The sequence below is a fragment of the Zingiber officinale genome, chromosome 2B (assembly GCF_018446385.1).
Source record: "Zingiber officinale cultivar Zhangliang chromosome 2B, Zo_v1.1, whole genome shotgun sequence".
In the NCBI taxonomy this organism is placed as follows: domain Eukaryota; kingdom Viridiplantae; phylum Streptophyta; class Magnoliopsida; order Zingiberales; family Zingiberaceae; genus Zingiber; species Zingiber officinale.
In genome coordinates this window covers 134418669-134562847 of record NC_055989.1, presented here as the reverse complement: position 1 = coordinate 134562847, position 144179 = coordinate 134418669, and the positions used below count along the sequence as shown (strand labels likewise).

Sequence of the window (144179 nt, the reverse complement as noted above, 5' to 3'; positions counted from 1 at the left end):
CAGTGCCACCGACAGCATATGCTCCAGTTTACCCAGTAGCACCGGGAGTACCTCCTCCAGTATATGCACCGGTACCACCCGTAGCACCAGCTCCAGTGGTTCCGCCAGTTCCGACAGCCACGGCACGAGCCAGGATTCCAGTATTGGCAGAATCGATGAAGAGTCGATTCACACTCTTCCGAGGAGACAGAGATCCGAGTGTGGCCTTGTCTTGGATTGAGACTATGGAGCGGACTTTCTTTTATATTGCTTGCTCCGAGTGGGAGAAAGCAGAGCTGGCTGCTTTTCACTTACGGGATGCGGCCGACACTTGGTGGCTTACCCAGCGTTCTATCATCGGTGAGCAGAACATCACATGGGCCAGATTCAGAGAGGCTTTTGAGAGCCGTTTCTTTCCACGAGCTTATCAGATGGCTCGCCGGCAGGATTTCCTGAGTTTGCGACAGAATAATCGGACAGTGACTGAGTATAATGCAGAGTTTGACAGATTGGCCAGATTTTGTCCAGAGCTAGTTGTTGAGGACAGTTCACGTATGCAGCAGTTCATTCAGGGGCTGGATGGACATTTGCAACTAAGACTTGTCGGTCTTGGTATCACATCTTATGCGGAGATGTTGGACAGAGCCCTCATTATTGAGTCAGCTCAGCAGAGAGTTTTTCCGGATAGGAAAAGGAAGCAGCCGAGTCAGACATCTGGACAGATCCAGCAGCCTCAGGCTACACCACAGCAGAGCAGGCGTAGTCGATCAGATCAGGGTACATCTGGGGTATCACGTAAACCTCAGAAATCAGGGCAGTCTTCTTCAGGACGTTTCCGGTCTTCCCAGCAGAACCGGAAACAACCTGCCAGCGACATTCGCTGTTTCAGATGTGGATCCAGAGATCATGTCACTTCAGCCTGTTCTCTGGGACAGTCAGTTTGCTTTCATTGCAAACTGCCTGGACACCAGAGCCGAGATTGTCCGCAGAAGACTGACTTCCGGAGGGACGGATCATGGAGGACAGTCCGGTCAGTCCGGTACTTATCGAGGAGGGCATAGAGCCCAACCTTTGCACGGCCAGCAGTGGATGCAGCAGCGGCATTTGGCATGCTGGACAGAGTACTCCGGTGCTTCCATAGCACCCGAGTTCATTTAGGGACTTTATTATCGGCGACGCAGGCGATCGATCGACCTCGGCCTATAGGTCGATGCAGACTCGGTCGGCCACCGATATCAGATCGCCGTCCTCTCGGTCTTCTGGCGCGATATCCGGCCTGACCTCGATGGCGAGCTTACGCGGCCGTGGCGGCATTACCTCCTCCTCCTCCGCCAGAGACTGGACATGTTCATGCGATGACGAGAGAGGATGCGCAGCGAGCCGTATCCGCTGTATGATTTCTATTTATGCCTTATCTGCAGATATACTGATAGATACTGGTAGCTCGCATTCATTTATATCTCGCACTTTTATGCGGGAGGTTGGTAGATTACCCACTCACAGACCCCAGCGATTGACCGTCTCCCTACCGTCCGGTGATTCATTGGATGTCACCCAGGAGGTCAGAAGTTGCCCGTTAGATTTTGGCAACCTAATACTTACAGTGGATCTTTTAGTATTAGAAATGGTCGATTTTGATATTATTCTTGGCATGGACTATTTGTCAACATATCATGCCACAGTTGATTGCCAGACGAGGGTGGTCACATTTCGGCCTCCGAACCAACCCTCGTGGGATTTCACTGGCATCAGAGATGACGGCTTATCGATCATTTCGGTGATACAGGCTCAGAGGTTGCTGTCACATGGCTGTCAGGGTTTTCTGTTATCTTTGATCAGTACTGAGGACAGCAGCAGTTCGCAGCTCTCCGACGTTCCTGTAGTCCGGGAGTACCCAGATGTATTTCCAGAGGAGCTGCCAGGTTTGCCTCCCAGAAGGCCAGTGGAGTTCGCTATTGAGTTGATTCCGAGAACCGCACCGGCATCGAAAGCTCCTTATCGTATGGCACCAAAGGAGTTGAACGAGCTGAAGGTTCAACTCTAGGAGCTTTTGGATAGGGGATTCATTCGCCCTAGTGTTTCTCCATGGGGTTCTCCTGTGTTATTTGTTAAGAAAAAGGACGGCACCATGAGGTTATGTATTGACTACAGACAGCTGAATGCAGTGACCGTTAGAAATAAATATCCCTTACCACGGATCGAGGATTTGTTTGATCAGCTCAGAGGTACATCAGTGTATTCTAAGATTGATCTGCGATCCGGATATCATCAGCTGAGAGTCAGAGACTCAGATATTCAGAAGACAGCTTTCCGTACTCGATACGATCATTATGAGTTTTTGGTAATGCCATTTGGGCTTACCAATGCTCCAGCGGTGTTTATGGACTTGATGAACCGCATATTTCTGGAGTATTTGGATCAGTTTGTTATCGTTTTCATTGATGACATATTGGTCTACTCTCATTCCGAGGAGGAGCACGTACATCATCTTCGCACAGTTTTGGAGATTCTTCGACGACATCAGCTGTACGCGAAGTTCAGCAAGTGTGCGTTTTGGCTATCCTCAGTCGGTTTTCTGGGACACGTGGTTTCTAGTAGAGGTATTTCAGTTGATCCTCAGAAGATCGAGGTCGGGAACAACTGAAGACAGTATAGGAGATCCGCAGTTTCTGGATTAGCTGGATATTACCGACGATTTGTCGAGGGTTTCTCAGCATTGCTAAGCCATTGACTCACCTGGAAAAGGCTTGCGAGGCCAGTTCTCGAGAGCTTAAGTGAAGATTAGTGTCGGCAATCATTTTTGTTTTACCATCTACTGGAGATGGATTTATACTCTACACCGACGTTTCGTACCAGGGGTTGGGTGCTGTTTTGATGCAGCATGAGTGAGTAGTCTCTTATGCTTCTCGTCAGTTGAAGGAGCATGAGAAGAACTACCTTATTCATGACTTGGAGTTAGCCATCATCATTTTTGCTGAAGCTTTGGACACATCATTTATATGGTATCACATTTGAGATTCTCACGGATCATAAGAGTCTCAAATATATTTTCACTCGAAGGAGCTTAATCTCCGACAGAGGAGATGGATGGAGTTCTGAAGGACTACGATTGTACCATTAGCTACCACCCGGGAAAGCTAATGTGGTTGCATATGCGCAGGAAGTCCAGAGGACTTTGGCTTGCCACGATTTTAGTCCGAGACTTGATTGAGTTTTTCGAGTTAGACCTTGAGGCGAGGATCTGAGGCGGTATTCTTGTTACTATGATTGCTCGGTCGTCATGACGAAGATCCGAGAGGCTCAGGTGTGATCGCATTGTCGATTCATTAGTAGTCGATAGCTTCCCAGGCGAGTTTACACAAGACGAGGAGGGTGTTATATATTTCGAGGCAGATTATGCGTACCTCGGTCTCATCTTACAGAGCTACTCAGGAGGCTCACCGATCTCGATTTGCGATCCATCCAGGCGGAACCCGTATGTATCGAGACTTGAGACGTCTACTGGTGGAACGGTATGAAGAAAGACATCATGGATTTCGTAGCTAGATGTCTTGTCTCCGGTGAAGGCTGAGCATCGAGACCTGCGATTACTTCATGGATTCCTATTCACGAGTGGAAGTGGGATCACATTACCATGGACTTTGTGGTAGGATTGCCGAGGACACGACGAGGCCATGACGCCTTTGGGTAATCGTTGATCGATTAACCAAATCCGCATTCTTAGCGATCCGGAGGACTGATCCCTGGATCGATTGGCAGATCTGTATTGTTGGGAGATCATCGACTACATGGTGTTCCGTTGAGTATCATTTCGGATAGAGATCCACGGTTTACGTCTCGTTTACAGCGATGCGGCGGACCTTGAGCACACAGCCCGACTTAGTAAACTTTCCATCCACAGACAGATGGACAGTCAGAGCGGACTATTCAGACTCTTGAGGACTTGCTGAGATCATGTGTTATGGATTTTGGAGGCAGTTGGGAGGACCATCTGCCGTTAGTAGAGTTTGCTTACAACAACAGCTTCCATTCGGCTATTCAGATGGCACCGTTTGAGGCGTTGTATGGTAGACCTTGTCGGACACCCGTCCTCTGGGATGAGGTTGGAGAGGCCCAGTTGTTGGGACCTCAGAGAGTTCAGCAGGATGCAGAGTTGGTTCGTACTATCAGACGGAGGATGTCAGAGGCGCAGGATCGCCAGAAGAGTTACGCTGATCGGAGACGCAGACCACTAGAGTTCTCTGTTGGCGATCATGTATTTCTGCGAGTTTCACCCACGAAAGGGGTGAAGAGATTTGGCCTCAGAGGTAAGATAGCTCCGCGGTACATTGGTCCTTTCGAGATCTTGGAGAGGATCGGAGCAGTAGCTTACCGACTGGCACTACCACCGTCCCTGTCAAGCGTCCACGAAGTATTTCACGTATCTATGCTGAGGAGATACGTGCCTGATCCGACGCATGTACTGGCTGATATTCCAGTTCCAGTTCAGCCTGACATTACATATGAGGAGGTTCCGGTACGGATTCTCGACCGGAAAGAGCGTCAGTTGCGGAACAAAACTATCCGGCTGGTTAAAGTCGGATGACAGCATCATTCAGACGAGGAGGCTACTTGGGAGCTCGAGGATACTATCCGAGCTCGATATCCTCATCTTTTCACTTGAGGTATGTGATTTATTTACCGTTCAGCATTTATACTCTATATCTGTTGTTAGTACTTGCTGATGGTAGATAACGAAATTTGGGGACCAAATTTTTGTTAGTGGGGGAGAATGTAAAATACCGGAAAATAGGCGAATCTTAATAAGGGAATTTTTAGGAATTTTTGAAAATTTTTCGGGAATTTTTCGGAGCTCATATGGACGAGTTAACGGGGATTAAGATGGGGCCCGAAAAAGCCTGTTTAGGCTACCCAGTTTTAATAAGGAAAAGTTTTATTTTCTTTTTTTTTTTTCCTTTTCTTTTTCTTTATATTTTTTCTTTATTTCCTCTCTTCTCCTCACGCCGAACCTGTGCTTCTCCTCCCGACTCCTTCCCCCGCGCCTGCTCCCCCTCGCGGCGAATCTGCCCTAACCGCCGACTGTAGCGGTTCCTCCCTTTATCTTCTCCTCTTCTCGGTGAAGCCGAGCCTTTCCTCCCGACGCCACCCCATGCCCTAGCCTCTCCTCCCTCACGCGAGCCACTGTCGTTCCGACACCGAGACACCGCCGGCCACAGGAACTCCAGTCGCCTGAGCCCTAGCCGGTGCCACCACAGTCCTCTTCCTCTACAGACTTGGTGTCTCTCTGCCCTAGCGCCGGCCCACCGCCGAGCCCTAGCATCTCCGCCACATCGCCGAGTCTCACATCTGTTGTACACTGCCCACTTCACTACCGGCGCCGCCCGATTGCTGACCGCTCGTGTCTCCTCACTTCTTCGGCCATCTCTGCACGGACGCACCTCGACAGAGCACCTCCTTCACTGATCTCTCTGTCAGTTTGATCGAGCCAACACCGTGTGTTCAATTCACGTGCCCTAATTGATCAAAGGAGGTAAGCTAGTTGGAATTAGGTTAAATCTTGGCAGGAATCTCCAATTTTGATCATGATTTTCTCTTTGCTACTAACTTAGGTTACAGAATTGGAGAGGAAGTGGGGCTGTGGTGTTAATTGATAGCAACAGTAGACTTAGTACACAGAAATGAGGGTTGTGAGTTGAAGGAAGAATTACTGTGGTTTTCTGTGTGCTGTGGATCAACAAACAATTGCTTGTTCAATGTTTTAGCAGCAAGCAACCTTCACCGTAATCTTTTGGATTGTGAATTAGGGTAAGGATTAGGTGTATTTGAGTTCTGTTGTAGATCTTATTCTGAATTGGAGGATTTAGTTAGACGATCATGTGTATATTGATATGTTTATGTGTTTTTGGTTTAGGGTTTTGTCCTAAATAGTTTTAGGAATTTTGTTTAGCTATTCATATAAATCGTAGCTAAATAAAATATATTTATTTATATATGACACAGGACTTTGACGCGAGACGAGTATCTCGGAGTCAGATTTTCAACATCTTATCGGAGGCGGGTACTTTGACTTATGTCTTTTGATATGCATAATAAAGTGTTTAACATATAGCAATGATTGTGTTATCTTTTTGATTCGGTTGGTCACTACATGATCTGTTACATGTTGTTTGTTTATTTATTATGCACTGCATGTTATTATTGACCTGACCATACATGCTTTCGGTAGTGACCCAACCATATGATACATCATGTTCAGGACCTAGGGTTTATATGATACCCTACCTGTTTGTGTACCTTCCATCTGATACATTGACTTGTGGTACACCTTTTATTTATGTATGGATCTTGCTATGCTATTCATGAGATTGCCATGCTTAGTATCATGCATCATGTTTGCACGCTGTGCGATTGTCGGCTCCACTATGGTTGAGCCCATCGCCAGTTACATGTACTGCACACACCACCACCACCCATGGATTAGTGGTATATCAGGCAGGTGTATGGCGGTTTTGCTGTTTGGCTCCATTGGTCTGAGGACTCAGCGTGGTAGCCGGCAGTCAGTTCCGCTCTGTTTGGCTCCATTGGCATTTAGTGTAGCAGCGTGGTAGGCGGCAGATGGTGGACTCTGTTTGGCTCCGTTGGTCAGGAGACTCAGCATGGTAGCCGACAGAGATATCCTCCCCGTCATTGTGTACCGGGAGATGAGAGCATTGAGCTCCCCCATTTATGATTTGGGGACAGAGGACAGGAGTACTCCGACAGCATTCCGTCCACTCAGTCACTGTCAGGAGCAGTGATGTCCGAGTGCACGGTCACCATATGCATTTATTGCATTTTATTGTTGTGATTGCTGCACTTATATGCTGCATTTGTAACGCCACAGCATTTGTATGGATGCATTTGATTGACATGCATACAGGATTATGATTTCTTCGGTCGGACGACCTGTTACCTTTGTACCTTGATTCCGGTTAGTACAGTTATCTCCTGATTTCATTTCAGTTGCATTTATTCCTTCTCGTATTCAGGAGACTGTACGCATGATTAGTGTTGTCTGTTATTTGTTTTATTATGCATATCAGTTGTACCTGCTGAGTGTTGGACTCACCCCGCCTCCATTGTTGATATTTTCAGGTTGAAGCTGTCCGGAGTGAGCTGGCCCCCCATCTGCACGTAGAGCTAGTTCTCTACTAGTTCGTTATTTGTTTTATTTTGGCCTTTTTCTATATCAGACTTTGTTTTAGCATTGTCTTTGGATTTTTACTATGGATATTGTATGGAGTGATACCTTTTGATGGATTTTTGATATGATATTGGATTTCATTCTACTACGTGCCTGCCTGGACGGCAGAAGATGTGAGTTCGTTGGATTTGAGCTTTACGAGTGTAGTGGAGTAGGGTGGATTTCGAGTCAGAGTCCTATTGTTATTGTTTACTATTATTAACTGCGTGGTTGTGACAGTCAGAGGCTGAATATCTTTATAAACTGCGTGGTGTTTGTTTTTTTTTATTTTTGTTATCATTTCAGCCGCCTGTGGCTGATGTATATGTGAGATGTAGAAAGTTTCATATTGTCCGCCGTACAGGGGAGATGCTGCCGAAATTTCTTCGGACAGAGACTCCTCTGGGGCGTGACAACATGAGCCTCAGATTTCTTGATTTTCTTCTCGATCCATTTTCTCTTTTGAAAAGGTTTTTCATTTTTATCTTTTGGAGCTTGAAATCCTTCTATTAGAGCAAATCTTTACTCTATATTCATCATAAGAAAATTTTTTATCATTGCCTTCCATTGAACAAACCCTCCTAGACCAAAAGGAGGTGGAATTTGAGTGTTATATCCAAATTTGTCCTTGAACTCCATTTGACTTCTTCAAAATCTAAAGCTTTATCTTCTACCTCTAGCTTTGTGCTCCAATGGAGGTTAATTTGATGAAGAGTCGCCTCGCTCTGATACCACTTATTAGGACCCTACGAGCTAGAGGGTGTGTGCATCAATAGCTTCGATCAATTCATCTCTATTGCATGCTCATCATTTGAATGCGTAACGGAAAACATGAATTAAACTTGATGTCACATGCACAACACCATTGGTTTTACTTTGTTCACTACCTCCCAAGGCAGCTACATCCAAGGCCTAGTCCTAATGACTACCACCTTATATATATAGTTTATATATATTTTTATACATTTTTTGATGCGCATTTACTTGCATTTTATAAGCATGATTTATATTATTACACCCTATTTTATCATTATATCAGCATAATTACTTTTTTGTTTAAATATTTGCTTTATGTATATTTTCATTTATAGGACCCAATTTGGAGTGAAAACAAAGAAAAAATGAACGTTTGAGCAGCTTTGAAGGAAGATCAGCAAGACAGGCTATGCCTCTCACGACTGTGTTTATCACTGACATGGTCGTGCCTCACCAGGCATGATTGTGCCTCCCAGGAGTTCCTAGAGCTGTGTCTAGCAGAACCCATGAGAAGGTTGTGCCCAAAGGCACGATTGTGTTGGAACAACGTGGGCCAAAAAGAGAGGGTGAATTGTCTGTAAAATAAATTTAACCCCTTCTCCTACTTTGGACTCGATTAGTAGCACAATTAAAATAACAATAATAAAACTGAACTAAACAACTTAAAAGAAATTAAGATGCCAGAGTTTTACTTACAACCTAGGTGATTGTTAATCAAAGGCAGTAAAAGATACTAAAATATCTCCTTCGTTGCAGGTGGAGAAGCCTCTTACAATCATTGAAAATCTCAAATAAATGTTAGGAAAGTGTTACAAGAGTTGTAGTTCAAGTTGTCATTTGTTTCCTAGCTCTAAGGGTCTTTTTATAGCTCTTGGAAAATTCTATCCGAGGTTGGAAGGCACCTCTAGGAAGGTCGAAGGCACCTTCCAACAGATAAGTCTTATCCGTCGAAGATAAAACCTTATCTCCGCTGGCGGTCACAAGAAGACACCTTCTATGGGTTGGATGGAGCCTTCACATTGTTCATCGAAGACACCTTCCAAAGGCTTGGAAGGCGCCTTCGGTACTGTTCATCTGAAAAATAGTTAACTTGCCTTGTTAACTATTTTTTTCTCCGCTCACTTGGGTGATGCTCCGGCCGTCCGGAATTGAGCTCACCCGAACCCAACTCTAGCCTTCTCCTCGAGCAGCCTTCCTTCCCAACTTCTCGTCCCTCAGAGCACTGCACGCGTCTTTCTCATCCACCAGTGTACTCTTTCGCATCACTTCGTCCTTCGGATACACCAAGCCCATTAACTCCTTTCCCGTGTCATCCTTATCACCAGCTACATCTGTCGCTCGACTTCTTGTGTTCCTAAGTTTCTGCACACTTAGATACAAGGATCAAATACACACGAAACCTAACTGAATTTGGTTGACCAAATCAAAACTACCTCGGGATACTTACATTCTTCCCCTTTTTGATGTGTATCGACCCAAGTTTAAGTTAAAGCTAAAAATGTAATAACATAACTAAAGTAGATAAAACGTTATAATTTTATGAATTAATCAAGTTTGTAAAAAAAATAAACAAAGTTTGCAAAAAATAATTCTAACTCTCCCTTAACTTGTACCTATTCCTCCCCTTTGATTACATAAAAAAAATACAAGAAAAAGGAACAAATTTGAGAAAAGTTTTAGGGATACATTACAAACATACTAGTAGGCAAGTATTTTACAGAAATAATTTTTAAAAATATTCTATCTTTACTAATTAATTTTCTATTTGATATAAATTAATTTAAAAATTACTTTTAGGTATTGAAAAATCTTGAAATTTTTTGTCAAATTTAAAAAGAATAAGTTATGCCAGTAGAAAAAAATTTGGAAAAAAATATTATTTAGTCTAACAGAAATGATTTATTTTAGTAGAGCAACCAATTTTTGAAAATAAATCTTTTAAAAAATATTTCAAATCTAAAAATTCTGCTAATTTTCTTGGATATGTAAAAATACTTTATTTAACGATAAAAAAATAAAAGTTTCTAAAATTTTATTTTCTTGAATTTATAATATTAAAAATTTATTTTTCACAAAATAATTCATAATAATTCAGATAGTATTAAAAAAAATTAAAAAATTTTATAAAGATTGAGAATATCATATTCTTTCACAGAAAAATAAAAGTTTTTAAAAATAATTCTGTATAACACAACAACCAAGCCTTTTCCCACTAGGTGGGGTCGGCTGTATGAATCATTTTACGTCATTGAGCTCTATCTCCTATTATATCATCATTTATATTTAAATAAATTTTATCTTGTTTTATTGTTACTAACCAAGTCTTTTTTGATCTTCCTCTTCCTCATTTGATATGCATGTTTATCATAGTTTCACATCGCCTAACTAGATTATTTATTGATCGTCTAAGTACATGTCCGTACCATCTTAAACGTGTTGGATCGAAAGTGCTAGAGGGGGGGGGGGTGAATAGCGCTTGTGGCTATTTCGTTCGATTCGTAAAACTATTGGAGTGAAACACGCAGCGGAAATAAAGTTAAAGCAAACACACGAGAACACGGTCGTTTACTTGGTTCGGAGCCTGTGGCGACTCTGTTAGGATGTATACTAAAAGCCTAGCTTTTGGTATAAAATATTTATCTAGAAATAAGAATCACATTGGTCAAATGTCTACATTTATGATAAATGTAGTTGTTCAATTTATTTATATTATAGATAACATGGTGTGTGGTGTCACACACAGAGGATTATGTTATCAGTACCTTATAAATTATAAACAGTAGCTCACGACCAAGATGGAAAGGAACAAACCATTGGAAGGTCGTAGTGTAATTAGGTATTAGTTTATCTTAACTATATAATTACACTAGTACACTTAGAGTGTATTGAGTAGGATCATTAGAGGTCGTTTCTTTTATACTAACTTTATAAAGGAACAATGACCTCAGTTATTATGGAAGTGTGTGCTCTTAATCCTAATATAATAACAAGCACATATATTTGATATTTATTTCTTTAATTTATCAATGGGTGAGATTTAGTTCGATAAATCAATAAGCCCGATAAGTTGGGAAATGATATCACTTATAGTGTGTGTTGTTGATTATAGAAGGAAACTGTGTCCAAGTAATCTAGGTTGAGAATGCCCCCAAGAGGAGCTCATAAGGATTGTCATGTTAAACCCTGCAGGTGGACTTAGTCCGACATGACGATAAGGTTGAGTGGTACTACTCTTGGACTAAGATATTAATTAAATGAGTTGTCAGTAACTCACTTAATTAGTGGACATTCGACATCTTAAACACAGGGAGACTAACACGCTCATAATAAGAAGGAGCCCAAAATGTAATTTGGGATTGGTGCGGTAGTTCAATAATAGTTCTCTAGCGGAATGAATTATTATTGATAAAATTAAGTTGTGTGTTCGGGGCGAACACGGGATGCTTAATTTTATCGGGAGACCAAAACTAATTTCTCCTCTTGGTCCCTATCGTAGCCTCTTAATTATAGAGTACTATACCCACCTATACCCACCTTCTTACCCATCCCATAGGGGCCGACCAAGCTAGCTTGGAGACCAAGCTAGGGCCGGCCAAAGTTTGGTTCATGGGTGCTTCAAGGTGGCCGACCCTAGCTTGGGTTCAAGCTTGGTGTGGTCGGCCCTATTAAAATAAAAAGGAATTTTAATTTTAAAAATTTTTCTTATGTGGATAACATGATTTAAAAGAGAGTTTAATAATTTAAATCTTTCCTTTTATAAGATTCTACAAAAGATTAAGAGAAGAGCTAAATCTCTTTCCTTATTTGTAGATTAAAAGGTTGATTTTAATTTTGGTAAAAACTTTCCTTTTTAATCATGTTCAGGATTTAAAAGAAAGTTTAAAAATTAAAAATTCTCTTTTATTAGTTTCTACAAAAGATTAAGAAAAGATTTGATATCTTTCCTTATTTGTAGATTGAAAAGAGATTTTAATTTTTAGAGATAACTTTCCTTTTTGGAAAATTATCCACATGTTTAAAAGAAAGATTTTAATTTATAAAATTTCCTTTTTATTAACCAATCATGAAGGGATTAAAATTATTAAAAAAATTTATAAATTTCCAGAAGCAAATAAGGAAGTTTTAATTTGTGTTTAAAATTTTATTTGCTTGGAGATTTGTATATGGCCGACCATTGTAAATTGAGAAGAGAAAAATTATTTTTAATTAAATAAAATTTTCCTTTTCATGGCAAAAGAATTAAGGAAGTTTTTATTTAAATTTCCTTATTTGCCAAGACCAAGGATTATAAAAGAGGGGGTAGAGGTGCCTTCATGGGTGAACGACTCTATTCTTTTTCTTCCTCTCTTTTCTTTCTTGGTGTGGCTGGCCCCTAGAGGTTCCCCTTCTCCTTCTCTCTTCTCCTTCTTGTGGCCGAGACTTCATCATCTCTTGGAGGCATAGAAGTGGCCGGATCTAGCTTGGAGAAAAGGAGAGAAAGGAGTCTTGTTTCATGCATCCCTTGGAGCTTGGTTGGTGGAAAAAGATCTTCATCTTTTGGAAGCATTGTGCTTGGCCGAAACTTGAAGAAAGGAGAAGAAGGTGCTTTGGTGGTTTCTCATCTCGGAAGATCGTTGCCCACACAACGTCCGAGGTTAGAAGAGGAATACGGTAGAAGATCAAGAGGTCTTTCTAAAAGGTATAACTAGTATTTTTCCTTTCCGCATCATATTAGTTATTTTAGGAAATAATACTAAATACAAGAGGCATACGATTCTAGTATTTCGAATTTGTTTTCGATGTTGTGTTCTTTTTGTTTTTTTTTTCTTTTCCTTGTGATTTGATTGTTCTTTTCGGTTGACCTAAAGTTATTTAAGGAAATTAAATATTAACTTTCCTTAAAAGGCTTTGTCTAGTCGGTGGTGGTTGTTCCCATATCCAAGAAGGCCATGTGCCTCGCCACGTCAGTACTGGGAGCCAATTTTGGAAACTAATATTTAATGAAATTAATAACCTAGGTTGATCCGGTGGTCAAGGCAGGGGACCCCATTGCAAGAGGTCAACGCCACGTGGAGATCAAAGGGTCGGGGGGTCCACCGGAGGAGGATGAGCCGACCGGACTCGGAAGAAAAGGATAGACCGATCGGCTAACCGAGGAGCATCCAACAGTAAAAGGTGCCCTGACAGGGGTCGGGGTTCCGACGCTCAGTTGAAACAAGGTCTAAGAGCGCGGAAGGCACTCGCCCGTAGCATATCAATGCAAGCGACAGACGAGACGTGAGGGGCGTGCCACCCGGCCGGCGCAGGGGATGAGGGCCGTCCGGACGATGGTCTCCGTCCAGCCGGCCGGACGTACGTCCTGGCTGGCGGTGGGTAAAGGGGGACAGGAACATCTTCTGACAGCCGTCAAGTCCTATGGCTAGGCCATACTCCAAGTCTGACAACGAGGTGTTTTGTTGTCCCATCGAAGACGTGATTGGACTGTAGCAGTATGGCGTCAGGTAAGCTTTCTGACAGACACATACAGAAGTATGGGCTTCGGACATGTATGTGCCTCGGTGGACGCACAGGAACCCTTCCACCGTTCTATATAACGAGCCTCATACTTCGCCGGAGGTACGCGTTGAACACCTTTGGAGCTACTTTTTCCACCACTTGCTTACCTGACTTGAGCGTTGGAGGGTCGCCGCCGGGAACCCCTTCCCGGCCCGACTTCTGTGCAGGTTCGCCGGAGCTTCGTGCCACCAGTCGAAGATCCACGTCAGCAGTCGGAAAGTGCCCCATGCCCAGCGTCCGTTGATTCAGCATTCGGACAGGATCAATTTGGCGCCGTCTGTGGGAACGCTCCTGCTTCCGATCGGAAACAATGGACAAGGCTGGACGACAACACACGGTGACACTTTCTAATGAGGAACTTGATGCACTGATCGAGATAAGGGCCGCCAAGCTCGTGGAGCAAAAACAGAAAGCAACAGCCGAGCGGCCGGAGCAGCAAGCAATGTCAGCGTCTGGTGGTCGAGCGGAAGTACCGCCGGCCACCGTTGCATTTCATCGAGCCCTATTCCGCACCCCTGAAGCCGCAGCAGCTCATAGAGATCGGGGATCTTCTTCGAACGAAATGCCTAGACGAGACGACAGGAAAGGGAAAGCCCCTCGAGTGGACGCATCGCCCGAGCGGATCAATCGCCAATTTTCAGAGGCTATTCTACGAGACCCTCTGCCTAAGCACTATGTGCCTCCGACGATCGGCGAGTACAATGGGACAACCGACCCGGATGATCATCTGGGTAAGTTCGATAACACAGCTACTCTCCATCAATACACCGATGGAGTAAAATGTCGAGTTTTTCTTACCACTCTCTCGGGATCGGCTCAACGGTGGTTTCGGAGGCTGCCGGACGGATCTATCACAAGCTTCAAGGACTTCCGAACGGCCTTCCTCCATCATTTTTCAAGCAGTCGGCGCTATCAAAAAACCAACGTTAGTCTGTTCGCCATCAAACAAGAAGCCCGTGAATCGCTCCGAGCTTACATCCAGCGGTTCAACAAAGTGGCCATGGATATTCCAACGGCCACCTCGGAGACCATGATGAATGCCTTCACACAAGGCCTAGTGGATGGGGACTTCTTCCGGTCGCTTATCCGAAAGCCGCCCCGAGATTATGATCACATGCTACACCGGGCTAACGAGTACATCAACGTGGAAGAAGCGCAAGCGGCCAGGAAAAAAGAAACTCCAGCCGAGCGGGCTCCTCATGCCGAGCGAAAACAGCACACCGCTCATCAGCCATCCAAAGGACCAAGGGCCGAAGCAATCCGATCCCCCCATGCCCGATCCCACGTGCAAGAGGTAGCTGCTGCTCGGCCCAAGCCAAAGAAGAAATGGACCCCGATGTTCTGCTCCTTCCACCGGACGGATACGCACAACACAAGGGATTGTCGAAGTCTTCCCTTCGTGGCTCATCCCGTGCCCCGGAATGCCGGACGACGGTCTCCCTCAGTCGACAGGAGACAGAGAACTCATGAAGCTGACCGGACTCGAACTGATAGGCGACAGCAACAGACGCCCGATCGGCACCGCTCTCCAAGGCAGAAGGATCGCCGAAAGTCACGAGAACGGTCTCGGCCGTCCGCACGGGAAGAAGAGAATAGAAGCAATACTTCCCGAGGCGAGATTAACATTATTGCTGGCGGGCCGACCGGAGGAGACTCTAATCGAGCCAGAAAGGCGAGTGTCCGGCAGCTCCAAATTCATGCAGTCGGTTGCAACCAAGAGCGGGCGAGCGGACCGGAAATCAGTTTCGGGCCCGGGGACTTGGAAGGAGTTGAAGTGCCCCACGACGACGCTCTGCTCATCAAAGCGGTAATAGCCAATTATACTATTCACCGCGTATTTGTTGACACAGGGAGCTCAGTCAACATCATATTCAAGAGGGCGTTCGATCAACTACAAATCGATCGAGCCGAATTGCTGCCCATGACAACCCCGCTCTATGGGTTTACGGGCAATGAAGTCCTGCCGGTCGGGCAAATCCGGCTAGCTATCTCGCTGGGAGAGGAGCCGCTCAGAAGGACGCGGACTGCAAACTTCGTGGTGGTCGACTCTCCCTCATCATACAACGTCATTTTGGGATGACCGACGCTCAGCGAGTTCCGGGCGGCCGTCTCCACCTTCTACCAGAAGATCAAATTCCCCGTCGAAGACAAAGTGGGAGAGGTACGGGGAGACCAACTGGCAGCTCGGCGGTGCTACATTGAAATGGTCCGAGCAGAAGCAAACTCCGCTAGGAAATCGCCACGAATTGAGGTGAATGCTATAACTGAAAAGTCTTCCTCTTTAGTTTATGAAGAAAAAGAGGAAGTGCAGATACACCCCACCCGATCGGAGGCTACGATATTCATTGTGTCCGATCTGGAGGTGAAGCAGAAAGAGGAGCTGATCCAATGCCTCAGAAGAAACCATGATGTCTTCGTCTGGTCGACACATGAACTGCCCTGAATTTCACCAAGTATTGCGCAGCATGAGCTCCACGTCCGACCGGACGCTCGGCCAGTCAAGCAGAGAAAAAGAGATTTCAGCGCCGAGCAGAATGCCATCATCCGGGCGGAGATATACGCGAGGTGCAGTTCCTGAGCTGGCTGGCGAACGTAATATTAGTCTCCAAGCCGGGCAACAAGTGGAGAGTATGCATAGATTTTCGGGATCTCAACAAAGCCTGCCCAAAAGACTTTTATCCTCTGCCCAGGATAGATCAGCTAGTGGACTCTACGGCCGGCTGCGAATTAATTTGTATGCTCGACGCTTACCAAGGCTATCACCAAGTGTCGCTCGCCCGTGAAGATCAAGAAAAAGTCAGCTTCGTGACGGCCGACTGCACATATTGCTATAATGTGATGCCGTTCGGATTGAAGAATGCGGGAGCCACCTATCAGCGCTTGATGAATAAAGTATTCAGAGAGCAGATCGGGCGAAATCTGGAAGTGTATGTGGAGGACATTCTCATCAAGACCGTCCGAGCGGCCGATCTCTTCAAAGACATGGAGGAAACCTTCCGAACGCTGCGTAAATATGGAGTCAAGCTAAATCCCCAGAAGTGCCTGTTCAGAGCAAAGGGAGGACATTTTCTGGGATACATAGTGACCGAGCGGGGAATCGAAGCAAATCCCAGCAAGGTGAAAGCTCTACAAGACATGCCGCCTCCAAAAAATACAAGGGAAGTGCAACGTTTGATCGGTCGGATAACTGCTCTGTCTCGATTCATCTCCAAAACTGCTGACCGGAGCCTCCCTTTCTTCAAAATTTTGCGCAAGGCCACTAAGTTTCACTGGGATGAAGAATGCGATCGGGCGTTCGAAGACTTAAAGGCATATCTGAACTCTCTCCCGGTATTGGCCAAGCCGACTACGGGTGACCCACTTTATATGTATCTGTCTTCAACCGAGCATGCAATCGGCTCGGCACTAGTGAGGGCGAGCGGAGAAGAGCCCGTGTATTTCCTTAGTCATATTTTAAAAGATGCTGAATCTCGCTACACTGGGCTTGAGAAGCTGGCTTTCGCTCTGGTCCTCGCCGCTCGGCGCCTTCGCCCATACTTCCTGGCGCATACCATCATTGTCAAGACCAATAGCCCGCTTGGGCGTGTGTTATTGAATCCAGAAGCATCCGAGCGGCTTATCAAATGGACGACGGAGTTAAGTGAATTTGACATCCAATACCAGCCCCGCTCGGCGATCAAAGCGCAATCCTTGGCCGATTTTGTGACTGAGGTGCAAAGGCCGGAGCCGGAAGCTATGTGGAGAATATATGTGGATGGGTCATCCACTCGGCTCGGAAGCGGGATTGGAATATTGTTGCTCTCCCCTCAAGAAGAAAAGATGCACTTATCCGTCCGGCTGGACTACAAAGCTACAAACAATGAGGCAGAGTATGAGGCCCTCATAGCCGGCTTGCAGGCAGCTCGGCATGTAGGAGCTCTCTGGCACTTTTGAAATTAACAGCGCCCGGCTCAAGCTCTACGCTGAAGCGTTTGAGAAACTTAAAGCCAATTTTAGAGAAGTTATTGTGCAGAAGATACCCAGAGCAGAAAATCAAGTAGCCGATGAGTTAGCCAAACTCGCGAGCTCAATAACGTCGGTCGCCATTCAGCAGCCAATTGAAAAAGTACTGTTGGTGGCGCACGTCGACCGGATGGAAGGCCTCACGTTTCCAAGCGACTGGCAGACACCCATCATAGAGTTCCTCCGCTTGGGCACCACACCATTCAAGGAGAATGAAGCCCAGCTGCTAAGGAGGAGAGCCGGTCGGTTTACACTCATCGGCGATCAGCTTTACAAGAAGGCTTTCTCACGCCCGCTGTTGAAATGCGTGAGCTCGGAGGACTCGACTTACATCCTCCAAGAAGTACATCAAGGATCATGCGGAGGGCATCCGGGCGGACGATCGTTGGCTAAGAAGATCCTGCTGGCCGGGTACTTCTGTCCAACCTTACAAGCAGACGCCGCTCGGACTGTGTCGATGTGCCTTTCGTGCCAAAAGTACCATAACTTCTACCACCGACCGGCAGAGGAAATGAAGGCATCCACAGTCTCATGTCCGTTCGATCAATGGGGAATGGATATTGTTGGTCCATTTCCAATGGCGACCGGACAGCGGAAATTTCTGCTAGTGGCGGTCGATTATTTTTCCAAATGGGTGGAGGCCGAGCCGCTAGCCAGGATCACCGAACAGATGGTCAAAAAATTCATCTGGCAACACATCATCTGTCGGTTCGGCATTCCTCGCCGACTGGTTTCCGACAATGGGCGGCAATTCACAGGGAAGTTGCTCGAGGACTGGTGCAAAAGCTATGACATCAAGCAACACTTCATGTCCGTGGCCTATCCCCAAAGCAACGGTCAAGCCGAAGTAGCCAATCGGGAAATTCTTCGTATTCTGCGCGCTCGGCTCGACCATTTGGGAGGAAGTTGGGTAGATGAAGTGCCGGGCGTCCTATGGGCCATCCGAACGACTCCAAAGGAAGGGACGGGCGTCACGCCGTTCCACCTGGTGTATGGCGGCGAGGCGGTCATTCCGGTTGAAGTGAGAGTTGAGTCCGCTCGGATCCAAAATTATGATGGGGACAACGCCGAGCGGAGGAACCTGGAGCTGGATTTGGTCGAGGAAGAAAGAGCCAAGGCATCCGTCCGGCTGATGGCGTACCGGCAGCGGATGAAGCAAAACTACAACCGCCGCGTAATTCCCAGATCATTCCAGGTCGGCGACCTTGTGTGGAAGAAAGTCAAGCCGGTCAGCGACGTTGGCAAGCTGGAAGCTCCTTGGGCGGGCCCCTTCAAGGTTATTGAAAAGCTCCGCTCGGGTGCTTATTATTTGGAGGATGAAGACGGGCGTCAACTGGACCGGCCGTGGAGCGCGAATCATCTCCAGCCTTATCGGGCTGGATGAAAGGTGCACTAATGTAAATTATTTTTGCATATATTTTGGTCGCCCGTACACTTGTAATGCAGGAAGCAAAATTAATTCAAAGGATGGCCAATGGGTTTGCCGAGCGGAAGACCGTCGAGCTCCGACGTTAAATATCGAGAGACGAGCTGGCGTCTATAAACGTCCGAGCGGAAGACCGTCGAGCTCCGACGTTAAATATCGAGAGACGAGCCGTCGTCTATAAACGTCCGAGCGGAAGACCGTCGAGCTCCGACGTTAAATATCGAGAGACGAGCCGGCGTCTATAAACGTCCGAGCGGAAGGCCGACCCGACGTTAAAAAACGAGGGACAAGCCGGCGTCTATACACGGCCGAGCGGAAGACCGTCGAGCTCCGACGTTAAATATCGAGAGACGAGCCGGCGTCTATAAACGTCCGAGCGGAAGACCGTCGAGCTCCGACGTTAAATATCGAGAGACGAGCCGGCGTCTATAAACCCTTCGAGCGGAAGGCCGTCAAGCTCCGACGTTAAATATCGAGAGACGAGCCGGCGTCTATAAACCCTCCGAGCGGAAGGACGTCGAGCTCCGACGTTAAATATCGAGAGACGAGCCGGCGCCTATAAACGTCCGAGCGGAAGACCGTCGAGCTCCGACGTTAAATATCAAGAGACGAGCCGGCGTCTATAAACGTCCGAGCGGAAGACCGTCGAGCTCCGATGTTAAATATCAAGAGACGAGCCGACGTCTATAAACGTCCGAGCGGCTCGCATTGCAAAAATCTAGCGAAAACCCCTTTGAGGTAAGGCACAAAGCAAAAGATGGTTAATTAGAATTAAAAATGTGAGCACGTGAACGGGTGACGTTCGCGCGCCGAGCGGTTGCCCGATTGCATGGCGAAAGACGTTATTGAAGGCAAGCGGCTTGAGTCCACGTTAGAGCGTGAAGCCGAGCGAAGGAGTTTTAAAGAACACTTAATGTGACGAAAGAAAAATTTCTTGCCAAAACAAAAGTTGAAGGAACGGAAAAGATAATCTATTTATGCCGAGCACTGGGCAAACCAAAAAAGTTACAGCAAAAAACAAGTTTGGCCGAACGGCAGGGGAACAAAAAAGTTGATGAAAAACACTCCTCACGCGTTAAAATCAAAAAGTGCATCAGAAATGGCGCCCATCACGGTAGCCAGATCCTCTGGGGGGATGGTCAGCTCGGCGGGAAGGTGGCCCTTGGTCTTCAAGTGATCCACAGCCGCCTTGATCGCCTCTTCAAAGGTAAGGGAGATCTTGTCAGTAAATTTCTCCCCAAAGGCATCCGAGCGGACTAATGCCTTCCTCACTTCCTCAGAACGAGCCGACTCCCCCTCCTGATACTCTTTGAGCGCGGCCTGGGAGCCTTTAAGTCTTCATCAAACTTCAGCAAATCGGTCGAGCGGCTCTCCTTCTCAGTGGTCAGAAGGGCATCCAGGTCCTTGATGCGTTGCTCTAGCCCTCTGATCTCCACCTTCATTCGGTCCATGTCATCGATGGCCTGGCGCTTCTGAGTGGTTCCCGTCTTGATCTCCTTATCTCGTTGTTTGACCATCGCTTCAAGCCGAGCGACCTCGCTCGCCAGATCGGAAGCTCATTTCCGTTCGGCTTCCAGTAATCTTTTGGCCTTCTCCATAGTGGCCGTCGATTGTCGGTTGTCCCCTGCGGCTTTAAGTTTTTTCAATTCATCATCCAGCTCGGCCAACCGATTGCTAATGGCAATCTGCTCCACCCAGTTCTACGAGCAAAAGTGAACAGGTTAAAAACTTAATTCAAATACACGAACAAAGAAAAAGAGCATACCCCGGTGGCCTGTTGAAGGTTGCTGTCATCGAGCTGCCCGGGAGTCATCGCGGTTATTCGGCGCCGAGCATCCTCCCAAGCTTTTGCAAGAGGGTCCGTCAAGGTGATCTGCTGCTCGGGGACCGATGGCCGATCAACAGCAGCCATGTATTCCTCTGAGGGGAGGCGCAGGACGGTTTTAATTAAATTCGGGCCGCTCGGCTCGCTCTGAGAAGCATCGGCCTTACCGGATGGCCCACCGGTGGACGAGGAAGGAAGCTCGCCCAAACGCCTGATACGGCGCAGAGTTCTTGAAGGGCTGGATGACGACACCTCATAGCTTGCCCTCGGAGAGCCATGTGGGGTCGGGGTACTCTCTAGAGAAATGGTCCCCGATAACATCGGAGCATCCGCGCCCCGCTCGGGCTATGGCTCATCAAAGGCAGTTGATGCAGATGCCGGCTCTGGTCGTCTGCGCTTCCGAGTGAGTAGGGGAACATCATCGGCCGAACGACCCTCCACCTCGGCTTGGGTAGAAGGTTCTGTGCCGCCCGCTGCCTCGTCGTGAGAGGTAGTAGCTGCTAAGGCTTCAGGGGCATCCTGAGTCCCCTCACCTACTTCGTCGGTCGGATCAGCTGGATCAAGGCCCCGCTCGGCGACTTCCTTGTTCTTCACCGCCTCAATCTGAGCGGCCTTCAATTTGAGCTTCTCGGTCGCCTTAGCACGCCACATAACTTCAGCTGCAGAAATAAAGATTAAATCAATTAGAACAAAAGAAAAAGGAGGGATAAGAATCACTTACTCATGCTGCAGGTCAGATCAGCTGGGGTAGAAGACAGGCCGAATATATACATTACTCCCGGAAGGAGCAGCTTGTCAATGTGATAGCGCTGACCCACCAACCGCTCGGCCGCATGAAGGTATGCCGCATCACCTCTAAATTTGCCGAGCTCCGGTTGCGCCGGCATCGCTGTCTGCCACTTGGTACGGAAAGTTGGCGGCTCGGGAAAACGCATATAGAAAAAGTGCTCCTTCCAATGTTTGTTGGAGCTCGGCATATTATCAAAAAGGACGAAACCTATCCTAGACTGGAAAATAAAGGTACCCCACTCGGCTTGCTTGGGATAAAAAAAAGTAGTGAAAAATCTTAGGGTCAAGGGGGATGTTGTTCAATTTAAAAAGGACTATCACTCCGCTCAACAGCCTAATGGAGTTAGGGACTACCTGGCCGAGCGGAATGCGAAAATAATTGCAGACTTGTAAGAAGAACTCGTGGGGTGGAAAACGCAGCCCGGCCAAAAATTGGTCTCGGAAGAAAAGAACGGTGTCGGGCGGCGGTTCATGTGGCCGGTCGGTGGTGTCAGCTACTATGATGTGGTGGTCGGTCGGCAGATCATAGGTTCGAGTGAGGCGCAAGGCGTCCTCCTCGTCGAACCGACTTTCCATGGTCGAATACCAAAGACCAGGAGCACCGCCGGTCGGCTGTGAGGTACTGGTCATGGTATAAGGCCAGGGATGGACGCGTGATGGAAGGAAGGAGAAATAAAACTAGGAAAGAGTGTGGGATGATAAAAGAAATAGCTAATAGAGAGAAGAAAGGAGAGGCAACAAGGAAAAGGAAGCCTTACGGGCAAGGGAGATGATCGGAAGAAGCTATAGGGTCGCCGGAGAGCCGGAACGTAAGGTCGCCGGAGAAGAAAGGAGCAGCGAGGTGTCGGGAGGAGATGAGGCCGAAATGCGGCAGAAAGCGGAAGTCAGAGCTTTATAAGGGCGGCCGCTATCAATTTCAGCTGTCCGATCCAGGTCGTCGATAACGAGGTCATCATCCAGCCGTTCATTTCAAACGGCGACTGTCCCATCGGAAGTGACGCCACCGCCATACCCTGACAAGAGAAAGGTAGCCACGTGTCAGCAAGTTACTGGTTAACACACGTGGTTGACAAACGCCTGGACATAATTTCCAAGGCACGGGCAAGATATCGTCGAACGGCCGAGCAACCCTCAGCTTGTCCGAGCGGACTAAGGTATCGGTCGCCACTCGATCAGATCGGCAGTCCAGTCAGTCGGGCTTCGCCTCCTTCGACTAGACTTGAGGGGAAGGCAAGTGATCCGGTGGTCAAGGCAGGGGACCCCATTGCAAGAGGTCAACGCCACGTGGAGATCAAAGGGCCGGGGGGTCCACCGGAGGAGGATGAGCCGACCGGACTCGGAAGAAAAGGATAGATCGATCGGCTAACCGAGGAGCATCCAACAGTAAAAGGTGCCCTGACAGGGGTCGGGGTTCCGACGCTCAGTTGAAATAAGGTCTAAGAGCCGAGCGGAAGGCACTCGCCCGTAGCATATCAATGCAAGCGACAGGCGAGACGTGAGGGGTGTGCCGCCCGGCCGGCGCAGGGGATGAGGGCCGTCTGGACGATGGTCTCCGTCCAGCCGGCCGGACGTACGTCCCGGCTGGCGGTGGGTAAAGGGGGACAGGAACATCTTCTGACAGCCGTCAAGTCCTATGGCTAGGCCATACTCCAAGTCTAACAACGAGGTGTTTTGTTGTCCCATCGAAGACGTGATTGGACTGTAGTAGTATGACGTCATGTAAGCTTTCTGACAGACACATACCGAAGTATGGGCTTCGGACATGTATGTGCCTCGGTGGACGCACAGGAACCCTTCCACCGTTCTATATAACGAGCCTCATACTTCGCCGGAGGTACGCGTTGAACACCTTTGGAGCTACTTTTTCCACCACTTGCTTACCTGACTTGAGCGTCGGAGGGTCGCGGCCGGGAACCCCTTCCCGGCCCGACTTCTGTGCAGGTTCGCCGGAGCTTCGTGCCACCAGTCGAAGATCCATGTCAGCAGTCGGAAAGTGCCCCGTGCCCAGCGTCCATTGATTCAGCATTCAAACAGGATCATAGGTGATTTGGATCAAACGTGTTAAGTTCCGCAGAAGATCCAAGTCAAAACCTAAAAAAACAAATAGATTAAACTTTGGATCAAACGTGTTAAGTTTCGCAGGCGATCCAAGTTTAATTTAAAAGAACACATGGTAGCTAGGAAAAGGTTCAGACCTTTGTACAAAATTTTTGTACAGTGGAACCATTAGGTTTTCCGAGTAGCAACCAACAGACTCCTACTCCAAGGCCCGCGGTCGTTGACCGCTTTCGGTGGACAACAAATATAAGCTCGAAAAGATTGATACAAGATTATTACAATTAGAACTATGAAATAAAATAATACCGATAGTAAGAATATCGAAATCTGGAGTTCTGGGTTGTCGGTATGTCGTCACAGCACTTCGGAATGACCTCGTTAGCAGTTGAACGCAGAAGGATCTCTCCTGTACGCGTGGATCAACTCTGATCTGGTCGCACCTTATCCCACTGAAGGCGCCTCCAAGATGATCCAAGGGGCCTCCAGTGACCTCCGAGGCGCCTCCAGCGTCTCTGGACAGCTGCCTTCGGCTAGCACCCGAGGCGCCTCGGACACTGTTCATCCGAGGTCTAAGTTGCTCCTTTGTTCCTGCAAATTGTCAAAACTAAGTTAGCACAGAAACAATAAGATAGATATACTTGACAGTCGTCGGATTGTCTGGGTCTGACTTCGGATTTCCAACAGGAAACCCTAGGTCGACCCGACGCCTACTGTTCCCTCTACGAGGAACGCGTCCTCACCTACTCCACTCAAGAGATTTACCTGATGCCAGTGCGATCTTCGAGATCGACTGGACTTTTGCTCAACGTTCGAAGCTTCCGGTCTTTCTGCTGGACTTTCGCTTCCCGGCTGGTCCAGTCTCTCACCTAGTTAGCGACACCAGGACTTTCCACCTAGGGTTGCCCCCTAGGACTTTTGCCTGAAGCTCTTGACCCGCCAAGACTTTCCGCATAGGGTTACCACCCCCTATGACCTAGGGTTACCACCCCCTAGGGTTTTCTACCTGCCTAACCGTAGCTAGGACTTTCCTGAAACACTCAATTAAGTACATTATATCACAAAACAACTTAACTTTGAATTCCTTTGCCATTATCAAAACAACGGTCGATCGTCGGATGCTTCTCGCACCAACAATTTTCCCTTTTTGATTATGACAACTGAAATTCAAAGCTAAGTAAAATCGATGCATAAAGTTTAAGTAAGCAAGCTTAATAAATCTTGAATGTCGACATGGTTAAGCTAAAACTTAAACTTTGTCAGGCTCCCCTTAACAAAGGCTTTCTTTATAAAATTAACCTTCCTTTTGAATTTCTCTACTCTCCCCCTTTGCCATTCATAAAAAAATAAGCACGTTTGAAAAAAATCTTAACTTTTTATAAAGATTTTTTTTTTTTTGAAAAAGGAAAGAGAAAAATCTTAACCTTATCAAGGATTTTGGTACCTTTAGGCTTTTTAAAGAGGAGAAAATATTTTAGTAACACTTAGCTTTTTATGATTAATATTTTTAGCTAAGTGAAGTCAAGGTCTGAAGAGCAATTTTTCTTTCAAAAGGCTAATAAAAGGTTGACTTTGAAATGTAGCTTTTAGCCAATTTTGAAACCTAGTTAAATTCTTTGAAAAACATGTTTTTGAAAGTCTTAGCTAAATTTTGTGAGTCTGTTAGAAAACACTTAGCTAAATTTTCAAAATACTTAGTTAAGGGAAAGAGTGAAAAAGATTTGCAAGACTTAGATTTAAAAGGAATTTTGACAGCTTAGTCTAAAAAGAAAGACTTTTGAAAATTAAAGTTTTGAAAGCTTAGTTAACTTTGAAAGGATTTTTCTTTTGGACAAATAATCAATTTTAAGCTTTTGAAGGCAAGGGAGGAGCTTAAATCCTTAATGTCCAAGCATGAGTTGAGTTAGATTGATTGTAAATTAGCTAATTTTTCTTTGAGTAAGGTATCAGAGCCCTAATGATCATGCCTGAGTGAACAACAAAAAGTTTAAAAATCAAGCACGTAGGTTCGCGGCCACATGTCTAACCGTTTAGCTACTAGCTGATTACCTAGAGGGCAACAACTTTCACTTGGTTAGTCAAGTTAAGTCAATAGATCCAGTTAGATTTGACTAGGGATGGAAGACTTGACTTGATTACTGTTAATTAGGTGTTTAACGCCCAGACTCATATTGATGCACTGATATAAGCATTCTTGAGTCCAGGCTGTACCCTATGCATCTCACGCTGTTCTATGCTTTTCAAACACAAGCAAGGTAAGCCTAGGTGTTTGTGAGATGCTCTGGCTGAATTCTAGGGGAACATGATTTCTAAGGTAGAGCCTAGGCTAATTCCATATTTTGAAAATCTAGTAAAATGGAATTTTGAAAATAATATTTTCCTAGAATTTTAAAAATAAGATTAAGCATATTTTGAAAAAAAAAAAGGTGACAAGGTAGGAAACTAATATGAAGATCAGGACCTATTCTACCCAACATGTTACCATTTGTGCAGATTGTAAACAACTAAAAACTAGTAGACATAAATAAGTAGAGGTCAACCAAAGACTAGTACAATCAAAGAAGACAAGTAGATGTCTGCCCAAGATACATCAAGGGATAGTGTCAAAAGACAGGATCATCGAAAGCAGGATCATCAGTTGGAGGGTCGTCAGCTGGAGGTGGTGCAAGAGGCTGCTCAGGTGCGGGCTGAGGCTGTCCCTGGCGCCGTATCTCGCCTCGGAGAGACGCGAACCCTGCAACTATCTCGGATCGGAGAGATCGAAGGAAGCGGTGGCCATCTAGCACAGCCCGTCACGTCTGAATAGACTGGATCTCGAGTCGAGCAAGTCTGTCCTCGACGTAAGGAGGAACCGAAGTCGAGGGCCCGGCTGATGTGGAGGGCCCGGCAGAGGTGGAAGGATCTGCGAAAAACTCCTCGACTAAGAAGTCTGGCCACTCCTCACCCTCTCCTGGTACGTCCTCGACCTCTGGAGCACCAGGAGCAGCGACTGGCGGTGGTCGGCCCTTCCAGGCTAGAATCCCCTCGGTAGTGACCTCTACGTCCGCTAATCTAAGACTGCGCTGCTCTAACTCATCATATATGGTAAGTGGAATGAGTGTCCCTCTGGTAGTGTCTATCCTAGAGGTGGAGAAAATCTGGGTCAGGATATGGCAGTAGGGCATATGGATCACTCCAGACGTGACTGTACTAGATGCATGAATGATGTTATAAAACATATGCAGTGCAATGTCTATATCTAGGCGCTGGCTAAGAGAGTACAAAAAGACTGAGTGGGATGGTCGCATCTTCGAGACGTCTCAAGATGTGATGGGCAAAATGCAAGCTGTCAGGACTCTGTACATAACATAGTCCTGAACTCTAAGAAGGGTCAACTTGAAATCGGTCAGTCCAAGAGGTCTCTCCTCCCCAAAAAAGTGCATATATATGTCATCTAAGGTAATATGGGAATAGGGATCACCAAATGGTAGATCCCTACTCGGGTAACATAAAAATGTACACTGAGACTCCCTAAGCTCTAAGCTAGTGCGAAGCAGGGAGGGAGTAAACTGAATGTCAGTTCCACCAACTCTGGTGGAATAGGTGCTATCATCAACCTTTTCAAGGTTGTGATAGAACTGGACACACAAGTCTTGATTTACTATGGTGTTGCAGTCAACCAGTTTTCTTATATGATAGTAATTTATCATCTGGACTATGGGGAGACAAAATTAGGCAAAAAATGCCCTACATATATATCTAGGTTTAATGGACTCAAAGGTAAACCTAGCAAAATCTATCCTATGATGTTCCGAGAGGAATCTAGGGTCCGTAGAAGGGGACCTAGCCGGTGTAGGATCAACAATGCGACGTTTCCTATTTTTGACAATATATATAAAAAGATGCAGAATAACTATAAATAAGAACTATAGGAAGGTTTGAGATATACTTAGGAGGCATTGCTAGGAGTAGAGGAGAAAGAGGTGGGTCGAAGGCGCCTTTGAGGAGGAAATCACACGTTTTGGAGAGGAATTGCGGAGAGAAAGAACGAACAGAAAGGCTTCTATTCGTTTCTGAAATCTCGGATTGGAGGTGCCATGTACGGTGCTTAAGGCGCCTCCAGGGGGAAGTTAGAGGTGCCTCGGAGACCATCCGAGGTGCCTTTGATTAAGGCGGTGGAAAATTTCCCACCGTGATTAAGAGCGCCTCCCTCGTGTGGGAGGTGCCTCTGCTGGGCGCCTACGTGTCCCTCCCATTGTTTTAACAGTTAGTCTTTTTTTTAAAAAAAAAAAAATAATTTTAAGGTAATTAAAAATATAAAATAAACTCATTTTTGGTTAATTAAATTTTCGAAAAATAATTTTAATTTGTTTTGAAAAATAATTTTAAGTTGATTGATTTTTGGAAAATATTTTAAGTTAATTACATTTTTGAAAAATAATTTTAAGTTAATTAAAATTTTGAAAAATAATTTTTAGTTAATTTAATTTTTGAAAAATAATTTTAAGTTAAATAAATTTTTGAAAAATAATTTTAAGCTAATTTAATTTTGAAAAATAATTTTAAGATAATTAAATTTTTGAAAAAATAATTTTAAGTAAATTTAATTTTTGAAAAATAATTTTAAGTTAATTAAATTTAGAAAAATAATTTTAAGTTAATTAAATTTTTGAAAAATAATTTTAAGTTAATTTAATTTTTGAAAAATAATTTTAAGTTAATTAAATTTTGAAAAATAATTTTAAGTTAAGTTTTTGAAAAATAATTTTAAGTTGATTAAATTTTTGAAAAATAATTTTAAGTTAATTAAATTTTTGAAAAATAATTTTAAGTTAATTTAATTTTTGAAAAATAATTTTAAGTTAATTTTATGAAAAATAATTTTAAGTTGATCAAATTCTTGAAAAATAATTTTAAGTTAATTAAATTTTTGAAAAATAATTTTAATTTAATTTAATTTTTGTAAAACAATTTTAAGTTAATTTTATGAAAAATAATTTTAAGTTGATTAAATTTTTGGAAAATAATTTTAAGTTATTTTTTTGAAAAATAATTTTAAGTTGATTAAATTTTTGAAAAATAATTTTAAGTTAATTAAATTTTTAAAAATAATTTTAAGTTAATTAAATTTTTAAAATTAATTTTAAGTTAATTAAATTTAGAAAAATAATTTTAAGTTAATTAAATTTAGAAAAATAATTTTAAGTTAATTTAATTTAGAAAAATAATTTTAAGTTAATTAAATTTAGAAAAATAATTTTAAGTCAATTAAATTGTTGAAAAAATAATTTTAAGTTAATTAAATTTTGAAAAATAATTTTAAGTTAAATTTTTTTGAAAAATAATTTAAGTTAATTAAAATTTTTAAAAAATAATTTAAGTTAATTAATTTTAAAAAAAGAATTTAAGTTAATTAAGTTTTGAAAAATAATTTAGTTAAAAAATAATATTAATTAAGAATTTAATTTTTGAATTTGAATTAATTTTAATTTCGAATTTAATTTTAAATTTGAATATATTTTAATTACGAATTTAATTTTTAATTTGAATTAATTTTAATTTCAAATTTAATTTTGAATTTGAATTAATTTTAATTGACTTTCTATTCCTTAGTCATCTCACCCGATCTAAATTTTCAATCAGGTAATCCTACAATTTTTGTGAGATGAATTAGGTTCAATTTTAGGGTTATGTTTAACTTTGTTTTAGATTCATATTTAGCTTTGGGTTCAACAAGTAGGCGTTATTTGGATAAACTTCTGGGCTATGGTGAATCACAAGGACCTCATTAAAGTAACCATGCCTTCGAGGTTTTCCAAATAGTTCTACTCATTGAACTTAGTACAAAACCTTGGTCTAACTAGTTAGAATCCATAAAGGGTAGCTTCGGTCAGTTCCACTTAGCCAAATGCACCAGGTCGAAGCCATATCTTCCTGGACATGCGATGACTAAGTTTCCCCAACGTACTATCATCCAATACTTCACCAGTACCGTGGGTCAAGTTAAACCTAACCCATTTTAATCTATCCTTAATTACCTTGCCGGGTGGTCTACTCTTGGTTACCTTTATCGGGTGGATTAAGTTCAGAGGTGCCAGCTATTCTGGAGCCTTCCTTTGGATTTTAATTTGATTTAATTTGATTTTGACTTAATTTAATTCAAATTTAACTTGATTTTAATTTAATTTGAATTTTAAGTTTACTTAATTTTAATTTAATTAATTTAGTTTTATTTTTTTATCATTTTTCTTCTAGCTCCCCCTGGATCATAGCCTCGATATGGTCTATCGAGGTAGTGTATTTGATCCTTAGGGACCCAATATTGATCAAGTCCAACTTGATTAACCAGGTTGGACTTGGGTACCCATGCTTGGACTGTTTTATTACTTTGTTTATTTGTTCTTTGTATAAGTGATAAATATGACTTATATTTCTTTTTCGATTTGAATCCTAGTCCAGTTCTATTGTAGATTGTCCTTTGTATTCCAAGAATTAGGTTAAGGTTCTTGGAACACAAAGAGAATCATTCTAATGTTTTCTCCAGATCCTTGACCTGAGTTTTCAGGCTGGAATTCTCTTCCTCAAGTTTTTGGGCTTGAGTCGAGTTTCCAGTCTGAGCTGGTTCAGTCAAAGATTCGGAGTTAGTCACTTCTTTAAGGACAACTACTTCCTTTAGAAGTGACCTAATTCTAATATTAGACTTAGCTAATTTTCATAACAAGTAATTGACTAGATTGTTTAGTCGAGGGATACTTACAGAGGGATCGGGCCCTTCGGAAATGGATACGGATCCGTGGCTTCTTTCCAATTCTGCTTCCGACTCGCTTTCGCTCTCGGACAGATCGATCTGGTCTCGGGCCATCAGGGCAAGAAGGCTCGTCTGTTCAAGCTCGTCGTCGGTATCCTCTTCTGAAGATTCTTCAAAGGTTGCTTTTAGCACCTTCTTCTTCCTCTGCTTCTTGGCATCCTTCTGATTGGGGCAGTTAGCCTTGATGTGCCCCTTCTGGTTGCACCCATAACAGATCACCTCAAACTTGACCTTTGAGTTGGGTTGAACCTCCTTTGATTGTACGACTTTCTTTAGGTCTCTCTTGTTGAATCCCTTCTTCTTCTTATAGAGCTTCTTCACAAGATTCACGAGTTCGGTGGTAAATTCGTCATCTTCATCGTCTGATTCGGGTTTGACTTCCGATTCAGGTTCAGTTCTTCGTCGTGATCTTGGTTCGTGTGTTCAACTGGTACCTGCAACCAAAGCAATACCTTTCTCGATTGCCCATGTATTAGTTTGTTCATGCAATTCGAATTCTGAGAACAGTTCATCTAGTCTAATGGAAGTTAAATCCTTGGAGACTTTGTAGGCATCTACCATCGATGCCCACAATGTGCTCCTCGGAAAAGCATTAAGTGTGTACCTTATAATGTCCCTGTTCTCTACCTTTTGCCCGATAGCGTGGAGGGAGTTGAGGATGTCTTGAATCCGTGCATGGAGTTGACTTGCTGTCTCTCCTTCCTGCATTTTCTGATTATATAATTTATTGAACAAAAGATCTCTCTTGCTTACCTTGGTGTCGGAGGTGCCCTCGTGGAGTTCGATCAACTTCTCCCAAAGCTCTTTTGCGCTGGAGAACGGTCTAACTCTGTTGAGTTCCTCCTTGGTCAGTCCGCACTGGAGGGTGCAGGTCGCTCTGGCATCAGTTTCCACCTTCTTGATTAGGGTCGGTTCCCATTTTTCGCAGGGTGTCGGCTTGCCGTCTTCGTCGGTTGGCAGTTGTATTCCAGTCTTGATAATCATCCATGTGTCGAACTGTGTCTTGAGAAAGGTTTCCATTCGCTCCTTCCAATATCCGAAGTCTTCTCCAGAGAAAAGTGGGGGGCGAACGGTGCTGAAACCTTCTTGTTGGGCCATTAGTGATATGCAAAAATAATGAAAAAATAGAAATGTCCCAAGACTAGGTCTTGGATTAGCAGTGGCGGAAATAAAGTTAAGAAGTAGCGAACTCGAGTGGTGTTGCACCAGTCTCGAGCAAAAATCGATTCGAAAAAAATAATTAGAATATAGCTATTAAGCTAATTCTAATTGACTCCATAAAACTGGAAAATACCACGAAAAATTACGTGATTGGTGGTTGCACCAGATCAACGCGACCCTGCTCTGATACCAATTGTTGGATCGAAAGCGCTAGAGGGGGGGGGGTGAATAGCGCTCGTGGCTATTTCGTTCGATTCGTAAAACTATCAGAGTAAAACACGCAGCGGAAATAAAGCTAAAGCAAACACACGAGAACACGGTCGTTTACTTGGTTCGGAGCCTGTGGCGACTCCTACTCCCAGGCCCGCGGTCGTTGACCGCTTTCGGTGGGCAACAACTATAAGCTCGAAAAGATTGTTACAAGATTATTATAATTAGAACTATGAAATAAAATAATACCGACAGTAAGAATATCGAAATCTGGAGTTCCGGGTCGTCGGTATGTCGTCACAGCACTTCGGAATGACCTCGTTAGCAATTGAACACAGAAGGATCACTCGTGAATGGTTGTTCTAAGCTGTTGCTCGAAGTCTCCTTTTAAACAGTGCTGGAGGCGCCTCCAAGCCTGTCCGAGGCGCCTCCAAGCCGCCGAGTCGCACGCGTGGATCAGCTCTGATCTGGTCGCACCTTATCCCACTGAAGGCGCCTCCAAGCTGATCCAAGGCGCCTCCAATGCCTGGTCCAAGGTGCCTCCAGTGACCTCCGAGGCGCCTCCAACGTCTCTGGACAGCTGGCTTCGGCTAGCACCCAAGGCGCCTCCAAGCCCCATGGAGGCGCCTCGGACACTGTTCATTCGAGGTCTAAGTTGCTCCTTTGTTCCTGCAAATTGTGTTAGTCCCAAACACAAACCCTACAAAACAAAGTTAGCACCGAAACAATAAGATAGATATACTTGACAGTCGTCGGACTGTCCGGGTCTGACTTCAAATTTCCAACCGGAAATCCTAGGTCGACCCGACGCCTACTGTTCCCTCTACGGGGAACGCGTCCTCACCTACTCCTCTCAGGAGATTTACTTGATGCCAGTGCGATCCTCCAGATCGACTGGACTTTTGCTCAGCGTTCGAAGCTTCCGGTCTTTCTGCTGGACTTCCGCTTCCCGGCTGGTCCAGTCTCTCACCTGGTTCGCGACACCAGGACTTTCCACCTAGGGTTGCCCTCCTAGGACTTTTGCCTGAAGCTCTCGACCCGCCAAGATTTTCCTCATAGGGTTACCACCCCCTATGACCTAGGGTTACCACCCCCTAGGGTTTTCTACCTGCCTAACCGCAGCTAGGACTTTCTTGAAATACTCAATTAAGTACATTAGATCACAAAACAACTTAACTTTGAATTCCTTTTCCATTATCAAAACAACGGTCGATTGTCGGATTCTTCCCGCACCAACAAAACGTGTTTCTCGGAGTTTTTCCTCAATAGATGCAACTCCGACTTTCTCTCTAATGCTCTTATTTCTTATTTTATCCATCTTCTATGTCCACACATCCACCTTAACATCCTCATCTCTGCAACTCTCATCTTCTGCTCATGTGCTCTAGTCATAGCCCAACATTCAGCTCCATATAACATAGCAGGTATAACTACGGTTTTATAGAACTTACCTTTAAATTTAAGAGGTACTTTACGATCACATAAAACACTCGACGCTCTCCTCCATTTCACACATCCTGCTTGTATTCTATGTAAGACATCTCTCTCAATCCCTCCATCATTTTGTAAAAATGATCCTAAATATTTAAATCACTCGGTTCCGGGCAACTCGTCCTCTCATATCTTAACAATTGTTTCATTACTTCTAATATTACTAAACTTAAATTCCATATATTCTGTCTTTAATCTACTAAGCTTAAAACATTTCCCTTCTAGTGTTTCCCTCCAAGATTCTAGCTTAGCATTTACTCATTCACGTATCTCATCTACCAAAATAATATCATCTGCAAACAACATGCACCACGGTACTGTGTCTTAAATGTTCGCAGTGAGTTCGTCCATAATTAGTGTAAAAAGATAGGGGCTTAGAGCAGATCCTTGATGTTACCCTATCTTTATTGAAAATGCTTCAGTTATTCCGCCTGAAGTCTTTACTCTGGTCGTTACATCCTCATACATATCGTTAATTAGTTCAATATATGTTACCCTAACACCTCTCTTTTCTAAAATTCTCCATATAATTTCTCTTGGGACTCTATCATAAGTTTTTTTTAAGTCAATGAATACCATGTGTAGATCTTGTTTTTGCTCCCGATATTTTTCAATTAATTGTCTAAGAAGATGTATAGCTTCTATTGTCGACCTTCCAGGCATGAACCCAAATTGATTTTCTATCACTATGGTCTCCTTCCTTAATCTTTTTTCTATTACTTTTTCCCAAAGTTTCATAGTATGACTCATTAGTTTAATACCCCTATAGTTTGCACAATTTTGTATGTCTCTCTTATTCTTATATAAGGGAACTAGAGTACTTATCCTCCATTGATCAAACATTTTTTTCGTTTTCAATATCATGTTAAATAATTTTGTAAGCCATTCAATACCTTATTTCCCTAAGCACTTCCATACCTCTATTGGAATATCATCTGGTCCGACGAATTTTCCATTGTGCATATCATTTAAAGTTTGTTTTACTTCTGAAGTTTGAATTCTACGATAAAAATTAAAATTTCTATGCTCATTTGACCTAATTAAATAACCTAAGTTAAGTTGGTCACCTAAACCTTCATTAAAAAGTTGATGAAAATACATCTTCCACCTTTCTTTTATTTCTCCATCGTTTACTAATACCCTATTACATTCATCTTTAATACATTTTATTTGGCTAAGATCTCTTGTTTTTCTTTCTCTCACTTTAGCTATTCTATAAATGTCTCTTTTTCCTTCTTTTGTATCCAATTTTTGATATAACCATTCAAAAGTTTCATTTTTTGCTTCACTCAATACTTTCTTAGCTTCTTTCTTGACTATTGTATATTTTTTAAGTTTTCCTCGTTCTTATAAATATATAATTCCTTATAAGCTATTCGTTTTTCCTTCACTTTCTCTTGTACTTTCTCATTCCACCACCAAGATTCTTTACTTAGTGGTGCATGTCCTTTTGACTCACCGAGTACACTCTTAGCTACTATTTTCAACTTTGATACAATCTTATCCCATGTTGTATTAGAGTCATCGTATATTTCACCTAATGCTTGTACTTCTACCTTCTCCTTAAATATATGTTGATCCCATCCTTTAACTTCCACAACTTAATTCTAGGAATTATATATATTTTTTTTTCTATTGATACTATGTTTGAGGCATATATCTAACACTATTACCCTATGTTGGGTAGTTAAGCTTTCTCTAGGGATAACTTTGCACTATTAAAAATAATTTTGTATAATAATTTTAAATTTCAAACCACTATTTTCATTGATAATTAAAAATAACTCAATAGTAAAAAGTTTTTTTTTAAAAAAAATTATTGACAGTAATACTGTTGTATTATAAGTGTATAAAAATTTGAATAAGAAATTTAAATAGATAAATTTACTTGAAAAATAATTTCTATACTAATAATTTATAGATTTTGGAATTTAATTTAAAAAAGATTTTAGGACCCAATATAGGCTGGATTTACTAAAAATTTTAGAGGTACATAATTTTTAAGGACTTTCCTAATTTATCTTTGATAATTTCTTATGCATCAATTGATTTTTCCATAATTTCTAAATATTAATTTTCAAAAATTGTTTGAACATGCATGATCATTTTTTAAGTTTTCGGTTTGTATTTGTAATTTTTCATTTTTTTTATTTTTAAATTATCAAACATCTCTTTCTAGTTGTACTATATTCTTAGATAACATTTTGATACATTTAAAAGATTGTTTGGAAGATAATGTACGTACCTCACTTACCTCGTGTTCTGATGCTCTGTCTTCATCGCAACTTTCTTCTGAGGATCCTCCCCCTTCATCGATGTTCATCTCTAAGCTATTTTCATCTTCTCTTTGGTGGTCCGCCAATAGAGCTAGTCTGGTGTATTCTTCAATTTCAACCATGTTGCTTTTAAGTTTTTGTACCTCGATTTGGTTGACTCTTTTTTCTTCTCCTTCATCTTTAGTTTTGGGCAATCATCCTTGATGTATCCTTCTTCGTTGCAGTTGTAGCGTCAGACCTTTCTTTTGCTCCGAAAGTATTTTTTTTATCTATGACTTAAATTAATTAGATTTAATAAAATTATTTAATTTTTTTACCAATAATGTCGCTTCATCTTCGTCGATGGATGCTTCGGAGTCTTGATCATCTATTCTTGGCTTCAGGGCAATGTTCTGACTAGACTCCTTTTTCAATTCTGCACATCTAGATTCATGAAATTCTAAAGTTAAAAATAAACCCTCTAAAGTACTTAACTTTAGATCTTTTGAAATATAATAAGAGTCTATTATAGACATCTAGTCATGTGTCCTAGGGAAAGCATTTAAGGCATACCTTAACGAATCTCGATTTGTTACCTGTTCTCCAAGATTTGTAAGTCTAGTTATTAACTCTTTCAGCTTGGCGTGCAGTTATGCTACTGAGTCTCTTTCTTTCATTCGGAGGTTGGTCAGTTGGTTCCAGAGCAGATCCCGTTTTATGAGCTTGGCTTTGAACGTATATTCGTGTAGCTCTAGGAACTTCTCCCAAAGTTCCTTTGCTGATTCGTAGGCAATGATTCGACTGACTTCTTACGAAGGCAGCATGCTCAACAGATGGAATTCGGCTGGTCTATTTGAAGTCTGCATGCTCCTTCTTGGTCCATTGGTATTCCTCTTTTTCACCTCCTTGTGGGTCTTTGAGAGATACAAAGTCATATTTAATTATTGAAAACAATTCAAAGTCTATTTTAAAAAAATACCTCCATACTTTTTTTTTCCATATCCTGAATTCTCACTTGAACTTCGATGGGTAGATGCTCGGTCCGACCATCGTCTTGGTGTTTCAGTCGATGGTTAGTCCTTCTAAGGGCATTCTAGCTCTGATACCACTTGTTGGAACAACGTGGGTCAGCAAGAGGGGAGTGAATTCTCTGTTGATCCGGTAGTAAGAGCAGGGGGCCCCGCCATGGGAAGTCAATGCCACGTGGAAAACATAGTGGTAGTCGTCCGTCCGGAAAGGGATGGGTCCGATCGGACGTCCGACCGGCCGATGGAATCGAACGCCCGGAGAGGGATGGGTCCGATCGGCTTGCCGACCGGACGATATACAGCTGATGGTTAAGGGCGCCCTGTCGAAAGCAGAGTTCCGGCGCTTAGGGGAAAAGGTCGTGGGCCGAGCGGACCCCACGTTCGGCCAAAGCCATAAGGTAACACTGCTAATAGTCCCCATAAAGCATGTGATGGAGAATCTCCCCAAGTAAACCACCGCATATGTCCGGCCGGATGTTGAGGAAGTTGTCCGCCCGGACGCTAGATCTGGAGCAAAGGGGAAAAGCACAAGGGAGGTCTTTTTCTGACAGCAGGTATGTTTTACGTGTAGGCCATGCTCCAAATCTTGTGACAAGGGATTCTGCTGTCCCATCGAGGACATGCTTTGACTGTAGCGGTATGGGTCAGGTGAGCTTTCTGACAACTGCATACCGAGGAAAGGACAGAGGACACATATGCACCTCGGTATGCGTGCCCTAACCCTTCACAACTCTATATAAAGAGCCTCAGACTTCGCCGGAGGTACGCATTCTGAGACTTTGGGAGCCACCTTTTTCATCGTTGCTTACCTGACTTGAGCGTCGGAGGGTCGCCGCCGGGAACCCCCTTCCCGGCTCGACTTCTGTGCAGGTTCGCCGGAGCTTCGTTCTAGCAGTTGAAGAGCGACGTCAGTAGTCGAAGAGCGCTCCGTGCCCATCGTTCATTGATTCAGCCTTCGGACAGGATCAAATTAGCGCCGTCTGTGGGAACGCTCCTGCATCCGACCAGAAACAATGGATGAGGTTGGACGACAACACACGGCGACGCTTTCGACGGAAGAACTCGACGCTCTGGTCGAGATAAGGGCCGCCAAACTTGTGGAGCAAAAACAGAAAGCATCTGCCGAGCGGCCGGAGCAACAAGCAACATCTGCGTCGGGTGGCCGAGCGGAAGCACCTCAAGCCACTCCTGCATTCCATCGGGCCTTATTTCGCACCCCTGAAGCCGTACCAGCTTGAAGAGATAGAGGATCTTCTTCAGATGAAATGCCTAAGCGAGATGACAGAAAGGGGAAAGCCCCCCGAGCGGACGCATCCCCCGAGCGGATCAATCGCCAATTTTCGGAGGTTATTCTACGAGACCCTCTGCCCAAGCACTACGTGCCTCCGACGATCGGCGAGTACAATGGAACAACGGACCCGGATGATCATCTGGGTAAGTTTGATAACACAGCTACGCTCCATCAATACACAGATGGAGTAAAGTGCCGAGTCTTTCTTACCACTCTCTCGGGATCGGCTCAACGGTGGTTTCGGAGGCTGCCGGACGGATCCATCACAAGCTTCAAGGACTTCCGAACGGCCTTCCTCCACCACTTCGCTAGCAGTCGGCGTTATCAGAAGACAAGTGTCAGCTTATTCGCCATCAATCAAGAGCCGAGAGAATCGCTTCGTGCTTACATCCAGCGGTTCAACAAGGTGGCAATGGACATTCCAACGGCCACCTCGGAAACGATGATGAATGCCTTCACGCAAGGCCTGGTGGATGGCGATTTTTTCCGATCACTCATTCGGAAACCGCCTCGAGATTATGATCACATGCTACACCGAGCCAATGAATACATCAACGTGGAGGAAGCGCAAGCGGCCAGGAAAAAAGAAACACCAACCGAACGGGCTCCACCTGCCGAGCGGAAACCCTTCGCCGCTCATCAACCGCCGAAAGGACCAAGGGCCGAAGCAATCGCTCCCCTCGTGCAAGGTCCCAAGTGCAAGAAGTAGCTGCCGCTCGGAGCAAGCCAAAGAAGAAATGGACCCCTATGTTCTGCTCATTCCACCGGACGGACACGCACAACACGAGGGATTGTCGAAGTCTTCCCTTCGTGGCTAATCCCGTTCCCAGGAGTGCCGAACGACGGTCTCCTTCCATCGACAGGAGACAAAGGATCCATGAAGCCGACCGGACCCGCACCGAGAGGCGACATCAACAGACGCCCGATCGACACCGATCTCCAAGACAGGAGAATCGCCGAGCGTCCAGAGATCGGTCCCGACCATCCACTCGGGAAGAGGAAAATAGGAGCAATACTTCTCGGGGCGAAATCAACGTCATTGCTGGTGGGCCGACCGGAGGTGACTCCAACCGAGCCAGAAAGGCGGGCGTCCGACAGCTCCAGATCCACGCGGTCGGTTGCAGCCAGGAGCGGGCAAGTGGACCGGAAATCACTTTCGGGCCCGGGGACTTAGAAGGAGTTGAAGTGCCCCACGACGACGCTCTGCTCATTAAAGCGGTAATAGCAAATTACACTATTCACCGCATATTTGTTGACACAGGGAGTTCGGTCAACATCATATTCAAGAAGGCGTTTGATCAGCTGCAAATTGATCGAGCCGAGCTGCTTCCCATGACGACCCCGCTCTACGGGTTTACGGGCAACGAAGTTCAGCCGGTCGGACAGATTCGGCTGGCTACCTCGCTAGGAGAAGAGCCGCTCAGGAGGACCAGGACAATAAACTTCGTGGTGGTCGACTCTCCCTCGTCCTACAACATCATTTTGGGGCGACCGGCGCTCAGCGAATTCCGAGCGGTCGTCTCAACCTTCCACCAGAAGATGAAGTTCCCCGTTGAAGACAAGGTGGGAGAAGTACGGGGAGATCAGTTAGCGGCTCGGCGATGCTACATCGAGATGATCCGAGCAGAATCCAACTCCGCTCGGAAGGCGCCTCGAATCGAGGTAAACGCCATCACCGAAAAGCCACCCACTTTAATTTATGAGGAAAAAGAGGAAGTGCAGATTCATCCAATCCGATCGGAGGCCACCACCTTTATTGCGTCCGATCTGGAGGAGAAGCAGAAAGAGGGGCTGATCCAATGCCTCAGGAGAAATCATGATGTCTTCGTCTGGTCGACACATGAACTGCCTGGAATTTCGCCGAGCATAGCGCAGCACGAGTTACATGTCCGACCGGACGCTCGGCCGATAAAGCAGAGAAAAAGAGATTTCAGCGCCGAGCAGAATGCCATCATCCGGGCGGAGGTAGAAAAGCTTCTGGAGGCCGGCCATATACGCGAGGTGCAGTTCCCGAGCTGGCTGGCTAACGTAGTACTAGTCTCCAAGCCGGGCGGCAAGTGGAGAGTCTGCATCGACTTTTGGGACTTAAACAAAGCATGCCCCAAAGATTTTTATCCCCTGCCCCGGATAGATCAGCTGGTGGACTCTACGGCCGGCTGCGAATTAATTTGTATGCTCGACGCCTACCAAGGATATCATCAAGTGCCGCTCGCCCGAGAAGATCAAGAAAAAGTAAGCTTTGTAACGACCGACGACACATATTGCTATAATGTGATGCCGTTCGGATTGAAGAACGCCGGGGCCACCTATCAGCGCTTGATGAACAAAGTGTTCAGGGAGCAGATCGGGCGGAATCTGGAAGTCTATTTGGACGACATTCTTATCAAATCCGTCCGAGCGGCCGATCTCTTCAAGGACATGGAAGAAACCTTCCGAACGCTACGCAAATATGGAGTCAAGCTAAATCCCCAGAAGTGCCTGTTCGGAGCAAAAGGAGGGCGTTTCTTGGGGTACATAGTGACCGAGCGGGGAATCGAAGCAAATCCCAGCAAGGTGAAAGCTCTACAAGACATGCCGCCTCCAAGAAATACGAGGGAAGTGCAGCGGTTGACCGGTCGGATAACCGCATTGTCCAGATTCATCTCCAAAACTGTCGACCGGAGCCTCCCTTTCTTCAAAATTTTGCGCAAGGCCACTAAATTTCACTGGGACGAGGACTGCGACCGAGCATTCGAAGAATTGAAGACATATCTTAATTCCCTGCCTGTACTAGCCAAGCCGATCGGGGGTGAGTCACTTTATATTTATCTGTCTTCAACTGAGCATGTTGTAGGCTCAGCACTTGTGAGGGCGAGCGGCGAAGAGCAGCCGGTGTATTTTCTGAGCCACATTTTAAAAGATGCTGAATCTCGTTACACCGGGCTCGAGAAGTTGGCCTTTGCTTTGGTTCTAGCCGCTCGGCGCCTTCGACCGTATTTCTTGGCTCACACCATCATTGTCCGGACGAACAGTCCACTAGGAAGAGTACTGTTGAATCCAGAAGCGTCCGGACGGCTCATCAAGTGGACGACAGAATTAAGTGAATTTGACATCCAATACCAGCCCCGCTCGGCGATCAAAGCGCAATCCTTGGCTGATTTTGTGATCGAAGTGAAAAGGCCAGAGCCGGAAGCTACGTGGAAAATATATGTGGATGAGTCTTCCACTCGGCTCGGAAGTGGGATTGGAATATTGCTGCTCTCACCTCAAGAAGAAAAGATGCACCTATCCGTCCGGCTAGATTACAAAGCTACCAACAATGAAGCAGAGTATGAGGCCCTCATAGCCATGTGGGAGCCGGTCGGGTGACACTTTATTCGGATTCACAGTTGGCCGCTCAGCAACTTTCTGGCACCTTTGAAATCAACAGCGTTCGGCTTAAACTCTACGCTGAGGCCTTTGAAAAACTCAAAGCTACTTTCCGAGAGGTGCTTATTCAGAAGATTCCCCGATCGGAGAACCAGGCAGCCGATGAGTTAGCCAAACTCGCAAGCTCAATAACGCCTGTCGCCATTCAGCAACCAATTGAAAAAGTACTGCTGATGGCGCATGTCGACCGGATGCAAGGCCTCACGTTTCCAAGCGACTGGAGGACACCCATCATAGAGTTCCTCCGCTCGGGAGCCACACCGGCCGATCGGGATGAAGCCCAGCTGCTCAGAAGGAGGGCCGGTCGGTTCACACTCATTGGCGATCAGCTCTACAAGAAGGCTTTCTCTCGCCCGCTGTTGAAATGCATGAGCTCGGAGGACTCGGCTTACATCCTCCAAGAGGTACATCAAGGATCGTGCGGAGGACATCCGGGCGGACGATCACTAGCTAAGAAGATCCTGCTAGCTGGATACTTTTGGCCGACCTTACAAATAGACGCCGCTCGGACAGTAGCTACGTGCCTTTCGTGCCAGAAGTATCACAACTTCTCCCACCGACCGGCAGAGGAGATGAAGGCATCAACCGTCTCATGTCCGTTCGATCAATGGGGAATGGATATTGTGGGTCCATTTCCGATGGCGACCGGGCAGAGGAAATTTTTGCTGGTGGCGGTCGATTATTTTTCCAAGTGGGTAGAGGCCGAACCACTAGCCAAGATCACCGAACAGATGGTCAAAAAATTCATCTGGCAACACATCATCTGTAGGTTCGGTATCCCTCGCCGATTGGTTTCCGACAATGGGCGGCAATTCACAGGGAAGGTGCTAGAAGATTGGTGTAAAAGCTACGGCATCGAGCAACACTTCACGTCCGTGGCTTACCCCCAAAGCAACGGTCAAGCCGAGGTGGCCAATCGGGAAATTCTCCGTATTCTGCGCGCTCGGCTCGACCACTTGGGAGGGAGTTGGCCGGATGAAGTGCCGGGTGTTTTATGGGCCATCCTAACGACTCCTAAGGAAGGAACGGGCGTCACACCTTTTCATCTGGTGTACGGCGGCGAAGCGGTCATTCCGGTTGAAGTCGGCGTCGAGTCCGTCCGGGTCCAATGTTACGATGAAGGCAACGCCGAGCGAAGGAACATGGAGCTGGATTTGGTTGACGAGGAGCGAGCCAAGGCATCCATTCGGCTGATGGCATACCGTCAACAGATGAGGCAAAACTACAACCGGCGCGTCATTCCCAGATCATTCCAGGTCGGCGACCTGGTCTGGAAGAAAGTCAAGTCGGTCGGTGACGTTGGCAAGCTTGAAGCTCCGTGGGCAGGTCCCTTCAAAATCATCGAGAAGCTCCGCTCGGGCGCGTATTATTTGGAGGATGAGGAAGGTCGGCAGCTGGATCGACCGTGGAATGCAAATCATCTCCAGCCTTATCGAGCTGGATGAAAGGTGCACGAATGTAATCCGTTTTTGTGTATATGCTAGTCGCCTATATCCTTGTAATGCAGGAAGCAGAAAGATGAAAACACATTGAGCATTATCCGCCGAATGGCTTACTAAGTGAAGGCCCCCGAGCCGATCGGCCGGGAGGTTTATATATTTAAAGACTTTGTAAGCAAATAGCCCTTGCTGTTCGGCCGGGCATAAATATTGTTCAAGCACGGGATATGACACGAAGGCCAAGGCCGCTCGGCCTGGTAAGGAGTTAGCCTTGAAAGGCCGACGAGCCCCGTCGTTAAAAATCGAGAGCCGCGCCGACCGGCTATAAATATCCGCGCCGTCGAGCTCCGACGTTAAAGATCGAGAGACGAGCCGGCGTCTATAAACGTCCGAGCGAAAGGCCGACGAGCCCCGTCGTTAAAGATCGAGAGCCGCGCCGACCGGCTATAAATATCCGCGCCGTCGAGCTCCGACGTTAAAGATCGAGGCGAGCCGTCTATAAACGTCCGCGCCGACGAGCCCGTCGTTAAAATCGAGCCGCGCCAACCGGCTATAAATATCCGCCGTCGAGCTCCGGCGTTAAAGATCGAGGCGAGCGGCGTCTATAACGCGTCCGGCGAAGGCCGATGAGCCCGTTGTTAAAATCGAGCCGCGCCGGCTATAAATATCCGCGCCGTCGAGCTCCGACGTTAAAGATCGAGAGACGAGCCGGCGTCTATAAACGTCCGAGCGAAAGGCCGACGAGCCCCGTCGTTAAAAATCGAGAGCCGCGCCGACCGGCTATAAATATCCGCGCCGTCGAGCTCCGACGTTAAAGATCGAGAGACGAGCCGGCGTCTATAAACGTCCGAGCGAAAGGCCGACGAGCCCCATCGTTAAAAATCGAGAGTCGCGCCGACCGGCTATAAATATCCGCGAGCTCCGACGCGTTAAAGATCGAGGCGAGCCGCGCCTATAAACGCCCGGCGAAGGCCGACGAGCCCGTCGTTAAAATCGAGAGCCGCGCCGATCGGCTATAAATATCCGCGCCGAGCTCCGGCGTTAAAGATCGAGACGAGCCGCCTATAAACGCGTCCGGCGAAGGCCAGCGAGCCCCGTCGTTAAAATCGAGAGCCGCCGACCGCTATAAATATCCGCGTCGTCGAGCTCCGGCGTTAAAGATCGAGACGAGCGGCGTCTATAAGCGTCCGGCGGGCCGACGAGCCCGTCGTTAAAATCGAGAGCCGCGGGCTATAAATATCCGCGCCGTCGAGCTCCGACGTTAAAGATCGAGAGACGAGCCGGCGTCTATAAACGTCCGAGCGAAAGGCTGACGGGCCCCGTTGTTAAAAATCAAGAGCCGCACCGACCGGCTATAAATATCCGCGCCGTCGAGCTCCGACGTTAAAGATCGAGAGACGAGCCGGCGTCTAAAGTCCGAGCGAAGGCCGACGAGCCCGTCGTTAAAATCGAGAGCCGCGCCGACCGCTATAAATATCCGCGCCGAGCTCCGGCGTTAAAGATCGAGAGCGAGCCGCGTCTATAAATATCCGCGCCGACGAGCTCCGTCGTTAAAGATCGAGAGACGAGCCGGCGTCTATAAACCCTCCGAGCGGAATACGGTCTAACCCAGACGTTAAACCGTAGAGCCGCGCCGACCGGCTATAAATATCTGCGCCGAAGGCCGACGAGCCCCGTCGTTAAAAATCGAGAGCCGCGCCGACCGGCTATAAATATCCGCGCCGTCAAGCTCCGACGTTAAAGATCGAGAGACGAGCCGGCGTCTATAAACGTCCGAGCGAAAGGCCGACGAGCCCCATCGTTAAAGATCGAGAGCCGCGCCAACCGGCTATAAATATTCGCGCCGTTGAGCTCCGACGTTAAAGATCGAGAGACGAGCCGGCGTCTATAAACGTCCGAGCGGAAGATCGTCGAGCTCCGACGTTAAATATCGAGAGACGAGCCGACGTCTATAAACGCCCGATTGGAAGATCGTCGTGTGGGTGAGGCTAATAAGAAGGATGCAATTCCTCCGGAAACTCGCCTTCAATATCGATAAAACCGACTCCACGTCCTGCTCGGCTCAGAGCACAAAGGTACTTGTCAGCTTCTAGTGAGCGATCTCTGCTACCTAAGCGGAAGGTTATGCACTCGAAATAAATAGCCGAGCGGAAAGGTAACTCCAAGTACTTCGCTACACTCCCTTTCGAATGCCAGAAGAGTGATAATAGGCGAGTGGACGACACACATGCTAACTTAAAAGGACAGCGTGCAAAAGGAAAACACTGCATTCAAATTAAAACTTTAGGCCGGGCGGCCTAAGTACAAAAAGGATCATATCTAGCCGAGTGGCCGAATTACAAAAGTTACTCTATGTAATCGTAAAGGGTCTTGGGAATGCTTTCCAGGAGCGCCACTTGATCGCCGGCCAGAATGGTAGTGGACTCTAGAAGAAGACCCTTGGACTTCAGATAGTTGGTGGTCGCGGTCATAGCCAAGTCGAAGGCTGTGTACATCCGCTCGCAGATTTTCTCCGAGAATTCAGGCGAGCGGATGTAGCCCTGTCTTAAGGCAGCAACCCGACTCGGCTCGGCATCTTGATATTCTTTGAAGGCCGCCTGGGAGCCAGTGAGGGCCTCATTCAGACTCTGAATCTTTGCCGCGTCGGCCGAGCGGCCCACCTTCTCTCTGTCGAGCTGCTCCATCAGCTCTTTTACCTTAAGCTCCAGGCCCCGAGCCTCCACGTTCTTTTTCTCTAAATCGGAGATGGTCGTATTCTTTCGGGTGGTGGCCAGGGTTAATTTTGTGTCGAGCGACTTGACTTGTCGCTCGGACTCGGCCAGGGCGTGGGCCTGATCGACCGTTTTCTTTTGCTCGGCCGCCAACAGATCTTGAGCTTTCTTCAGCTCCTTTTGCAGCTTGGAGTAAGACGGGCCCTGAGAGCCGGACGGACCGCCTGCCGCCTTCAGTTGCCTCAGCTCCTCGTCCACCATAGCCAGACGGTTGGAGACGGCTATCTCTTCCACCCATCGCTGAGGCAAAAAGGCGAAATTGTCAAAGGCCGAGCGGAAAAATGCAAGTGAAGATTAATAAAAGAAAACTTACCCCCGTGGACTCCTGCATATGGCTATTGGCCAAGTTCCGGAGGGGGATCATTGCAATGCGTGCCCGAGCGTTGGCCCACATCTCGGCCAGGGGCCCTTTCAAGGTGATGGTATGCTCGGGCGCGGTTGGCCGGTCGGCTTCTGGAAGCAATTCTTCAGTCGGGAGATGAAGGGTGACCCGTACTGTGCGGCCGTGACCAGGGATCGTCCGACCGGGATCAGAAGCCGGCGCAGAAAACTGCGAATGGATAGTTGAGCTCTTGACCGAATGCCGAGCGGGTGGGCGGGTGCTGACCGGAATAGCCTCAATGGGGGCTTCCGGCTCGTCCCATTCAGAAGGAGTCCGGTCGGACGAAATGGCTTCGACCTCTGGCGCCTTGCCTCTAGCGGCGGCGGTTGCTCGCTCGGACGGTTGGACCGTTGACGTGGCCGAGGGCAGAGGAGTCTCCACTCGGCGCCTCTTTTGTAGAGGCTGCTCCTCCTCCCGAGCGGAACCTTCCTCGGGTGCAGTTCGTTCTTGGGGAGGGGTGGCTCCGCTGGCCACATTTTGTTGAGAGGCCTGAGCGGCCGACTCAGCCTGAGTCCTGCTCTCACCTTCGTGGGATCCGACCGGATGGATACCCAAAGCTTCCATTTCTCTGGCCGCCGCGGCTTCCAGAGCGGCCGCCTTTCTCTTCAAAACGTCGGCCATCACCGAATCCATGACGATGTCCGCTGCAAAAGAAAGAAAGGAAATCAGTTAGCAATCAAAGCAAATGTCCAAGTAAAGTTCTTACCGAAGTTGGCCGGAAGAGGAGTCCGTATAGGACTCAGACCGAAGATATACATCACTCCTTCATGAAGGAGCTTATTGATGTCGAGTCGCAGACCGGCTAATATGTTTGCAGCGTGGAGGTAGTCCGGTCGGGTCTTGAACTTCTTCAGCTCGGGAGTAGGGGGCAAGCTGACTTGCCACTTTGTCGGGAAGGTGGCCTGATCGGGCATGCGGATGTAGAAAAAATAATCCTTCCAATGTTTATTGGAAGAAGGGAGTTTGTTGAAAAAGACCAAGCCGGGTCGAGCTTGGAACATGAAGGTGCCTGGCTCGGCTTGCTTGGGGTAATAGAAATAAAAGAAGACCTCCGGTCGGAGGGGGATGTTGTGAATCTTAAACAAAACGACAACACCGTAAAGGAGACGGAAGGTATTGGGTACTAGACTGCCGAGCGGCACACCGAAAAAATTGCAGACATCTATGATGAAAGGATGCACAGGGAAGCGAAGACCGGCGGTAAACTGGTCTCGGAAGACACAGAAAGCTCCGCGCGGCGGCCTATGAGGCCGAGCGGAAGGACCGGCTAAACGAATTTTGAAATCCTCTGGGATTTCGAAATTGTCAGTCAAAATATCAAAGTCCCGCTGTTCGAATCGGGACTGCATGGTGGTGTACCATGGGCCGAGCGACTGGTCTTCGGGATTTGAAGAACTAGCCATTGGCCGATCGGAAGGAATCAAAAGGCAAAAAGGCAGGAGAAAAACGACAGCAAACGAAAGGAGGTTTCAAGGATCGAAACTGAGGAAAAAACGCTGAGGAAACACCGGAAAGGAGGAAGGAAAGATGTAAAATCTTACTGCGAGGAAAGGGATCGCGAAAAAGCCGCCGGAGAGCGTTGGAGGGCAGAAACAAGATCGCCGGAGCTCCAAAGCACTGGAGCCAGTGGTCGAGAACGCGGAAGCAAATGAGGGAGAGAAGGAAACGAAGGCTTTATAGGGCGGAGGCCGGCCGACCTCCACCGTTGGATCCAGGTCACGGGAATCAAAGCGTGCATCTCGCCGTTCATTTCGAATCGCTTCGATCGCATCAAAACACCATGCCGCCGCCGCCGTAGGCTGATGGCATTGCGCCACGTGGCATTCTACCATTCGGAGCATTTAATGAAAGCATGCTCAACCTTAATGTCGGAGATTGGCGCAAAACCTGAGGAGATCCGGCGAATGCCATTGTTGATTTGTTCAAGGCCATCTCTGCGGTAGGCCGATCGGAGGATACTAGCACGGAGGAGATGCCCGGCTAGATTCGCAGTCCAGTCAGTCGGACAATTCGCCTCCTTCGACTAGACTTGAAGGAGAGGCAAGTGATCCGGTAGTAAGAGCAGGGGGCCCCACCATGGGAAGTCAACGCCACGTGGAAAACATAGTGGTAGTCGTCCGTCCGGAAAGGGATGGGTCCGATCGGACGTCCGACCGGCCGATGGAATCGAACGCCCGGAGAGGGATGGGTCCGATCGGCTTGCCGACCGGACGATATACAGCTGATGGTTAAGGGCGCCCTGTCGAAAGCAGAGTTCCGGCGCTTAGGGGAAAAGATCGTGGGCCGAGCGGACCCCACGCTCGGCCAAAGCCATAAGGTAACACTGCTAATAGTCCCCATAAAGCATGTGATGGAGAATCTCCCCAAGTAAACCACCGCATATGTCCGGCCGGATGTTGAGGGAGTTGTCCGCCCGGACGCTAGATCTGGAGCAAAGGGGAAAAGGACAAGGGAGGTCTTTTTCTGACAGCAGGTATGTTTTACGTGTAGGTCATGCTCCAAATCTTGTGACAGGGGATTCTGCTGTCCCATCGAGGACATGCTTTGACTGTAGCGGTATGGGTCATGTGAGCTTTCTGACAACTGCATACCGAGGAAAGGACAGAGGACACATATGCACCTCGGTATACGTGCCTTAACCCTTCACAACTCTATATAAAGAGCCTCAGACTTCGCCGGAGGTACGCATTCTGAGACTTTGGGAGCCACCTTTTTCATCGTTGCTTACCTGACTTGAGCGTCGGAGGGTCACCGCCGGGAACCCCCTTCCCGGCTCGACTTCTGTGCAGGTTCGCCGAAGCTTCGTTCTAGCAGTTGAAGAGCCACGTCAGTAGTCGAAGAGCGCTCCGTGCCCAGCGTTCATTGATTCAGCCTTAGGACAGGATCATCTGTAAAATAAAATTAACCCCTTCTCCTACTTTGAACTCAATTAGTAGCACAATTAAAATAACAATAATAAAACTAAATTAAGCAACTTAAAAGAAATTAAAAGGCCAGAGTTTTACTTAGTTACAACCTAGATAGTTGTTAATCCAAGACAGTGAAAGACACAAAAAGATCTCTTTCGTTGTAGGCGGAGAAGCCTCTTATAATCATTGAAAAGCTCAAAGAAATGCTAGGAAAGTGTTACAAGAGTTGTAGTTCAAGTTGTTATTTATTTCCTTGCTCCAGGGGTCTTTTTATAGCTATTGAAAAATTCCATCCGAGACTGGAAGGCGCCTCCAGGATGGTCCAAGGCGCCTTCCAACAGATAGGTCTTATCCATCAAAGATAAAACTTTATCTTCGCTAACGGTCACTAGAAGGCGTCTCCTATGGGTGGAAGACATCTTCACACTGTTCATCGAAGGCGCCTTCCAAAGGCTTGGAAGGTGCCTTCAGTACTGTTTATCCAAAAAAATGGTTAACATCCCTTGTTAACCATTTTTCGCTCTACTCGCTTGGGCTACCCTGGGATACTTACAGGTTGTATCTCTTTCCAAGTAAACCCACGTAGGGGTCGTGTCCATGGGACACGCCCGTGATTCATCTCAGCAGGCTCCACAGATAGTTTGTGCCCAAGAGACATGATCGTGTCTCCCATTTTCCAAAATTTCCATGGCCCTGTCGTGTCTCCCATTTTCTAGAATTTCTATGCCCCCCCCCCCCCGCGCGCGCGCGCGCGCGGCTATAAACGGAGATTTTCTCTCCTTTTGAGAGTATTTTGGATTTGGGGCTCCACCCCTTTTTTGGAGTAAGGGTTCTCCCTTTTGGGGAAATCCTAGAACCTCTTCTAAGAGCCGACATGATGATCTGTCCACCATCAGAGCTTGGAGACACCTCTAACGACATTGGAATTCATAGATAAGCATTCATCTTCTCTCTATGTCATGTATTGAGTTGTGGATTATTATTTCTTTGTCTCTTGGTTTTGTTTCCCTTCTTCATGGAGTAGATTATCCAGATCTAGAATGTAGGGAGTAATTATAATGTGATATTGATATATGAACTATGAATTGGCCTATTCCCTTATTCAATAATATGTTTATAACTTGTTCTATTATGTTGTACCTTGTTCATATTTGACGAAATGTGTGTGACATAAATGCATTTAGATGTAAAGGGTTGATTATCATATAGAGGAGATACTTTGGATTTTATGATTGAGTGACCCTTAGTGACAGAGTGTATCCCTTTAATTGAACTTTCTAGAGTATCGTTTTGAAACATGAGTTATTTTTCTACAAGGGATTAACTAGTTAGCACTTAATGGATTTTTCCCAACTTAATGTTAGACAGTGACTTGTGTAACTAGAGATTGTATGACCGAGGGCCCTTAGTGACAGAGGGTATCCTTTAACCGGACTTTCTATGTTACATCTTTACTTAATATCATTAATCTAACATTAAGAAGTAATTGAGAAAATTCTAGAGATTATATGACTGGGGGGACCCTTAGTGACAGAGGGTATCTTTTTAACTAGATTTTCTAGAGTTACTTTTTAATTTAATGACATTAGAAATTGGTATAAACTCTTTGGTGTGATCTTCACGGGGCAGTACCGATAATTTGGTTAGAATCTCTACAAGAGTGTAAGCATGAAGGTAAGGAGATAAATAATTCATAGATACATTAACTAGCATCATAATGAAACTGAAATTTTAGAATCACTCCCACAATTCTAACTTCTCTCTCTACTCACTTATGCTCACTTTCTCTCTCCACCCCAGGGCTAGTCAATGAGACAACTAGGTTTATCATTCTCTCTCTCTTGCGTGCGCGCACGCACACGCGTTTGTGACCAACATAGCTTTTGATCATCTAGATAACTTGCATTCCAAAATCGACTAGTGCTTAATCAACGATCCTTGTGGATCAATATTTTTATTATTTGACGAGTTACCATGCACTTGCAATGAGACAACATCACCACTATCCTTCTCCTTCTCAGATACTTTCTGAAGCTGAAGAAGCCTCTTATAAATTGTTCTTACAAACAATATAAGCAAATACAAGACATAAAAGTAAATACAATGAAAGTAAACTACTTTACATGAATCTCGCTTTGGGCATTTCTTATTGCTTGTATTTGCCTCTTGTTGGGTTGAAAATACAACAGCACTTCATACTCAAACCTTCAAGAATTGACACCTTCAAATGACCCCGAAACCCACTTTTTATAGGGTTGCATTCAGGTTGATTTCCGTCTAGCAGTTGATTGCTTACCTTTATCAATCGATTATTTTGTTGTAATTCAATCGTTTAAATATGTAGAACGACTATTTTTACCTTAGCAATAGATTGCTAGGAGTCACCAATCGATTGCCAATAAGTAATTGCAATCGAACTGTCCAATCAATTTCACAGTGTTCTGTTTGCTACTATAGTGCCATCCATCGATTGCTAGATTCCAGTAATCAATTGCCATCAATTGAACTAGGTAGTATTATTGGACTCCAACAATCAATTGTTATCAATTGAACTGGGCAGTTGCATTGCAAATCTTCTTTCTCACCTCAAACCCCGAATTCAAGGTTTAGGGTTAGCAATCAATTGCTACCTCTGTTTTAGTCTTTTTAAGGTTAAACTTTGTCTTGCTTAGTATTCGATTGACCTTAATCTACTATGACTTTTCATTGCCCAACATTTGATCAACTTTGACCTGTCAAGATTTTATCATTGCCTAGAATTCGATTAACCTCTACCCACCAAGACTTCATCGTTGTATAACATCCAATTAGCCTTAACCTGTCAAGATTTCATCCATGTACTTAGTGTTTGATCTTTTATGATCTACTTGAACATTGCACCTTGCTAACTCCCTATTAGACTTTCCTCATTATCAAGTATTTAGTCCTATATGATCCACTTGAATTTTCCTTCTCATATCAACTTCTTATTGGTCTTCCGATTATTGGGTATCCGTTCAACCGTGACTCACCTGAACTTTCCTCTCGCATGCCAAGTGTTCAGTCAATTGTAATTCACTTGAACTTCTCTACCATTAAATATCCGATCAATTTTAATTAATTGAGCTTAGTCAATTTAGTCCATCTTGACTAAAGATCAATGACACCAATACTAATTTGATAAAAAAAAAGTTTTATATTATTATGATATAATATAATGTAATATTGAGATCTCTATAAATTTAATTTATCTATCATATATACATAAAAATTAAATGATGCATAATATTCTTCTAATATTAAATAGTTTGTTTAATATTAATGATTGTTGCTTAGTATTGAGCACGCTCTAAGTCTCTTACTATTTGATACTTAATTTCAACATCGGAATCTTCACCAGCCAAACTTCTTAATTTGGGTTTTAGCTGTAGCAGAATATCTAACAAAAACAAGAATGATGAAATGTTTTATTTAGTGCCTCGTTAAGACTTAAGAATGAAGAGACAATATGAATGCATATTAATTTCAACCCCCTTTTCTTCCATTATTCACTTTCCCCTCCCTATGATAATATGGAGTATACTTTGATCTGAATTTAAAGGCGTTAATGATATTTCTAACTTTACAGTCGTCGGATCATGAAAATGCCCTTCGCCTCCAAGTCTCTACCTGTCCACCCCACGAATGTCTTTTGTGAATGACTTTCGATATAGCATTTTGATATCTGCAATGGGTTCGAGAGAACATTCCATAGTTCAAACGAGTGTTGTTTGACCTTATGGCCTTATCTAGCTTTTGACCTAAACGGCAAAGGCTTTCATCTTCTTCCCGTGCTTAGTGGTTGTGATCTTTCATCTTCGTGGTGAGCATGAAAGTGCAAGTGTTGCGAGAATCAACCATTTATTTAATGAGATGTGCATGCTTTGACTTGATATTGGTTGTATCTACCCACACAGATAGAAAAAAAGAAGCAAGAAAAACTTTTTCTAAAACAAAATTAAAACATAATTATTAAATCTAGCACATATTTTATTACAAATCTAGAATCAACTTCAATATATAGCTAACACATGAATAAACACTAACTTTTAAGTTAAGAACACAAAGGCTATTGTCTCAAAATGGTTACATAAGAGACAAAATGGCTAAATATTTCCTTGATCAAACTAGTCTTATTGTAATCTATGTAGATACTCTGTTAAATTTTGATGATAAATGAATGAAAATTCAATAGGTATTAGAGTTTAACCTGATTTATAAATATTATGCTAGATATGAAAAAAAAAATGCTATTTTTAAAACAAATATTAGTAAGTTGACAGAGACTTAAGAGTGGGCAACATTTATTATCAATTGAAAGCTGGATTTATTCATGCTAATTATTAAAATTGGAGCTACATTTGTTTAAGCTTATAAAATATGTACTGCATTTAATAATTTTCTATCGATTTCAATACATTTCAATTGTCTATATTATATTAACTTTATGTCAATGTCGGCAGAGATGTCATCTCTTTGAAGCTAGCCCTTCATTCGAGATTTCTATTTGTTTCTAAGACTAAAGTATAATTTGGCATACTTAAAATATAATTAGCATAAATAAAAATTAAAAGTAATGATTTAAATATATAAATGTATTGACAAAAATTTTCTATAATATAGTTTAACTTTTTGTAGAGAGTTTAGTTATTTTTCATTTTATATATTTATATTTTAAAAATATAATTGTTGCAAAAGTTGATACGCTCGAGTTGAGTTTCGATATATGAGCCATATATTTGTTAACAAAAGTGAAACATCAAATAGAAGAAGAGTTTGTTATAGAAGGAGATTATCAGTGTAATTGACTTCGGGTCAGGTGGACCAAGATTCATTTGGATGTGAATGGTTCGGCAAAAGGTTAAATAAATATTTACAATGAAGAAGTTTAAGCGAGTCATAATTGACGGTCAGAACTCCAATAGGGAGTTAGCAAAAGAGAAGTCCAAAATGAGTTACAGTTGACCTAACTCTTCGCAGTTAGAAGTCTAACAGAGAATTTACAATGACAAAATTCAAGTGGGTTATAGAGGATCGAACACTTGGCATGAAAAATGAAGTTCAAATGAGTCAGGGAGGACCGGATACTTGACAATGAGGGAAGTCTAAATTAGACCCACCATAGCTCCGAATTGATTGTTCGATGATTCCTAGTAAATCGACCCTTAACAGTCCAAGACCATAATAGAAACTTGCAGTCCAAGAACATGATAGAAACTTCTAACATAAAGAAAGCATTGCAGGAATTAAACAAATTGAAAACATTAAAAGAAGTAAAAGTAATGTAAGGGAATTAAACAACTTGTTATAACAAAAGGTTAAATGAAAACCAAGCACTAGAAATCTCTTCAGTATTGAAAGAAGCTTATGGAGGAGTTTAGGGATCCCGGAGCTCGCGGATGAGGTGAGCTTGTAGATGATAGATGGTCAGATGATGAACTTGTGATAGATAAGAAGGTGGAAGGCCCACACCTTATTCTCCTCTATAAGTGGTGCATTCCCTTGCGTGAGAACCTTCCCAACCTGGGTGAGATAGAGACGATTGGATGATAAACTCGTGGAAGTTAAGAAGGTTGAAGACCTCCACACCTTCTCCTCTATAAGTGGTGCATTCCCTTACATGAGAACCTTCCCAACTAGGGTGAGATGGAGACATTCGGATGATGAACTTATGGAAGCTAAGAAGGTGGAAGACCTCCACACCTTCTCCTCCTCTAAAAGTGGTGTTCTCCATTATGTGAGAACCTTCTCAATCGGGGTGAGATGGAGATGGATATAAAGATGACTTTAGTTGACGATGGAGTTGCAAGAGGATATGAATAAGATGGTGGATGAAAGTGGCTATGATAGCGTGATGTGGTACAATATGAAAGTGTACAGTTGTCGTTAAGTAATAAAATATTATCGATCCTATGAGAACTGGATATAAGCATTAGAGATCAATCACGGTGAATTAGCTAAACGAACGTTGGTTGAGAATCTTTCACTAAAGAAGTAGATTAAGAGAAAGAGAAGTAAAGAGAGAGAGGCTGAGGAACTTGGTTTGGGAAAACGTTCTAGGAGTTCGGTTTCATTGTGATGCTAATCAATGAACTAAGAATCACCAACTACCAATCCTCTATTCCTATGTACATGTAGGAGGGTTAATTCATTACCAACACTTCCCCTTAGTGGTTATGTCAGAGTGTGATTTCTATTAACATCCAATGCTACCTAATGGAAGTGATTTCTATGAAGTTTGATTCAAGGGTTACCCTTGTCACTAGAGCCTCTGGTCATACATCCACAAGAATACACTGAACAGTAGATAATATGAATATAGAAACAACCCAATAAGCATAATTCAATACCCCTTGTAGATAATTACTTCTTTTTTTCAAGGAGATGCTCTAAATGTCTAGTTAAAGGGTTACCCTTATCACTAGGGCCCCCGGTCATACGATCTAGAAAATTCCCTCTACAAAGTGAACAAATTCACATAATCATTCTGTTGGTGCGGTTAGCACTAACGGTCTAACTCAAGTTTTGATGAATGACAAAGTAGGTTAAGTTAGGTTTATTATGATTTAACACTTTGATTGAGTGTGCAGGAGAAATCCAACTAGGTCAACGGGTCGACCAAATAGCTGGTGCGAAGTCCAGATAGGTCGACTGGCTGATCGGATAGCTGGCACGAAGCCTAGCTAGGTTGACGGACTGACCTGATAGCTGGCATAAAGCCCAGCTAGGTCGACGGGCTGACCGGATAGCTGGCACGAAGTCCAGACAGGTCGACGGGCTGACCGGATGTCTGACAGGTAAATTAAGGTAAGTCATTGGAGGGGAGTGACTTGGTGATGACGTGTTCCGAGTTAGGGAACTTAGGCGTCGATCCAATTTAGAACTATTTCGGGAATCTAAGTTGAGATTGTGACTAGATTCTGGTCTCGGTGAGACGAAATCTAATTACTACTCTGTTTGAATATAATTGTGCTAACGCTTTGTTTTATAGGGAAGTATAAATTGTATTTTACGTCGAACTAACATTTTTTACAGGAAAAGGATTTGCTGGAAAATGGTGGTTTAGGCGCCTGGAAGGGATCCGGGCGCCCGGAATGCAAAATTCTATCCTGACGCAAATGTGGAGCACGCTGGTTGGCTGGGCCTACGTCACAGTCCAGACGCCTTAAAGATATTCGGGCGCCCGGAGCTTCCTATATAAGGAGGCCACTACCTGGAGCAAAACACAACACCTTCTCTCTGCGATTGCTCTCGTGCGCGCTGCTTCCAAGACGCTCTTGCTACGATGCGAAGCTTCTCCGACAACCAATGATTCAGTCCTTATTTTCTTGTTGTCGTTAATTTCATTTTACAAGTTCTTGTACTTAATCTGTAATCCTTTTACGAACTACTAGTGATTGCCTAACAAAAGTACTCTCACGTGCGGGCCTTAGAGTAGGAGTCGACGAAGGCTCCGAACCAAGTAAAATTGGTTTTGTTAGCGTTGTGCTTGTTAATCCGCTGCGTACTCGATTTGATTTTTGAATTCTCGACAATCACTATTCACCCCTTCTAGCGAACTCTATGATTCAACACATTCAACCAAACATGATAATTAAGCTCAAACACATCACACATATTTAATCAAATGAATACAAGGCATAAGTAATATCATATGGAAAGGAAATTGACAAATCTAAGAGTACACATCAATTACATATCACAATTACTCCCTTAATCCTAAAACAATACAATCTACTCTATAATAAAAAAGCAAGAATCCAAAGATAATAAAATTATAAGCATCCAAACCCAATTTAAGAGAAGAAGAGAGAAGAAGCTTATCTGATGTGTTGAGTGATATTCGGATCCAATCCTTTGCTTCTGGAGTCGAGGAGACGATGAAAATGGCTTCAGATCATCAAACAGAGTATGGAGAGAGTGTAGATCGGAATCAAGTTGGTCTCCTAAAGGGGATAACCTTCCTACCTTAAAGACGAGGAAGAACTCTCCTTAGATAGAGCAGGGCACGAGCCAGGCACGACCTATGCCACGACTGTACATCATTGGCATGGCCAGGGTCTGCTACCGCTTTAGTTGGGAGGCACGACTATGCCCTTTTTGCTCAGCTGAGGTCTTCCTCTTCTCTGCTTGCTTGACATGGTTGTGCCTTTTGGCACAGCCAGGTTCTTCCTCTCCTCTGGACGAATGGAATGACTGTGGCTTTTGGCACGGCCGTGTTCTGCTTGGCCATGGGAGAAGGGACATGATCGTGTAGTTTCACACAACTAGAACTCTGCTCTACTTCTTTTGTCTCTCTAAAGCACGTTTAGCATTGTTTTTGCTATAAATATGCATCTTGTTAATAGAAAACCAAACAATAGCAGATCTTCGACAAAGAGTGTAATTATGCTAAAAATATGACAAATATGGGTTGAAAATGTATCAAACATAAATAAGGAAAACAAGTGAATGTAGGTTAAAGCCTGCATAAAAATAGATATATTTTACACATATCACACCCCAGACTAAAATCTTTACTTGTCCTCAAGCAAACTGTCGCAATTTAGATCCATGTGTTCACATAATGCATCATAATCTCTAATGAATCAATCCAACTCAATCTACTAGTTTCATTGGTGAACATGATCATAGAGTAACCTAAGAATGACCTAACCATAAGTTCTTTTGCAAAGTTTAAATTAATACCTCCCTGACTTAAATTTTTTATCATCTCGATTAAATTAATATGGAGGAGGAGGAGGGAGAAAAGGAGGACCTCTAGGAGGGGGAGGGTAAGAATAGGGAGGTGGATCTCTAGACTGAGCAATACGCGGTCCAAGAGGAAATGTAGGCATTCTAGTAAGTTGGTTAAGATGTTCATCATACTAAAAAAGAGTAGTCACTTGTTGTCTAGTGATGTCCATGGAGCACCTAAGGTCTTTCATCCTCCCTTGCTCAGTGTCGTAGTCCTGAACAAATTCGGTCACCTGACCTTGAAAGTTCCTCATGAATTGAAAGTGATCACGAACCTTTTGCAATTAGTCATCCGATAATTTGTAGTGATCGACCCTCCAACATTTGTTGTTGGGTACTATACTTCTCATGAAGAGAATCCAAAGAGGGACAAACATCTGAGAAATCAAATCTAGAAGAATCAGTATCATAGGTAAAAGAATGCCTAGCAAGGTCCATATGTCTGGACGGCTGCGGGTGTCCAGATGACGAGGGCACATTATACTCTAAAGGGGTTGGGGCAAACTCGGGGGCAAGGTAGGGATAATGGAAAACCATCCCTCTTAGGAAAGGCAAAATCGTTCTTATTCTAGTAAATTATTCTCATGGTAAGATATGTATCAAGATTGATTTTATGATTGTCATGAACAATTTCTAGGCCATCTAGTTTACAATCCAAATTTATAGCTTTTGGTCCCTAAACCACCAAAAATAATTCATCCCGAGGCTACCTTCCCGGATTTCATAAGTATTTGAAAAAATAAGAATCCGGTGTCAAAATTGATTTTATGAAGCATAGCCCAAAAAGAATAAAGCTCCATTTTTTAACTATCCCGTCACTTTCACCTCTACCAAAGATAGTTTTACTCATTACTTGGTGGAGGTATCAGAAAATGGGGTTTTGCATGTTAGAAATTTTAGATCTAAAAGGGTCATAAGGTTCACTCAACTAGGTGATTAGACTCTAAAAGGAATTATTATTAAAACTATAATTAAATTTATGAGATCCCCTTGAAGGTAGGTCAAAACAATTATTAAAGTCATTAAGTGTCTACTGAAACTCCTTATTCATCAATCTAAAACTGATATCGCCAACATAACTTCATGAGTGGTAAAATGAGTCTCTATGAACTTAAAAATTCAAGAGTAAGGCAGGTATATGTCGGTTGATGGGAGTACATCATATCATTCCAATCAAAAGTACTAATCAACCAATCTATATCTTTCTTAATTCCTAAAACTTCCATGGTAGTAGGGTCTAAGTATTTAGTGCAAACAATTTTATGGGTAGTGAGAGAATCATATCTAGATTTTTGCTCATTATTTCTAAAAATAATGTCATATTCATTGTCGTTACCTTTGTCACATGCGACCCATTTACCTTTTCCTTTGGAAGTAGCCTTCTTTTTGCCTTTATCTTTCCCCCGATCATTTCCTCTACTGGATCCTCCACTTCCACATCAGAATCTTTTCAAAAGATGAGACATGATTGAAAGATAAGTGAGAGAAAGGGTGATTATTGAAGATGGAAAGGGGGTGCTCTTGAAGAAGTTAGGAAAGATCCTGAGGTGGAGAAGAGAAGATCTTGAATGGAGAAGAAAAGATCTTGGAAGAGAAAAAAGCTTTAATGGGGGAGAAGGATTTTAGATCTAGATCTAGATCTTGAGGAAAAGAGATTGGAGAATTTTAGAGGAGAGGTTTTGAGATCAGAGTGAAGAAGTAGAAGAGGATTGCTTGGGCTTAAGGAGGGAAGAAAGTTGTGGTGTAAAAATGGGAGAAAGAGCTGAAGAAGAAGAAGAGAATGAGGGGTGGTGTGGCAGCGGACATGGCCACACCTAGGGTCGTGCCTTTTAGGCTAGGCAGTGTCGAGATGACACGGCCATGTCGTGCTTCAGTTTTTTTTAGAAGCACGGTTTAGGCACGACCATGTCGAAATGACATAGTTGTGGCTCCACATGACCGTGTCAAAAGACACAGCCATAGTCTTCTTCTCCTCGGCTAACATCGCATGGTCGTGTCAAAAGACACGACCTCACCTTGCCTCCTCTCTGCTAAATTGGCATGACCATGTCAAATGACACAGCCATGGCTTGCTTCACATCAGTCAGCTTCGCATGGTTGTGTCATTTGACACGACCATGCATTTCTTCTCCTCTAGAGGGTAGACATGGACGTGTCTATGAGACACGACCATGTCTTTAGGTGTGTGAGTGGTTTTGCTTCTCCTAGGCCTTCCTCTTTTCAATCTTTGCTGGTGCCTCCACTCCCATGAGAGGATCATGGCCAGCTCATGGAGGACATGATAAATCTAAAAATAAAATTAAAAATGTATTAGATAAACTAACAAAGAAAACAAAATCTAAGTAAATGAAAGCAAAGAAATTCTTGGGTTACCTCCCAAGCAGCGTTTGTTTTTAGTCTTTAGCTCGACCCTATCTCAAATCATGTTGGAGTTTCATCCATGGAGGGATATCTTTCCCCTCCAGAAGTTTGTGCCTCTTCTTTTTTCTTCATTTTTACTCTGGCAGGGCAAATATACTTTTTATTTTTAATTGGGGGCCTTCTCCCAATACTTGCTGGATCGTGAACAACGTCTGGCGGCCTCCCATGAGGATGGGAGTTCTATTTCTTAGTTTTGTTTGCATCCATCCTACTATAATCACTCAAAAAAAGAGAGACATAGTTAAGAGAGTTAGATAAATCAAATTCCAACCTCTCTTTACCTATTACTAGATAAAGTTTGTGATTTTTAACATCTATAATGACTCTGGTAGTATTTAGGAAGGGACTTCCCAAAATAGATGGGATCTTAGGATCCTTCTTCATGTCTACGATGGGTATGATACAACCACTCACCTCTACCGACACATCTTCAATGATACTCATGAGGTACCTGTATAAATGATCAACTATTTGTAGTATTATAATAGTAAGTTAAAGTTTTTAAGACATAATTTATTATAAATTAAATAAGGAATAAGGCTAACACTCATCCCCAAATCTCAAAAAGTTTTATCTATGAATGCAGTCCCTATGGTGCAAGGAATTGAGAAGCTTCCTGTAGGATCTTGAAGCTTTGGGGGAATAGTCTTCATAAATAAAGTGTTGTTAGCATCATGGTCTTGAATCCTTCTTTCTTCCTTCAGTTGGGCATGATTTCTTTTAGAAATTTGACGAACTTTGGCATTTGGTGAAGGGCATCAATCAGCAGGACTTCTATGCAAAGTTCTTTAACCTTCTCTAAAAATCTGCCAAACTCTTCATCTTTTTTAGTGATGGAAAGTTTTTGGGGGAAAGGAATTGGTTGACTTTGGATTTCCAGTGGAGGAAACCTTCTCGATACTCTCCTCATGGTCTTGTGTACCACTCGATCATGATGAAGAAGGAGAGAGCTCTCTAAGAATATCAATTCCCTCATCAGGAGCAATCATTTGGGGATCTTCCAAGGTCCGTCTACTCCGAAGCTCAATCCTGTTACAGTGTTCAATTGGATTCACATCGGGCTTGCTTGGAAAAACTCCTAGTGCTCTGGAAGAAGATGGGACTATCTGTGCAATTTGACTATCTTGAATCTTTTGGTATTTTTCAGAGTTGTTCATCCTTTGAGTGAGTTTCTTGATGTCATTCTTCAGCTTCATTTTGTGTTGCATGGACTTCTTCAAGTAATTTTCTAATCAAGATTATTGATAGCCTTGTTGTTGTAGTTGTTGCTATTGATAGCTCTGTTGTTGCCTCGGTTGGTAACTTTACCATTGTCCAATAGGTTTCCCCTATTCTTGGTTCTTTCTGTAGGAAAAATTTGGGTGGTTCTTCCATCCCAGATTATATGTGTTGGTGTACGAATTATTTTTCCTTGTATTGAAGCTTGTTATAGTATCACATTGCTCAAATTGTTTATTCTAAGAAAAGATGACCCCTAGTGGGCAAGCTTCGTGTACATGTTCTGTATTACCACAAGAATCACAAATTCCTACAATGGTATTCACCGTATCAGTTCCCATTGATTCAAGTTTCTTTGTTAATGCATCCACTTTTGTTAACATTAATGTAAATACATCAACATCAAACTTTCTCGATGATTTTATCGGGTTTCTAAGGAAGGAGCTTCTGCTTCGCTCAGATGCCCATTGATGATGATTAAGTGTCACACTTTCAATAATCTCTTCGGTTTCATCTAAACATTTGTTCATTAGTGCCCCTCTAGCTACAGAGTCTAGAGACACCTTGGTTTGATAGTTGATGCCCTTATAAAATGTGTAGATCACTAACTATTTTTCCAGCCTATGGTGGGGACACATTATGAGTATGTTCTTGAATCTATCCCATGATTCATATAAAGATTCTGTGTCAATTTGCTTGAAGCTAGTTATAAGATTCTGCATGTACGTTGTCTTGCTCGGTGGAGATAACTTATCGAGGAATAACTGCTCACATTACTCCCATGAAGTAATACTGTTGGCCAGCAAAGAAGTGAGCCGCATCTTGGCTCTATCCCTTAGAGAAAACCCAAATAACATTAATTTCATTGCTTCCGCTGGGACTCTATTCATTTTTAAAGTCCTACATATTTCATAAAAGACTTCCAAATGTTAGTTTAGATCTTCATGTGGACCGCTCTCAAATTGATGTTATACCATTGTGATTATTACAGGCTTAATCTCAAAATTATTGGCTTCAATAGGTGGTCTGGTGATGCTAGACTAAAGCCCACGTGCATAGGGTGATGCGTAATCTTTAAGAGGTTTGTTCGCCATTTGAGGTATTTCTTGTTCTTCTTGTTGTCTCTATAGGTTTCTTCTTCTTTGAAACATTCTATCTATCTCAAGGTTAAGTGGCAATAAATCTCGTGTAGGCTTAGATCTTCGCATATAAGAATATGATACTTGAAATCAAATTTGCTGAGTTTTGAAAATGTAGAAATTAAATTATAGAAAAACATAGTGCAAATATTGAAAACAAAAAAAAAACCAAAGTGTAGAATTAAAGTGCAGAAAGAAAATTACAGAAATAAAAAAAAAATGAAAGATATAAGAAAAACAAAAGTGCAGAAATATTTACAAAAATAGAAAACAATGTCTAGTCTAACTCAAGTGATTATCTACTAATGTTATAAGCATAGTTTCTTGACAACAGCGCAAAATACTTGTTATAGTACAATCTGTAAGTGCACGATTATCGTCAAGTAATAAAATATTATTGATCCGATGAGACTTGGATATAAGTACTAAAGATCAATCTGACAAATTAGTTAAACGAACGTTGGTTGAGAATCTTGCACTAAAGAAGTAGATTGACAAAAAGAGAAGTAAAGAGAGAGGTTGAGAAACTTAGTTTGGGAAAACATTCTAGAGGTTTAGTTTCATTGTGATGTTTTTTCATAGTTTAGCTAGGTTACGTTAGATTAGGATGCTTTTCATTTGTTAGTCTTAGTGATTCAACCAACAAACCCCCATTTACAATATCAAAAACCTCAAAAATCGAAACTCCATTTACAAATAAATTTATCATAAGATTATCACTTGCCAGCTACATTCCTTGAGAGAGACGATCTCGGCCATTCCTTATACTATACTAGTGTATAGGGGTTTGATATATAGAATTATAATTATAGTATGACATACGAGGTGTTATCAGTCAACAGGACTAGACATCAAGTAAAAATGAAGCCTTGGTGGGTTATAAGATCATATACTAAGCAGAGTAAGTCCAAATGAGTCAGTAGGATTGATGTTTGACCAAGGAAGAAAACCAAGGTAAGTTCGAGAGAGGTCCTTCTAAACGGAGATTGTGAGGAGCTACTTAAACCTTGGGACGGGGATAATTTTGCAGCTAGGTGATAATTCGATAAGAAACCAACATGAGTTTCAAAGTCGAGATTATACAGTGTTAACTGTACAAAATAGAGCATGTATTATACATGTTATACTTTTTATTATGCTAACTCTGTTTGGTAGAAAATAGAATTTCAATTTATCGAAAGGGTGGTATGATCGACTGGACAGTTCAAGTGATCGAACAAATATGTTTTTTTAGACTGGATGCTGAGTTGGTTGATGATGTGTCATGGATCAGTTTTGAGAAGTTGACATGGTATGGATAAATACAACAATGTTGATGTTGCAGATTGCACAATCAAAGATAAGTTTTAGAAAACTGACACGATAAAGAAAGTATGAGTTTCCTGACATGTCAAATGATGTGGCCAGAGATAAGCTTTGAGCACCTAATGTGGCAGAAGATAAGACTCAAAATGCTGATGTGGCGCGATATCAAGTGATCGAAAGCAGATAAGGTGCCTGGGTTGATCTAATCAGCACATGCACTTGGACAGAAAGCTAAAGTGTACAACGATCAATCGATTAGTACTATTGATAGGGTGACTGAAAAGCTGATCTAATTAGCTGATTGAGTGGGATAAACTATGGGTTAGTTGATTGGATAGGATTTTTCAATTGATCGAGAAAGGGCTATAAAAATAGTTCGATGTAGAGACTTCGAGAATCAATTTTCAAGCAATCATCAATGATTCAAGCATCCAATGTTTTCTGAAGTTTTGTTTCTCTGCGCTCGAAGAATTTCAACCTCATTTCACTCTATTGAGTTTTGTACTATTTTGTATCCTTATTTTGATAATTTTTCCTTGCTGCATTTCATTTCTAGATATACACTAACTCTTTACTAGAATTCTTTATTTGTAAGAAATTCCTCCACTACCAAAGTTGTCTCAAAAAGAAGAAAAATTAGTGGTATTTTAGGGAACAATCCACCTTACGGATCATAGGCCTTGGAGTAGCACTCTTGGAGTGTGAACCAAGTAAATCCTTGTGTTATATTTCATTCCGTTGCTATATGATTTTGTATTTCGAAAAGAAAAATAAGTTTTAGAAACATGTGATATCAAATCCATTTTATTGCTATTCTTAGAAAATCAAAATTTTATTTTATTTCTTTAATATTTTGTTATTTTTCATCTCTGCTACTTACGCAAAACCTTAAAAATCTTGGAGAAATTTTAAAGTTTTATGAATATAGTAATGACCCATCAAGAAGCATACAACATCCGCCCCCACTATTTAGTGAAAATAACTTCAACTACGAAAAGGTGTTAATGAAATATTATTGGAAGACACAAATTGAAATGTAATTAGTTGTGATCACTCCACCAATCGGCGAGCATGGAGAACCTTTAGAATGGGAAAATGGACCTCCAACATCAAGAAAAGAACCGAAGTTGATGCTAAGGTAGTGATGACCCTACAATGTGGCCTAAGCAATTAAGAACTCAATCGAATAGGTCCATTCAACAATGTCAAGGATCTTTGTGTCAAACTAATCGAGCTCTACGAAGGAGCCAATGAAACGAAGATAACTAAAAGAGATTTATTGCTAAATCAACTATTTAAGTATCAAATGCATGATGGAGAGTTCGTTAGTCAACTATGCACGAGATTCAAGAACATTCTAAATAGACTCCATGTGATAAGCAAAAAGTCAAAAACAAAGACACAATCAAGTATGCTTTAAAAGCATTTTCCTGAAATACTTTATGGGTATCTATGATAGATACATACAAAGTGTCTAGGAATTTATTTATCATAAAATTGGAGGAATTATTTTATGAATTATAATTGCATGAGTAGACTAACTTGAATCCAAAGGAGAAAGATATTACTTTGGATGTAGGTCAAATTAGGAATAAGGAGACAAAATCAAAATCACAACTAGAACCTGAATTGAAAGATGAATCAGTGTAAAAAAAAGTCGATGAGAAGCTAACTTCGGAAATTGTGAACTTGGTTCGAAAAATGATTAAGAAAAATAAGAGTTTCACAAAGAAAAATATCAAGAAAATGATACAAAATAAAAGCAAGCAAGCAGCTCAAAACAAAACAAGCAAATCAAAAGTGGAAGTAGTTTGTTATGGATGAATGAGAAAGGGAATTACAAATTAGAGTGCCCTAAACAAAAAGAATCAAAGAAGGAGGAGAAATCCAAGGAATAATGAAGGAAGAACGTACTCAAGGCCACTTGGGACAAGTTTTCTTCAAATGAATCAGACTTAGATGAACCAGATCAGACTAGCTTCATGACGTTAATAGCTAAGAAAGATGCAGTTACGTGCGAGTTCGAGTCCAAGTCAGAACAAGAGTCTAGTCTAGAATTATATCTAAATCAACAAGACTCTGATGATGAGGTACCGTCTCCTTTAGTAGAAAACTTATATACTATAATTGCATGATTAACTAACAAATTAGCTAAATCTAAAGAATGGGTTAGGTAACTCCTTAAGGAGGTAAAAGTCTGTAAGAGGGAGATCAACCTTAGTTCTTCAACTAAACAAGTTTAAGAAGGAACCTGAACTCAATCAAAAACTTGAGAAAGAGAATTCTCTCTTGAAATGTCAAGTTGAAGAGCTTAAGGTTATGTTGGAAAATTTCACATCAAACTCTAAATATTTAGATATGACACTTGGATTTCAACGAGTTGTATCTGACAAATTCAGACTTTGATACAAGTTAAAAATGAATCATAGAGCATACATTTCTTTAGTAAACATGCAAGTTAGAAAAATAAAGCAGTCAAAGTTTGGATTCCTAAATCATGTCGAATTAACAAAATAAGTTACAACCAATACTGGATTCCTAAAGAATAAATTCATTATTTAGATAGAAAATATCAAAATTATGATCTAGGAGGAGATAAGAAAATTTTATTTCATAATCATATTAAGTGAAACATTAATCTAGGGGGAGCATTTTTTTATTATTCTATTAATTAACTAGATAACTTAGAATGAATAGATAGGGCAAATAAAGGGGAAAAGATATTTAATCTTAATCAACGATATAGGTTAAGGAAGCTCTATCAATGCATGTCTATGATAAATAATGAGTATTCTACCTAGTGCAATTGACTTTGTAGATATAGCTGAAGCTACCTCAGTCTAATCTTGGCTAGTTAGACCAAGACTTAGTATTAAGTTCCTTTAGTGAGATGTTTTGGAAAAAATTTATCTAAGACACGTGGTTATTTTAATGATATATTCTGTGATTCGCCATAGTTTGAAAGTTTATTCTAAAAATACTTGTTTGACGAACACAAAATTAAGCTTGAATCTAATACAAGATCAAACTACCTTAGCCAAATAATTTCAAATTAATTAATTTAATTATAGTAAAAAGGTGATTACGCTTATTTTAGACCCCCCCCCCCTCAGCCCCAGTTTATGTGAAGGGAGATAAATCACAAGATCAACTTATAATTGATCACCAAGCAGTTAGAGGATGAGAGAGTTTTTCCCCGAGGCTATGTGCTTGTTGGGATTTGATCTCTACCCCATTGTAGTAAATTTGTCACCCTTTAATCAAGTGAGTACCCTATGGAAACATCAAATTAATCAATTTAAGCAATATATTAAGCTATCCTGGAATTAATTTATTTAATTCATTTATTACTCTCATAGTTTTGACCAATTAATAAATCTGTCCATAAATTTAAATTATTCCTATATATAGAAAGAGTTTTTAGCCTGCACACTCCTTGGCGCCCTTACATGTTCGGACACCCCGACTCAAAAAAGTGAGTCGGGTATATATATATATATATACAGAGAGAGAGAGAGAGAGAGAGAGAATATTAATATATTCGTATTGCTTGTTAATCAATTGGACTTAGGATTTAGAGTTTAAACTCGTCAACTTAACAGTCGACTATAAGCTAGCATTATAACTTATCTCCATTTATATAACCTTGGAATAGACAGTAAGGGACGTCTAGAATGAATATAATTATCTTTTTGTTATATTTGTTGAGAAATTTAGACTTAATATATTTAGTATTAGCCAATTAAGTGATGCAGACAGAATTTTAAATCATGTATTATCATTGAATACATGATTAAGCACATTATTATTATTTTTTATATAATTAGGTAAAATAATATTAAGAATGTATTTGGTAGAATAGGATTTTTCTTTATTACTATTTTATATAATTTTTTTATTTTTTTCTTGAAATTGAAACTAGCCTAACTTTAGAATAATGCATTATATAAAGTTATCACATGATGCATTTTATCTTAGCTACCAGTGACTAGGCTTTGTTTCCGATGGATGTATTTATGGTGATAAAAAATGAATACGTTCGCTCCTAGCGTCTCCGTCAATCTGTCCCAGGACTAATACGGAGGAGGTATATCACGGGTAACTACTAGCCTTGGGAATAGTGATTAGTACATAAGGGAGACATTTAACTCAACTTTGTCAAGATTCGAACCCCAGACCTCATAGTGACAACACCTCGTGCGCTAGCCACTATACCATCCCGAGGGGACCCGATGAATACATTTACGCATCAATTTGATATTGATACAAATCTTTTACTTTAGGCTATAGCTCCTAGCTTTAGAAAGTTTGGAATTCATTGCTCAACTCGACTAATTTTTTATAGTAAATAAAAAATTTAGAACTCAAAAAAGACATTCCACGAGTAAAAAGAGTTTGAATTTAGCATAACAATCAACTGATTGACATTATCAATCAACTATTAAGTGTTATTAGTCAATTGTTAGATAAAAATAATCTTAATCGGAAGACTATAAAGAAAGGACAAATTACTTCTCCCCCTGACAATATCATTTTACAGATTTTACTTCCCTTTTAAATGATCTTTATACCCCTCTTTCTTCTTTAAAATAACAAGTTATTTGCTTATATTTTTTCAAATTTATTTAATTTTTATTTTTTAATTAATTTTGTTTATTGTTTTTTATCAATTTTTTTATTTTATATAATTTTTAATATATGTCAGAATTTCTCTTCCTTTAAATTATTTTCCTAATTCGATACTTTAATTTTATATATATATATATTTTTTTTTTTTCTTGTATTTTTTCCCAGGTTTATTTAATTTTTATTTAGTTTTGTTTTTATTAGTTTTGTTTTTAATAAGTTTTATTTGTTGTTTTTTCTATCCATTATTTTATTTAATTTAATTTTTGACACATGTCAAAACCTCTAATTCCTTTTAAATTACCTCTCCTCAAACCCTTGATAACTCTTGACATAAACAGAACTTCCCTCTCTCTTTAAATTATCCCTAACCCCCCTCCATTTAAATTAGCTAATCCAACTCTTGACACATGTCAAAATATCTCTTTCCTTTAAATTACCCCCTCTAACTCTTGATACATGACAAATGTTAGAATCTCTCATTTTTTTTTTAAATTACTCTCTCTCCAACCCTTGACACATGTCAAAATCTCCCTTTCCTTTATATATCCCCTCCAACCCTTGATACATGACACATGCTAGAACCTCTCACTTTCTTTAAATTACCCTCTCTCCAACCCTTGACACATGTCAAAATACCCCCTCCCTTTAAATTACCCTCATCCAACCCTTGACACATGTCAAAATCTTCTCTTCCTTTAAATTACCTCCTCCAACTCTTGACACATGACACATGACACATGTCAGAACCTCTCACTCTCTTTAAATTACCCACCCTCCAACTCTTGACACCTGTCAAAACACCCTCACTCTCTTTAAATTACCCTCTTCCAACCCTTGATACATGTCAGAACTTTTCACTCTCTTTAAATTACCCACCCTCCAATTCTTGATATATGTCAAAACATCCCTCTCCCTTTAAATTATCCTCTCCAACCCTTAATATATGTCAAAATCTCCCCTCCTTTTAATTTACCCCCTTTTAACCCTTGACATATGTCAAAACCTCTTTTCCCTTTAAATTACCCCTTTCCAACCCTTGACATATGTTAGAACTTCTCACTCTCTTTAAATTACCCACCCTTCAATTCTTTACACATGTTAGAACTGTTGGATCGTAGAACTCGCTAGAGGGGAGGGTGAATAGTGATTTAAAATTTTGAATTAAGTACGCAGTGGAAATACGAATGACAATGCTAACACAAATTATTTTTACTTGGTTCAGAGCTTTCGTCGACTCCTACTCCAAGACCCGCACTCGTCGAATGATTTCATTGGGCAATCACTAATAATTCACAAGATGTTACAAATATGAGTACAAGAATAATCAAAACAATACCGACAATAGAGAAAAGAAAATCGTGCACAGGTTGTCAGAGAGGCTTCGCAGTGTCGCAGGAGTAAAGTGCAATGGAGTAGTCGTAGAAGCAGTTCCTATCTTGATGCTCCGTGGAGGCCTTCTTTTATAAGTATGCTCCGGGCGCCCGGATCCCTTCCGTGCGTCTAGACCGTGACGTCGGCCAGTCAATCAATGCTCGCTAAGCTGTCGAGATAAGAATTGCACTCCGAGCGCTCGGATCCCTTCCAGGCGCATGGACTTCGGGCACCCGGATCCCTTCTGGACGCCCGGACCACCATTTTTCAGCAATCCATTTCCTACAAGAAAATGTTAGTTCGAGGTAAAATACAAATTTATACTACCCTACAAAACAAAGTGTTAGCACAATTATAGTAAAAGAGTAGTAATTAGATTCCATCTCATCGAGACCGGAATCTAGTCACGATCTCAACTTATATTTTTGAAATGGTTCTAAGTTGGATCGACGCCTACTGTTCCCTCGAACGGGGGACACATCCTCATCAAGTCACTTCCCTCCAGTGACTTACCTTAACTTACTTGCCAGACATTTGGTCAGCCCGTCGACCTGTCTGGACTTCATACCAGCTATTAGGTCAGCCCGTCGACCTAGCTAGACTTCGTGCCAGACATCCAGTCAGCCGGTCGATCAGTCTGGACTTCGTGTCAGCTATCAAGTCAGTCCGTCGACCTAGCTGCGTTTCGTGCCAGACATCTGGTCAGCCCGTCGATCAGTCTGGACTTCGTGCCAGCTATCAGGTCAGCTCGTTGACCTAGCAGGGCTTCTCCTGCATACTTCGTCAAAGTGTTAGATCATTATGAAACTAACTTAATCTTATTTTGTCATTCATCAAAATTTGAGTTAAACCATCAGTGTTAACCGCACAACAAGAACCTCCTCCTTTAAATCCTCCTTTCACATTTCATTTTCAGTCACTCTTCAGTCGCATCTCCCTTTGTTACTATCTCCCTCTCAGCCTCTCCTTCTCTCTTCCTAGAACATAGTTATCTTCTTAGTCATTACTTTTTGTAATTCATAGAAGAAAATTATGGATGACTATTTGGGTTTATTTTCAGATAGTTGGTCAATTGAGAATGATGTTCCTAGTGGAGAGAGAATCTCCAACAACAGTCGTGATTATATAGTAGAATTTATCATAGATCTGATTAGTTATTATCGTTATTTTATGTATATTCGTTATTTATTTTATAAGTAGAAAAAATATGTTAAGATTGGATAATGTCATACTTATACATCTTTGTTATATTTTTTATATAGATATTTGAAAGTCGAGAAGATATGATAAATTGGGCAAAGACAATTGGTCTAAAAAATGATATTGTAGTGATTATTAAAAATTCTACTAATTTAAAAGGTGGCAAGCTGTCAAAGTGTCATCTTATGTGTGAAAGAGGTGGAAAGTACAAACCGCCACGATATCTAGTTGATGAGTAATCCTTAAAAAAATATTGGGACTAAAAAATATGAATGCCCATTTGAGTTGGAGGTATACCAATACCTCCAGATGGTGTGATGTGGGTTTAAGGGTTGTCTATGGTTTTCAGAATCATCAATTAGCAGAATATATTGATATACATGGGTAGTCATGTAGGTTAAAACCAATAAAGAAAGAATTTGTGCTCGACATGGCCAATAATATCACACCTCATAAAATTCTTAGTATTTTGAAGGAAAGAGACCTGTTAAACACTACAAGGATCAAAAGCATTTAGAATGCCATTTTTCACAAACAAATTCGCTAAACGAGGCAACATAAATTCTATTTAGTATGTCTTCGAGCAATTAATCAAGAAAGAATACCTCCATAATTACCGTACAAATCTAGACACCAACGAAATCACAGATGCAAACTTACTTATATAAAAAGTCTAGAGCTATATGTCAGCTTTTCGTCTCTGTTGATCATTGATGCCACATACAAGACCAATGAGTATCGGATACCACTATTGGAGGTTGTGGGTATCACATCCACAATGCAAACTTACTTACTTATGTTCGCATATCTTAGTAATGAGAGGACAAAACAACTGACATGAGCATTGAGTATCTTATAGAAGTGGATGGTTGAAAAGGAGGCATCATTGCCATTGGTATTTGTTTTAGATCAGAATTTGGCACGTATTAATGCCATTGAAACATGTTTTCCTAATGCACATCACATCCTTTGCATTTGGCACATAAATCAGTGTGTAATGAAGAAATGCACCCCTATACTTGGTCTGCAGTGGCAACGTTTTTGTGTGTCATGACACTCACTCATTAATTCATCGACACAGTGGTTTATCAACAGAAGTGGAATGTCATGTGCGAGGAGTATCAATGATTCGAAGATGTTCTAAATTAGCTTTGGGAGACATGGTTAGACTCTTACAAAGAGCAGTTTGTTTTAGCATGGGTTGATACATGTATGCACTTTGGAAGCAATTCAAGTCAAAGGTATAGTCACTTTATACTTTATTTATTTCAATTTTATTCATTATTGCACTATTTCAATTCTTTTCATTATTAAAATACAATGTATTTTTTTTATTATAGGGCAGAGTTTGCACATGCAACACTGAAGTTATATTTGGGAGATGTCATGTCATCCCTACAAATATTTCTTGAAAAAAATACATAAGATGTTGAAAATTTAGTTCGGAGATATTAAGAAGTCGTTGGAGAGATCTCTCAACATTCTGTGCCATCAACATTTACATGATGACATTTTCAGTTAAATAAGGTGCCAAATTTCATTAGAGGCAATGAAGTTGATTTCTGATCAGCTAAAATATGTTGAGGAAGCATCTCACTAACTAGCCGGCAAATGCAACTATTCTATCAAAATTGTATACAGATTGCCATGTGAGCACGATCTTGCATATTATTGTTACTTTTCCATTCCAATTCCACTACAGAGTATCAATGTTCATTGGAGGAGATTGTCTATACACGTACATTCGTTTAATGACGAGGGAGCACAACCCAACATGACATCCCACGTTATTTAGATATTAGATGGGATGGATCCACATATGCGAGAGCATATGATAGACAAGTTTTTTGATATGGTAGATCCATCTCAAAGTACAATTCGAGTCCTTTCGTACAACATAGAACATAGAGGTCGACCTACAGGTAGAGATGAGCAAAGTAGACGTCGCATACCTTTTTTTGTAAATGCATCCACTTTAGGATCTAAGGTCACTCAACCGACTGCAACATCTTAAGGGAGAGGAAGCCGTGGAAGGGGATCGAAAGTTCGCAATACTCAAACGACCCATTATCACTCTCCAGTTCCACCCATCCATGATACTTATATTTAGAAATTACCTATGCCTCTGTAGCATTATATTTCTCACACTGTTGACATTCATCCTGACGGTCATTGTGGATTCAAGGCAATAACTGCACTAATTGGGTATGGTTAAGAAGGTTGGTTTTAAGTACAATTCAAGCTTCTAGAAGAGATTCAACAAAATAAGGATATGTTGGAACCCCAAGGTGTTTTGATGTGATCAAACAAGCTAAGTTAGGTCCTGCGTTTGTTTAACACTTGTGTCTAAGTGTGCAGGAGCTTAGGAACACGGGAAGTCGAGCGGAAGACGCGGCTAGCGAGAAGGACGGCACGGGAGAGAGCCGACGGGCTCGGTGCGTCTGAGGGACGAGGTGTCCGCGGAAGAGTACACCGGTGGACGAGAAGAGCGTGCGCGGCACTCGAGGGACGAGAAACCGGGAAGGAAGGCTGCTCGAGGAGAAGGCCGGAACATGGGTTCGGGTGAGCCCTATTCCGGAAGGCCGAGATCACCCAAGCTAGCGGAGCCGGAGCGAACAGACCCGGACCGAGACTGGGACTTGACGGAGAAGTGATCCCGGACAAAAAGTCAACCACAGTTGACTTTTTGCTCCGGGGCGCCCGGAACCATTCCGGGCGCCCGGAGCATGATTTTGACCAGGATTGCGATTTTCGCAATCTGACCGTTGGGGGATAAAGTTTATCCCCCCGAGGGCGCCCGGAACCCTTCCAGGCGCCCGGACTAAGACTATAAATATAGCCTTGGTCCAGAAGCAATTATCAATCAAGAAAAACTACTTGTAATCTAGTGCTTTCATTTGTGTTATTTATTTCTGTGCTTTCAACGCTGTAAGAGGCTACTCCGCCCAGAGGAGAATCAATTAGTGCGCCGTCTTTGCCTTGGATTAGCAATCCTCTGATTACAAACCAAGTAATTCCTCTGTGTCTATTTTCTGTTTTAATTAGTCTCTGCCTTTTTAATTACAAGTTCTTTTAAGTTAGTTGAATATCCGAGAAGGGTTTTTGGTTTTACTTTGTAGGGCAATTCACCCCTCCCCTCTTGCCGGCCTCCAAAGGGACCTACAAGTGGTATCAGAGCGAGGCACGCTTCAGGAGGACTAACCGCCGATCGAAGCAACAAGATGGCCGGACCAAGCATCGTCCCACCAAAATTCGAGGGGAACTTCGCAGACTGGAAGCGACGTATGGAGGTATTCCTAAAAACAGATTTTGAAATTCGGTTTATCATGAAATATGGTTTTGTAGCTCCAATAGATAAAGATGGAAAAGAAAAAGAAGAGAGCGATTGGACAAAGAAAGAGCAGAATGAGTCGGTAGCAAACAGCCGTGCGGAACATCACCTACTGAGCGTGTTACCGCCTCAAGAGGTCAACCGCATCGGAAACTATTTATCTGCTAAAGAACTTTGGGAGAAGTTCTTGGAACTCCACGAAGGCACGTCCGAAGCGAAGCTCGCTAGAAGGGACATCCTCCACAACAAACTGATGAACATCCGTCTGGAGAAAGGTGAGAAAGTAGCTGGTCTACATGCGAAGGTAAAAGAACTAGTTACTTGTCTCGAAAACCTTGGTGAAACGGTAACAAACCGGGACACTATATGCTACGCGCTCAACGCGTTTCCAAGAACTCCGGAGTGGACATCAATCGTCGACGCCTACTACATCTCAAAAGACCTGGAGGTAAGTACTTTAGAAGAGTTGTTTTCTACTCTTGAATTGCATGAAACCAGGTGTGCAGGAACGACAAAGGATACAACCTAGACTATGGCGCTGAACGCAACCCAGAAGGATGAACTCGAGTCAGACTCCGAAGACGATCAAGAAGCAAACATGGTAAGAAATTTTAAAAAGTTTTTTAGATCTAATAAATTTAAAATGTAGAATAAAAAGAATCAAGGTAGAAGAAAGGTACGGTGCTACCAGTGTCAGAAGGAGGGACACCTAAGGGAAGACTGCCCAGAACTCAAGAAGGTCAAAATGAAGACACCCAAGAAACACAACCTAAAAGCAACTTGGGATGACACTTCTTCATCTGAATCAGAAGCTCAAGAATATGCGGGGATTGCACTGATGGCAAGCCACGAAGGACAAAGCACATCAGAACCCAGCATCGATGAAGGGGGAGCGACGTCAGATGGAAGTAGCGAAGTAGGGGGTTCAAGTCTGATATGGTAAGTGAGGTATGCCTCTTACCCCCTGATGAACTTTACTTTGGTATCAAAGCTATGACTAAATCCATGTATAAATTAGAAAATAAAAATACCAAATTAGAAAATGAAATCTTAGAAACAAAGAGAATTTTGGCAAAATCATGTCTTATAGAGGATTTTGAAAAATTGAAAATTGAAAATGAAAAACTAAAAGAAGAAATAGAAAGATTGAAAAAATCTAATGGTCTAAATATTTCTACTTTTAGAAATTATAGAGGTTTAAATTGGTATTATAGATTTCATCAAAGTCAAATTAGAAATATATCAAAAATCTATATACCTAGGAAATACTTGGTTAATCCTGTAGGTAGGAACCTCTATTGGGTTCCAAAAACCTATTTAATTTAAAATTAAAATCAGACTTAGCATTTTCAGCAAGTAAAATTAAACAACTAATTTCTTTATGAGGCTTTGTCTAAGAAAGTGGTTGTTGCTCCAATAACCAAGAAGGCCTAGTGCCTCGCCACGACCTGGAAGCCAAGTATTGAAATGAAGAGTTTAATTGACTAACTGAAAAAGCATTAATTTGAATTACTTAATGCTTTAAAAGAGTTATTCAATTTATGTTAGAAAATAGTTAAAAACTTTCTAACTTAACTTAGAAATTTTTTATTATCTTAGAAATTTTCATGAAAATTGACTTAGAATTTTTTTTAAAAGTTAACTTATTTTTTTTTAAAAAAAAAATTGCCTTATCATTTTTTTTTTTAAAAAAAAATTGACTTAGAATTGTTTCTTATGAATATTCACTTAGAATTTTTTTAAAAAAAAATTTAGAAATTTTTTTGGGAATGCTGAGATAAGTTTTAAACTTAAATTTTTAACACTTATGACTGTTCTTATCTGAAAAATATTTTTTTTCAAACGAAAAATTCTGAAGAGTGTCTTTACTAAATATTTTACACTTAAAAGTTCTTGTTTGAATTTACCTTAGACTTTTTTATAACCCCAATTTTTATGTGATCAAAGGGGGAGAAGTATGTTAAGTCTAGGGGAAGGTACTATATAATTTTTCAATTGAAAAATATTTGGACTTATTTTAATATAAATTATTTTTATTGCATATGGTTACCCTAACTTAACTTGGGTTGCTCACATCAAAAAGGGGGAGATTGTTGGAACCCCAAGGTGTTTTGATGTGATCAAACAAGCTAAGTTAGGTCCTGCGTTTGTTTAACCCTTGTGTCTAAGTGTGCAGGAGCTTAGGAACACGGGAAGTCGAGCGGAAGACGCGGCTAGCGAGAAGGACGGCACGGGAGAGAGCCGACGGGCTCGGTGCGTCTAAGGGACGAGGTGTCCGCGGAAGAGTACACCGGTGGACGAGAAGAGCGTGCGCGGCGCTCGAGGGATGAGAAACCGGGAAGGAAGGCTGCTCGAGGAGAAGGCCGGAACATGGGTTCGGGTGAGCCCTATTCCGGAAGGCCGAGATCACCCAAGCTAGCGGAGCCGGAGCGAACAGACCCGGACCGAGACTGGGACTTGACAGAGAAGTGATCCCGGACAAAAAGTCAACCACAGTTGACTTTTTGCTCCGGGGCGCCCGGAACCATTCCGGGCGCCCGGAGCATGATTTTGACCAGGATCGCGATTTTCGCAATCTGACCGTTGGGGGATAAAGTTTATCCCCCCGGGGGCGCCCGAAACCCTTCCAGGCGCCCGGACCAAGACTATAAATATAGCCTTAGTCCAGAAGCAATTATCAATCAAGAAAAACTACTTGTAATCCAGTGCTTTCATTTGTGTTATTTATTTCTGTGCTTTCAACGCTGTAAGAGGCTACTCCGCCCAGAGGAGAATCAATTAGTGCGCCGTCTTTGCCTTGGATTAGCAATCCTCTGATTGCAAACCAAGTAATTCCTCTGTGTCTATTTTCTGTTTTAATTAGTCTCTGCCTTTTTAATTACAAGTTCTTTTAAGTTAGTTGAATATCCGAGAAGGGTTTTTGGTTTTACTTTGTAGGGCAATTCACCCCTCCCCTCTTGCCGGCCTCTAAAGGGACCTACAGGATATATATGATCAACTTTATCCAGATCCAAGTTTGGTAGCTAATCTATTATTCTCATTGAATTGGTTCAAGCCGTGGGCACCAGAAATATATTGGATAAACTCTATGCCTTTAGGAATTGTCATCGCATTAAGGTACAATCTTGTACTACATACATTTTGTGAGAATGTTGAGAGTTGTTTTACTCACTTGCCATTAAGAACTTTGTAGGATCGGAAAGACGTTAGATGGGGGTGAATAGCGATCATCGAAAATTAATAGCAAATTAATAACAAGTACGCAGCGGAAGAAAAGAAAACAATGCTAACAAACCAAGTTTTATATGGTTTGGAGCCTTCGACGACTCCTACTACAAGACCCACACTCGACGAGTGCTTTCGTTGGTCAATCCACTATCAGATCGTAAAAGTATTATAGGAATTAGTTACAAGAACTAAAAAGAATAATGTTACCAACACAGAAAGGAAATCTGAAAGACTCTTCGTTCTTCGAATTTCGGAGCAGCCTTTCGGTGTTGTCGAAACTTTTTGGAGCAGCATGCAGGAGAGAAACTTGTAGTAGTTATTATGAAGTTCCTGGTCGAAGGCCTTTAAATAGGTCCATTCCGAGTGCTTGGAACCCCTCCGGCCGCTTGGACCAATTGTCTCGGTCAGTCGACGCGCTCCACATCAACTTTTGGATGATTTTTACGGTCCAGGTGCCTGAACCAACTTCGAGCGCCCGAGGCAGCCTCCAGGGTGAACTAGTCCAGGCGCCCAGACCAGTTCCAAGCGCTCGGACCCCCCATTCTTCAGCACTTATTCTCCTACAAAAAAAGGGTTAGTCTTGGGCCATAAAAATAGGTTCATCCTAAAAAACAGAGTTAGTACAATTCAACAGATAGGAGTAGTAATTAGATCATGTTTCGTCAAGACCAGATCTAGTCAAGATCTCGATTTAGGTTTTCCAAATAGACTTAAGTTGGATCAACGCCTACAATTCCCTCAATGGGGAACGTGTCCTTACTGAATCTCTTCTCCAATTGCTTACCTTCACTTACCAACTGTAGTCACTTGACTTTCCTTTGACCCACCAAGTCTTCCTACTGGTTGTCAGGTCCACATACCCAACTATATTTCGGCCGATTGTCAGGTCCTGCGGACCCAATCAGACTTCCCGCTAGATATCAGACCTCGCGAACCTATTTAGACTTCCCACCGGCTATCAAGTCTCATGGACCTAGCTGGATTTCAACCTGGTGTTAGTCTTTCAGACCAGTCAACTCCTACATACTTGGTAGACAGGTTAGACAGCCAACACATCTAACTTTAACTTATTTGTCATACATCAAAATTAGATTATTAATACAACCTGCACCAATAAACTCCTCTAGTTCCAAATCAAGAGCGTCGAGAAATAGCTATTGTCTATGTTGGCAATCACTTCGTGCAAGTTTTCTTATACCCTCATTACCTTGTACCACCCGTTCCAACGTGGTGGTGACAACATTCATCGTACAAAGCTAAAGGATGAGTCATTCGTTATAGGGCACGTGTTTATTTATGGTACGAAATAATAAGTACACCACCAAACGCGTCGAGAGTAGAATTTGGAGACAATATTTATTAAAATTTATATTTTATATATTTTTTGTGTATTATTACATGTACTTTTCATTTAAAAAAAATATTTATTCGTAAGCTATAAATGTATTTACTATTAATTGTTAGTATTTTTTTTTAGTTTTATATATATAATTTTTTATCCATATTTTTATACTTTTTGTAAATTTTTATAAACAATAACTCCTAAAATTTATGATAAAAATAAACAAAAATTATAAACATATAATAAAAAAATATACAAAAAGAAAAATAAAACTGATAAAAAAATAAAATTGATAAAAAAATTAAAAAAACTGGTTAAGAAAAAAAACAATAAATAAAAAAAAATGGAGAAGTATAAAAGGGTATAAGTGTACAACTAAACTTTAAGGTGGAGCCGAGGAGGACAGTATGTCAGGGGATGTGAAAATAGAGTCGTCAATTTGGGTTGGGCCCATCGGGTTGACCTATCCCGCCAAATAATTTAAGCGGGTTGGGTTGAAATTTTATCAACCCAAGTCCGCCGTGGGCCGACCCGCCTAGGCCCGGGACCCGCGCGGGTCGGCCCGCTCGGGCTTGGGTTGGCCCGCGGGTTGAAAAACACATGTAAGCTAAGTTTTAGGTCAATTTATTATCTTTCTTTGTTATAATTTTGAGATAAAAATAGTATTTTTATCCAACATAAGTACTCGTTTGTGTTCATTTATATTTTAAATACATGTTTATGTATATATTTAAGTGTAGAAAACTTTTTCGAAGTAAAATGTTGAAGATATGAAATATTTTTTAATTTTTAAAATTTTTTTTATGGGCACGTGGTTCGGCCCGCCAAATCTGCAACCCGCCTTAGAATGGGTTGTGTTGGAAATTTCTCAACCCGCCAAGTTGGTGGGTTGACCCGCCCCACCCCGCCAAATGGTTAGCCCATCATGGGCCGATCCACCCCGTCATAGGTTGGCCCGTCTCACCCCGCCAAATGATTAGTCCACCATGAGCCAACTCGTCTCATCATAGATTTGACCCGTCTGACAACTATATGTGAAAAACACCTCTTAGGAAGGTTACATGAAGAATTTCGGAATAAAATTCTTGAGTGGAAATGGTGTTGTATTCTAGATCTTTAAGGAGCAAATTCAAAACAATCAAACAATGGGTAAAAGAGGGATAATTTGGGAAATTATTATTTACATTGCATTTAATTTTTTTCTTTCTATCTTCGTATTTTGCTTGTTTGTTTGTAAACATAAGTGTGGTAAAAAATTTCTTCATCTTCGGAAAGTGTCCGACAAGGAGAAAGATATATTGGTGATGTCACTAGGATGGTAGATAGTGGAATAGAAATTAAGGATTTCAAACTATGTAAAATCTATCTCTATATTTATTTTTTGTCTTATGTTTTATGTTAGGTTTTCTATTACGTATTAAATAAGCATACGGTATAAATCAAGCAAATCAATCAAATCGAAAATCATGAATCGCTATTTACTCTCTCTAATTGTCATTGGTCTCTTACCAGCGTACCCTACTTGCCACTCAATTTATTTAGTTTGACTCACTCGGTCTTACAAACTTTTCTATCTAGCTTAATTAACTCATTTTAATTATTTTAAAATAATTATTTTTTAATAAATTTTTTATTCTAGAGGGAGGTGGAATGTGATTTTATCCATTTTTTAATAGAGATATATAATTTTTATTAATCTTGGAGATAATCTATCTAAATTTTTTTTTATTAATTATCAAAATAAATTTGGAGATATGAATGATGCGCTCCATAACCATCATTCCAAGATCATCTTCCCACCGAAGCAAATTAATTCATGGTAAAGTATAGAATAATTGAGCGGAATAAGATGTTTCTTAGAATTTAAATTATTCCGTCTCAAATTGTCATCAAAACACTAAAATATAATTATATAAAGATAACTATTCCGATTCTATTTCAATTATTTAACACCACGAGAAAAGTTTTTAAACTCTTGCCCTCTTATCTTTTAGTTATTAATACTATTAATCCATCAAATAAAATGATGAGGCTACTAATTTGGAAGCCATATTTTTATTATTTATTTTGGGTCAAATCAAGTAAGCGCGTTAGTAGTGAGAAATAACATGATGATAATTTGAAAATATCAGGTAGTTTAATGGCTTTAATTTAGTTTTCTTAAATTTATATTTATGGCAGATTGTAATCAAGTGAATTAATTGTACGTACACAGAAGTTATACATCTTCATAGGAATGATGCCATTGTTAAAAATATTGTTTATATATTTTCAGTTTATTTAAAGATCATCTATCTATTAAACAAACCCAAACGCGGCTTATAAGGCACGATTAATAGATAATATGCATATGACTAAGGGCTGACGCCGATCGCACCGTCGCTATCCCTTTACGGCTTTACCTCCAACACGGTTCCAAGTGTTGGAACGTCTCTGCCAATAAGGGGAGACAGAGGGGGAGAGAGAGAAGAGAGAGAGAGACCGGAAACGGCTACCGGAGGGGCGTTATCTGCACCTCCACCGCCGAATTTCTATCCTTCTATCCGCCTCTTCTTCTTCTTATTCTTCTTCTTCTTCCAATCGACTCTCGCTCTATATATGTACAAACGTATGCATCTGTAAAGGTAAGGCTTGAGAGATCGACCTCAGTCGCTCGGTGCAGAGAAAGAGGGTTAGCGCAATGGATCACGAGGCGGATGCGCACCGGACCGACCTTATGACCATCACCAGGTACGTTCTCAACGAGCAGTCGCGGTACCCGGAATCGCGTGGCGACTTCAGCATCCTCCTTTCGCACATCGTCCTCGGCTGCAAGTTCGTCTGCACCACCGTCAACAAGGCCAGCCTTTTTCTGATCGACCGATTCTAGTTGTTTATTTTGCCCTTTCTCCCTCAACTCCATCTCATTTCATTCGATAATAGTTGGTTTTATTTAGGGTTTTCTTCATGTTCAAATACAAGAACAAGGAGATGGACGATTTCTGCCGCTCTCATACAATTTCCCCTCATTCGTCTTTGGGGGAATAAAACGTTTTTTTGGATTGCGTTTCAAATTGATTAGATTCTACATTTGACTACTTATTTTCAGAAACAAAAGAAAAATCTTTCACTTTATTTTCAAACAAAAAAAAAAAAAAAGAAAGAAAACTCAGTCCCTTCCAAACACTACAATATGGTTTCAATTGGAGAATGTCACGCTTTTGGTTTGCGCTATACATACATACATACATAAATATACATTAGTAAAGTTGTATGTATGTAACAGGCCGGGCTTGCTAAGCTCTTAGGACTTGCTGGGGAGACGAATGTACAGGTGAGCATTTTCTGACCTAAAGTATCCTTTTAATATTTATTTATTTCAGACAATATTAGGAACTTTTTTTTTGGTGTTTCTGTGCATCTTTCCAGGGCGAAGAGCAAAAGAAGCTTGATGTGCTTTCCAACGAAGTCTTTGTCAAAGCTTTGATAAGCAGTGGGAGAACTGTGAGTCTTCAAGGATTTATGTGAACTCGTTGATTATTTGGCCTGGTATATGATTAATAATCCTGTTTCAGTGACTCTCAGTGCATTCTAGTCTCGGAAGAGGATGAAGAGGCTACTTTTGTAGATCCATCTCTGCGCGGAAAGTGTGTACTTCATTCCTCTTATTGAATATTGGTGAATCATCTTAGTCCTTAACATTTTTTGTGGTTTATTGTGCTTTTGCAGATATTGTGTGGTCTTTGATCCACTGGATGGCTCCTCAAACATCGACTGTGGTGTCTCTATTGGAACAGTTGGGTTTTACTTTTACACTCATAATGTTCTTGTCAACTTCATGTTAATGTTTAGTAAGCCCTTTGTTTAAAGCTGTAGTTCATTATCAAATCTCAATGAGTGATAAAAAGAATAATCATCATTAGTTTCCATCATATAAAATGGTTTTACTGATATAAGTGCTTCATCATTCAGCAAAACATGGAGTAGGTTATTTGTTAATTTAAATCATAAAAGTTGGATTTTGGTGGACTAAAGATACAATTATACTGACTTGTAATTTCAAAAGATTGTTCTGTCTTGATATTACCTCATGCAACTAGTTAACTTTTATCCTATTTTAGTTCGAGATCTATGCAAACTTCCTTCTCTCACTGGTTGTTTCTTTCTCTAGATTTTTGGCATTTACATGGTTAAAGACAAGGAGAATGTGACTATAGATGATGTATTACAACCTGGGAAGAATATGCTAGCAGCTGGGTATTGCATGTACGGCAGTTCTTGCATGGTAAATCAACATAATTGACTTTACTTTTCAACATACTTCTACATTGCACTTCAGGCTTGGGAATAAGTAGGATCGAAATCTTTTGTCACTTTTATAATTTAACTTGATGGAAAATTGCCTTATTCAGCATAGGCTGAGTGGCATATTCATAGTCTTCTGTTTGTCCCTATGTTTCCTCTACATTGCACTTCAGGCTTGGGAATAAGTAGGATCAAAATCTTTTGTCACTTTTATAATTTAACTTGATGGAAAATTGCCTTATTCAGCATAGGCTGAGTGGCATATTCATAGTCTTCTGTTTGTCCCTATGTTTCCTGCAGTATCATATTACCTTAATTATTATCCTCAAACTTTTATCTTTAAAATGCAGCTTGTATTGAGCACTGGAAGTGGCGTGAATGGTTTCACGCTTGATCCTTCTCTTGGGGAGTTCATACTTACACATCCATATATTAAGGTTATCGTAATCTGATTTACCATCTGATATTGTCAATTGATATGTTATTTTGAGTAAAAGGTGGAGCATTACTCCACTAGAATGCCCATGAAATAAATTAACTACAGGTATTGTACAGTCCTGCAAACTCTACAGAGATAAACTTACACAGAATTAAGATAAATAAATATCCTATGGAGAATAAAAGTTGCAGGGAGCCCAAAATGAAGATAATTCTAATGGTCGCCGAGAACTATTAATGATGGCCGAGAGGAAGGGTCATTTCTTACACTTGCACCAAATAGCCCAAGCCCAACCAAGGATGAGAAATGAAAGTAGTCCAATTCTTAGAGATTTAGAGGAGAGAGATGATTCTTCAACATGACTTCAGCAAGAGTTTGAGAGGTTGTCTGTGTGATTGAGGATCTTCAACCAAATGATGATGCTGAAGTGGCAGATGAAAAGTAGGGAAGTTGTAGTTTCATGCTAGGAGGAGTAAAGAGAACAAGGTCAGATGATGAAATGTTGTGTTGACGAAAAAGGTCTTTAATGTGGAGACGAATTTGAAGACTACCCAATAGTAGAATACTTGAATCACTAATTACAAAATGTGCTGTGGCCATATTTGCATATTCATTTCACTGCATATGCTCGCATATGCATTATACTTCATAGCTGCATATTATTATAATTTGCACTTGTCTTACCTATATCATCTTTCGAGATATACTAGATATGAAGTAGATGGTTGCCAAGTTTGCATTTATTTTTTCAATTGAAATATAATGAATAAGCAAATGAGTAAAAGGAATATATAGTAAATAATCTTCTCTTACAAGATGTAATATGTGCAAAGGAATAATTATGGTTACTTTGCATATGGAAAGTAACACAAACTTGAAAATCTAGTATTTTAAAATTATTTGTAAGTTTTTTAAAATATTTATATGTACTCTATTTTGATTCATGTTGCATGCTACGTTCAACCAAATACCAGAGTTTAACTTTTTTAGGAGTCCAGAAAAAACAAGGTTGTAGACCAGTGATAAAATATACCTTGGAATATGAGGTTGTAGGTGGATTTGACAAGTAATTCAAGGTTATTGGAGGAGAGATTCCAAAAGATGGTATCATTGGAGTCACGGGGCTGAAAGGTATGCAAGGATTGGTAAACTTATAACAGTTCTGTGACATTTATGGAGTAGATTGAGTGGTTGAACCAATTATTTGAGCTATGCAGATAGATCCGGAAGGTATATGTTATTGAATGCTTATGGGGTATAGGAAAGAGATTTTAAAGGGATTAGTACCAGTAGAGTTTGAACTAGACCATTATAATTTATGCTACTCAAAAGTTTGTATTTATGTTATGTATAAACAGGTTCTATCAATTCCCGGAATTGTCTTCTTGTAATTGTTACATTAAGTGCTTTAAAACTTAAGAATTTCTAATCATGCAGTTGATTTTTCTTGTAGATACCAAAGAAAGGCAAAATATATTCAGTGAATGAAGGCAATGCCAAGAATTGGGATCGACCTACAACAAAGTGTGTATATCTATTTATTCAATTTCCACAAATTTTTTTACATTCCTTGTTTTTTAGGTATGTGGAAAAATGCAAATTCCCCGATGATGGTTCCTCACCAAAATCTCTGAGATACGTTGGAAGGTGAATGATCCTTTAGCTGTCTTGATATATTTTCATAAAGTTGAAGATTATGATTTTCTCTTTTAATTTCATACGAATACTTCACTGATGTAGCCGCATCAGAGATTTGTCACAGTGGTTGTGCTTATTTATACAATAAAAACACACTTATTATTTTAACTTTTGCACATCCACTTCTGACTTGAATGATGATACTATTACAGTTATAGGAAGTAATAATTTTTTTATGTCATATAGTTAGGTAATATGACATGCTCTGACAAGAAACTTTCATATTAATTTCTGTATATTTCTGATAAGCAAGAAAATAGGTTATACAATGTATAAATGCTGTTTTTTATTATCACTTGGTTATGTTTCATGATCTTCACTACAGCATGGTGGCTGATGTACATCGAACCCTGCTTTATGGAGGCATCTTTTTATACCCTTCTGACAAGAAGAGTCCTGATGGGAAATTACGGTATGCGTTTATTCAGGTTTGCAATAACATATTTCTACATTACTCTGATGCATAATTCCTTTTGCAATCCTTTACCCTAACAGTGTTTTATATGAAGTCTTCCCCATGTCATTCTTGATGGAACAAGCAGGTGGTCAATCTTTCACTGGAAAGCAACGGGTACGTAGAGTATCCATGTTTTTTTCACTTTTGCAATACATAATCAACTATTCTTTTGTGAAACTGCCACTTACAAACCATTAGCTTAAAGCTTAGCACTTAAAATCAGGGCATTTGTGTTAAACATTACTACAATAACCTTGAACACATCTGGTTAGTTTTGCCTTGTTTTGGTGTTTGAAGCCAGTCTCATGCCATGCTTTATTTATAGTCAGCTTATAAAGTATGCAAAAGGATTGTTCTAGTCGATAGAGATATATTGATCAAACATGGTATTTGAAGTGCCCATTTTTCGTGCAGGCTCTTGACTTAGTTCCTACAAAAATTCACGAGAGGTCACCCATATTTCTAGGCAGCTACGATGATGTTGAGGAGATTAAAGCGCTGTATGCTGCTGAAGAAAACAACGATTGATGCTTCTGTTAGTCTTGTAAAGTTGTAATTTACTATCCTAATAAATACTGTCATCATCAAGCATGAATCAATCTCAGGCCTATATTCTCACTTCATTACAACAATTAAATCCATTGATATTCTGTTAGTTTGTTTTTTTGTTTGGAACTACCAACAAGCGACTGATCAGATCTACATATATTAAATAGAAATGTTATTTAGATGCTGCTTATATATCTGTTAATTTGTATATACTGCTGTATTTTTTAAAAAATAAAATCATGTGTAACTTGTGATTAAGACATTTTAATCATGCAAACTATTAGCATAAGAAAGATTGCTGGTATGATTTATCTATCATGTGCAAAAAAGTGAAGGTCATTTACTTAACTGAAATAAAGAGTATTGGGATAAAATTATAAGATATTACTGGAAACTATAGAATCATTTACTACTGTAACTTATTTCTCATCGATGTTGCTTCTTGTCTTTTCTTACCCCTGGCTACTTTAACTTCTTGCCCACTCCTTATGATATATGGAATATGAAACTTTTTAGTTAGTTAATTACACCACGACAAGCATACGATAGTGATGAAATGAAAACATACATTATCATTTGGTGTAAAGTGGGTTTGATTTCTTTCTATGCATGCCTTTTAGTTTACCTATAAGTGTGACAATCCATGGGCACCTAATCTAGACAATAACGTTAGATCTCTTGTTCATCTTTGTCTCTTCTCTTTCTCTACCAAACACATCATTACGAGTCATCGCAAATTAAGAAAAAAAAAATGCAATTGTCATTCACATTTTACCAACCAATGCTACTATTATATCTTTGTCACGTGTCTGTTGAAGGAATGCTAGTTAGATTGATCGCTTAAATAAGTCTCACTTGTCAAATTCACTATGAGTTTGTCATCCGTGATGCAACAGTTAGGCCTTTCAAACCATTAATGAAATATTTAAGAGTTGAATTTTAATTACGGTGCAATAAGAATTATCTTTTAATGAAATGATAATTTTAAAAATATTGGCAGGTTGGATGAAATTTTAAGAGTGTTTTTGAATTTATTTTAATAATTGATAGAAAATTTTTATGGGCTGAACCAGCCACTCTCATGATAGTTGGTGAATTAGATATTTGGATTAAAAACAAAACAAAAACAAAAAAGGAAGCATGTCTTGTAGCTCATACTGTAACAAATTTGCAAAGCCAACCTATTCTTCTTAAATTCCTTTAACAAAGTTTATCAAACGGCTTCAACACCGTAATATTTATAAATTATAATTTTCACAAATCTACTTTATAAATTCATTATACAATCAAATTTTCTGTATTATTTTTTGGAATTCAAACCCTATGATACTTTTGATAGTTTTCTAAAATATTTTAGCATATAAATATATGTTACAATTTTCATGTTCAATTTGACGAACTAATTACTTAAATATATGTTGACTATGAAACAAATGAATTTCCATTAAATTGAATTGCTTAAACATTAAGCATATAAGTTACAATTTTAAATGACGCGTAACTTTTTCCAACAGCTAATTACTTAAACAACATTTGAAGAAATCATGTTCATATATTGTAACTCTTTCCTTCAATAACTACCCAAGTAATAGGGAATATCTAAATAGATAATTGGCAATATCTTTTGTTAAAGAGGTATGTATGGTACCAAAAACTTGTCAATAATTCCAAGGCCTTTCACTTGGCTCTTTAACATATGATTATAGTATTGGAGTTAGGAAGGTGAGAAACACCCATTCCCCTTCCTCTTCCAATTCATTTACCTTCCTCTATCAGTGAAGAAAGGGGAAGAAACCTCTATACCTATATAAGGTCATCCAAAGCAATCTAAAAGAGAGGAGAAAAGGAGAAGAACATATCTTTGTTCATCCATTCACAAAGAGATTTGGTTCATGAAATTTTCAAGAGTTTTTCGATTCGTTTGTGATCATTTTTCCGATGACAAGCGAACATCAAGATCTACTACGGGAAATTACCGTGAATTTGACATATTTTGTATTTTTGTATTTCATGCATTTAGATCAATAATGGTATCAGAGCAAATGTTGAATATATGATAGATCTTTCTACTTGCTATATATAATCATGTTGTCGTGAAAGCATAAGATCTCTTATGCTTATAGATTATGTTACTATAAAAGGATCTGTGCAAGATATGTTAGTAGATCTGTTCAAATGGTATGCATCTATTCATCGCAGGAGGAATCATCGACGGAGTTTGCTCTATCGGATTCCGTCATCGCCGAGCCCATCGCTAGGCACAATCGTGATCTGCGACCATTGCTAAATCTCGATGGTCTCATCTTCTTCTAGATCATGACGACTTTGTTAACATCATCGACACCTCACTGGTGGTCCTTTGCGGAGAGAGGTCTTTTCTGTATCTTCCCAACGATCTTCAAGAAGTAACAAAGTGAACAAATTTATTGACTGGTGGCTTGACCATCTATAGTATATTGGCTGGAAGGGACATACTTATCGCACTTATTAATTTGAAATACATTTGACATTATTAATTTGTTAAGTTTCTTGTACCATTCTTTTGTTGTATGTTTGAGTCAATTAGTAATGTAATATGTATGTATAACTTGGCCTCTTGACCCATAATCATATACCTTTCAAGTTGTTCTATATACATATCGCCTTTATGTGTTTTTTTCATTTAAAATTGTTATTTTAATGTCCACTTAGTGAATTTTGAGATCAGGTATCGCTACAATGACGATCAATATGTAAATCAACATGATATTGATTGTAGATCAATAGGTATTGAAACTGTGAAGGCCTTCCTTTAGTTTATAAAAAAATAATTAATCAGGTCAAGTAATGTTTAATTTGAGATGACTTGTTCGGTCCCATAAAAATTTACAAGTAAAACTTGTACTTATTAATTGATTCATCATCCTTGTATTTTTTTTTTTAGAATTTATTTTTACTCCAAGACTTAATTCTTAGTGATATATCTCTGAATTCCTAGATATAGCTTTGCATTAAGGATTTTATATTGCTATTTATAGCCTCCTACAATAAAGCTTTTGAACAAGACCATGCATATTTCACTATCTTAGATTCATTTATTATCGTTAGAAAAATCTAATTTGAAAGTTTGGGTCACTTTGACATTACTGTGTAAATTTTCTATGACTACCATAATAAATCGAAAAGTACTTACAACAAATGATCTATCAGCTCAACATTCTTAGATCAATTATTCATTTTGAAAAATTTATTTATTAATTTATCGAAATTGGAACTCGATTATTAAATGTCTAAAAAATTCAAAAAAACCTTTATCAGTGCACCACTGTCCCAAGCACTTTGGGACTTTTATTGTATCTTAGTTCCTCAGCAGATAATGATTACTAAACGTATATTCAAATGCTTTACCTCTTATCATATTTTATGAAAATATATCCTTAAAAAATATCATACTCTTCACCTGAAAATTATGTCTTTATGTAGGCCAATTATTTCTAATTTGTGTACTAGAAAGCAATACACACTAGTATTACCTGTACATCTAATAGATATCTAGTCAACTATTTTAGGCTCAATTTAAATTTGCTTAGGTATAGGTATTTATACTTTAGCCAAACACATTCAACCTTTTTTTGTTTCTTGGTGCTAGCCTAAAAAAAAAAAAAATTCAACCTTTCAACTATACATAGGGAGTTTCATCTCTACTTCAATGGGATACCTTATTCAAAATATAGTTCATCGAGAGGATAGTTTCCCCAACAAGTTCTAGGCTAGCACCCAACTTATCAACATAATATTTGCCATTTCTTTTAATTTGCAATTCTTGTTTTCCACTACACAATTGGATTGACATTAGTAGGGTGTAGTCATTTGGTGCATAATGGCTATCTCAGAGTAAAATTCCTTAAATGATGTTGTGTATTCTCTTCCTTAGTCACTTTAGTGAGACAGCTTTGATGAGTTATTACCTATCCGAGTAGTGCAAGTCCACCAAACACTTTGGGTGGAGTTCTTAATAATCTATATGAACTGGAAAATGTTAACTAAGAGCATAGGTCTACAAACATACGTGATATGACCTGATTTGAGTGATGCATGTTTACTTACAATTTTGGTTGACAATTGTACTTGATGAGAGCATAGATGGACTTCTAGATTCTCAAGGAAGATATTTAGTATATGTTTAATTGAAGGTTATTATTGATAATCTTAATTATCTACTAAAGGTTATGTTATTTAATTATATTTGGTTCAAGTAATGAGTAACTCTCAGGTAATTGAGCATGTCTGCCATGTCAGTAAATATGAGATATAACCCGAAATGTGATGATTATCTTAAAAGTATAAGGTTTTACGTGATTATGAAGTTAACATTGTTTTTTTTCCCAAAATGAATATTTCAAAAGTTGAATCAAATAATATTAGGACATATCTTATTCTCATAATTTTAATCATATGATTATATATAATAACTTGAACTAAATACATCCTAAAAAGAGACTTTATTTGAGTAATGTAGCTTTGGTTTGTCTATTAAGCACTTTTTAATAGACAAGTGCTTGATGACCTATATTAGTGAAAAATACCTCCATCAATTACTTTTGGAGGATAAATAGCTTGATGACCTATATAGAGTAGAAAATGTCAAGGAAAGCATGGATGGACTACTAAAATCTTAAGATATCCACAATGACACATTACCTACTAAAATTATATAGATATCCATCAAATACTTTAGACAAGTGTTTCGCGACTAATATAAAAATGAAAAATATAGATTAAGAATATATATGGACTCCTAGAGCTTCAAGGAAACATCCGTGACAAGTAAGATACCTATGGTAAGATATTATGTAATATGAATCATATAAATTGATTGAGTACTTTTAGTAGATAAATACTTAACGACCTATTTAGTGAAAAATGCCAACTAAGAGCCTAGGTGGATTTTTAATAATCTAAGAAAGGCATCTATAATGCTATATTATTTTTTAAACAATATAAATCTACCCATCACTTTTTAGTGAACAAGCAAGCCCTTGACAACTTATTAGCGGAATTTTACCTTAAAAATAAAATATTTAGGATTAATTTATTGGTACATTATTGATGCGGTTTGGTTTTCCAGACTGTAGTTCGGTTCGATTCGGTTCGAAGGGGTGGGAGGAAAGGAAATCCGCTGATCCAACTTGAACATTTCCCTCTGTAATCGATTGCGGAGACAGCAGACCCTAATTACTAATCGTCGAAGGCGAAGGCGGCCACAGAGGGCGACGAAGGGCTTCGTCGGGTGACATGGCGACCGAAGAGGAGAGCACGGTCAAGGAGCCTCTCGATCTCATCAGGTTAAGCCTAGACGAGCGCATCTACGTCAAGCTCCGATCCGACCGAGAACTTCGAGGAAAGCTTCACGTTCGTAAAAAACTCTACCATCTCTCTCTCAAATTTTCTTTTCTCCAACTGATTGAACTGATTCCTTTGCCACACTGCGTTATGTTCTTCTATTATCCATCGAAGGAAGAATTTGTTTGTGACTGCATTGGCCTTTGGATGAAAATCATGGCATAATATTCTACCCCTGGAAGCTAATTTTTTTCAACTTCTATGCCTTCTTGTATGGCTGATTGACATCTTTCTTCTACATTTGGGCTTCTTAGAGTACAATTAGGAAGCTACTTATGTTAAAAGGGGAGTGTAACTCTATAATCTTCTGAAATGTTTCGGGTATCTGTGGATTTCTATATTAATCTAGCCATGTCCAAAATAAATTCCTAAGTGTTCAACTAATATCTAGAAATTAGAAGTAATGCTGATTGCTGTTTGATGAAACATATGTATGTTAGATTGGTCACTTTTTTTTTACTAATGTTGGGGTATTCAACTGTAAAAGCAACATTGTGCCCTTAGTTCCTATTATTGTAGGATCCCATTATTTCAAATTTAATGTTTTCCTTTTTTTACCTTTTTGATGGATATTTCTCTTTTGCGTCATAGTTGTCAAATTTGTTAAATGACATAAATCTTACATATGAACTTGAATTTAAATGAATTAGGAGGATTCTGTTTAATTCAATAGGATTCAATATGGTTCTTTTATATGAGGTACCCCATATGGATTAAGAAGAACAAGTCTTGTCACATCAATCACATCAATATGCTAGATGACAATGAGGGTGGAAGATAGAAGTTATATCATGTCAAAGTTCTCTTCGTTCTTGGTGGCAAAAAGTCACATGCCGGCCCCACGACCATTTATAGAGAGGTAAATCATGGGTGACTTTGTCTTTGAACAGTACCATTGCATGGGGGAGGGCAGGAACTTGACAAGCATTTCGCTGTCAGGAATTGATCTCCAGACCTTTTGATGGCAACACCCCATGCAATTAGGGATGTAAATGAGCGGAGCCGAGCTTTGGGGAGTTCAAGCTTTTTTAAAGGTAAGAATTGAGCCAAGCTTAAAATGAACCAAACTTTTGAAATTATTGTTCAAGCTTCGAGCTTGACTTGAGTTTGGTTCGTTTAGATGTTATCGAGCTCTCAATTCAAGTTTGTTTGATTGTTTGAAACTTTTAGTTATTTGATTGGTTATTGAGCTTGATAATTTAAATTTATTTGTTTATTTTATTTTATTTTATTATTTATTTAGCATATTGAAAATAGTTTTATTAATGAACATGGTTCACGAACGTTGTTCACGAACGTTGTTCACGAACATTGTTCATGAACGTTGTTCACGAACATTGTTCACGAACGTTGTTCACGAACATTGTTCATGAACGTTGTTCACGAATGTTAACGAGCTGAACACATATGTGTTCAAGCTTGTTTGTTTAGTTTAACGAGCTGTTCAATCTTGTTTGTTTAATTAATCTTGTTTATATTGAACGAACATAAACAAACTCTTACCAAGCTGAACACCAAGCTTGTTCACGAACGCTTGATTCATTTACAACCCTACATGCAATGACCATCCACTTGTCCTTGGTTAGTTGTCTTCGTTCCTCCCTTTACACAACATGGTCAATTGTATTGAGATCGACAGTGAGGGTAAAGTTGACAATGCACTTTCTATGTCAAAAAATTTGACGACGACATTTTCTATTATATTGGTTATTTATTTTCTTAATAAAATTAAATAACAATAATTTGTGCATGGTGATTGATGTAAGCTATAATCATATTAAGAGTCAAATTCAATTTACTTCATCTGTATTATTATGGTGTTAAATGGAATATAAGATTATTTTATACATTATAGAATATCAAAATTATTCTGGACAAGTAGTTGTACCTAATCCTTGTTGTTCTCATTTGGGAATTCTCCAAAATGGTTTACAAAAATGATTCATGGTCTGTGTTGTTAAAGGCGTGCCCGAGGCGTCAGGCGCACACGGCGCTGGGAAAAAGCCTTTTCCCACTCGAGGAGGGCGTTGTTCGTCAGGCGCGTGCCTGGGCGTGCCTAGGGCGCCTTTGCATCTCAACTGATGCGCGATCGAGGCACTATCGTGAAGATTTTTAACCAAAAAAGCATTTGATTTGGTTTGGAATTAGGGCACGGAGAAGAAAAAGATAAAAGGGAAGAAGAAAAGAACGCAAAGAAGAAGAAATCTGAACCTAAGCGCTCCTGGAGCTTTCCGTCCTCCGCTGTCGTTGCTTGAGTCACGCCGTCGTACCCAGGTATGTGTTTTTTCCTTTTTTTTTTTATTTTTCTGTTCTTCACTTCTTCTTCTTTTTCTTCTGTTCTCTTCTTCTTCTCTTCTGCCGTTATTTCTTTCCTTCTTCTTCCGGGATTTTTTTTCTTCTTCTTCTCTTCTTCGTTTTCACTTTTTAGTTTTTCTTCTTTTCTTCTTCTCTTCTTCTCCTTCTTTTCTTCTCTTTGTTCTGGTACCTTCTTTTCTTCTCCTTTTTCTGTTTTTTCTTCATGCTGAGTTCCGTGTTCTTGCTGCTTTTTGTTTTGTTTTTTCCCCTGTTTTTCCAGGTTGTCTTCTGGGCCTTTTGGCTGCTGACTTCTGTCCGGTTTTACATTTTTTTCCCTTGATTTTCTATTTTTGTTACTTCGTGTCCAGTGTCCTTGCTGCTTGCCGGTTTTGCTTTTTTTTTCCCTGTTTTTTTTTTTCTGTTTTTCTTTTTGTTTTTGTCCTATTTTTCTAGTGCTGTACAGTGGTACAGTATAGATATGATGCAATTTGCAAATACATTGTCTACCTTCTCACATTTACATTGATCATGATATCAAGTTTGCTAAGGAACATAATCCATTTTCTTTTACTTAGTTTGTCATACTCATAGATGACCAAAATTTGTTCAATATTCAAATCATTTTTTTTGTTCTTTTTGCATTTTAGGTTTTTTATAATAATAGATGTGATAATAAACTAAACAAGATCACAGAAAGAACATTTGTTGATAAGCGAGAGGTATGAAAATTTTGTCTATTTTACTTAGTTATTACTTGCTCATACTGGAAAGTAATATTTCTGTTGTTATTACTTTGCAATTGAAAATTTTCCCTATGTAGAATTTGATTTACTAATCCATCCTTTTTAATTTACCATTTATACTGGAAAGTAATGTTTCTTTGTTTTCACTTATAGAAGCATATTTTGCGAACTAAAGATTTTGCAATCAGAAGCATAATTTGCTGGTTCGTGTTCAGTGTTCTTACTACTGTCCGATTTTGCTTTTTTTGTCCTGTTTTTCCCTTTTTTTTGTTTTTTTTTGTTTTTGTCATGTTTTTCTATTGTTGGTAGCATAGTACAATATTTTTCTATTGTTGGTACAGTGTTGATTTTATTTTATTTTGATTTTTCCGATTATTTTCTTATTCAATTATCATGGAAGGTAGTAGTGATACTTCAATATATATATATCAAAAGATTCGGCATGGAATTATTTTCAAAGAGTTAATCCGAATAACAAAAATGATTTGATTTATAACTTTTGTCAAAAAATTACAAAAGGGGGTATCTATCGTGCAAAACATCTTGTTGGGGGGTTTCGAAATATTACGACTTGCAAAAAATGTCCGCTTCATGTACGTGAAGAAATAAACAATTTCATGGAGAAAAGGGCGGAGAAAAGCAATCTTTCTAAACTTGCGACATTGGACTTTGAGGATGTAGACCCTTTTGGTGATGATATTGATATGGATGATATTGGAGCTAAAGTCGTGCCACCTATAAGTACAAGTACAAATTCTAGATCAGTGAATATGCAAAAAAGGCCAAGATAATAGGTCCAACGGATACGTATTTTGCTTCTAATGTGCAAAAAAAATGTTGCAAGTAGAAAGGGTAAAGAGAGACAAACTACAATAAATGAGGCACACAATAAAGAATTGCGGGAAAAAAACTTGTATGACTATAACTGAGTGGATGTATGATGAGGTAATTCCTTTTAATGCCGTTAACTATTCAAGCTTCAAAAGGATGTTGGATTTGGTTGGCCAATATGGTGTAGGTCTAAAAAGACCTAGTTATCATGAGGTGAGGGTTCTTTTTTTTAAAAAAGGCTGTTGATAGTGTGACAAATGATTACATTAAGTCGTGTGAAACAGAATGGGCCAAGTATGGTTGTAGTTTGATGGCAGATGGGTGGACAGACAAAAGGCAGAGGACATTGATTAAATTTTTAGTGAATCAGTTGATGCTTCTGATTATGCAAAGATTGGAGAGAATATTTCAGTTGCTTGATCGATTTGTGGAGCATGTAGGAGAAGCAAATGTTGTTCAAGTTGTTACGGATAGTTCAAGTAACAATGTGCTTGCAGGTAAGAATCTATTTAATTCTTTCTTACCAATATGTTTTTTCTTATTTATGTTAAACTTTTCTAGTTTTTTAACTTCTTTTGTAGGAAAATTATTAGAAGTAAAAAGGTCACACCTATATTAGACTCCTTGTGCTTCTCACTATGTCGACTTGATCTTAAAAGATATTGGAAAATTGCTTGATTTTAAAGCAACAGTGAAGAAGACAATGAGTGTGAATGCTTACATTTATGTTCGCCCAGGCATGGTAAATATGTTGAGGCAATTCACAAGACAAAAAGAGTTTTGTCGGGCAGATGTCACAAGATTTGCTATTGCTTTTCTCACTCTTGAAAGGATGCACCTATAGAAACAAAATTTAAGAAAAATGTTCATTTCAAAGGATTGGACAGAGAGTAAATGAGCAAAAAAAAGCGGCGGGGAAGAAGGTAGCTAAAGTCACCATGACACTTAGATTTTGGAGCAGTATTGTGCATATTTTAAAGATATATGACCCTTTAGTCCGTGCTCTGAGACTGGTTGATGGTGAAAGAAAACCTGCAATAGGCTATATTTATGAGGCTATGGATAGGGCAAAAGAAACAATTATGAAAGCCATTAAGGAGAAAGAAGAGAAATACAAAGAAGTGTTTGAGATCATTGATAAGAGACGTCTGCATACTGCAGGACATTATTTGAATCTAGAATTTTTTTATTCATACACAGATTCAAATATCTATGGAGAAGTGGTGAATGGTTTGTTTGAAACTATGGAGAGATTGTTTTCAAGCGCTACTGAGCAAGATAAAATCACTACCCAGCTCTCTATATATCGAAAGGCAGAACGACTATTTGGGAGAAATATGACAATTAGACATAGAAGAGCATTATCTCCAGCAGAATGGTGGGAATGCTACGGAGCAAATACCCCAGAATTGCAAAAGTTTACTATTAAAGTGCTTAGCCTCACTTGTAGTGCTTTCGGCTGTAAGCGCAATTAGAGTATATTTGAGCAGGTATGTAATAAATATAAATGTATAATACTATTAGTATGTTACCTTTATAAGTACAAAATATTCTTTGCTATTTTATTATACTTATTGTGGTTTTTGACATTTTGTAGATTCACAGCAAAAAAAAAAAAAAGGCTAGCTCAGCAGCGTTTAAATGATTTGGTATTTGTGAAATACAATCGTGCCTTAAAACTTCGGTATGATGCACGTGATAATATTTACTCCATCTCTTTGACAGATATTGATGATAGTAATGAATGGTTAATGGGTAGAATGGATGGAGAAAGTGATAATGAAGAAGATGAGTTGGTTTTTGAAGGTGATGACTTGACATGAGATATCGTTGCTAGGGCTAGTGGAGCTGAAGAGCCTGAATATTGTACTAGAGGAAAAAATATTGCATCCATGGCCTCTAGTTCACATGCTAGGCCTAAACAAGTCGAGAAGGGAAATACATTTTCCTCTATGAGACACTCATCTCTAAGACTTAGAGATGAAGAAGAAGAAGAAGAAGATGAAGATAAAGAAGAAGAAGAAGCATACAACGATGATGATCTTGAGCATGATGATTAATTTGACTTATTACGCTTATTTTGATGATCTTGAGCTTGATGATTAATTTGACTTATTACGCTTATTTTGATGATCTTTGTTAGTTTAGATCAGAAAATTGAAACTTGAAAGTTTGAAACTTTTATTAATTTTACCATGGTATTGTTTTGCTTGTCATATTATGTGGTTTATGGCTAGTGGTTCGATATTTGTGTGTGTGGAATATTAATAGTTATCATATATTATATGAGTGTGTCAGTATTAGTAATCAACCTCATTTTCAAGAGGTACGCGCCTCGGGCTCTAGGAGCCCTTTGCGCCTCGCGCCTCTAACAACACTGTTCATGGTACAAACCTTAACTTGAAAACCTTGCTTGGGATTTGTATGTTGGATGAACTTTTATTGTTGTTCATAATTTTGTTAAAGCTAACTCAGGATGGGAATTGGAGAAAAATACTGTAAACTAGGAGTTTTGAAGAAGGTAATAAATGTATCATTAGAAATGCAAGAAATGAATCAAAGGTCTAGTTTCATTTAGATTTCACTTATATCATGGGGAAGCTTATATTAACTTCTTAACTCTGGTTGACTTACTAGTTTAGGTAGGAAAAAGTTTCTTTTAGTCTTGATGCATTCTCCCCCATGTTTGTTTGAAGTTCTTCTTTTGTCATAACTTAAATGCAGCTTCTTGCTTAGATTTCCTTATTATCTTAACTGCGCATGATTTTGAGTTTATGGTAGTTCTTTATGGAAAATGTAATTATGTGCTTGCTTAGATGTTTTATAGGTTTCCATTACAGTAGGTAGAAAGGAATCAAATATATCCAAGATTACAAAACTCTTCTTTTTCTTTAAATAATCATAGGTTACATGATGCTCCCGTATTATTCTTGCCTTTTGTTTTAAAGAGAATATTGTGTGGATATTTTAGTTAGAGTTTGTTTCCCAATTGACTATTCAAATAGAATATTTTTACTATGTGCTGTCAATTGCCTCTTTACCCTGATTTTGTAGTTCTATTGTAATCCATAATGTTCTGTTCGAGATTTTTTTTAAGATCTAAATACTGAAACCTGTGAGATTTCTACATTCTGTTTCAGGCTTATGACCAACATTTAAACATGATTCTTGGTGACGTTGAAGAGATACTAACTACGGTGGAAATTGATGATGAGACCTATGAAGAAATTGTTCGGGTAAATTTCTACTAGCTTTTCCTCTCTTCCTCTTCATTTCATACAATGGCACAATAACTATTCGACTATCATTTTTCTATTTATATGATTCAGTATTGCAAATGGACAAAGTTGTCCAAGCTTATCAGATATACTTCATTGCAATAGTGCATGCCTATCTACATGCACAATGATTTGGGAACAAAGAAGGATAGTAATGTATCCTGTGCTAAATATACTGGTGAGACTAAGTCTAGATAGATTAAAGAGAGTCTAAAGTTGAAAGCGACAGATTTGTTATACTTTACCTGCTTATATACTGTGTCAATACTTCAAATAACAAGAAACATGAAAGTTGGAAATAGACTAGAAGATAGAATGTAATGTTGATGCATAATGCTTTTTGAGGGCTGGCCGTAGCAGCAAGATTATGATAGCTATGCAGACAAACCTCTACCTCTTCTGAGGACACACTTGGACTCATATGGATCGAGATCAAAGATTGTGCTGATACAGGATTAACTTAGGACCCGCCTTTTTCTCTCTACTCTCTCCTTGTTGCATTTGTTGGCAGCATAGTAGGTTGCTGACGAAGTAAAGAGTAGAGCGAGGGAGTGGAGGAAGACTGAGAATTAAGTACATTGTACAAATGATCTGATAAGATTGATTTCCCTTGTTAGACTTGCTTTGATAAAGCAGTGCTGGATTAGGAGCAGCCAATATTAAGCCAGAAATGAACAAAATCATGAAAAATTTAGTTTTTAATTGGCATCATTAGTTTGCTTTATGATTTTACAAAATCCAAAGTTGATAGTATTATATTCCTCAGAAACAAATTAATAGTTGTTGCGTGATAGTGTATCAGTGTCAGAAGTTCCTAAAATTTAGGTATCGCCCATATTTGCAAATAGTTCAAATAGTTTGAGACATGACCAAAACTACACAATTGTTTTTTTTTTTAAATTTAATTGTAAAAGTTTGCATGCATTCTCAATCATCTTCTTCTAGTAGTGAGATTGTATTAAATCCATCATTCATATATGTCTGACAAACAACCGCTAAATTCTAAAGTTGGTAAGTGAAATTCTATTTTGCACACCAATGACTATTTTTTATATTGCATATTCATATCTTTATACAATTTTTAAAATCTTGATTCGAAAAGATTGATGATTGGATAACTAGAATTACTTTACTCATCCATTAGCATTATCATAAAATACTTTTAAACTCAACAATTTAAGATGCGACGTAGAATGAATATGAAAAAAAAAATCTGCCTAGTATGTCAGGATTAAATTATTATATTAAACTAAATATTTCAGCATTATTGTTTGATGCATTATCCTATCTAATTATTTTGTTTTCATTTATTCTATAATAAAAAAAATATAAAAATGAGTAGAAATAACTTGAGTATTATTAGAATATTTAAAGCATTTAAAAGTAATTATTAGTTTTTGGATAAGACAAGGGTGTAATGCAACATATATATGAGTACATTGTAATCACTATATTAGACATTAGTTGTTATCATGGTTTAAAATACCGAGCCGTTCGGCCTGAAACTCATGCTTTTTACTGTTCTGACTGAGGGACCAACTGGCATGCGATCGACATAGCACACGCGTGTGAAGTTCGGATTGTCATCACATGCGTCTTCGTGTGTGTCCAATTGCGGCATAGTGCACGACAGAAGGAATCCATTTGATTCCTTCTTTTGATCACGAGATCACTTTAATAAGGGGAAAACACTATATAAACGATGAAGACTTGCTTGGAAGCATCAACGAGGGAGATTAGGTCAGTGTCACCGAGGACAATCGGCTCAGTAGTGGCAGCGAGGCGGTGATCACATTTCTTCAGCAGGTACCATAGTAAATTTTCAATTTAACTAGAGAAACTGAAGAGATATTGCGATTTGAATGGTGAGTTCGCGAGCAAAGGAGGGGGATGGCGGACGACGAATCGGCGAAAATCAGGATTCATGAAAGAAGTGAATAGGGTTTTATTAAAAACTTCAATATAATGGTTTTAATTAAAATTGGTATATTAATATAATGGTTTTAATTAAAATTGTTATATTGAAATAAAAGATTTATTTATATGTTATAACTCTTATAATTATTTAGCATGTTATATTAAATTTTATATATATATATATATATATATATATATATATATATAATTTCTAATTTCTAATTAATTATTATATAAACGATAATTATATATATAAATTAATATTAATTAAATAAATTGTTAATTAACTAATATAATTATAATATATAAATTTATTTTTATTAATAATAAAAGTGTTTAAATTTTAAATTCATATTTGTAATTTATTAAAAATCAGATTAAAATTATATACATAAATATATATTATATTATTTAAAATATATATAATTGCTAATTAATTATTATATAAATTATAATTAACTAATATAATTATGACATATAAATTCATATTATTATTATTATTATTATTAGAAATAAAAAAATAAAAAAATTTTAATTAAGAACTTTGAATTTGTAATTTATTCAAAATTAAATCTTAAATTAATTTTATAAATAAAAATAGTTTAAAATTTTAAAATAATTTAAAAATCTATAAATAATTTTAATATTTTATAAATGATTCAAAAATTAAAATAAATTTGAATCTTTTAAATAAATTTAATTTTTCAATGTAATATAAATTATAGTATTTAATATACAAATTTATAGAATATTTATAAATAGAATTATATAAAGGATAGTATAATATCAATAGATGACCAATTTCCTTTGTACTGTATATGAGTTGGAGTTTTACCAAATTAATTTAGTTAATTTTGGCTATTTTTCATGCATCGAAGTTTAATTAATTCCTTAATATTCTCTTAAGTAAATTAACTTAAATTAGTCAAATATTAACAATTTGATCATTTATGATCTAAAATCTATTTACGCATGTTATAGCTCACTTGCATTTTATTTTTACTTATTTTATCCATAATTTTAGTCATTTTTTTTACTAGTTTTTCACATTTTATGATTAAACTGTAATACATTTTTTCTAAGAGAATCATTTAGTGTATTTTTATAAATAAATAAATAATTAATTAAGTGAACTAATAATTAATTTATATAATTATTATATATAAATTAATATTTTAAAATTATTTTTATATTAAATAAAAATAAAATAAAATAAAAAATAAGAAAAAATTCTATGAAATTATTATAAAACTATCACAGGAATTTAGTAAAATTTATCTATTAATGTCTCTATATAAATATCTAAATATTTTATTACAGGTATACTTAAATAATTTAATTAGTGATTTCTTAGAAAATTTTATGAGGAGAATTGTTTAATGATTATGAATTGAATAAATAATTTATTTATTTATTTTTATTTATTAACCAATTTATAGTAAATTTTATCTATTAATTATTCTCTCTATATATATCCAAATTAATTATTTTAGGTTTACTTAAATAATTTAATTTTTGATATATTAGAAAATTTTATAAGAAAAATTGTTAAGCGGTTTATTATTTGAATAAATAATTTAAATTGTTTATTTATTAACTAATTTTTAAAAATATATAATTTTAGATGTTTTAAATAAATTTAGTTTTAAAATTATATATAAATAGTAATTTTTATTATATATTTACAAAATATATAAACACTAACTATGTAGATATATATTATATAAATTAATAGATAATTAATTAAATTGATAATTAATAATATAATTATCATATTTATTAATTAAAAATTTAATTTTATTAGTTTCTATAGTTATGAATTTTTAAAATTTTAAAATGCATAGGTAATGGCACCAAAACAATAGTCTTATGATCTAGCTTGGAGACATGCACGTTGATTAGGAAATCGATTTCTTTGACGACGTTTGCATTGTGATATGGTTGGATGTGGTGGTAGAATCACATGCCTAAAACAACATCTTGCTGGTGGATATTTGGATGTCTCTAAATGCCTAAAAGTTTCTCGAGAAATTCGTCGTGCAATTAAAGACGAACTTGATTGCAAAAAAGAATTGAAGTATAAACAACAACAACGTGAAATGCTTGATAGGTGGAGCTCTAAAGAACCAGTCTTTGATGAATTTGAAGGTTGTGGTGAAGATCCAAATGATGATGAATTTTTAGCAGCTCGTAGTGCCTTTCGAACTCAATATGAAAATGAGCGGCATATGCAACATAGTGGTGTTATAATTGGTGCTACTGGAAATGGTTCAGGTGCTAGTGGAAGTGGCTCAACTACTGCAGTAACATTGGGGAGGAGTGAAAGTATTCATGTTACTTCAACACAAGGTGGTATTGGTTATTTATTTCCTTCTATGGGACGAAGGCGTACAGTTGATACTGCTAATATTGATCCACTAGCATTACTAGACCAAGTTAGCAAACAGATTAGTATTGATAATACTTATACGAGGAAGAATACGAAATCAATAGGTTAAAGTATTGTTAAATTTTTTTTCATTTCAATTGAATTCCTCCTGATACAGCAAATAACACATACTACCTCAGCATGATGTCCAACATTCAAAAATCTAGACCTGACATTCAACCTCCGACTGCATAAGAAATTGTTGGTTGTATTTAGATGAACAAGTTGAGGAAATCAAAACTTGGATCCTATCATGCAAGAAGCAATGATATGTGGGGTTATATTAATGTGTGATGGTTGGACAAGACCTACACGGATAAGCATTTTTAATTTTTTGCTATACTGCAATAGAAAGGTGATTTTTCATAAATATGTTGACGTAACTACAGATTATCATGATGCATCTTATATATATCATTTAATGAATAACGTAGTTCAAGAGATAGGTGCAAATTATATAGTGTAGGTAATTACAGACAATGATGTCAACTTCAAAAGGGCTGGAAAATCATTTGAGCAATAATATTGAACATTATTTTGGACACCATGTGTAACACTATTGATTTGATGATGACAGATATCTGTAAACTCGATATAGTAAAGAAGGTAGCAAAAAAAGGTCAATTGTTAACAAAATTCCTTTATAATCATCATTAAGTTCATGGATTAATGAGGAAATTTATTAATGGGGAGATTCTACAACCAGGAGCAACTAGGTTTGTAATTTACTTTCTCCTATTAAAATCATTGTTTCAGAAAAAAGTCGGATTGAAGGCCATGTTCACTTTTAAAGATTGGGAAACCTCTCGATACTCTAGTTCTACCAAAGGAAGGTATAAAAAATTATTATATCAGCTAGATTTTGGGACTATATTTAAGATATTCTTATAGCAGTAGAACCCTTGTATGTCGTTCTACGGAAAGTCGATATGGACAGGAAGCTATAAATGGGTAACGTCTACCGTCTAATTCATGAAGCAAAAGAGGAAATTAAGAGGAGTCTACAATTATCAATCCTCAATATTATATTGATATAGTCACTACAAGATGGGACAACCAAATGGGGAAACATTTATTTGGCAGGTGCGTATTTTTTATGATAAAGAATTTTTAATATTGTTATTAATAATTATATATGCTTAATTGTTTTAGGTTATTATCTCAATCCAACATATCAATACTGTTATAATCTTGCCACAAATGGAGATCTATTAGTAGCCCTCAGAAATGTAATATCAAGATTCCAAAAAAATATAGAATTAGCTGTTGAGGCTAATTAATGAAAGTTGATTATTTCGAGAGGGATATGATTCTTTTAGCGATTCTTTTGCAATGTCATGCAGATGTAAAATGGATACAAGTAAATATAGAAATTTTTTTACTAATTATTATCAACAAATATAAATACTATTTTAATTTTATTCTTATTTATCTTACAGTTGAGTGGTGATTATAATATGGAGAATCAACCCCAAATTTAAAAAAGATTGCAAGTACAAATTCTCTCATAGACGTCTTCAAGTGGTTGTGAAAGAAATGAGTCAACTTTCTCTCATTCATACAAAAGTACGCAATTGTCTTTCTTATCGTCGCTTGGAGAAGATGGTCTACGTTCATTATAATATGTGTCTTCAATTAAGAGCGAATAACAAGAACAGGAAAAACAAGAGTTTAGTGATGTAGATCCATTTGATATTGGATTTGTCCAAACCGAGGATGATCCAATAATTGATTGGTGGAGTGCCGTTGAGGCTGACAATCCTTTGATGAAACTATAGATCCACCACAACCATCTCAATTTCTTACTCGAGAGATTGAAAAAATATAAGCTAGAGGAGATGTCAAGTGAAGAATATAATGATGAAGTTTTTGACCAAGAATTTCGATTTTCCGGATCACGATCGAGACGTTCTCAAACATCTTAACCTCAAACTCAACTAAAGTCCGTAGATAAGACAAAGGTAAAACTCTTGCAATTTTTACTAAATAGAAATGAAAAGTTAAAACCACTCAATGCAATCGATGAGCAAGAATATGATGATAGTGATGAAATATCACCACCTTCTGACATTATAGTCCGACGAGAAGTTCGAAATGATGATAGTGATGGCAGTGGTGATGCATCTGGTGGTTGTAGCACTTATGTTTCCCCTACTCCTGTACCGGAGCCTTGGACATGTGAGAAAGATTACACACATACAACCCAAGATGATGATCATGGAGGTAGAATTATTAAAACTCAGTATCAACATCGATCTAAGGGTGACAAACAAAAGAAAGCTCATAATTATCAAGATATGCGAGAGAGTTTATCTTAGATTGATTTTGATCGAAGTTTATTATACTCTCAACCTTCTTATTTACTTCTGATGCATCATATGGTGATCCATCATATCAGAGTTCAGGGACGTATGTTTATCCTTATCCTATGTCGGTACCAGTTCCAATTCCAGTGGTGCCAGTTCAAATTCAACTTTCAGTGGTCAATCGAGACATGCTGCTGGATATGTGGAGAAATCAATATCAACACAATAATTCCACTAGGCGGATTCTACATTATCAACATAAATTACATAATAAATCATATACTATAATTCCAACACAATAGCATCAAATTTAAAATGAGTTCAAATTTACACAACCAATAAAACATCACATATTTATTCTACTTCTTTTCCATAATTTTCAACAATTTGTTCTTCATCGGACAAACTTAATATTATCATTGTGATCCTCTTCTTCGAATGCAAAATTATTCTTGTGAAGTTCTTTCACTCTAGAGCTTCTTTGGATTATAGATTTTCATCTGCTCCACTTGCTTCACATAAGTGGAGTTGGAAGCAAACTTAGTTCGGAACTAAGTTAAGTCGAAGGTGGGTTAGCTGGAAGCTAAAGACTTGACATAAGTGAAGTCCTAGTGAGACTAGTCAAACCTAGTTGTGAACTAGGCAAGGGAAAGTCCAAGTTAGTCAAGGGTTGACCGGACACTTGGTAAAGAAGTCTTAGCAGGTCAAGGTTGACCGGATGTTAGGCAATGAGAAGTCTCGGCAGGTCATGGTTGATCAAATGCTAGGCTAAGGGAACCTTAGACTTGCATAAGTGAGCTAGGGCTGGTCCTAAGCCAAGTGATTGGGAAGGTGCCCAATCGATTGGGAGGTTTGTCATGAAAGGCTTGGTGAATCGATTGGGAGAAGCCTTCTTCGTGAGAATAGAAAGTTCTCAGATCGATTGGCTGTTCGATTGAGAAGCCCTCTTCGCGAGAATAGAAAGCTCTCAGATCGATTGGCTGATCGATTAGGAGGTTCCTCGTGAAAACATAAGCTTGGTGAATCGATTAAGTAATTGATTTAGCTGGAAGCCAATTGATTAGGTAATCGATTGAGAGCTATTTTTGCGAAATAGAAAGGTTGGGAATCAATTGGGTAATCAATTAAAATTTTGTTGAATCAATTGGTATGACTCACCAATCAATTCGGGGTTTGAAAGAGTCATTTTGTAGGTGAACGATTGAATACTGACATGACAATTGATTGGGGAAACGTTGGATCTATTGGCGGCGTTGAGCAAATCCTAGAAAAGGTTTTTCGCGAAGGATTGAAACACGATTCTTGACTACCAGTTCTTGAGCTCTCGGAGACAAGTGTTGTTGCATTTTCAAGGCATTAAGTGGCATTTTCCATAGGTATTTTTCACGCAAGAAAGCAAGCAAAGCAAGATTCAAGTATTGTAAAATCATTTTTGATTTTGATTTGTATTTGCTTCTTCTCTTGGTGTATTCTCTTATTTGTGCTTGTATGAGGCTTTCTGCCTCCAAGGAGGTATTCACCTCAAGGAGCTGAGTGTGAGGAGTGGATCTTTGGATTATTCACCTCAAGGAGGTGGATACCAAGTAAAACGAAGGTATTAGCATTGCTTCGAGTTTTCCATTATAACAAATCATCAGCGAAGCGATTAAAGTTAATCACTCCCCTTCTAGTTCTCTACATGTCCTAACAAGTGGTATTAGAGCGAAGCCTTTCTTATTTGGACTAATCGCTAAAAGGAACAAAGAACTAGAGGAAGAAGAAGTTAAAGATTTAAGCCCTAATTTCAACGAGTTAAAAGACTAATCATCAAGGGAATTCAAGTTCAAAATGGAGTTTAGAGATTGATTCAGATACGACATCAGAGCACCTCCACCATTCGGAATTGTAAGTTTCGACCTTTGGAAATCAATGGTTGAAAATTTTTTCATGATGGAGATAGAGCGATGGTTTGTTCTAATAGAGGAATTTCAAGCTCCAACGAATAGCAAAGGGAAACTCCTCAATAAAAGCAATTGGACCAAGCCAAGGAGCAACTAAAAAAATCTGAGGCTAATGATAAGGTAATTAAAATTTTAGGTAATTTATTGCCTAACAATATCTTGTGCAAAATAGGAGATTACAAGAGTGCAAACAAATTTTGGAGCACTAATTCCACGAAGATCCATCCTTAATGGAATGTAACGAGAAAGGCAAAGAGAGAAACTTTTTGTTTCAAATACAAGAGGATTTGGAGGTTAAGAGGTGCTTAATATCCGAGGAGGAAATTGAAGAAACATCCACCTCAAGGATTGAGGGGGAGAGATTTTTGACATCGGAACAAGAACAAGAAGAAGCCTAATCATTCGTAATCAATGTGAAAGATGATGGTGCTATCTCTGCAAGTCAAGAAAGCATAAATTGTGAAGGTATATCAATTTTGTACATTAAAAGTAAAAATTATATTATTTGTTGAGTGTTGAGAAAAAAGACACTATAAGAGCAATTGTTCTAAATTGGAGAAGAAAAAGACTCAAGTGACACCCAAATTGAAGGGAGAAGCCAAAGGAAGCCATAATCTTGATATGCAAAGGCAAGGAGCACATTGTGTGCTTCACTTGCAACTAAAAAGAGCATTACTAGAATCAATGTCCAAAGCGAAGGCTTAACAAGGGAGGAAGCTCAAATCAAAAGGGAGTTTCTAAAAGTAGAATTAAGGTACCATTAGTTAATGGTAATTCTTCATTTCAATATAACAAGCATGCTAGAAATAGATTTTAAGATTTTAGAACATGTTACCATGAAAATAGGAAGCATAATCATCCTAGGGAAAATTACAAAGTATTTCATGCTAGAACCATCTTACCCAAGAATAGGAAGGTAGAAAATGGTTTAGGTAAGAAACCAAAATAATCTATATATATACCTAAAAGGACATATCTATGGAAAAATAAAAAAAAATCCAAATTTGAAGGTTTAAGGATAGAACATCAAGACTTGATAAATTAGAGAAAACTCTTAAGAAAATGACAAATAAAGTTATAGGATCAAAGAAGCAAAACCTACGCCAAAATAGACAAGAGTTCTTCAATCGCCAGAGAAATTTGTGATACAAACCAAAAGCCAAGGAGAATGTGCTCTCATACTATAGAGTTCCATATAGTTATGGAACCAACTTAAGGTTTAGGAGTCATGTCAAGATTTCAAGGGAAGTTATCCTAAAGTTAACCTTGAGAAGACTAACATGATTAAGGCTTTTAAGAAGCCTATGAAAGTGGGAAGTTATCCCAAGAGTTGACCTAGAGGACATTAGTGTGACTAACACTTCTAAGAAGTCTAGGAAAGTTATTAGGAAGGTATCAGGGAAGTTATCTCAAATGAATACCTAGAACATCCAAGGAGCACTAATTGATTTTGAGTTCTTACGTGTGTGTTCTAGAAGAAGTCTAGGAAAGCCATTAGAAAGGTATCAAGGGAAGTTATCTCAAATGAATACCTAGAACATCCAAGGAGCGCCAATAGATTTTGGGTTCTTATGAGTGTGTTCACCCTAGATGAGTTTAGAGTGTGTCAACTCTAATTGGAAGGGTAATTAACTCAACCACGATAAAGTTGACACTTTCAGGAATTTTCAAGGTATTGCGACACTTTAAAAATGAGAAGTAGATTTTCTCTTAAAAGAGTAAGAAAGTGTCAATAAAATTTGAAGAATTGAGCTTGATTAAATTGACACAAATAATATTGAATTCAAAGAAATGTCAAGTTGAGATTTTGACAATTTTTTTTTGAAGATGAGGATAACTTAGGTTATTTTTAACTTAGTGATTAAATAATGATACTTAGAAAATCTAGGTATTTTTTTATGCTAAACTTGCCATGTCATCATTTCATATATCTTGCATGGAAAATGATACATATCATTTGTACATCATTTAGGTCAAAGATATGATTGATTTCTTTTTGAAAATATATATTTAATGTATGCTATGATCATTATCACGTATTATTTTTAATTCCTTGCAATAAAGGACAATTACATTAATTGACATCCTCGGTAGGATGATCAAAGCTAAATTGCCTAGTTAGATATGCATGATCTTTTAGTTTTAGGGAAAAACTATTCTACATCTCACAAGACTATATACTTGACTTTAATGTGTTTTTGAGACACATTAGATATAAGTGAGATGCTCATAAGATGAACAAAATTTAAGATGTTAATTTGCTGTATCTATTTAAGTTTTAGTATCATCAAAACAAATGATTATGTAAAGTTAAATCTTGGGAAAAGCGTACAAGTCTGTATTTAGCCCAAAGATCATGGTTAGAAAATTATTTTCAAATCATTTCAAAATCATTTTGGAAAATCTTGATGAAGTCTATCTTTTGATAGGAGTTACCATTGATTAAGTGGACACTAAGTTAGAGTGAAACATTAAGGTTTCAATAGTTTCCAATTTTGTGTCAATCTTTGAAAATGAGATATGTTTTCATAAAAAATTATTTTCCTCAACATAAGTAGTGTCTACGTAACATTTTGTGACTTTTCGAAAATCATAGAATTATTTGTGAGTTTTTGTAATTGAATATGAAATTGAATTTAGAAAATCAGAAACTTAAATCGATCAAGTTCTTCGGACATGGTTTAATCGATCGGGTGATCGATTGATAATGGATTTTTGACTCACCGAAACTCGCTGGATCAGTTGATCGATTGAGAGGGGCGTAATCGATTGGAACCAAACTCCAATCAATTAGCATGGCTGTAATTGGTTGGTATCTGAAACCAATCGATTGACAATGCTATTTTCGACTGAAATAATCTGCTTTCAGTGCATTAACCCATGTTTAGTTAACCTAACATTCCCTAACTCTCTAAAATATTTCTATAAGTATATTAGGGTAATTTTTTTGGTGAAAATGAAAAGGGGGAGGTTTATGGTGAAATATGTGGAGTTAAAGGGAGGTTTAGATTTAAGATTGAATGTTTAAATCTCATGACTTCGTTTTGAGTTTTCCTTAAGATGTAGGAACTCAAAATTATTCTTGGTGTAATGATGGAAGTTAAAGCATGCTCTAAGGGGGAGGTATTCCTTAAAGACATAATTTTTTTAAGAATTAGGAGACAAATGAATGTTTGAAACCTTTATTGTAACGGATTATATGCTTAAGGTTAATTATAGGATACAATGAAAGGTGTGAGACTTTTATTGGGTCCCTTTGAACAAATTGACTCTCGGTGAGAGTTTTTGATGAGTGTTAAACGGGGAGAAAACATGGGGTTTAAGTTAAAAACTCTCATTTATGCTTTGATATGAGATGAAGATGAAAGTTGGGCTAATGAGTTTGCCTAATTTAAACATATTATCAATCGAAAAGGGAGAGATTGTTAGCGCGATCTTTTTTTTGTCAACGTTGACTAAGCTCGAGTTGACTTGAGCTTAAGTTTTGATGTTTGGACAATATGTATGAATGAGAAATCAATGATGTTAAGGTTGATTGGAGACTTGACTGACAAATTCTTAATTGGAGGTTAGGCATGGTGAAGTCCTAACTCGAGTGTTAAGCAAGGGGAAGTCTAACAGAAAGGTTGACATGCGGAAAATATAAGTAGGTTAAGGAAAATCGGATACTTGGTGTGAAAGTCCTAGCGGTGCTGGGCAATAGAAGCCCTAACTGCGATTAGGCAAATGAAAGTTTAAGTGGATCAAGAAGGATTGCAAGTTAGCAAAGAGAAATTCTAACTAGAGGTTAGGCAAATGGAAGTCACGAGAAAAGGGAAGACCCGACAGATCATGGTTGATTAGTTGTTGGGCTAAGGGAACACTAGACTTGGATAAGTGAGACAAGGTTGGGCTAATCGATTGGGAAGGTGCCCAATTGATTGGGAGGTTTGTCGCGAAAGGCTTTTTCGCGAAAATAGAAAATTCTTAGATCGATTGACTGCTTGATTGAGAAGCCCTCTTCGCGAGAATAGATAGCCGATCAATTGTGAGGTTCCTCACAAAAACAGAAGTTGGTGAATCGATTAAATAATCGATTCAGCCGAAAGCCAATCGATCAGGTGATTGATTGGGAGCTGTTTTACACGAAATCGAAAGATTGGGAATCGATTGGGTAATCAATTAAGGCTTTGCCGAATCGATTGGTATGGTTCATTAATCGATTAGGGGAAAAAGAGCTATTTGCAGGTGAACGGTCGAATGCTGACATGACATTTGATTATGGAAAAGCTAGATCGATTGGCAGCTTCGAGTAAACCCTATGCCACCGGCGGTTGCGGACGTGTCACGGGAGGCGTCCGGCGGCACTGGAAGTGTCGTCGGACGAGTCCGCCGATGTCCTGTGAAGCTTCTGGTGGTGTCGGAATTGTCGCGAGACGCGTCCGATGTCACCGGACGTGTCTTGCGATGCTTCCGGTGGCTGCGGACATGTCCTGTGATGCTTCTGACGGCTGCAGACGCCTCTTGTGACGCGTCCGGCTCTGCTAGAGATGTCACACGACATCCGGGATGTCAGAAAATTAAAAAAAAAACTTACCAGTTAGAGACGAATAGGTGAATGCAGACCTTCCGCCGCGGTGAGAAGACAAAGATGCAGACCTTCCATGGCGGTGAGAAGATGAAAAGGCAGATCAATTAATGATTTATGACTTTAGTGGTATCAGACTTTTAGATTTAAAAGCCCAAAACACGCAGTGTACCGTGATGCGCCTAGCAGCGCCCAAGCCGTCTAGGCTGGCCACCTTCCACCTTTCTGGTGTGGCTGGCGACCCCTTAGGCATTTAGAACATTGGTATTAAATATGGGTAGAGGAAATACATAAACACTCATAACTGAAAACTGGGTCATTACTATGAATACAAAGTTCCATTCATATAGTGTGGCACATAATTATTCCTAATTGTAGGAATAAGAAACTCTATTCAACGGTGGCTTCATCATAACAAGCAGCTCTTCTAATTGGAACACCAACTCGTGTTCAAGACTAGATGTATACAACAGCCAGTCCAAATAAAAGAACTGCCTTCTTATTCAGGAGGCCAAATTTTGAATTGGAAATACAAGTTCAACTGCTCAAGTTAATTATAATTCCTTTATTAGTTTTCTCTTCTGTCTTCTTTTGTCTGTAGTGTATATTATACATAGTAATTCTGGACTGTCATGGATCATGTAGGTTCGACTTTCTGAAATAATCCATGTTGCATTATTATGTGTCGTAAATGCTGTTACTTTTGATGAGGCCAAGGCACTATGAACCTTAAAATTAACTTTTTACCTTTTTGTTAAAAACAGACAACCAGGCGAACAGTGCCATTTCTCTTTGTTCGAGGTGATGGAGTTATTTTAGTTTCTCCACCTCTGCGGACGGCCTGACAACTTAAGAGAGATGTTTTTAGTGATGCACCAAGTTGTGGTCTGTGACTGCATTAACTAAATTATTTTCAATAGTTGTATTGGCCACGAGATCTAATATATCTGGATGGTTAAGGTTGTGATTTTTCTTTGAATACCTCCAGTTTATTTGAAACAACGGGATTTGCTTTGTGTATGGATATTAATGAGCGATGAGAGCCTTTGATGCCAGAGTTTCATTGAGCTTGCATCATGCAGTTGTGCAACATGTGATTATATTTGCTCTGTGATCAGTCGAACCTTGGCAAAAATGGAACAAGAATATTAGAACTCCAAGCCTACGAATTCCTTCTCAATTTCAATTACATCTTGGTGGGGTTTCACCATAATTTTATGGGACACATGGTTTGCCTTCATCTTTTGTAGGCACGGCAAATATGAATTTTGAGCTTACAGGTCTTGAAAATTTTGAATGTGCCAACAGAGAATATTGTTGGACTGACTGTTCAACACTCAAGAAATAATGAGAAAGAAGTTTATTTTGTTTTGTTTTGTTTTTATTAAATATGACTCCATAAATTGCCTAATTTAGGTCCATGCCATTTTTGATCATGCTGATCTTGGGAAAAGGTTCAACCATTGTGCCTCTCCAACCTCTCACCATCTTTGTGTCAACTTTCATTCAACTTCTCCTACCCCTGTCATTAAATGGGGGCAGGAAATGATATTTGTCACGCTCCGGGAGAGTCCCTGTCTAAGAAAATTTCTGCTACATCTCCTCTGTACGGGTGACAATATGGAACTCATCTACAAAGTCCTCAGGGTTACATAAACCTCGGTCAACATGACCGGAACATATACAATAAAATATTTAAACAACCACGCAGTTCATATAATTCAGCCCCCGACTGACTACACAACAATTCACAACCACGCAGTTTAATAAACCTATACCACTACTCGAGGAAAACATAATTCACAACGGAAAACTATCGCAGCAGAAAAACAAAGGTAGTAGACCAAAACTCGATATAAAAATCCTCGAGTACAACCACACATCATAAGTATGTAGGAACATAACAAGGAAACCAAAAATTCAAAGATAGAAAATCGTCATGACTCAGGGTGGGGACTAGCGACTGAAATCTCCTGACAGCATCAACCTGAAATAAAAAATATATCAACGGGGTGAGTCCAACACTCAGCGGATACCCAAGCTGAGATGCATAGTAGAAATAACCAATAGTAACAGTTATCCGTATAGTCTCTTGGAATAATGAAAAATGTAAAATTGAAGGAAATGAGAGAAATTGTACTCACCGGGACCTCCTATCAAGATAATAAGGGTCGTCAGACCAGATGCAAAATGTCACATGTATGCATGTCAATCATATGCATCCACCAAATATGTAGCAAACATAGTGCAACAAATACAAGTAATAAATGCAATTATGCATATGATGCAAATGACATGTCCTGGTCACCCTGACGCCAGTAAGCCATCTCACACATGATGGTGAGACTGAGTGGGTAGAGCTATGACGACTGTGCACTCTGCCATCACTGCTCTTGATGAGTGACCGAATGGACAGGATGTTGTCGGAGTACACCTATCCTCCTACCCCAAATCATAAGTGGGGGAGCTCAATGCTCTCATCTCCCTGAGACAATCCAGATGAGGGACCCCTGTCGCGCTACCACGCTGCGTCACGCTATCCATGAGTGGACCAACGGAGCATTGACAGAGCAAACTGCCACACACCCTGCCTGATGTACCACTAACCCATGAGTGGTTGTGTGTGCTGATCCATGTAACTGGCGATGAGCTCAATAATAATGGAGCTGCCAATTGATCAGCATGCAATCATGCAAGATGATGCATGACACTAAGCATGTAAATCTTGACCATATCCACATCCATAAAGTATGTACAAAAAGGTAAATGGTATGACAAATAACTAGTCCGGTACACAATAAGGCATGATATGTCACTACCTCCATGAACATAAATACACATGACAATAATCAAGAGGGTATAAAACATAAATCAGAACAGATAAAAAGCATGCAACAGGTATCATGTAGTGACATACCAAACAGAAATCAACATAACTATTACTGTAAGTTATAACCTACTAAGCATATAAGAATGACAATATCAAAAGATAAGTTAATGGTACCCGCCTCAAAAATGGAGATCGTATCAAACCAATCCGACGTCGAGACGCCCGTCTCGAATCAGAGTCCTGCATCAATCAATATGTATATATTTTATTTAGTTAAATTCACATACCGAAACCTATTTAGGATAACTATAATCGAATACGATTACTGATTACCCATCTCAACTAGAGTTAAACCGATTTCACCCTAATAAATCCAAGCACAACTTACCCAAATCCGTTTGTTCCTGAAGCAGGCCACTGTTGGAAAAACGTCCTTAACAGCACGGCCAGCCAAAGCCAATTCGGTTGTGCTGTTGCTCACAACCAGAGCTACAATGGCTGGATCAGACAACTAACCTCAATATCTCAAAATTGCAAGATGAAATCAGATCGAAGCCAAGCATTTCTTACCCTAAACCAAAGATCCCTTACCCTACTACCGGAGACAACTGCTGGAAGACCAGCTACTGTTGATCTTCCAAAACCAAAGCTCCTGTTGACGCTCAGCTGATCGGAAAGGAGGAGATGGATGGTCGGCGGCAACACGGAGGGAAGGGAGGATCGGCGACGATCGCTCTAGGGCAGAGACGCGAGGAGGAACAAGGCGGCGCGACGACGGTTGGGGAAGGTGAAGCGGTGGCCGGCGCCACGTTGCTCGGTGTCACGAGAGGGAGAGGGAGAGGGAGAGAAAGGGGCGGCGGCGAAGAGGAAGAGAAGAGGGGAGAAGAAATGGGGCACGACACGACGATGGGAGAAGAAAAAGAAAAGGAAAAAGAAAGAAAAATAAAATTTTTCCTCGTTTAAATGTGTTTAAATGTGTAACTTAAATAGACTTTCCTGTGGCCTAATAATTGATTCCCTTAAATGTGTTTAAATGTGTTTAAATGTGTAACTTAAATAGACTTTCATGTGGCCTAATAATTGATTCCCTTAAATTCGTCATAGGAGCTCCAGAAAATTCTTAGAAAATTTCTGAAAATTCCTAAGAATTCCAATAAGGTTATTCGTCTATTAAACCTTATTATTAAATTTTTATTTGTTGCTGTATTTTACAATATGGATGCAAGTGATCTCCAGAAAATTAAAGGCGACGAAGACTCAACATTGTTGAAGGAAGAGAATCAATCTTCAATAGTTGAAATGATAGCTTTAGAAAGAGAATCTATCAAATAGATTGGAGCAATATGAACATAGATAAATCAAAAGAAGAGTAAAAATTTAAACACTAGGATGTGAGTTCTATATACGAGCGTGCGCACATCCTAATATCATTGTTGCTTTGCTGGCACCATCAACCTTCCCGTATTATTGCCTTTGGTGCTCGACCCTCAGTTAGGACTGTGAGAGAATAGTTGACATTGGTGAGAGATGGTGTTCTTTTTGCTTGCTCGGGCTCGGACTCCTCTCACAAACTACTTTTGGGTGGAGGTTACGTTTGTCTCCTAGTTGGTTAAAATTTGGTGGCCTGTGAGGCAAATCATATTAGGGTTGGCCAACATTTCTAACGTGACCACTCTGACGTTCAAGGCATAATGGCCCCCCCCCCAAGTCTCCATGTAAATCCTCCCTATATATGCATATATATATATATATATATATATATGCATGATTATATTATATATATATAGTATACAGATATAATTAGAATAGTGAAGGAGTACAAGATGATGAAATTAATCTTCCTTTTTAATATATTTTAATATAATCGATGATATACTTATTAAATATGTTATATAATTTTAGAGAAAAATATTTTTCTTGGGTGTTTTTTAATTTACCTGATAGGAATTATGTTGGAAAAAAAAAATTAACAAAAGGAAACTACTGATCATTAATTATATACAAATATTATTAGTAATAATATTATTAGTTTATTACTATATAGAAATCTTTTCTAATTTATGATATACGCATTTTCTCTCTTATGGCTAGACATCTCGATCTTTTTCAATTCACACCAAAATCATTATTGTTGCTTTCATTGTCAATTGTAGCATCGTCGATCGCCAGAATTCAAAATTGATTACATATTTAGAAAGTCCGCAACCTAAATTTTCTATTGGTAGTTTGATACCAAAATCTTGAAGTAATATCGCAACTTGAGAAGGGTCGTTGGCCCTTGTTTCGTGTCGGAGCTACATTTGAACTTGTTCGTTATTGTTGTCTTGTCAACCACGGTAACTTAGGACGGTGATTTCTAAGTAAATTTTGACCTCGATTTCAGTGATAAATTGAGAATTCGGAGGTTGTTCAAGGGTGTACAAATTTCTGACGATAATTATTTTTGTCACTTAGCATGCGGCCCCCCTAAATTTAAAATTCTGGATCCGCCCCTGGAAAGAGGGGACTCACAGAGATGTGCAAAAGAAAGAAAATAAATTAGAAGCGGTTAGAGACAAAGCTTAGTGGAGAAGAGTTGTCTCCACATGTGAGAAGAAATTCATCTTCCTTTACTTACATCCTTCGATCCTTATATAACCAACTGAAGGGAATCTCCACGTAGTACATCACATTGTCGAGTTGTTGGTGGGTCAAGGGAGACAATCCTTAGACTGTATACCGACATTATCAGGTCGTTGGCAGGTTGTTGGGCCGCTGGGAGTTGTTGGAGGTTGTCTTTGAGTTTTTGGGTTTACCGAGTTCGAATGGAAAATAGCTAGATGAATGTCAAGTGCTCGGGAGAATAGACCCAGAATGGCTTTCTCGAGTACCATAGCTTCGCGGGTACTTAAGCATCCTGAATACCGTAACTTTGTGGGTAATATAACATCTAGAGTACTATAGTTTCTCGAGTCTGTGTGGAATGCCAAGTGCTGAGTCAGGAAAGGGGTGCAAGTCGGGAAACCGAGTGCTTGAATGTCGATTTCCGCCCAAGTGCAGATTGTGTGCTCAAATGCAAAGTTGGAAGCCGGGTCCGAGTGGGTCGTTGACTGACCGAGCTTGGAGTTAGAAAGTGTTTGAGAGTAGACTTCGAGTGCTCAAGAGAGGAGCTGGCATGTGGAAAAAGTTGGGTTTATCGGTGAGATAAAATGGCTGGTAATCATAGTATTTTGGCCGATAATATGGATTACTCCAAATATATTTCACCGGGGCTTGGCAATCCATAGTTGTTAAATAGGGATACCTGACCATTATGTTGTTCGATATTTTTTTAAACAATTACTGGCCAAACAAATGGCCGGTAAATATTTTCAAAAATAACAACCAAATATATATTTGGATGGTATTTTTGTCCAAACAAATGGTCAGTATTTTTTTTTAAAATGCTAAATATATATTTGGTCAGATTTTTTGTCCAAACAAATGGTTGGTAAATTTTTTTAATGTAAAATTTAAAAACTACTGGCTAAATACAAATTTATCCGGCAACTTTTTTGAAATAAATGGCCATTAATTTTTTTTAAATAACTACCAAATATATATAGCTGGTAACATATTAAAAAATTATCAACTAATCTATATTTGGCCAGTATTTTCAATTCAGTTACCAGTAAAAATACATTTGGTTGCTAAATTTTTTTAAAAAAAATAAATCATTTTTATCAATGTATGAATTGTTTCCACAAAATAATAATTGAAAAATTTTATAACACTAATTAAATAACTTATAAAAAGATAAATTTTACCATACTAATAAATTATCTAAAAATTTAAAAAGACAGCAAATGACAAAGTAACAGATAAAAGTTGCTACAATAAAATATCTAATTAGAGCATCAAATATTTAGATAATCTTCACTTTCGTGGGTAGCAGTTGACTCAGACTGTTCGAGTAATCAACAACTTCTTGTCGTATACATAGCTGTTGTAATATTTTGTATGTCTTGACTTGTTGCGTCTTCAGTTCAGATATTAATTGTTTCTCGCATAATTAACATCCATCTCTATTTGTGTACCAGATGATGTAGAAGTAGCAGATGTCAAAGTCTTGTATGTCTTTGGTGGCGGTTTGGGTCCTAATCCTAATCCACGAATATAACCAGATTTGCAACCAAATACTTTCCGGTGGCAATCAAATGCTAAATTCTTAAAATAATCGATGGTGGGTGGAGAAGTACCATCTTTTGTTGTCGCCCCAAAAGTGAGGTTTTCTTAAAAAAAAAAATGATAATCCCAGTTAGTCTCATTGACTATCTCTGGGGTAACTGGTTCGGCCCCACGGAAGTTTCCCACTAGTCACCAGGGTAAATCGAGAAGCGCACGCGACGGCCAGCCCAGAAACCCAGCATCCTTTGGTTACACCCCCATTTGGAGGAAAAATTTCTGTAAATATGCCGTAGCTGAGGTTTGAATCACGGGTACCTGAGTGATAACCTGAATATCCTACCGCGACAGCATGACCCCAGGGACAAAAAAAAAAAGAAAAAAAGTGAGGCTTTATTGTCATTGTAGAGGGTAATCATCATTTTCTATTAAACAAATATATATGAATATAAAAAACTTATCATACGAAAAATAAAATACAAATATGAAAAAATAATTATTAAATTATGACTTACATATCGCTCTTGTGCAAACACGCTTGTCCACCCAATCTCCTCCAAGCCTCAAGTGCCCTTTGCAATTTTATTAAAAAAATAAGCATCATGTCATTAGTAAAAATAAAAAATAAACAGAAATATCTATATAGAATCAAACATATAATTATATAATTAATTCTTATTTAGCTTACATCTTTTATATGTTGAACCACTGGTCTAGAGCCACCGTGATATTAAACAAAAGTTTTACACGATTTCTTTTATTTCTTGAAGAAATTTTATATAAAAAAATACAACCAATAATTAGTAACTATCATTATAATAAAATAAAATAAATCACCTTAAATTCTTCAGACTCCCAATAATTACATAAAAATGTCCATGCTTCTTGTGATGATAAATTATTCGACTTTATTTTCTGGTCTAAAGTTCAACTAGCTAGAAATTTGTTATACTCTTGTCTCTTGATGTCATTCAATTGAGTAGAATATGATTTCCTCATCAATTTCAAAAGACAAACCTCTACATCATCACAACCTTGAAACTCAAACACAGACCAACAAATAATAATAATTAGTTCAATAATTTATTAAAAAGGAAATTATTGTAAATAGTTTATCTTAAAAATATTACTTGAATGCATTGAATTAGTTGGATTTTATCTGGCTCCAAGATTTTCTTATAACTTTTGTAGGTAAATGATAAGAAACTGTGCATCAATGCACCAAGTTTAGTAGTAAATATACTGGCTATCAAGCTCGTTGGCCTACCATAAATTGATTTTAATGTCACAATAATTTTCTTTCCCTCTCTTGTCTAGTTTACTATACAATGCGGATGTGAAAACCCCTTAGATGACTGGGACGATGAATGTGCATGATGACATATAAAAAAAAAATTTAAAAACTATCAATTCTTGGACCAGTTCAAAAAATATACAAATATTAAATATTTAATAGAATTTAATTCAAGTGTGAACATATATCTTGTCGTGAAAATGTTGAAATCATAGTTGATGAATTTGGATGACCAATAGATGGAGGAACAACTAATGTGATTGTAGCGTTAGGTGTTGTTTGCGAAAATCCAACATCAATAGGAATAGAGGATTGCTTAGGTGATATGGTTAAACTAGTTTGTAAGTGAAGTGGTTTGGGTGACATTTGTATTTTTTAAAAAAAGACTTAGTAGGTTAATAATTTAATTTAAATAAAAAGATTGAAAAATTGTATATAGATATAAGCATGCTCAATAATCCGGGATGCATATCTAAATAATAATAAAAAATAACATCGGTGAAGGAGATCATGAAAATTAGACAGTAAAGAATTAGGCTAAACTATAGAGAAAACATGAATCAAAATTAAGAAAATTCTTCCAAAATACTAGAAGAATAAGACATAATGAAAAAAATTGAAAAACACTGGAAAAAACTTGAAAAATATACTATAATATAAATATTAGTCAAGACTGAGACTAAACTTGACTCTTTTTGAATTCCAATTATTTAATACTCCAAAGGGTACAACCAAAATGTAATATATCTTCTGTGATCAATCAGGGATAACATCGTTTTAGATTTTTTTTTTTATATTTAGCAAACATTAATTAAGTTAATAAAAAAAATGATCATCTAGTTAAGCACTAACTACCTACAATCTGTTTTTTAGTTTTTAACTTTCATATTATCGTGGATAGATCACACAAGTCTTCTTGAATGACGTGTATTTATTAGTCAAATAATTAGTGGGTCAATGAATACAATTATATCCAATTTCTTGAACTAAAAATAGATAAATATTGAAGTTGGAAAAAAATTGATTATTAATTATACACTAAATGAACTTATAATACACTCCCTATGAATGGGGAAAAAGATCAAATCCATGGAGAAACCCACTAGCTACAGTTTTTGCCGATGCAGTTTAAAAATAGGTGAGGACTAATAAGTGATATTTGTTAAAAAAAAAAAAAAGTGAATGAAATTGATTATAATACTAACATGGAAGAATATTCCTATATATGTTGAAGTCAAAGGGACATTGAGAAAATGTATTGGATAGACAACTCACTAACATTGCGAGAAAAAAAAAAGGAGTGTGACGAAGTGCAATATGGTGACAGAGACGAGGAAGGGAACAACGTCCGGGCACGTGCGAGGAAGGGAAGAGGAAGGAAAGTAGTGACGGAAATAAAAGCTCAGGTTTTTGATGAGGAAGATGTAGTATTTTTGTTGAGAAGCAGTAGGAAGGTGTAAATAAAGACAAGGAATGAAAAGTTGTATTTTGGTGAGGAAGATAGATGAAGGTTTTTCTGTTGATAAAGTAAAGTTTAAATAAAGATGAAATAAATGTTAACATAAAAAAATAAAAAAGGAAAGAAAATAGGTTTATAATAATATAATTATTGGTTGACTTAAAAATTGATTATTATTTATTATAATAATTATTTATTAATTTTTTATCCATAATCTCATTAAAATTTATCATAAAATTGTAAAAAATAAAAATTTAAATAGTAAAATTTTTCTAAAAGTATATCAAACTAAATTCTACTTGATATTTTTAAAAAATTTTACTGGCTAATATTAATATAAATATTATTCAAATATTAAAAAGAAATCACTAAAAAATTGGATGATATTTTAAATTTTTTTAGCAATCAAAATTAATATAATTATTGACTATATTTTAAAATGAATTATTTTAAATGTGAACAAATTCGTAAAGAGACTTTATATATATAATATCATATAATATAAAATTAAAACTCAAATCGAATTATATACTCAAGTCGAGCTTGAGCTTAGGAAAAAAGTAATCAAATCGAGCTCAAACCTTTTACTGTTCAACTCAGCTCAATTTAATTACACCTCTAGTTAAAAATTACTAGTCAAATATAACTTTAGTCGTAACAAAATTATAATTTCCTAGACAAATATAACTTTGGTTTTTAAAAAATTAAAATTACTGATATATCTTTGATTAGTAAAAAAAATAAATATTATCTCCCAAATAAATTTTGACTAATAAAATCATTGATAGAGATCTTTGATTAGTCAAATTAACTAGATGTAGAAAGGAAGTTGCATTACCGGCCAAATAAATTTGACTAATAAAAAAAATTTAAATATTACCTGTTAAATCTAAATTTAGTTTGTAAAAAATTAAATATTACCTGCCAAATCTAATTTTGGCCAGTAGAAATTTATAACCAAATAAATTTGGTTAGTACAAAAGTAAATATTAATAGATTTGGTTAGTAAATTATTGACCAAATCTAACTATAATTAGTAAAAAATTAAATATTATAAGCCAAATTTAATTTTGACTCATAGAAAATTACACATTATCAGCCAAATATATTTGGTTAGTTAAAAAAAATAAATATTATCAAATCTAACTTTAATTAGTAAAAACTTAAATATTATCGGCCAAATCGAACTTTGGCCAATAAAAGAATACACATCACCGACCAAATTTAGGTAAAAATTAAAATTGCCTACCAAAACAAATTTTGGTTGACAATTATAATTATTTACCAGCTAAATGCATTTTGGCCGATAATTTTAAATATTTACCGACCAAATTCAATTTGGACGTAAAATATTGGACTTTTATTGTAATGTTGGTAGTGCTAAGGAAAGGAGCTTGGCCAATCGAAAAGTGACTACATTGATAAGGAGAAGTACTCTATCCTCGGTCATGATGATAATAGTCAAAAGGTCAAGAATATTAGTATTCGGGAAGATTGGTACTGCCTCAACCAAGAAGAGGTGATGGATTTCATGATCATGGGTATAATAATAATAATAATAATAATAATAATAAAGTGGATCCCAGAGTGTTAGAAGACCAATCCTTGTCTCAATCAAGAAGAAAAGCTCAATCCCTTGGTTGTAGGGGCAAGTAGCAATACTGAGAAATTAAATTTGATTTCGCCCGGTGATAATAATAAGAATACCATAAGTCTAATATTGTCCCTAACGGTGAGAGGAGTTTGTTCCCTTGGTTGAGAGGATGATAATCAGAAAGCCAGAATAACAGAAGTACAATAATATCCCAACCAGGGAGAGGAGTTCGATCCCCTGGTTGGGAGGATGATAACCAAAACATCAGGAATACTAGAAGTATAATAATGTTTTGACTGGGGAGAGGAGCTCAATCTCTTGGTCATAGGATCAAGTAAGAATATTAAGAAAACTAGAACTTTGATGCATCCCTGGTTAGATTATATATTTATTTGTTTATAGCTTTTAGGGCAATTTGAACTTTTTTCTTTTTTGATAGAGTTTAGGTTTCTTAACTTAACTATATAAGACCTTATACTCTATATCAATTTTAAGATTTAATAATATGATTAGTTTTTTTTTTCTCTTAATTTATACATGGTATCAGAGCGGTTCTCCTTCTCTGACCTAATTTTTTCTACCGCCCCTTGTTATTGCTTCCTATTGCCGCTGCCATCTCCTATTGTTATTTATTTAAAAACATACGAACATGGTTAGAATCAAACCTAATCTAAACAGATCTAAAAGTTTAACTCCTCCTACGTTGGAGCTCTAATAGATTTCAATTTAGTAATAGGATTGATATAATAAACATTAGCATTTACCACGTGTATATATTGTTTGTGAACCCAATAGCAGATATTTTTTACTTGGTTAACTAAGCATGATTTTGGAATCCAAGCAATCTTGTTTCTAAAATTTCTTTTGACTAAGGTAAGGTAAAAAAACATGATTTTGATTCAAGCTAAACCCAAGTTTAGCCTTGTTATGTGCAGCATGTCTGGTTCTAATCATCATATTTAAATATTTAGATCCAGACGTAAACTTGTTCAAAGTAAACTTTAACTCACTAACTTAGATTTTCAAATTGAAATTCTTTTTCTTGAGATTTGACACCTGAGTTGAGGTTCCAACTGGATTAACCTGAGTCAATGAGTCTAAGTTAGTCCTTTTCTTAAGGTCTTTGACCTCCATAAGCAAAGTCTTAACTTTAGACTTGTATTTAGTTAGGGTCTCAGTCAAATAAGAAACAATAGCAAACAACTTTTCAGTTAAAGGGTCTGTTACCTCATCATCTAATTCATTTGAGTTGCTATTATGACTTGAGTCTGATGCTGAGTTGTAGTCTAACTTGAACTCTGAACTTGATACTACTGTGATTGTTGCTATTGGATCGGGTGGACCGGCTAGAGGGCGGTGAATACACGACTTGCAAATCAAAATGCAATTTCTCTTGCTTTCTAACTTAGCAAGGACACACAATTAATTTAAAAATAAATAACATAAAAAATAAGTAAGAGACCCAAAGAATTTACTTGGTTACAACCGGGGATGTTACTAGTCCAAGGCAATGAAAGCACTAAGAAAAACTCCTTATTCGACAGAGGTCAGAGGCAGAGAAGCCCCTTATAATTGTTGAACTCTTAGAAAGAAATACAGAAGTTGTAGTACAACTTCAGGGCTCTATTTATTGCTTAACGGTCAAAGTGACTGTTTTGTTGATGCGGCAGTTTCGGATGCTTTGAATAGTTGGAGATGCCTCTAAGTGGATAAAATTTTATCCATGCAACGTTCAAAAAATTGATCTGGTGGCATCAGAGGCACCTTGGTTCACCATAGGAACCTCGATTGTTGTTGACATGGTGTTAAGCTTCTTATCTGAGTTGTAACAGTTCTGAGCATCAGAAGCACCTCCGGTTGATATGAAGTGACTCAAGTTAACTAAGGCACCTTAGGTCAATTCTACGGCAGCTTCTTTGCTAGGGCATTCGAGGTGCCTCCAGCCATCTGAGGCGCCTTGGGTCTTCATGGCCAACAATTGAGTTGACCATTTTCAGGCCCCGCTTACTTGGGTGATCTCTGGTCGTCTAGAGTTGAGTTTATCTAAATCCAACTCTGACCTTCTCATCGAGTAGACTTCCTCCCTAACTTCTCGTCCCTCGAATGCGTCGCACACATCCTTTTGGCTCCACCGATGTACTCTAGCTTCTACATCTCCTCATCCCTCGAATGCATCGAGCCCGTTAACTCCCTTCTCATGTCATCCCTCTCGTACGCTGCATCTTCCACTTGACTTCTTGTATTCCTAAGTTCTTGTACATTCAGACACAAGACATCCAATACACATGGTTTAACTTAACTCAGTTTATCACATCAAAACTAATACAATGTACTTACAATCTCTCCATTTTTGATGTGTATCAATCCAAGTTAAGGTTAGGGCAAACAAACAAGAAATGTGAGATTTAATAAAAATTAAGAGAGTATCTTTTATGTTTATTAGCGATTAAAAAAATTCTAATTTTTTAAAATATAAAAACAACTTCTATCTAATTTTTCATTTTGAAAAAAATCCTTATTTCAATATCATAAAAAAAAATTATTTCAATTTAGTTAAAATTATTATACATTATATATAATATTATTAAATGCTTTTTAAATTTAATTAAAATTACTCTAATTTTATCAAAAACAAAATTCAATTTGATATTATTATAGTAGTTTTGTTTAGAATTGCTCACGGTATACTAATTTTTAATAAAATTATTAATTAGTATTTTAATATTTTTAAAAATTAGAGTGTTCGAAAATGATAATAAGCGGCGATTTTTTTTGTTAATTTTTATTTGTTGAAAATTTTCCTATGATTAACGTCGAAACCCAAATGACAAAAGGTAAGTGGGGAGTTGGATACCGAATCGTGAGGATACCTCCCTTACACCTTCGTGAAGATACACGCGAACACGTGGCTTCGTGCCCTCACTCGTCGACACAAAGTGGTGGAGGTGAAGCAGGGTTCCATCCTATAAATACTCCCTCGGAGCCTCATCCTCCACACCATCCGTGTCTGAAGATCGCGACGATCTCTCTCTTTCCGATCCCGATCACTAAGCCCTCATCGCTTCCGATTCCTTCGTCAAGGTAAAAGCATCGCACTCTCGGTTCCGGTTCCTGCTTTAATCTATTTTAGTCTTGATTTTGATCATTTACTTGCATTGAAATCATTAAACTATTCGTGAATTATCGATCTGTTGTAGTAATGCTGGTGAACTTGATGAAGGACTTGTTTTTATGAAATCTGTTAAGTGATGAAACCTTCTACATTGCTTTGGAAGCATAAATGCAAGCAGTTGGTTGATTATCCAATTACTGCCCTGTAATTTGTATACGGTTCATTAGTACCACAATGATTATGCGAGCATAAAAATGAAACAATAACATATTTTCCAACTTGTCCAGTAAATTTCCATTCTTTAATTTGTTGGATACAAGTTCAATTGTTAATTAACTTCCATAATAGGGGAACAAATGGCCATCTTTTGGATTTGCAACTCTGTTTGACATCAGCTATCATATTACTAAACTTTCATTCAGAGAATGCCAAGGCGCAAAACTTCCAGATTGCTAGTTTTTAGTTTCCTCTCTATATATTTTTTTCATGGATCATGAGTTACCTTGGACTTTTGTTATCAATAAACTCTTACAATCTCCTCAAATACTCCTTATTATGTTGTTATGTATGTAGAAATATGAGCGGACAACAGCAGAATGTTGCAGCTCCAAAGTTGAATGAAAGGATATTGTCGTCATTGTCCAAGAGATCAGTGGCTGCCCATCCTTGGCATGATCTTGAAACAGGTAACCGAAAACGAAACTAACAGTACGACTAATATTTACGCATCTACTTATTTGATTTGTCTCAGTATCTGTTTCTGAGCATGAATTTGTCTCCAGGTAAAGAGGCCCCTGTTGTGTTCAATGTGGTAAGTGTATTTTTTTCCTTTTAACTGATAAAATGTACAAAATAAAGTATCAGAAGTGATATTATTTTTTACAAATGCAAACTAATTTCGAGTAAATCATCTTTTCTCATATCATTTTTATAATTTACTGCAGTTATCTGATCATATTGATTTCACTTGTTGGCATTAGGTTGTGGAGATATCAAAAGGAAGTAAAGTGAAATATGAACTTGACAAAAAAACAGGGCTGATTATGGTTTGTTTATATTCTTTCACAATTTGTCAGTATAAGTAGTCAGACATACTGTCCAAGTGATGTTTTTCAGATATGCCATTACATATTCTTGTGTGACCTATTCTGTTGATTTATTTAGCATTCGATGTCTTTCTATTGCTACTATCAGGTCGATCGTGTCTTGTACTCATCAGTGGTCTACCCTCATAACTATGGTTTCATCCCTCGTACACTTTGTGAAGACAATGACCCGATGGATGTTTTGGTCCTCATGCAGGTTGAACATTGCGTGTATTTTCATGTGATTTACTATTACAAATCTGTTGCATTAGTTTGTTAATGCTATCTCCACAAACTTTATTTCTTTATCTTCAGTGCTTAGGTGATTACTGTTGTTTCATTTATGAGAATGGTGTTCATTAGATGATAGTGCCCATATTTGATTAGGAACCAGTTATTCCTGGATGTTTTTTACAAGCCAAGGCAATTGGTCTTATGCCTATGATTGATCAGGTAAGAAGTCAGATAGAAAGTAAAGTAAGAGCCATTTCGCTACTGGATGGTTTTTAGTGCTTCAATTGACTGCCTAATTTGCCTGGAACTCAGGGAGAGCAGGATGATAAGATCATTGCAGTTTGTGCTGATGATCCTGAGTATCGCCACTTCAATGACCTCAGCGAGTTATCTCCTCATCGTCTTGCAGAGATAAAGAGCTTCTTTGAAGACTGTATCCTTTCATATGAGCTTCAAGTATAAGTATGTGTTTACCTTTCTCTAGTGTGAGGAAGTCCTTGACAAGTTCTTCAGACAAGAAAAATGAGAACAAAAAGGTTGCAGTCGATAAATTCCTGCCTGCAAGCGATGCTCAGAAAGCCATCCGATCCTCAATGTAAGCTTACTCAAATATCACACACCAACAAAAGTTACATAAATGTCGACCTTTTCTCTCCTTTTTTACGGATTAAAATTCCCCTTTTGATTGATTCAATTACAGTATGTCAAAAATCCATTCATAAGAAAACCTTAAACATCAAACTCCGGTAAATAATAGCTTATCCAACACATCTACTAATATATTAAGGAATGCTTCTACCAATGCGGAGTCCTAAGAAAAGGTCAGTTTTATCCTATATTACAAGAGGTTATTTCTACGACTTGAACTATAACCACAAATCATACGGTAACAACTTTATGCTGAGCCAATGCTCCCCTCCAGATCCATGAAGATATTATTCCCCAAATATCTAACACGTTTATTTTGTGCATATCATATAATTATTTAACTTTAGTTTTCTGAATTCTTGTGCCGGTAATATTCGTGTGGCCTATTTTAAATAATTGGGAGTGACTGTTCCTTATTGTTATTATCATTGCAGGGACCTTTATGCTGAATATATAAATCAAAGCTCGAAGCAGTAGATTGGCTGCACAATTTTAATAGTTGTTATATAGAAGAACTACCAAGGCAGAGAGGAGCAGATTGTTCTTATTGAAAACATCATCTGGCATCTACTATACCTATCTAAATAAAGTCTAGAAAGCTTTTCTGTCTGCTTCTGATTAAATCGTTTGTATTGCCATGAGATATTATGTTGTGTATTGATTCATTCCTCCTTGTAAACAGTTTGTAATCCGCATATCACTTATAATATGTTTTACATTTTTACTGATTCATATTTGTGGCGTTAGCACTGATCTTATATTTGAAGCTTTGTAAACATGTTTTATTTATAAAAGTAATGGGAAATGTTTAAATTGTTTATTTTATTGGGAAACTTTTGAACTTTCTTTTCAAGAGATAAGAGGTTCAGAAAAGATAAAACTTTACAGAAAAACTATCTATCTATCATCATCTTTTTTTTTTATTAATGCGATTTATTCTTTTAGAGGAAGAGTGTTAAATTACTAACACACTACTTTTCCTGGTTTTTTTTATAAATTTTATCAGAAAAAATAGGATTTTCTTTTTATAAAAATAATTAAAACCGCAAATTCAAGAAAAGGTGAAAGAGTACTTACACGCTGTAAAGCTATATTGAATGTTTTCTTTTATTTTTCTTTCCATTCTATTCCATTACATTCTTGGACAAAGCACTTGCACATTCCTTCCTTAAGAAAAAGTTCTTATAAATACACTAATCAAATGACGGATTCAGGAATTCAAATATGGATGGACAGATCATAATAAATAAGAGACGGTATCCTTCATCTCCACCGATAGAATCTTATAATACTAGGAGTTCCATTGCGGGGGCGACCGCCGATGACCCCCCCCCCCCACTTCCCACACTGGATCCGCCCCTGACTATAATTGAGATTGGACTAAACCATGAACACCAAAGAGACAACTAAGCTCCAATACACCATAGCTCTGGGGTAACTTTTACTTCTTTTTCTTTAAATCATAATTCCAGTTAGTCTTATTGACTATTTCGGGAGATAATTGATCCGATCTCATAAAAATTTCTCATCGATCATTAAAATAAATCGAGAAGCGCACGCGACGATCAATTTAGAAGTCCACACAACTTTCACTTCTTTTAGCACCTCTATTAAGTGGCCTTATTTGCCTTACATCGAAACATGGACATATAAAAAAAGATGAAAAAGAAATATAAAGGAAGAATGGCAATAAAACTTTCTTTAAAGAATAAATGCTTAAATTTCATGAATGCATAAAATTATGCTTAACTTTCTTTAAAGAAAACGAAGATTTAAGAATTTATGGTTTGCTCACTTTCAATTAGTTTCTTCGATTTATCTGTTGAAGCAGACAGATTTCTCCAGGGCACGATCCATCCATATGCACAACAGAAGCAATAGGTTACTCGGGGATTGGAGACAGCTCTTCTCTACCATTTGCTCCTCCGAGCTTCTGCCAATGGAAGAAAATGGCGAAGCTTCAAAAGTCGTAAGTGCAGATCTTCAGTGCGCCGATTTGAGGCGTGATAAAGCAATATCGGTCAATAACAAGGACGAAAATGAGGGAGGAGGAGACAGAACGTGAGCTCTGTTCCATTTCAAGAGAATAGGAAAGGTGGGATCCAAGCAGAGGAGAAAGCAAGTGATGAGCAAGAACAGGACCGTTCTATTTCTATCCGGAAGAAGACGATGGAGGAGGAAACTGGCTGGAACCCATCCAAGAACTATCCGGCAGCTCTGTCATCGAAGGGTAGAACGGAGAGTAAGAGGAATAGGAAACAGAGGACACCGGTAACGAGTGCGAGCGCGCCGTGCCGCCGCTCTCTCTAGCCACCGAGCCATAGTTCGCCAACAAGACTTGATCCAGAAGAAAATCCGACGACGACCCCTCCAACAGCCGGGAGTAGGTCAGGTAGTCCCTAGCGGCGGCCGCGTCATTCGCCGGGGCGTTCGGGCCTGGCGCCGTCGTCGGGAGCTGGCTGACGTTCTCGGGGAAGTTTAGCTTGGCTCTGCTGCCACGGAAGCGGAGTGCGGCCTCGTCGTAGGCGCGCGCAGCTTCCTCCGCAGTCTCGAATGTGCCGAGCCACACGCGGGCCGCCTTGACGGGGTCGCGGATCTCCGCCGCCCATTTCCCCCACGGCCGTTGTCGCACGCCGCGGTACTTGCGTGGCGGGGCCACCCTTTCGCCTTCGGACGAAGCAGGGGAGGCCTCTCCTAGGTTCATAGCCACCGGAGCCGGCGGCGGTATCAGTATCGGTCGCAAGCCGTCTTGTGGATACTGCTGCTCTGTTTTACAAGCACATTTACAGATACAGAAAGTGTACAGAATATTAAACGGCTCATAATGTATTATGCAAAAATTATATTAAATGATCATAAAATCATGCATCTGTTAAAGATGGAAAAAATGATGAAGAACACGATCGAAACAGAGAGCACCAGTGACATGAAATACTATGATTTTATGTGAAGAAATCAAGAGTAATTAAAATTCGATGGATCACCTGAAACAGCAGCAAGTGCCTCTCCCTGGTAGCTTCCCTGCTGATCACCAGCCAAACCCTGATAGTAATACCTCAATGCAAAATCAGGCGGCGCCGTCGCCGTTCTGCTGAAAGGCGGCGCCGTCGCCGTTCTGCTGAAAGGCGGCGCCGTCGCCGTTCTGCTGAAAGGCGGCGGCGAGTACACCGACGTTAAGTGAGACGACGACGACGACGACGGAGAGGAGACCACCGACAACGCGTCCACGACGACGCCCGCCGCCGCCGGTTGCCGCCTCGCGACCCGCACATCCCCGGACACGACGTTCGTCAGCGCCGACACCATCGTCGAAAGCTCCCAACCTCGGCGGTAGGCCGAAAGCAGCACATCCCCAGGCGCCATTGCCGATGGGTAGCCCATCATCGTCGCCTCCATTTCATCCGCCTCCGGCGGTGGTGTGGCTTCGCAGCTTTGATGCGCATGCATGGAATACAATCAAGCAGCTCCTCCACCTCCTCCCGACGATGGCAGATCTTAACACAGCAAACGAGTCATCTACAAAATCGAAAACTTAATAAACAAACGTGCCGCCGCCATTTCTCGGACGTGTCTCCACGTGCACCGATCCATGGCGAGAAGCATGCATCGCTCCTGAATACTTAATTTTATAAAGCGACCTTTTTAAATTTCTCAATTTTTTTAATCCAATTTTATCAAAAGAAAAAAGAAAAGAAAAGAAATGTGAACAAATAGAATATATGCCGTTCAAACTCAAGTTTGACGGGTTAAGTTTAGTGTCTAAGGTAAGGAAGCGGAGGAGGAAAAGTTGGACTCTACTTGTGTTGTCGACAAGCATGGGAAATGTATGTGTGGGCCCCTTGATTTTAGTCTTACTGTTTTTATTCAGTACAATTTCGATGCCAATGGAAGTCTTCTGCCACAAGGCACAGTCTTGGCCTCAGTTATTGGGCTCGCACTCGGATTTTCACTCATTCCATCTCTATCTATGAGGTTTAGTTTGACCTAGGTTTGACTCTGTTTTGCTTATGTTGATGTCGAGTAATTAATTGATTGAAAGGGAAGGGATCTCTAAGTACACATGTTGGGCATGGAGTTAACAATATTGCAAAGTTAAGTGGCTATAAATCTATCATATGATAATTAACTCGGCTATGCTCTTTCTTGATGACTATCTAAAAAACCATCAACTAAATAATTGAGGAAAAATAATTAACCAAGTAGCATACACCCAACGTTCTAAAGTACCATTCATAGCAATTTTTCTTTCTCAAAACAAGAATGGTAGATTTCAAAGATTATGCATGGACTATTGTGTGTTGAACAAGAATACAAATAGATACTTGATTTTTCTTAATGTTGATTTACAAAGTTTGACATAATTGTGGAATACTGTCCAAGTGGATACATAAAGAAGTCTCACTACAATTGATGTGTAGCATAAGTGAAATTCCTTTGATGTCAACATATAACACTGTTGTATAGTCTATGTTGACTATAATCGTTTACTTTTTTTGTTGTACGAAGCCGTGATAGATATCATCAAACATCAAACATGACAATTTTGATTGCTTTTATCTCTTATTGCAAAGTACTTACTAACTCCACCACCCTATTTGTGCTCATTCATACTTTTCATTTGACGAGTGGATTCAATTGCGAGTTGGTGATTCAAACTCTACAGAACAACAAAGTGGTCTTCTTTGTGGGCCAATAATTAGTTCCAACACCGATATTCCACACGTTGACAGAAAACCTATCACGGGAACAAAAATCATTTATAATGACTACATTTTTTATTTTTCTACCTTCTGACACGCAATTGCTTGGACAAGAAAATGGCAACTCATCGATAATCATTTTGAGCATGAGGAATTAAAGAAATAAAAAAAATGGAAAACATGAGATGTGAGAAGTGGCCAATGGTAAGCTCGTCAAAGGGATAGGGCGGGCCCACAAGTTGGCATTTTTCAACTCATTGAATGTTAGACCTAACAGACCACTTGGACAACTCGAATGTAATTTTACTTTTTAGCCAATATTTTAATTATGCCTTAATTATTCCGTTGCTCCTAACAATAATTGAGTTTTTTTATGATTAATTGTGGTGGCCATTGGTCAGAGGGGGTGGGGTCCGCCTAATCCTGTGATTGGACAGCTTATTATTGGGTGACGGAGACAATGGATGGGTAGATTTGATGATGGATTGGATACGGTGAAGGCGCAAGATTCGGAGGCGGCGAGCAAATCTCGAGTGTCGTCGATTAGATTGATAAACGTGATCCAAGTCAGCAGGAGCAAGAGCAAGATGGGCATTTGACGAGGGCCGGGACCGGATAAGCCCCGGTGGCCCCCCACCCCAGAAATTCTTTGCAAGGATAATTGATTTAACAACCATTTAAAGTTATTTTTCGTATATATATATATATACTTAAATTTACATTAGGCACTGGTTCGTTAGGATTAGTACGCGCGGTTTGTTCTTCACCATGGGATTGCACGGTCATGATGAAGGGTCCCATTTTACTATCATAATAAAGATTAAAATCAAGACGATGAATATGTAAATAACATCGATCGATCGATCGATCGGGTAAAGTATACCTCGATCGAGGGAGAAGATTCTGATCCATCATCGTCTTTAGCACATGGAGAGGTCAATCGACGCTCAATGAAGATAAGGAGCAGAAGCCGCCCGAGCAACTTCCCCGCTCGACGAGGTACCAATATTCGTCAGTGGTAGACGGAACTTCGACCGAACGGCTACTCCGCTCAGTTAGATAATCGAGCTTGACATCGATAGAGTTCAACTTCGACCGAGCGACTATCCTGCTCAGCCCGACAACAGGTCTTTACAGCGGTAGAGTATAACTTTGGGCGAGCAAACATGCAGAGTATCGAGGTTTTGGCCGACCAAACGCGGCGCTAGAGCGGCGAATTATCGACTGAGCGGCCAGCCCACTCGGCCTAGCGGTCCAGTACATTGATATCCATCGATATCTTTTTGGGAGTTGGTGTTGGAATCCCAAGGTTGTTTTGATGTGATCAAACAAGTTAAGTTATGTCCTGTGGTGTTTTAACTCTGTGTCTAAGTGTGTAGGAACTTAGGAGCACAGGAAGTCAAGCGGAAGACGCAACTAGCGAGAAGGACTGCATGGGAGAGAGCCGATAGGCTCGGTGAGTCTGAGGGATGAAGCGCTGTGGAAGAGTACACCGACGGACGAGAATGAAGCGTGCGGTGTTTCCGAGGGACGAGAAACCGGAGCGGAAGATTGCTCGGGGAGCAAGAGACGCAACTAGCAAGAAGGTCGACACGGGAGAGAGCCGATGGGCTCTGTGTGTCCGAGGGACGAAGAACTGTAGATGAGTATGCTGGCGGACGAGAAGGAAGCACGCGATGATTCCAAGGGACTAGAAGGCGGAGCGGAAGCCTGCTCGAGAAGGTCGGAAGTTGGATTCAGGTGAGCCCTATTCCGAATGACCGATATCACCTAAGCAAGCGGAGTCGGAGCGGAAGACTCGGAGCGAGGCGAGCTGAACCGGAGCAGAGGGTCCCGATCGAAAAATCAACGTTGTTGACTTTCTTGGTCCGGGCGTCCGGAACCCTTCCAGGCGCTCGGACCTGGATTTTATCCAGATCGCGGTCAAACGCGATCTATACGAAAGGGATAAAGTTTTATCCCCTTCTAGGCGCCCCGACCAATGCTATAAATATAGCCTTGGTCCAAGAAGCTAAACAAAACAAGCAATTGCAAATTCTACACTTGTGCGCTTCTCTTGTCTAGTTTAGCTTCTCATTTCTTGTACGCCATTGCTGTAAGAGGCTTCTCCGCTTGAAGGAGATACAAGTGCGATTCATTTCTTGGATTAACAACCTCCCCGGTTGTAACCAAGTAAAAATTCCTGTGCCTCTACCTTTTAGTTCTTTATTTAATTTTATGCAAGGGTTATTTAAAAAAGTCCGAGAAAGGTTTTGCTTTTTATTTGTGCAGGGCTATTCAACCTCCCTTCTAGCCGGCCAACACGGTCCAACAAGTGATATCAGAGCAAAGACGCTTCAGAAGGACTAACCGCCGAATGAAGCAATAAGATGACCGGAACTAACATCTACCCACCAATGTTTGAGGGGGAGTTCACTTTTTGGAAGCGACGAATGGAGGTTTATTTTAAAACCGATTTCAATATGTTACTAACAATGAAATATGATTTTGAAGTGCCCAAAAGCAAAGAAGGAGAAAAACTTGAGGAGTATCAATGGACTGACGAGCAACGTAATGATGTTATGGCAAATGGTAAGGTTGAGTCCAGTCTTTTGAGCGTACTACCTGCCCAGGATTTCGACAGAGTCGGAAAATACAAAAGTGCAAAAGAACTTTGGGAAAAGTTCTTAAAGCTCTACGAAGAACCATTAGAAGTTGAATCAAACTTCTCAATGGACACCAAGCCGTTGTTAGAAGAGTTTGAGACCGAGGAAATTGCCGGGACAACCCTAATAGCTGAATTCCATCCTGAGGACATAGAAAGCTCATCTCAGATGAGCGTCAATGAAGGAGGAGAGTCTTCGGAAGAAAACAACTCAACAGGGGGAGAATCAACAACCGACAAAGTAATTTAGGTATGGTCTCCACCTCCTGACCAATTGATTAATTAAATCAAAACTTTGCCAAAAGATTTTTGTGAATTAGAAATTATATTGTCGAAAGATTTTTACAAATTAGAAATCATATTTTTGAAAGTTTTTTGTGAATTAAAACCTAAAAAGCTATTAACAAAGAATAATGAGTTAAAAGAAACTCAAGAAACAGTTTGTCGATTAAAGAATTTTAACAAATTAAAAATAGAAAATGACATATTAAAGGAACAAGTACAGAGTTTAAAATTTTCTGTATATTCACAATTCTCTACTTTAAATTTGAGAAATTATAATAGACTAAAATGAAAATTTAAGTATCATAATGAAAAGAATTGACAATAACTTAAAATTTTCTTATTTTCAAGAGTATGCTAGCATTATTCTTTTCATAATTTTTTACTACAAAAAATTCTATTTGAGTTTATACAATTGCTTTAAAGGCTTATCTATATACAATTTGGTTAAATTTTGAAAATGTATTTTTTTCTGTCAAAAATGCATGTTCTATTTTTCATAAAATATTTCAAGATTTCAAAAATTGACTTAAGGCTTTCACTATCATTTTTAACTTGTGTTTAAGATTAACAATTTTTTTCAAGTCATTTTTTGATAAATTCAGAGTTTAAATTATCTTATTTGTCTTGAAAATGTACCCTTAGACGTTTTAAGGAATCTCATTTTTTATGTGATCAAAGGGGGAGAAGGGAATATTAAGTCTAGGGGAGGTACTTTTAAATTTTTTAAATTTTTTATTTTTTGCACTTTCTTGCAAAATTTATTACCTTTAATTTATGTTGGTTAACCCTAGCTTAACTTGGGTTGCTCACATGAAAAAAGGGTAGATTGTTGGAACCCCAAGGTTGTTTTGATGTGATCAAACAAGTTAAGTTAGGTCTTGTGGTATTTTAACCCTGTGTCTAAGTGTGCAGGAACTTAGGAGCACAGGAAGTTTAGCAGAAGACGCAGCTAGCGAGAAGGACTGCATGAGAGAGAGCCGACGGGCTCGGTGCGTCTGAGGGATGAGGCGCTGCGGAAGAGTACACCGGCGGATGAGAAGGAAGCGTGCGGTGTTTTCGAGGGACGAGAAGTCGGAGCAGAAGATTGCTCGGGGAGCAAGAGACGCAGCTAGCGAGAAGGTCGGTACGAGAGAGAGCCGACGGGCTCAGTGCTTTTGAGGGACGAAGAGCTGCGGATGAGTACGTTGGCGGACGAAAAGGAAGCACACGATGATTCTGAGGGACGAGAAGCCAGAGCGGAAGCCTGCTCGAGAAGGCCGGAAATTGAGTTCGGGTGACCTCTATTCCTGATGGTCGAGATCACCTAGGCAAGCGGAGTCGGAGCGGAAGACCCGGACCGAGACTAGTTGAACCGGAGCAGAGGGCTTGGACCGAAAAAGTCAACGCTATTGACTTTCTTGGTTCAGGCGCTCGGACCAGTCCGGGGCGCTCGGAACCCTTCCGGGCGCCCGGACCTGGATTTTATCCAGATTGTGGTCAAACGCGATCTATTCGAAAGGGATAAAGTTTTATCCCCTTCTAGGCGTTTGGAACGCTTCCAGGCGCCTCGACCAAGACTATAAATTAGCCTTGGTCCGCGAAGCTAAACAGAATAAGCAATTGCAAATTCTACACTTGTGCGCTTCTCGTGTCTAGTTTAGCGTCTCATTTCTTGTACGTCATTGCTGTAAGAGGCTTCTCCGCCTGAAGGAGATACTAGTGTGATTCATTTTTTAGATTAACAATCTCTTCGGTTGTAACCAAGTAAAAATTCCTGTATCTCTACTTTTTAGTTCTTTATTTAATTTTATGCAAGTGTTATTTTAAAAAGTTCGAGAAGGGTTTTGCTTTTTATTTGTACAGGGCTATTCAACCCTCCTTCTAACCGGCCAACGCGCGGTCCAACAGTTGGTGCCGCTGACATCGGGTATGGACAACCAGAAAATCGTACGACGGAAGCTTTCACCGTCACTTCGAAATATGCTCGGCCCGTTAAGGTACTGTGTTAGGGACACTTTACCGGCAAGTCTTTTTAGGGAAAACTTTGAGAAGCATGCCCGCCTTGGGAAGCGTGTCCGCGCGTTACCGACGCTCTATATAAAGGGGAGTCCAAGTATCGGCGGAGGTATGCGATATTCACTTTTTATGCTACAGTCTTCTTGTTGCTCCGCTTTCCACTTCATCGCCAGTGACTGACTTGAGTGTCGAAGGGCCAACGCCAAGACCCCTTCCCTGGCTCGACACAAATGACCTTCTCTGGCTCAGCACTAACGTAGTTTATATTGTAGGTCCGAGCGAAGTCTACAGGAGATCAATGTGAGCGCCACATCCCCGATTTTCCGGCTGTTCGATTTCGGACAAGATAAGTATCAAATTCATAATTGAGTTTCATTGGGCACTGCATGTTTCTGTTTTTCACTAAAAGATACCAAATTTGAGTAGCTTTCTTGTTAACGTTATTTTTCATCTTGGATGGAATACTAAGTTGATGTTCTATTGGTATAGATTAGAAGTTGGAAAAATAATTATTTCGTTGTTGTTAGTGAGACTATAGTGATTGGATAAACCTACATGGTGGTGTTAGATGGACTTGGAGCTCAATATAGGTAATTTGGATCAAGTGGCTCTGGAACTCAAGGGAAGCTCGAATCTAGGAGAGGCTTAGAGACTAAAGGTTAGGTAGGGTGACTGACTTGAGAACGGGTAGTCAAAATCAAGGTGAAGCTAAAGATCCGAAATTTATTACAAGGAAATATTCATGTATTTTATTTAAATAATTTAACACATATATACAATTTTATCTGGAAAAAAAAAGGAAAAATGATTTGACATGCTGGACCATGCCACTATTTGGAATCATCAATTCGATGGTTCGAAATTATCGATTTGACGATTCGAAATTATATAGTTTCTGATAGATCAACCACTAATTTTAACCGTCCAAGATAATTATAATTTACGGTTCGAAACTGTCGATTCATAATTTAATTCAAAGTTAGTCCTGGTTCGACACGATTCGAAATTATTATATTAAAAAAATAAAATTATAAAATCATTTGCCACCATAAGTATTAAGAATAATCATATAACAAAAAAAATTATTAATTAATTAACTAACACATGAAATTATTTACCGTCAAATAAACGAGCATCTCTTTTACTCTTATTATAATTATTAAAAATAATAATATAATAAAAGAAAATTATTAATTAGTTATTAAAGAATTAACTAATATATAAAAATATTAATAGTTATAGTGTAATTAGTTAGGATATTTGATGCTCATCTGGGAAATCCATATTCGAGCCGTAACCCCAACAATTTATATCTATATAAAAAAAACCATCAGTTCTAAGGTTATAGGACTCCTAATCCTTAACCAGCCCCACACCTTACCAAGTTAGTTACATAGTCAACGAATAACCGATCCATTGACCCAGTTATGGGTCGGGATCGGTTAAGGCCCCGATAGGTCTAGGCATGCATGCCATAATATTTAGTTATAAAAAAAAATAAAAGAATAAAGGAAAGAATTACTTAAAAAAAATAAAAAAGGAAAATAAATTCATCGTCTTCCAACACAGAGTGATTTACTATGTACTCCAATCTGCTAAATATCTTGAATATTCCACCACTCACTTAAGCAGGAATGTAAACATTGTCGTCCCACGGGCGGGATCAACTGGTTATGACATGGATTCTTACAGCATGAGTCGAGAGGTCGAGGGTCTACGGTAGCAAATGCGATAACATCAATATCTGTCCGTGCTAAACACATGAGACCACCATGTCATAGCTGGGCCCGTATTCACCGTGATTTACTCCCTCTCATACTTGTGGGGCCGGGTTGAGGGGGCCGCTGGGTTGGCGGTTCCAACCTTTTGCAGCAGGAATGTAAACATTGTCATTCCGTTTATTTAGGTCGGCTCAAGACATAAGTCATTAAGATCTATACTTAAGACCCCTATTATATTGAGGACCATCAAATTATAAATATAAATATATATATAGAAAAGTGATATCCTGCGCGACGGTACGCGTCGCGCAGATTTCAACAGCTTTGTTTTTTTTTTTTCTTCCATTTTTTGATTTTTTTTAATATTTTAAATTAAAAAAATCAATTAAAAAAATTAACATTTCTTTATATAATTTTCTAATACATTAATATATCCCCTCAACGTATTACAATACTCAATAAATATTTAAATTAATTTTATTTTAATTTTTTTAAAACCAAACACTATAACCTAATTAGGAAGCCTGAACCCCAGAGGTAAAATCAAAAAAAAAAAAAATAGCTTTGATATTATAACCCAAAGCCTGAACCCTAGAGGTAAAATCTAAAAAAAAAAATAACTTTGATACTATAACCCAAAGTCTGAACCCCAGAGGTAAAATCTAAAAAAAATAGTTTTTATACTATAACCCAAAGCCTGAACCCTAAATAACTTTGATATTATAACCCAAAACCTAAACCTAGAGGTAAAATCTAAAAAAAAAAAAAACTTTGATACTATAACCCAAAAGCCTGAACCCTAAAAATAAAATTTTAAAAAAATAATTTAATTATTTGTTTTAATTCAAATTTTTTTTAAAAAAACTAAAACCTGATATCCTACGCGCGCGCACAATCGTGCATTGTGCGGGCGCGTAGGATATCCGAATCGTGTATATATATATATATATATATATATATATATATATATATATATGATATTAATTTGGATATTAAATATTTAAAATTATAACTAAAATAAATTTTAGTCAAGATTTATTTTCATCGATATTTTAAATTTTTTACTAGCTAAATTATATTTGGTCAATAATTTTTAATTTTTAGATTTAACTAATAAATTTTTATTTTTTATAGATTAAAGTTAAATTTTTATTTTTTTTACTTCTATTAGATTTGATTGATAATTTTAATTGTTTAATATTAAAGTTAAATTTGGTTGATAATTTTTTTTTTATTTTTTATTAAAATTTGACTCATAGTTTTTAATTTTTTACTGATAAAAATTTAATTTAATAATTAAAATTAAGTCTAGTTAATAAATTAAAAATGTTATACTTAATTAATATTTTTTTTATAAAAATACTTTTGAAAGTCTTTCAAAAGCATATTTAACATTGTGCTATTATTTCTCTCTAAATTTTACTTTTCTTTCTGATCCTTTATTATTATTATTTTTACTATTATTATTGTGTCCTTGCTCTTTATGAGTTATTATACACACCTTTTTTTTTAATAATTTTTCGTCGATATTTACTAGCTAAATATTTTTGACTAAATAATTTAATTGATGATTTATCCAAGTTAAAATTGATAAAAGACAGCTTGGTTCATGAAGGTCTTGCCAATGTGGGATCCTAAGAAAGAGTCTATTGTACACAGTATCTATATCTACTAGACTATTACTCGAATGCTATTACATTTAGGTCATACAATAATAGTTTTTACCGTTACGTCAAGACTTACTTTCATCGAAGTTAAAATTAATTAATATTTTTTTAAAAAAATAATAATTAAAATGTATATTAATAATATTATAATAATTTATTAATCATTGTCAAATTAGTTAATATAAAATATTTTTTATTTTTTATAAATTTTACTAATAAAAAAGTGAGGTTTGATATAAGATAAAATTATTACTATGTGACCTAGTTGGTCACTCCTTTCGATTGTATAAATAATCATTGGTAATGTATAAATTTGTTCTTTTAAATTTTACTAATAAAATTAGAAGTCTCTAATAATATTTTTAATATTTATTTTTTAAAAAAATATTAAGGCTTTAATTTTTTTTTTTCAGCCCGGGCCTCCAGAATAGTTGAGACGACCTACGCTTGTTTATCATATTTTCAAAGATGGACTTTTGAAGACTTTTTGTTAATGATGTCTACACTATGCTTCTTAATTGGAATGTATATCATGCGAATAATTTCTTTATCAATTTTTTTTTTTTGATAAAATGGGGATCCACTTTTACGTGCTTTGTTCTATCGTGACTAATTGGATTGTGAGCAATGCTAATAGCTACTTTATTATCATAATAAAATATCATAGGAGAGCCATTAGAGAACTTCAATTCTTCTAGTAATATCTGAAGTCATATACCCTCATATATCCCATGTGCAAGTGTTCGAAATTATACTTCTGCGTTGTTTCAAGCCACTACTAGTTGTTTTTGCTTCTCCATATCACTAAGTTGCTCCAAACATATGTACAATATCATGAAATTGATTTTCTGTCTATAGAAGAATCTTCCCAATCAAAATCAGTATAAACTTCTGCCATTCTATGATCTCTTTTCTTGAAAAATAAACCTTTTCTAGAGGTGCTTTTTAGATATCTTAAAAATTTTACCGACCGTCTTAAAAAGTCATTCCTTAGGAAAATACATAAATTAACTATTAATACTTACAACAAAGGCTATATAAGGATGAGTATGTGATTGATAAATAAGATTACCAACGAGTCTTTGATATTGCTCTAAATAAACCTCCTTTTCACCTTCAAACCCAAGATTAACATTAGGCTTCATAGGCATCTCAGCTAGTTTACACCCCAACATACTTGTCTCTCTTAAAAGATCAAGTATATATTTTCTTTGAGAAACAACAATTCTTGCATTACTTCGAGCAACTTCCTATTGGTGCTGATAGCACAACATTAAACCTAAAATTTTGATGTATGACTAAGGTTAAAGTTAGATTTGTTGAGATCTAATGAGTTTATGTCAACTGTGTAGGAGCAAGTTACTTGACAGATTGTGAAGTCCTGGTTGAGAATCAGACAATGATTAAGTCTTAGTGGAGCAAGAAAATTAAAGTCCTGATTAGGAATCAAGGAGGAGCTAAGTCTTGGTTGAGAACCAAGCAAGAAAGTCCTAGTTGGAAAATATGTGGATGAAGTCCAAGTTAAGTCAGCTGGAGGCTAAAAGCTTAACAAACAAGTCCAAATTGAGTTAGCTAGGAGCTAAAGGCTTGGCAGAAAAGTCCAAGTGGAGTCAAATGGGAGCTAAAGGCTTAGTAGACAACTTTAAGTGGAATCAGTTGGGAGCTGAAGTTTGACAACTTACACTAGATAGGTCAATTGGGAGTTGAACATCTAGCCATATAAGTGCAAGTAACTTAAAATTTTCTATCATACTCATTACGCATAACAATTATAGGGAAGCAAAATTCAATGGTTCTAGTCGATCAGAAGGAGTTCGAGCAATTGTCTTGTGATAACTCCGACAAGCAAAGTTGGAGGATCCAGGCGATAGTAGCTAGTTTGGGGCGAACAAAGCGTACGGGCGATCAGTAGAAGATGTTCCAGCGATCTGAGCAAGTCGGGTCAAGATAATATTTGACCCTTCTCCAAACGACCAGAGAACGCAAACAACATTATCTACTGATAGATGTTGTAGTCACGCCATCATCTTACAGGCTTCCAGGGAGTCTTAGATCGATCGAAGTTTGCACGTTAGCAACAGAAGAAGGCTATATAAAGGGACTCGAGGTAGAGCTTTTAGATCAGTCATTCATTCAATCCTTTATGTGCTCATGCTCTTTATGCTCTCGTGCTTTCTATGCTGTGACTACGACACCCTACAGCTTTGCGCTTCAATTCCTAAATGATAACACCTAGAGTATAATCTTTATTTCCTTATTGTTGTTATACTTGTGTGTTTATTGCGTGCTTAATTTTTAGATTCTTTTCTATAAGATTTCTCCACTCCAAAAGCTTTCTGGAAAAGATAAATTAGAAATAAAAATCATATTTTATAATTAATGTATGTGTTAATATCTGCTATGGTTGATTGACTATGAATAAATTTTGCATTCTTACATTGTTTTGCTTGATTGAATTTATGCTAAGTTAGTACTCTTATTTCTGCTATGCTAGTTTGCTTATTCAATTATTTTAGTTATTTTTGAAAATATTAACTCATAAAATTTGTAATCGTATTCACCCGCACTCCACCCCCTCTAGCGTTGAGTTCGATCCTACACTTCAATACCTAAGAAGTATTTGAAAGCATCTAAATCTTTTAATTCAAATTCACTTACCAAATACTTTTTCAATGATTCTATATTGGTATGGTTTGTAGGACCAAGAATGTGATAGAGGAGGGGGGGGGGGTGTGAATATCATGTTTTAAGTGTTGGAACCCAAAGGTTATTTTGATGTGATCAAACAAGTTAAGTTAGGTCATGTTGATTTTGATCCCTGTGTCTAAGTGTGCAGGAGCTTAGGAGCACAGGAAGTCGAGCGGAAGACGCGGCTAGCGAGAAACACGGTACAGGAGAGAGTCGATGGGCTCGGTGCGTCTGAGGGACGAGGTGTCGCGAAAGAGTACACTGGTGGATGAGAAGAACGCACGCGACATTCGAGGGACGAGAAGTC

The 144179-nt window shown here is 39.0% G+C and overlaps 4 protein-coding genes across 8 annotated transcripts; 3 read left to right on the top strand and 1 right to left on the bottom strand.

The window, feature by feature from the left end:
- The first annotated feature begins 81027 nt into the window (after positions 1-81027).
- Positions 81028-86160, top strand: LOC122047368 (fructose-1,6-bisphosphatase, cytosolic). 2 transcript variants are annotated; one of them, XM_042608593.1, is made up of 12 exons: positions 81030-81498; positions 81925-81972; positions 82068-82142; positions 82224-82285; positions 82368-82434; positions 82810-82923; positions 83294-83380; positions 84836-84906; positions 84964-85029; positions 85406-85492; positions 85576-85651; positions 85952-86160. In XM_042608593.1, exons 1-12 carry the CDS (start codon positions 81340-81342, stop codon positions 86063-86065), a joined length of 1026 nt encoding a protein of 341 aa, XP_042464527.1. In that variant the 5' UTR covers positions 81030-81339; the 3' UTR covers positions 86066-86160. The 2 variants fall into 2 exon arrangements, with proteins under 2 accessions (XP_042464528.1, XP_042464527.1); XM_042608594.1 differs by lacking the exon at positions 83294-83380 and having other exon boundaries at positions 81028-81498.
- Positions 86161-91206: 5046 nt separating this feature from the next.
- Positions 91207-112836, top strand: LOC122047366 (sm-like protein LSM3A). 4 transcript variants are annotated; one of them, XM_042608591.1, is made up of 5 exons: positions 91484-92327; positions 92408-92502; positions 93617-93742; positions 98478-98573; positions 112538-112836. In XM_042608591.1, the coding sequence occupies exons 2-5, from the start codon at positions 92461-92463 to the stop codon at positions 112616-112618; spliced, it is 345 nt and encodes a 114-aa protein (XP_042464525.1). In that variant the 5' UTR covers positions 91484-92327; positions 92408-92460; the 3' UTR covers positions 112619-112836. The 4 variants fall into 4 exon arrangements, with proteins under 4 accessions (XP_042464524.1, XP_042464523.1, XP_042464526.1 ...); XM_042608589.1 differs by lacking the exons at positions 91484-92327; positions 92408-92502 and adding an exon at positions 91217-91477; XM_042608590.1 differs by lacking the exons at positions 91484-92327; positions 92408-92502; positions 98478-98573; positions 112538-112836 and adding exons at positions 91207-91477; positions 94660-94830.
- Positions 112837-126782: 13946 nt separating this feature from the next.
- On the top strand, positions 126783-128743 carry LOC122047365 (soluble inorganic pyrophosphatase-like). The gene is made up of 8 exons (XM_042608588.1): positions 126783-126891; positions 126988-127016; positions 127186-127251; positions 127400-127507; positions 127678-127743; positions 127837-127957; positions 128038-128119; positions 128607-128743. Exons 1-8 carry the CDS (start codon positions 126783-126785, stop codon positions 128647-128649), a joined length of 624 nt encoding a protein of 207 aa, XP_042464522.1. The 3' UTR covers positions 128650-128743.
- A 1027-nt stretch (positions 128744-129770) lies between these two features.
- Positions 129771-131714, bottom strand: LOC122049572 (ethylene-responsive transcription factor ABR1-like). The gene is made up of 2 exons (XM_042610946.1): positions 131157-131714; positions 129771-130938 (listed from the first exon to the last, which is right to left on the bottom strand). Exons 1-2 carry the CDS (start codon positions 131617-131619, stop codon positions 130325-130327), a joined length of 1077 nt encoding a protein of 358 aa, XP_042466880.1. The 5' UTR covers positions 131620-131714; the 3' UTR covers positions 129771-130324.
- Positions 131715-144179: the final 12465 nt, after the last annotated feature.

What these genes read in the sequence shown, in the direction of transcription:
- LOC122047368 (XM_042608593.1), top strand. Translation starts at nt 81,340, where the DNA reads ATGGATCACGAGGCGGATGCGCACCGGACCGACCTTATGACCATCACC. An exon ending in TTACACATCCATATATTAAG is followed by an intron (nt 83,381 to 84,835) that starts GTTATCGTAATC and finishes TTTTTCTTGTAG; the next exon opens with ATACCAAAGAAAGGCAAAAT. An exon ending in AGTCCTGATGGGAAATTACG is followed by an intron (nt 85,493 to 85,575) that starts GTATGCGTTTAT and finishes TTACCCTAACAG; the next exon opens with TGTTTTATATGAAGTCTTCC.
- LOC122047366 (XM_042608589.1), top strand. Translation starts at nt 91,361, where the DNA reads ATGGCGACCGAAGAGGAGAGCACGGTCAAGGAGCCTCTCGATCTCATC. An exon ending in AACTTCGAGGAAAGCTTCAC is followed by an intron (nt 91,478 to 93,616) that starts GTTCGTAAAAAA and finishes GTTTGGAATTAG; the next exon opens with GGCACGGAGAAGAAAAAGAT. An exon ending in CCTATGAAGAAATTGTTCGG is followed by an intron (nt 98,574 to 112,537) that starts GTAAATTTCTAC and finishes TGTTAAAAACAG; the next exon opens with ACAACCAGGCGAACAGTGCC.
- LOC122047365 (XM_042608588.1), top strand. Translation starts at nt 126,783, where the DNA reads ATGAGCGGACAACAGCAGAATGTTGCAGCTCCAAAGTTGAATGAAAGG. An exon ending in ATGTTTTGGTCCTCATGCAG is followed by an intron (nt 127,508 to 127,677) that starts GTTGAACATTGC and finishes ATATTTGATTAG; the next exon opens with GAACCAGTTATTCCTGGATG. An exon ending in AAAGAGCTTCTTTGAAGACT is followed by an intron (nt 127,958 to 128,037) that starts GTATCCTTTCAT and finishes CAAGTTCTTCAG; the next exon opens with ACAAGAAAAATGAGAACAAA.
- LOC122049572 (XM_042610946.1), bottom strand. Translation starts at nt 131,619, where the DNA reads ATGCATGCGCATCAAAGCTGCGAAGCCACACCACCGCCGGAGGCGGAT. An exon ending in GGCACTTGCTGCTGTTTCAG is followed by an intron (nt 130,939 to 131,156) that starts GTGATCCATCGA and finishes CTTGTAAAACAG; the next exon opens with AGCAGCAGTATCCACAAGAC.